This window comes from Ovis aries, chromosome 7 (assembly GCF_016772045.2).
Source record: "Ovis aries strain OAR_USU_Benz2616 breed Rambouillet chromosome 7, ARS-UI_Ramb_v3.0, whole genome shotgun sequence".
Classification (NCBI taxonomy): Eukaryota; Metazoa; Chordata; class Mammalia; order Artiodactyla; family Bovidae; genus Ovis; species Ovis aries.
This window is the reverse complement of record NC_056060.1, coordinates 67,023,702-67,167,880: the sequence shown is the minus strand read 5'-3', so window position 1 is coordinate 67,167,880 and position 144,179 is coordinate 67,023,702. Positions and strand designations below refer to the sequence as shown.

Here is a 144,179-nt window from a genome sequence, read left to right as displayed (position 1 = left end):
GAGCTGTCTGGGTTCTGCTTTATCATCAGGGTAGGACAGAGCCATTGCTCTGAAGAGAGAAAAGGTAAGAGAACAGAGCCCTGGAGGAGTTCCTTGGGCCTCTCAGTTGTTCAGCCCTTCCTTGATTCCACAGTACCACAGCAACCATCCACTGAATTATCTTTATCTTCCGAATGAGGATGACTTGGTTTCTCTCATTTGTAAGTCTAGACTCACAACTAGTATACAGGGCTGGTTTCATGAATGTGAGACCTGGGCATTTGTGCAGGTCCCCAGACTTCGGTAGGCACTGATCTTGGCTGTATGCTCTGCTGTCGCCGTCTTGAAATTCCTGAGTTTTTAATAAGGGGCCCTGCATTTTCACCTTGTATTGGGCCCCTAAATTGTGTAGCTGATCCTTCGAGTATACCTTAATTTCACAATTAAGGAATTAGTAAATGAAATTGAGATAAAGTCAGTAATTCATTTAAAGTTGCAGAGCTGGATACAGAATCCATTTTCAGTCCATTTGGAGTTCAGATTGGGACCAGAAAAGAATATAAATGGGTGAAAAGGGAGGGAAGGGTTTGTTTCTATTGCTTCCTTCACGACACAGACACACCCTAATCCCAAACCTTAATGGCCATTGTTTTCCTACAGATAAGGAGAAAGAGTAGGTGGAAAAAGGCTGGCTGGTGTCACAGAGCAATTGTTCTGAGAGAAGGAAACATTTGCCATGTTGCCAAAGCCAACCTCACTTCCCACTTTCCCAAAGACCCAATTTCCCCAGCTGCTTTGTTGACATAGCAACAGTGAATTCTGAAAGGGCTGTTATAATATTAATATGTATTTCATGGTGGGCTTGCCCTGTGTTCTTCCCTAACCTTGTGATCCAGGTCTGAAAAGAGGTACTTTTGGCATCTGGCCACTGAAAACAAGAAAACCAAAGCCCAATTCTCCGAGTGGGATGAGAAGGCAGGGGCAGGTGCCCCTGTCAGCACATTTAGACAATGGATAGAAAGGTGGGGTAGCCCAGTCCCGCCTGCCTCGGAGTGAAGGGGCTGACTGTGGAGATATTCTAAGTAAAAGCTGCACCTTGGGATGCATTTCCATCCTCCTACTACTCAGGGTGGTAAATGCAGCACCTGTGAGCCATTGTGCAGAGAATCAATTACACCTTGGGCCCAGTGATAAGAATTCATCCCCCCTGAGCTCAGTTTTCAAAAGGCTTCAAAAGGCCTCCCACCTCTTTCCCTTTTTCCAATGCAAATGAGCAACACTTCGGAAATTTGCATGCCAAATTCCGACAAGGGTTTCAAGCGAGTAAATGGTCATATTTATTAGTAATAGCAGTATGTAGATGAGTAAGAGGTATTTAATAAATGTATGCTGAAAGTGTAGCATTTCTATAGCACTTAACAGTTTTCAACGCTTTTTTTAACTCCTCTGTACCTCATATATTTGATTCTTAAATAAGCAAACAAATCTGAAAGTCCGGTGATGAGAATGGAGGGGAATTATTATCCTCATTTTACGGATGAAAATAAGGCTCAAGAAAGATTTTATCTTGCACAATGTCACATTCGTTGGATCATAGAAAAAACAAGGAAATTCCAGAAAAACATCTACTTCTGCTTTATTGACTATGCCAAAGCCTTTAATTGTGTAGATCACAACAAACTGTGGAAAATTCTTCAAGAGATGGGAATACCAGACCATCTTACCTGTTTCCTGTGAAACCTGTATGCAGGTCAAGAAGCAACATTTAGAACAAGACATGGAACAACAGATTGGTTGCAAATTGGGAAAGGAGTATGTCAAAGTGTATATTGTCACCCTGCTCATTTAACTTACATGCATAGTACATCAAGCAAAATGCCAGGCTGGATGAAGCACAAGTTGGAATCAAGATTGAAAGGAGAAATATCAATGACCTCAGATGTGCAGATGACACCACTCTTGTGGCAGAAAGCAGAGAGGAACTAAAGAGCCTCTTGATGAAAGTGAAAGAGGAGAATGAAAAAGCTGGCTTAAAATTCAACATTCAAAAAGTGAAGATCGTGACATCCAGTCCCATCACTTCATGGCAAATAAATGGGGAAACAATGGAAACAGTGACAGACTTCGTTTTCTTGGGCTCCAAAATCGCTGCAGATGTTGACTGCAGCCATGAAATTAAAAGATGCTTGCTCCATGATAGAAAAGCAATGACAAACCTAGACAGTGTATTAAAAAGCAGAGACATTACTTTGCTGAAGTGAAGGTGAAATTAAGAGAAAGTCACCCAGTTGTGTCCGATTCTTTGAGACTCCACGGACTATATAGTCCATGGAATTCTCCAGGCCAGAATACTGGAGTGGGTAGCCTTTCTCTTCTTCAGGGGATCTTCCCAGCCCAGGGATCGAACCCAGGTCTCCTGCATTGCAGGCAGATTCTTTACCAGCTTAGCCACAAGGGAAGCCCTTGCTAACAAAGGTCCCTCTAATTTAAGCTATGGTTTTTCCAGTAGTCATGTACGGATGTGAGAGCTGGACCATAAAAAAGGCTGAGTGCTAAAGAACTAATGCCTTTGAACTGTGGTCTTGGAGAAGACTCTTGAGAGTCTCTTGGACAGCAAGGAGATCAAACCAGTCAATCCTAAAGGAATGAACCCTGAATATTCATTGGTAGGACTGATGGTGAAACTCCAATACTTTGCCCACCTGATGTGAATAGCTGACTCATTGGAAAAGACCCTGATGCTGGGAAAGACTGAAAGTAGGAGAAGGGGATGACAGAGGATGAGATGGTTGGATGGCATCACCGACTCCATGGACAGGCGTTTGAGCAAACTCCTGGAGATGGTGAAGGACAGGGAAGCCTGGCATGCTGCTGTCCATGGGGTTGCAAAGAACCAGACATGACTGAGTGACTGAATAATGTCACACAGCTGAGTCATAAGTGTCAGAGTTCTGACTAGAACTTGAGTTTGACTCCCTGCCTTACTGCTGTGCCACATTGCCTCATAGTATTTCAGAAGGGACAGGGGTACAGAACAGCAGCTGTATTCAGTAATAGCAGGAAAGTGCTATCAATAATAGCTAAAATGTATCCCTAGGTTTCCCAGGTGTCTGTCATGGATATTCACTCGTTTAACTATTCATTTTTAAACATTTATTTATTTGGTTGTGCTGGGTCTTAGTTGCAGCACACAGGATCTAGTTAAAGCTTCCAAACGCTTAGTTGTGGCATGTGGGATCTAGTTCCCCAACCAGAGAGTGAACCCTGGCCCCCGGCATTGGGAGCGCAGAGTCTTTGCTGCGGGACCACCACGGAAGTCCTTCATTGAATTATTTTAAACTTTTTAGTTTGGGATAGTTGTAGATGCCAGAGAAGGCAATGGCACCCCACTCCAGTACTCTTGCCTGGAAAATCCCATGGATGGAGGAGCCTGGTAAGCTGTAGTCCATGGGGTCGCTAAGAGTCGGACACGACTGAGCAACTTCCCTTTCCCTTTTCACTTTCATGCCTTGGGGAAGGAAATGGCAACCCACTCCAGTGTTCTTGCCTGGAGAATCCCAGGGGCGGGGGAGCCTGGTGGGCTGCCGTCTATGGGGTCACACAGAGTCGGACACGACTGAAGCGGCTTAGCAGCAGCAGTGGTAGATGCATATGCAATTGTAGGAAATAAAAAGGCAGTTTCTTCCAATGGAAGAATGACAGAGATTCTCAGACAGGCGGTGTCGGAACCAGGATATTGATATGGATACGGTTGAGATACCCAGGGTTTCCATCACCCCAGGATCCCCAGGTTGTCCTTTTATTCACACCCACTTCACTCTCTTCGCCATACCTCCTTAACCCTTGACAACCGCTAATCTGTTCTCCATTTCTATAAATATGTTATTTCAAGATGATTACATAAGCGGAATTATACAGCATGTAATCTTTCATGTTTTTCTCCTCCACTCAGTATACTTGTCTAGAGATTCATCCGGTTGTCTCATGCATCAGAAGTTCATTCCTTTTTATTATTAAGTTGTATTCCTTGGTATGACGTACCAAGTTTGTTTAGCCATTCACTTCTTGAAGGACAGTCTGGGTTGTCTCCAGCTTGGGGCTATTATGAAGAAAGTTATTATGAATATCTGTGTATAGGTTTGTGTGTCTTCATTTTTCTGGGGAAAATACCCAGGGTTGCAATTATTGGGCTGAATGATAGTTACACACTTAGTTTCTTAAGCCATTGCCCAGTTGTTTTATATTCCCACCAGCAATGCATGGACAATCCAGTTTTTCCACATCCTTACCAGCATTTGGTATTGTCACTATTTTTTATTTTAGTCTTTCTGATAGGTGGGTACTAATATTTCATTGTAGTTTTATTTTGCATTTCCCCAATGATGTGGAATAGCTTTTCATGTGCTCATTTATTATTTGTATATCATCTATGTTGAAGTATCTTTTCATGTCTTTTGCCAATTTTCTATTGAATTGTTGTTTGTTTTCTATTCTTTTTTTTCCTGTTGAGGTTTGAGTTTTTGAATTTTGTATATTCCAGATACTAGTCCTTTACTGGATTTATGATCTGCAGTGTTTGCTTGTACTCTGTAGCTTGTTGTTTTTTTCATCTTAAGAGGGTCTTTTGCAGAGCAAATATATTTTGATGAAGTCCAACTTATTAATTTTTCCTTTCCTGGATCATTGTTTTGGTGTCAAGTAGAAGAACGCCTTGCCTAGCCCAAGTGGGGAGCTTTACCCACTGGCTCTCATCTCCCTTGGTCAGGGCTTGCTCCAAGGAGTGCCGACTCCCTCACGCCTCCAGGTCTGTGCCTAGAGATGCTGGCATGGCCATGCTGGCTCCCACAGGCAGGGAGGGAGAGGAGCCCTGGGCAGAAAGTAGGAGTAAGGAAGCGCAGCTGAGGGAAGGGACCGTCAGGCTACAGTGGGTGCAGGGGTGCCACAGTAACAGCTGGAGCTAAAAGGTGGCCTGAGTCCACATGAGAAAGGGCACAGAAATTAGCTGGTGAAAAGAAGATGTTATCTGAGGGGAAATAAGGCACTACTGGGACTTCCCTGGTGGTCCAGTGGTTAAGAATCCACCTTGCAGTGGAGGAGACATGGGTTCCATTTCATAGGACATGACATAGGATCCCACGTGCCATGGAGCAACTAAGCCTGCGCGCTCTGGAGCCTACACAACACAGCTAGAGAGTCTGTGTATTGCAACAAAAGATCCTCATGACGTGGCAAAGATCCTAGTGCTGCAACTAAGACCCGACACAGCCAAGTAAATAAATAAATATTAATATAAAAAAGTCCCTGTTACATTAGGTTAGTGTCAGTCACTGGTTACATATATTCACCTCTGATGAAGCACTGATCGTATGACCCTGGCTTGCTCATTCAGGGTCCTGAGAAAACAGTGTAGAGGGCATTAAGCTCTAAGTCAGTAGGAGGAGAACAGTTTGATGGTGGAGAGGGAAGACCCAGGAGTACAACTCAGATCACTGACTGTCTGAGAAGAGCGCAGGTGGGAGCCTGGGGTCTCCTAAGCCTGGAGTCTCCTCTGGAAAGGAAAAGTGCCCAAAGCAAATCTCTCTCAGGGACTTCAAGAAGAGGTAGGCTAACAAGTCTTGGAGGAGTCTGAGAAACTTGCATCCTTAGCATATTTTTTTGAACTAATACCACATTGCAAACCCAGGCCATTGCACATGCTTGAAACATAAGACGTGTTTCCCCAGAAGGCGAGGCCAGTTTCTACAAAGATTGGTCATAAAGAATAGCCTTCTCATTGCTTCACCAAACTTGGGTTTCATTGGAATTGAGTTACACCCTTGCTGCTTTGAACATACAATACGCTTCAGCTGGGAGCTAACACAGTAGCTCTGTGGCTGGAGCTCCGTGCTCTAATAGAATAACTGTCAGAACCACTAGGCATCAGTTATGACTTCTTTCCTTATTGGTGTTGGAAAATACCATAGTTGTGTTTAAAAATAAATGCCCAAGTGTTTTATCCCAGAAGACCAAATATAGCCTGGAATTCTTCAAGTAACCTGGGCCCCCATAATACCCCACAGTTTATCTTTTGCATGTGCAAACCTGCAGAGATCCATATGCATGGACCATAACTCCTAAACCAGGAAAGGATAAAAGAGAGGAAAAAATCCACAAGAAATCATTTCAAATCTCCAAAATCATAGCTTTATTAACTAAAGCTGTCATTTCTTGCATCCTTACCCTGTGTCAGGCCCTGTACAGCACATATCTTCTTGTTTAATCCTCAGGACAACAGCATGAAGTAGGTGTCCATTTCCCCATTTAAAAAAAATTAAAGTGTAGTTAATTTACAATGCTGTGTAAGTTTCCGGTGTACAACAGTGATTCAGATATATATATATTATTTTCATTATAGTTTATTATCAGATACTGAATATAGTTCCCTGTGCTATACAGTAGGTCCTTGTTTATCTGTTTTACATATATAGTGGTTTGTATCTGCTAATTTCAAACTCCTAATTTATCCTTCCCCATTTCTCCCATGTTATAATCAAGAAAGCTTGATAAAGTAGCTTGCCCCAAATCATACAACTTTAAGAGGAAGAGCCAGGATTCACAACTAGGTCTGATTCTGAAACCCAGGCTTTGGACATTGAATGGGAAAAAAATGATGTTAATAAACAAGAATAAAAATATACCCCATGAAAACACCTTCTCTCAGGCTGAGTTGAGATGTTTCTAATAATTTGTCATGATTGCTCCGGATTCTCAGCCTCATGAGCAGAGATAACTTTGTTATTGTTGTTTTCCAGTTGCTAAGTCATGTCTGACTCTGTGACCCCATGGACTGCAGCAACTCAGGCTCCTCTGTCCTGCAGTATCTTCCAGAGTTTGCTCAAATTCATGATTATTCTTCTACAAAACCAGGCCACCCAGCCATCCCCCACCCCTCCCCCAAACCACAACCAATTAGTCCTACACACTCCTGCTAATTATGCTGAGATATTTAGGTCCTTTTAAAGGCAGAGGGAATGGTCGGGTCAGTCGGCCATAAAATATCTTCCTTCTGTGAATATCCCTCTCTGGGGCTGAAGAATATTCTCGGCTGCCTAGGGCTGGGAACATAGTCCATCCGGAGCTGGGTAGACATTTTCTTCCTTCTCACTTTAAACGATATTTGATTGCATCCTGTGGTGCTGAAAGGAGAAGGGACTGGGTAGATTAGTTGTCAATTTCGACTGTCTTCTGTGGTTAGGCCATGGCATGATTGATTTACTTCTATTACAGAGAGTTCCTCTTTCACACACATGGATGCCTACCGAACTCTTCAGAGGCCACTTGTCAAGCAAAATGAGGCACTTGAAGACAACTGAATGAACAACCCCTCTTTTAAAAACTTTAATCGACCCTTTCGTTTTGCCCTTGCTCTTGGTGGGTGACTTAGCATTTTACAGGCACACCTTTTCTCCATTATGCCCTCCTACTTGCTTACGGTGCCTTCACCATCTTCTTGTGGAACAGAATCAATATTCTGTTATTCTCTGTCATTTGGATGTTACTTTGTGCAAACAGTAGTTTTTAAAAAAAAATAACATCAGGAGCTCTGCTGTCTACACAAATCAACAGCAACGAGAAACAAGAAGTGGATTACCACCGAAATCCTTTTTGTTCTAAATTGTAATCAACTATATTGGATGCGAGGTTTGTCCATTTTAAAAATTTAATAATGGGTTTTGGTCCTCTTGGTTCTATAAAAAGGGCATTTATAAATATTAATATGGAATACCAGGGAAAGAACAATACATAACAATAATGAGAATCACAAAATCCCATCACATTTGACACTGTCATATCACCAGCTTAAGGATTAGCAGGTTAACCTCAGAGTTAAAAATATTGCTTCATGATTAAAAAAAAATCTCAGAATAAAAAAAGCTTCTTGTTGCATTATATATTCCTTTTGGCTTCCTTATTTCTCTTCAGGTTATGGGATCACTGCTTCGATTAACATTTTGGGGGAGAGTAGGCTGAGGGGAAGGTGGTGGGTTGACTTATCTGCATTCTTTCCTGCCCAAGTCGTGCTGGGCTTGGCTTTTGTCTAATTCTAACCTCTGACACTGCTTGAGTCAAAGGCCTGGTGACTAATACCCCTATTTTAGCTGTTTTTTTTTTTTTTTTTTATCCACCCGAAGCTCCATTTTAAATGATAAAGTTACCCAAGGTGTCAGTTTTCACCAGTATTTCTAAATACATCTAGTAAAAAATGCAGCAATTTCATAGAAAATCCAAGCTATTGAGATCTAATCACTGCGTAAGCTGTGGCTTTATTCAAATCTGGATCACCAATATGGCTTAAGATGTAAATGAAGTGCAGAGAGAAATAAAGCAAGAAAATCTCCGATGGCCTTTCTCTCTGCTATTTGATGCCCGGGCCCTTATCAGTCAATTAATGCCGCTAAACTTCTGTGGCGGCATCAGTGTAACAGCCCCAGTAGCTGCTGAACTCCTCCAGCCTCAGCCAAACAAAACGCACTTTCAGTAGCCTTAATATGAAACGGAAAAAAAGGTCGAAATAGACGGGCTTTGCCAAATAAATCCTGAAGATCCATTCTAATTTCCACCCATGGGTCTTTTAAGTCATCCTGGATGCTCTTTATGATACGTTGATCCACATTTAGTTTCATTAAAACTTCGTGACTTGGTATTTTTCAACCTGATAGCTTCACTGAACGGGTTCTCAGAGTGTCCCCTAAGCCGCTATGCATAAAACTACTTTGCTGTCATGGAGGCTTCTAATACCACCTAAAACGCAGGCAGTGGCTGTCCTGGAAATGAACCTGATCTACATGCATTCCATCTGAGCTGGGGAATTACTTTGCTTTCGCTTTTACTGGATGCCTTATGAGGAAGAGGTGCTGTCCTCTGCAGCCCCCACTGTAAGCCCTGCGGAAACCGAATGCTGAATTATCTACCACTCTGTATTTGTTCTGGAAGCAATCTACACAGAACACGACTTTTATCTGCTGAGGTTTCCAACCGGGATTAACAGATGCTAAAACATTTGGAGAGGAGGGAGAGAAGAGGGGCCCACGGAAGAGAAGAAAATTAAAATCAAGGATTCTTCCAACAATGACATGGCCAATACAGGGCAGATTCTGACTAAGCTGGAAAAGCAAGAGGTTTCTCAGAGGGGCGCACCAAGAACCTGGCTCTGCTGCCGTGATTTTCAAATAGTAAAAGAAAAGGAAAAACTAAAAAAATAAAAACCCACCCCTCTGGGTTCTTGACTCGCCTGAAAATTACTCCCGAGCTGGCTGGGTCTCCCTCACAATCAGTGACCCCTCAGCTTCTCTCCACCCTGAGATCTAACAGAAGCCTTTATTTCTTTATCAATTGCTGTGGTCAGTATATATTACTGCAGTCAACAGAACTATTGGCAAAGGACTTCAAAAGAAGTGGAGATCATTTTTCTAGGGGAGAAGGGGGTTAAACATAAAATAAATAAACCAACAAGGTGGAATAACCAATTCCTGGCCTCACCTAAGTCTGCAGTTGTTATGTTTTCAAGTAACAAGTTTGTCTCCCAAATGTGTTGTCCTCCCAATAAGACAGGTGTTCATGGCTCACATCCACTTGGGATGCACAGCGGGAAGCCAGCCCTCAATTTAGCTGACCTTGCCTTTCTTTGTGAGCATTGTTTCAAGGTGGGGGAGGTAGAGGCTGCGATCTGACACCAGGCCTGCATTTACACTCATGAACTACCCGGCTTTGCAACCACATCAACCTGGACTGGAAACTTGACTCTTTTGTCAACCAGCTGTGTGACCTTGGGAACCTTCTCAGAGTCTCAAGTTCTTCATCCAGAAATGAAGATGAAAGTAACTCCCTCTACTTGAGTTGATGAAATGAGATAATTTATGTGAAGCAGCTAGCCTAGTGCCTGGCACATGCTTGATGTTTAATGTGCTGTGCTGAGCTGTTGAGTCGTTTCTGACTCTTTGCGACCCCGTGGACTATAGCCCGCCAGGCTCCTCCATCCATGGGAATTCCCCAGGCAAGAATACTGGAGTGAGTTGCCATGCCCTCCTCCGGGGTACCTTCCCAACTCAGGGATCTAACCCGAGTCTCCCACATTGCAGGCGGGTTCTTTACTGTCTGAGCCACCAGGGAATCCTGTGAATAACTGGAATGTGTAGCCTATCCCTTCTCCAGGGGATCTTCCCAACCCAGGAATCAAACAGGGGTCTCCTGCATTGCAGGTGGATTCACCAGCTGAACTACCAGGGAAGCCCCTTGATGCTTAATACAGGACAGTTAATGTAATGAAACTTATTATTGTTGTATTATGACTCTGCAGGTACTGAGAACTGAATGCAACTGTTCACTTGGTCTGTTAAACAAAACAAATACATGCTGAAGCATAAACCTCCACTTTTCTAGTGTTGTTGAAAACCTCTCACTATTACAAACTGCGCCTGGATACCCCCACGACCTGGGAATCAAGAATATGTAATTCTTCACTCATTCACCACCCCTTCACCAGATTGTATATTGTATATGACAACCTTGGGCAGGCCTGAGTCCCCAGGAATGTTGGGAAAGGTGAAGAACCCCTAAGGAGAACTCTTTAGAAAAGCAGAGTGGGTTTTACTGGAGACCTTAAGGTGGCTCAGACGGTAAAGCATCTGTCTACAATGCGGGAGACCTGGGTTCCATCCCTGGGTCAGGAAGATCCACTGGAGAAGGAAATGGCAATCCACTCCAGTACTATTGCCTGGAAAATTCCATGGACAGAGGAGCCTGGTAGGCCCCAGTGTATGGGGTCACAAAGAGTCAGACACGACTGAGCGACTTTCCTTTCTTAACTCCCCTGCCTTACTCTCTTTTCTTTCCCCATAGCATCTTTCAGCATGGCTGCAGGTGCTCTGCTTATGGGCCCCAGCTGGCTCAGTTCTGCTTTCCTAGCTGAGACGCCATAACCTTGGGACTCTGGTTCAGAAAACTGAAGCCTTGTGATGAGAAAGTGATAGATATAAAGGCCAGAAGGTAGAAATAAAATCAGCCGCATGATGTATTTCCTGTAACCCCAAAGAATCTATTTTAAGGTGTGGTTTTGGGCTTCCAGAGAAGTGTGTTGGTAACCTTTACTGATTCATGAAAAATAAGTCACCTCCTTGTTAATAGCACTGAAAAGTTGCTGACAGCTTGGGGTGCTGGAAGAGTCTCCTTCAAAGAGGAGTGAGTGCATGTTGTGAGGCAGCTAAGACTGTGGGCCACATCTACTGAAGCCCAGGCACCCTAGAGCCTGTGCTCTGCAACAAGAGAAGCCACTACAATGAGAGGTCCACACACCGCAACTGGAGCGTCCCCACTTGCAGTAATTGGAGAGAGCCTGTGCAGAATGGTGACCCAGTGCAGCCAAAAGTGAAACACACAAAAAGCCTACCCTTTCTTCACTGAGCTGCCTTTGCATCTTTGTTGAAAATTAATTGCCTATTAAATGTTTGGGTCTATCTCTGAGCCCTTTTTTTCTGTTAAACTAAAAAGGAGTGGGAAGAAAGAGCACTGGATGGCGCCCCATCTTTGCTCTGCCGTGTTATCATTGACTTCATCTCTCTGAACCCTCACGTCCACATCTGAAAACAAGGTGGTCAACACCTGTTACAGAGATTCTCTCTGAAGTATGAGATTGCCAGGAGGGCTCTCCCTCCCAACTATGAACACCACTACTTGTTTAAGAAAATTCTTCTTAACAACACACTTGTATCAGTTCTATAACATAAACTTTCACTGAACATGAAACTAAAGGGCTAGGACAAGATCCTCTCTAAGATCCAGGGGAGATGGTGTGTATTATTATAGACGTGACCAGGTAAAGACAGTTTGGGCAGTCGGGGAAGCCTGCAAGCTTTGTAATGACCGTGACAGAATAGGATCTGAAATGTGATCATAAGATAATCAGATGAAATGGGGCCCAAAACACCTAGATTCTATTAAGACCTGATTCTCGCTCATTGGATAACCATATGACCAACTCAGCTCCCTCCTCTAAGCTGCTGGTGGCACCATGAAATGGGATTCTTGGGGGAAGGGAAGCAACCAGCATTCTGTCTTGATTTGGAGAATGACTCCTGTTGTTCAGGCTAGATTTGTAGGTTCACTGTCCTACAAACCTAGCCTGAACAATAGGAGTCTTGCACTTTGGGTGTGCTTGCACTTGGAAAATGGTGACCTGCCTCCCACCAGCTTTAGTCTATACTCAGAGACTATGGTCAAGGTACCCTGTGCCCCACTGGTCCAAGGTAATCTCCCTGGTACCTCTGCTTTGCTTCCCAACTCATGCCCATGCCCTTTCACCAAAAGGTCACTAACTGGTTTCACTCAGTAGTTCTGCATTTCAGACCTGGCTGCATATCAGGAGCACCTGGGTAGTGAGTTAATAACACAGATTCCTCAATCCTATCCCAGGCAGTTCTTCAGTAGATCTGAGAGGGACCCAGACGTCAGCACCGATTATGAAGCACTCCAGGTATTTTGGATGCCACCAGGCCAGTGCTGTGATAACCACTGTGACACATTGCCAGATGATTTTTTTAGGGTTTCCCAGGTGCAGTGATCCAGGCCTGAAAACACAGCCATGCATGGGCAAACCATCCAGACAGGTGACCCTAAGCAATAATCTCAACCTGCCAACACACCATCCACAGGTGGGTATTAGTGATGGCAACTCCATATGGGTCACGGGTATTTTGGCAATACTGAGGGTGCCTCTCCTCTGCCCTGGACACAGTGTACACCTCCCCTCAGGCCTCCCCCTTCCACCCAGTGGCAAGTTAACACAGATGGAACAAACTTCCAAAAACAGAGCAGCTCTGTAGGAAGCATTCTTGGCTATGGGAGAATTCTGTCCAATTTGCCACCAATATCAAGGCTGGCTTTTGATTATGTTGATAATAAAGACTGTAAACAAAACAGCCTTTCTTTACTAATTAATTCCCTTCGAAGAACTCTAAAGATCTTTAATTACATAGTTTGAAAAGCAGCGGTTACCCGATTGGGCTGATCAGCCTGTGCACTCCTCTCTCTGCCCACCCGAACGAAATATTTTTTTGTTTTCCCTGCTTCACACACCTAGGATGGGCTTGCAGTAAATCCTGTCAACTAAACGCCTGACAAAAGTGCTCTGATGTCAGGTATAAAGAATGCCACCTACAGCTTAATGTCTGAAAAAAATTTTCTGAGGGCTGCAAACAATGAAGGTTTTTGTCTTCTTAATGCCCAGTATGCAATCGAGTGGAAATGCTACTTCCATCTGTAATCTACAAATGAAATTAAAGTTGTTGAAAGACACAGGGTAAACCAGAAGCCTTTGTTTCTTTGCGGAACAGGAAAAATTTAAACCACTAAATGTTTTAGCAGATTTACTAAATTTCCAATTAAATCATGAAATCTATGATTGCAAAGCTTGGTGAGAGCTGTCTGCTCTACCCCTTCCCCCCCCCCCCCCCAGCATACATATAATATCACAAATTAAACTATCCCCTCATATTTAGCTTCTTTCTGTCCTGCCTGTGGGGAAATTGGGGGGGGCAGAGTGGGGCACACAAGCTTGAAGGGGAATGTGGCCAGCTCAGCAGTGTTTAGGGGCATGGCCCAGGTTGGTCTTTGGGAAAAAAACAGCAATTTGCCCCACGTGAGGGTTCCAGGGCCTCCAGCTGGTGGAGGCAGCCTGGCTGGAGCAGACAGTTCATTGGTGGGGAGGGAGTCAGATCTGCTATACAAGAGCACCCTCTGCCAGTTGGCACAGAGGGCTGGCTGGAAAGACCTGTGGTCCAGAGTTGGGGGTGGGGCTGGGGGAGGGCACTGGACTCTGCTTACAAAGCTGGCTGGGCTGGGGGACCAGGCAGGAAAGAGATTCTATCTTCAAAACTAGACAGAGCACTCACCTCTGGAACAATAGCTGGTGCAGGCAAGGGTGATGCTGATTTTTCCAAGGGCTCTCCACATTAATCCGCCCCACCAAATCCAGCCACTAGGAGCCTGAATGGTCCTCCAGACACCCATTCAGAAGAAAATGACGGGTGATTTTTGCCCTTGTCTCGGGAGATCTCCCGTGAGCACTGCTGCTCTGGCTGACATGTGTTTGTAAAGATAAAACACCAGGCTACTTTGGGGGCCCTCCCAGGCTATTATAAAGAGCAAGTGGTGCCAACTTGGCCTCTGCATGGCTTTTTAGAATTGAGTTGTTAATTTTTTTTTTTTTAATATGCACCTCTTTCTGAAAAAGGATTTGAAGCAACATATAATAAAGGCAAACACAATAAGGTCATTCAACTAAAATTAGAAAAGCAAAGTGGTGGAAAGAAAGAAGAAGCAAGCATTGATTGTGAAATGTAATTGAGTTACTATGATTTAGCATCAGATTAGGCTTTGAGCTTCCTGGCAGCCATGGCAAAAAGGGACATTCAATTAGTCCATACAACCTACTAGAAGAACAATTCTGCAAGAGAGGTAGGCTTTTTTCTTGGCATTAAGTTTCTTGTAGAAGAATTGGTAAAGGAACTATGAATACATACAGTATGTTTGACAGTCTAGACGTGGAGGGGGTAGAGCAATAAACAAGCAGGCAAAGTCCTACTCTAGGGGTATGATCTAACAGGACACTAGAAAAGAGCTTGACATCTTCAGAGGAGTTGGGGGATAGCTTAGTTGCTGAATAAGGTCAGAGGTAACAGATAGGATGTTTTCAGATGTAAGTCTCAGAAATCCCACCTCACACTGGCCTAAGTAATAAAGAAATGTGATTTCGTTGGTTCAGCTGCTCAGTCATGCTTTCCCTGAGCTACACCGCCACCACTATTGGCTCCATCCTCAGGCTGATAGCAATATGGATGCTGCAGTTCCGGGAGTCACACATTCAGGACGACCTTCAGAGCAAGGCAGGAGCTCATTTCTTCCTGTGACTTTCACTTAGGAAGGAGGGAATTTTTTATTGCTGCTGTCCCCACCCCATTCAACAGACTTCCTTTTTCATCTTACTGGCCAGAATTGGCCCACATGCCCGTTCTTGATTCAGTCCTGGCAAGGGGGATAGGGCCACCCATAGACCAAGTAGGCCACTCCTAAAGTTCTTGGCCAGGAGGGGGAAGAGGATTCTTGATCAAAATTGGGGTTGTATTAGGTAAGAAAAAGGGCAGGGGATTAATGGATGCTGGAGTAGACAGCTAACACTGCCATTTTGGTCTTTAAATGCCCCTCCCTTGATGTCAAGATTGCTGTAGGTGAATAGTTATCAAGGCTGCTGGAAGGTCTGTCTGCTTGGCTTTCTCAGAAAAAGAGCATCCTTACTATGTTCCATATTTTTGAGTTCCATATTTCCCATACCTTCTGCCTTTACTTACTTCTCTTACTTCTCTCAGGTCTTTGCTCCCACTTGTATACATTAAAAAACAAAAACAAAACCAACTGGTCTTTTTCCATCCAGTTTTACTCGGATAATAATCCATCTTCCATACTGGTAGAACAATCTTCTTAAAAAATAAATGTGCTTTAAGGCTCCCTGGTGGCTCAGTGATAAAGAATCTGTCTGCAAATGCAGAAGACACGGGTTCTATTCCTGGTCCTGGAAGATCCCACATGCTGTGGAGCAACTAAGCCCGTGTGTCACAACTATTGAGCCTGTGCTCTAAGTCTGGGAGCTGCAACCCCTGAGCCCATGCAACTACGAAGCCCATGTGCCCTAGAGCCCGTGCTCCACCACAAGAGAATCACTGAAAAGAGAAACCTGTGCACCATAACTGGAGAGCACTCCCACTTGCTGCAACTAAAGAAAAGTCTGAGCAACCGCAAAGACCCGGCACAGCTAAAAATAAATAAATAAGTAAAAGTATTAACAATAAAATAGATGTACTATATTACTCCTTTGTTTAACAACTTCTTCAACTTCCTATTGTCTACCACAGAACATTAACAATCTTTGCATTAGCACATAAAAATGAAATATTTAGGTATACATTTGACAAATGTGTATAAGACCTGTATGGGAAAAGCAAAAAACTCTGATGAAAGAAATCGCAGAAGCTCTAGCTCAGTAAATTGAGAAATATTTAATGCTCATGGCTAGGAAGGCTCAATATTGTCAAGATGTCAACTCTTCCCAACTTGATCTATAGAGATTTAATGCAATTCCTATCAAAACCACAACAAGTGAATGTTAACAAATTGATTAGAAACGTTGTATAGAAAGGAAAAAGACTTGGAAGAGTCAATGTAATATTCCAGAAGAGTGAAGTTTGAAGACTGATACTCCCTATGTGTCAGACCCATCAAAGTCCCTATCTTAGAGAAGCCCATAGTCTATCGGAGAAACAGCAATTATAAATATAATTATGAATATAAACACCATTATAAATATTTCACTAAAGAATTCAGCTCCTTTGTCTTGCTGATTGTAGTCCACAGGGTCAGAACTCTCCTTGGGATGACCCTTGGGATGGCTTCTGAAAGCTTCCCCGTTTTCTTCAGACGGTAATGTTGCCACTACCTAATAGAGAGATGAAATGGCTATTGCAATATTAACTGCCATGTGTATTTCCAATGTATTTTTCCATGTAAGTAGTGTGCCCATTCTACAGGGTAGCAAAAGAGACTCAGGGAAGTTCAGGAATTTGGGTAAGGTTGTTCTACCAGAAGACAGCAGAGCTGGTATTTGGGGCTTCAGAAGGGAGAACAGAATTCCTACCACCTGCTGGTGGCTTCAACCCACACAGAGACCCCCTTAGCTGGTACGTGAGAAGGGAGGATGGCATCATGAATTGCCTGGGCTCAGAGCTCACGCTCTTGATCACATGCCACCTGCCAGCTCTTCACCCAGGGCTAGTGCTCCTGGAAGAGGTGCCTGGAGACGCAGACCAGAAGCTGGAGTGGGCAGTCCCGACTCCATCCTCATAATCAGGGAAATGCATGGTGATCCCAAGAAAGCAAACAGATTATGGTGGTAAGATGTAAAGGTGCTTTGGGTAACGGCCTTAGTGAGGAATGTTTGAAGGCTCAGTGTGGTTCACTGACCTCTGGAAATGCCTCAGGTTACAGTAAAATTACACCTGTCATTCTGAATGTGTAGGTAGAGAGCTATGTGGGAAGCTTTCTGCCAATCTCTGAAGCCAAAGAAAGGGGATGGAGCCAGAAAGCAGTTCTGGGTGGGGTGTCCGTTTGTAGAGACCGTGGAACTGTGGATGTTGGGGATGTCCTGCCTTTGTCTCCAGCAGTGAGAGGGAGGAAGGCAGTGTCTACCTTATCAAGTACAGGGCCTGAGCCTGAATGGCCTGGGGGCCGTGGGACAACACTGAATGACCTGTGCACCTCTACATGGAACTCTGAGAGGAAGGGTGACAGCATACGAATGATTTAACAAAGGAAGCAGTGTTGTGATGCTGAGGTCTTTTTATCTTTCCTGCTATTTATCAAATTCCAGAACATGCAGAGCAGTGTTAAGAGGTGACCCTGTGATGGGGACTTTCAATTACTACCAGCCTCTGAGGGCTCCAAACTTTCCAATGGGATCTGTATGCTAAGCAACTGAGGCTCCAATGTGTGCTCTCTGAAAACACTAGGAAAGATGGAGAGAGATGAAATACTTCTTCCTTTCTGTAAAGCAGGGATAAATTGAAGGTCAAGTTGAAGATCAAGCCTATGTTAACAGGTCCTAAAAGGATAGTCCATGATTGCTACAGGCAGGAGTGAAGAGGGCAGTGCAAGGGTTGATGCAGCCCCACGCAGCATGGGGACCCCTCCTATCATCCTGGGAGGTGCCGAGGACAGAGGCTCCGGGGATTGTCTGGCAGCGGGGAAACTGCTAAGTCATCTCAAAGATCCCCTTTCAGGTCCGGGCTGAGACATGCTAACAGGGGAAGCAGGCTGTGGGACGGCCTGGGGCTCTTGTTGTATCTTCAATACTTGACTGCCCTTTGGAGAGCAAATACCACCATGCGCGACCTGGAGAAGAAACATAAAGGAGAGGCCCTTCCACCCCAGACGTTTCTCTAACCTCATCTCATCCTCATTCCCAAATAAAGTTCAAATTCCTGCCAACTTCAGGAAATGGCTGCAATGAACCACTCCAGGCTATCTCCTTGCTACTTCAGTTCTCATTCCTGCATGGGTATCACACAGACCTTATCCCCTAAACACAGTGCATTCCTTCAAGCCTCTGTGCCTTTAACCCATGCTGTCCTCTCAGCCTGGACCACCTCACCGTTTTTTAGGGTTCAGTTCAGTCGCTCAGTCGTGTCCGACTCTTTGCGACCCGATGAATCACAGCACGCCAGGCCTTTCTGTCCATCACCAACTCCCAGTGTTCACTCAAACTCATGTCCATCGAGTCGGTGATGCCACCCAGCCATCTCATCCTCTGTCATCCCCTTCTCCTCCTGCCCCCAATCCCTCTCAGCATCAGGGTCTTTTCCAAGGAGTCAACTCTTTGCATGAGATGGCCAAAGTACTGGAGTTTCAGCTTTAGCATCATTCCTTCCAAAGAACACCCAGGGCTGATCTCCTTTACAATGGACTGGTTGGATTTCCTTGCAGTCCAAGGGACTCTCAAGAGTCTTCTCCAACACCACAGTTCAAAAGCATCAATTCTTCAGCACTCAGCTTTCTTCACAGTCCAACTCTCACATCCATACATGACCACAGGAAAAACCATAGCCTTGACTAGATGGCCCTTTGTTGGCAAAGTAATGTCTCTGCTTTTGAATATGCTATCTAGGTTGGTCATAACTTTCCTTCCAAGGAGTAAGCGTCGTTTAATTTCATGGCTGCAGTCACCATCTGCAGTGATTTTGGAGCCCCCCAAAATAAAATCTGCCACTGTTTCCACTGTTTCCCCATCTATTTCCCATGAAGTGATGGGACCAGATGCCATGATCTTCATTTTCTGAATGTTGAGCTTTAAGCCATCTTTTTCACTCCTCTTTCACTTTCATCAAGAGGCTTTTTAGTTCCTCTTCACTTTCTGCCATAAGGGTGGTGCCATCTGCATAGGTAGCCCCAGATCAGCCAGCTCTGCCTCTGGAAAGCCTTCCATTTCCTCTAACCTGGGGTGGTGCCCTCCTGTGAACTCTCCATGCCCACCCCCAGGGCAGCATTTATTGCATTGCGATTACCCATCGCCCCATCTGTTTGTGTACTCCACTGGAGACTCGGCAGGGGCAGCATCCTCCCAGGTTTCCAATAGGCACGCAACTCCTGGTAGGAGGCCAATCACATATTAGTTGGTTGACAAACGGAGGCTGAAAAGAGCAAACATTTGCTTAGTAAATGTGTAAACAAGACGTATTCATAATTCCAGTCACTATATTTAAGTCCCTGTGTAATTAAGTTTTTGTTGTTGTTGTTGTTTGATTGGGCTACACCAGGTCTTAGTTGCAGCATGCATGATCTTTTTTAAAATAAAATTTTAAATTTAATTAATTTATTTTTGACTCTGCTGTGTCTCTGTTGCTGCGTAGACTTTTCTCTTGTTGCGGCCCACGGGTTTCCTTATTGCAGTGGCTTTCTCTTGGTTACAGAGCATGGGCTTTCGGGCACATGGGCTATAGGCCCCATATTGACTCCAGCAATCATCCTGTCTCTTCTCAGTCTGATTTCTTGGAGACTTGTCCAAATCATCTGCTGAACTCCTGTCTGCATATCCTCCCTCTGACTCATTCTTCCACACTGAAATTGGACTGTCGCCTCTACCATCTCAAGGCTACCATTCTTTGTCCGCTTCCTCGCATTCATGTTTGACTGTGGATCACTCCTGTGGAATGCTCTGTACCCTTGGTGGTTTGACACCATACCAGCTGTTGCCTCCTAGTCTCCTTTGAGGATACCACTTTCTTTGTCCTTCTCTTGAAGGTTCATGGGACTTGGTCCTAACCCCCTTTCTCACTCACTTTATGCCCTGCTCATGGGAGATCACATCCATTCCAGGAGCTCTGTATATCTGTTATCTATCTATCTACCTACCTATCTGTCAGTGGCTTCCAATCCTCATCAGCCCAGAACTCACTCCTTAGTGCCAGACCCATAATCTGAAGTCTTAATGGAATCTCATTCCTTTGTCCAACAAACATTTTACTGAGCACCTCTTATCTGCCAGACGGTTGCAGGTGCTGGATATATACAGTGAACAGAACAGACAGAAAGTCCTGCCCTCGTGAAACAAATATCTTACTAGAGAAGTCAGAGAGTAAATTAACCAGGAAAATAAATAGTATGTGGAAACCACAGGCTTCCCTGGTGTCTCAGTAGTTAGGAATCTGCCTGCCAATGCAAGTGATATGGTTTTGATCCCTGATTCAGGAAGATCCCCTGAAGAAGGGAATGGCAATCCATTCCAGCATTCTTGCCTGGGAAATCCTATGGAACCTGGTGGGTTACAGTCCATGGGGTTGCAACGAGTTGGACACGACTGAGCAGCTAACACATACACACACGTGAGGGCCACCGGAAAGTGGCAAGCAGAGAAGGGATGTCAGCTGCTCAAGTATCAAAAGGCTCAACCTGGCTGCTGTGTTACAAACAGACTGGGGGAGGTGGAGAGGCAGAAACAGGGGTGCCAGTTAGCTGGCCTCTACTTTTGAATGACGCACAGGCTCCTCAGACTCAGAAATCCAAAAGCTAACATTCCCCAGACTTGCTCTTCCTCCCGTGCTCTGCAGTTCAGTGAATCCACCAAGGACCAGGGTGGGAACCAGGAATCCCTGACCACTCCAGCCCCTTCCCCTCATACCGAACTAGTTACAAATCCTCTTTTTTCTAGCTTATGAGCACTTCATTCATTCCTTCGTTCATTATTTCACTCGGTTACCATGTATTTACTGAAACTTATGCTTCAGGCCAGTAAGGGGAGGTAAAGTGAAAGTGAAAATGAAGTCGCTCAGTCGTGTCTGTAGCCCATCAGGTTCCTCCGTCCATGGGATTCTCCAGGCAAGAATACTGGAGTGGGTTGCCATTTCCTTCTCCAGGGGAATCTTCCCGACCCAGGGATTGAACCCAGGTCTCCTGTATTGCGGGAGACGCTTTAACCTCTGAGCCACCAGGGAAGGTAAGCAATCAGATATGTTCCCTGCCCTCTTGGAGCTTTGAGTTTACTATGGGAAATAAATAATACAAACAAAAGTAAGCCAATACTCACATGACTTCCTCTCATGATAAGGACTATAAAAAAATAAACTTGTTTCAACAAAGAAGAAGGTGGCCAGTGAAGAGCCCCACAGGGAAGGCTCTGGGCTGAGAAGGGATGGGTCATGTGAGAATGGGGCTGTAGCAAAAGGCACAGACTAGGAGGCTGAAAACAACAGAATTTTATTCTCTCCAAGTTCTGGAGGCTAGAGGTCAGAACCCAAGGCATCAGCAGGGCCGTGCTCCCTCCAAAGGCTCTAGGGAAGAGTTTTCCTTGCCTCTTCCTGTTGCTTTTGTCCACAGTTCTTGGCTTATTGACACACCACTCCAACTTCTGCCTCCATCTTCACAGGGTCCCATTCCCTCCATATCTGTATCTTTATATGCCTCTTCTTATAAGAAACCAGTCACTGGATTTAGGGCGCACTTTTACCCAGTATGACTTAATCTCAATTAATTACATCTACAAAGACCCTATTTCCAAACAAGGTTACATCTTGAAATTCTGGGTGGACATGAATTTTACAGCCCAAAATTTGGGGCCATGATTCAACCCAATACAAATGGTGAGATTTTTTCCAGGCAGGTGGAGTAGCTTTCACACAGGCCCTGCATGGAGAAAGATGCTTGGAGTGTTTGGGGCCAGTGTGGCTGAAGCAGGCATAAGGAGCAGAATAGACCCAGAGAAGCTTGGAGTGAAAGGCAAAGCCAGATCACAGATGAAAGGGGGGCGGGGAAAGGGAGAGAAAGAGGGAAAGCCTGAGGCACCAATAATATGGAAGAGAAGTCCAAAGGATCAGCATCCTGGACAAGGCGGCCAGCACAGGATGCCACAGTTGGGACAGGGTTGGTTTGTGATAGCAGGAAGGTTCAAAAGTGGAGAAGGGGAAGATGGGCAGAGGCAGGTGAGTGAGATGGTGAGGAAAAGAGAAATCCTTTCTAATGGCTCCTTTTTGCTCAGCTAAACAGGAGATAGCTAGAAGGTGGAGGAAAGGGAGCTGGAGTTTGGAGGAGAGAAGAAACTTGTGATGGTTATCTTGGGGAGAGGGAGATCAAGCTTACCAGGATGGGTAGGCAGAGTTAAGGGCCTTTTCCAGGTTCAAGGTTCTCTAGTATATGCCCATTTCCCTGCCTTTCCACAGTCACTCCCCCAGCTTATGCCACATTAGATGGGTGACTGTGACCACACCCAGCTGACAGGTTTCTATTTCCTGCCTTGCCCTTACTCCAGTGTGTTCCCAACATCGCTGTCACTCTGATCATGCCACACTCACATGGCATCAAGTCCCAGGGTGGACTTCTTTCAATAGTTTCCCATCGCCCTAACATACAACCTGAACTCCTCCATCTGAGTCTTCAGCTCCTTCATGGACTGGTCCACTCTTGCTTTACATTCGTCTTGCCACTTTCATTTCAAATTCTGCATTTCAAATACCCAGAATTACTATAAATTCCTTGAATGTGCTACACACTCCGAGACTTTGCGCTCACCATCCCTTCTCCCTGAAATTCTCTTTCCCCTCTGCTCTCCCCTCCTCTCCTGTTTGCCTGGCTAACTCTTCTCCCCTTTCAGTGGTGCCCTCCTCATGCAGCAATCTGTATTTCACCCACTCTGAGTTTGGGTAGGTTCCTGCATAACCCTCTATGCTTCCCTTTTCTTCTTTTTCAAAAGCAGGTACCATATAACAACGTAATTGCTTCCTTATTTCTATTTGGCTCTCATAAAACAATCTCCCTAAAGTACCATGCCTATTTTTCATGTTGCTTTCTACATAGTATTAAAAAAAAAAAACTATTAAAAAGGTAAATAAATGAAAAGATTAAGATGAATTAACGTTTGTGCTGAAGGTTGTGAGTAACTCAAAGCTTTCGAGCAGATGACTGCTTCCCCTCAAGGAACGGCAACGCAACTGAACTGTATTCTGGTGACATCAGGGAACCGCACTCTGCACGGCCATTGCAGCTCAGCTTCCTGTCTCACGCTCTGGTTCTCAGTTGGACTCCTGACTTTCCATCACAAATTGCACGCGGCTTTGTAAGGGTTCCCCACAGGATAATCTCTGCTGTGTCTTTTTGCTCTTTCCACCTCCTCCTGCAATCTGAGGTCTCTGTTATTTGGTTATAGGTTATGCTTTTCTTTATAAGTGGTCTTCCGGCTTCTTAAAGCCTTGGGACAGTGTGTGTATTGTAGTCTCTTGGGTCATTGGATTTTGAGTTCTCAGAAATTCTTTTTTTAAGCTGCTTTTTTCTTGTAGCAAGAACAGCTTTGTCCTCGTTCTAACTCTTGAGTAGTACTTCCTGCTCTGCCTCCCAGCAGTGGCCCAAGGATATACTCCCACTCATGCCCAAGTTGTCCTCAGATGGCTTCTCAAATGACAATGGAAAAGAAATACAACGTGTGTTTCTCTGTGATCGGCAGGCTTTCTGATCTTGTTGGAGGCATGTTGACTCCACTCCTGCGTGCAGACGGACCATGACCAGTTTATATCTTTAACCCACTCCACTGATGGTGCAATAGTTTCCTTTCTCAGCTGTAGACTTCACAACAGGGGAGTCTATACCAGTCCCTGTGCCATTACTCGGTGAAATAGGCTACTATTTGCCCTTATGCCCCATCTTCTAACAATGTACTGCTTACCATGTTCCAGATATCACATAAACAGATACAGTGTACTGACCTTTGTGGATTCCTCTATTGGTAGGATAGAGGAAATAAAAGAATTCTCATCCCCTCTTTCTTTGTGTGTTGACCTCAATACCTGTACATTCTTGTTGGGACAATCCTGCTTTATGAATTTGTCCATTTCAGAATGCACATTTAATTTGGCTCAGAAGAAACCATTTTCTCTTGTGTAGAGTTTGTAAATAAGCCTTTTCCAAAAAAGCACTGTAGTCTGTTTGAAATGTAGCAGACATAGTGTATTGATGTTTGACATTTACTCCATTGCCTTCTGGAATGCCCTCCATACTGCAGAGGCTGGGAAATGAGACCTATGTTTCCAGACACCAACCTTGCAGCTGGGGTTCTGGGACTGAGCTCTGTCCAGCCATTCAGATGCATGAGGTTTGGAAGGCAGGAGTGAGACACAGCCCTCACTTCTGCCCTTTTCACTCACATTCAGTTTCACTGTGTCTGACCGCTGCTCTGTGTGTTGAAAGCTATGGTGGGTCAGCTGTTTCTGGTATGGATTCTAGTGGACACTTGGGTGGTTCTGGTTGCAGCAGATGCACGGGCTTCCTAACCATGATGGCTCCCCGAAGGCAGCAGTGGTGTTATGATTCTGGGGCTGGGGCAAGATGTAGCTCGCTGCTTTGCCGGAGAGCTTCCTGGTGGTAGAGGCTGCAGCTCTGCTGGTGGCTGAGCTCTGCAGAGCAGTGTTGAAGTCATCCTAGAAACGATCAACCTAGAGACCCAGGTTCGATTCCTGCGTCGGGAAGATCCCCTGGAGAAGGAAATGGCAATCCACTGCAGCACTCTTGCCTGGAAAATCCCATGGATGGAAGAGCCTGATGGGCTACGGTCCATGGGGTCGCAAAGAGTCGAACACGACTGAGCAACTTCACTTTCACTTTCAGAGGTTGTCTCTACTAATTCGTGAGCCATTTAATGTCATGTACTAAGTCCCTTTCTGCTGAAGCTAGTTGGAATGGATTCTGGATTTTGCAAGGGGACTCTGACTGATATACAAATGGGAGTAGTTATTTGCAATATTAAACATAGCTTCTGCTTAGAAAGACTTTCGGGCAAGAGAAGCAGCTAAGGAGAGAGTCAAGAATCAGGCTTTTTGTTGGCAGCTACAGCTATGTAGGAACCAAATTGAGGCTCTTGCTGTTTGGGGTTTGTATATATCTCTCTGTGCCAATAGGATTTTGAATGATGGATGGGTGGGGTGCCGAGCTCTGGAGACCCTAACTTTCACATTAAGTTGAATTTATCCTGAAACTCACCCCCAAATGTATAAGCTTTCAGGTCGAATTCTCCTGCCACAACCTTTCTAATGTTGAGCAGCCCCTCCCCATTCTCTCCCAGTCATCTCTCTCTTTCCTCCTCTCCCATCTTGCAGGCGTTCTTCAGCGCCTCCACCTAGTCACACACACACAAGGGAGGAGTCCATTTGTAAAGAAACAGATGATATAAACGACAACGTTTCCGAAGACAAATGATACAAGATCTGCAGTAGAGTTTGCTCCTGGGAGAAAGGATCATTCTTCCTAAGTGAAAAGCACGAGGACAGGGAGGAAGTAAATGATGTGGCAAAGAGAGAGTTAACAAGAGCAGGTTTAGGAGCAGGCAAGCTCATCTATCTTAGGTTCAGGTTCCGTTTTTCTGCAATTTTAAGATTAGGCAATACCTGCTCAGGGTACAAAATTCAAAGCAAAAAATAAAAAAAGGGCACATAACAAGTCTCCTACCAGCCTGGAGCCCAGACTCCTGGTTCCCCACTCAGAGGCCAGCTCTGTGGTTTCTTCTCAATGGGCACCTCAGATCTGGGGGTGGCACGGAAACCTCCAAAATGGTGCGGGAAAGCTCTGGGGTCGGGGAGGTGAGGAGGAAGCTCTGGGTTGGAGGCAAGGAGGGGTGATGACCACCAGGATTCCACACCCAGCCGACTGGTGCCTGGCCTAGATCTGATCCCGCAGTGTGGACGGGACACCTGCGGTTGCCGCCTCCCAGCCGCCCGATCCTCAGGAAATAGCCAATTCGCTGGCAGGAGGCTGGCCTGGGACTTTTCCTTTTTAGCGTTCTTGTCTGTTAGGCTTATGTTGTGGTTTATTCCCACAGCTTTCCCTTCAGCTGAAAATTAGAGTGCTTCTGGATGAATGTTTGTTTACATATGTCATGTTGCTGTCCTTTCAGGGCCAGGTACGTGCATCTGAGGCAGGAGACCATGTTTGTTTTTTAAACTAAGTGGAACTGCCAAGCACCCTCCCCTAGATTATGGAAAGTTACCCTGCTAGGAGTTTGCAGAAGAATCTCTGCCAGTTACAGCAGGTATTGAGAAAGAAGGAGGGAGGGAATGAGACAGAGACAGAAAACCTGAATAATCCTTGGCAATTCTGAGTGTGACACAGGATTCTCTTCTTTCTTAGCAATTCTGCGCCTCGTTCCTGATAATTTTAGGGTCTGCTATGTCTCTTGCTATGAGAATTAGCATCAGCAGCTTTCAAAATGACTTACCAGTTAACCCCTCCAGAAATCTTAAGACATTATTCTTTTCTTCTCCAAATTTCCCATCCCTAAGCCTTCTAATTCTCCTTCAAATTTCCATCTGTAAAGTTAATACAATCCAATAAGAAAATAATGTGCTCTTGAGACGTTGACATGCTCAGAGCCATTTTATCCTGCCCTAAAGCCTGGAAAGTTTGAATTTTCCTTAGGATAAAAAAGTAAGAAATAATAGAATAATTCACTGTACTGTAACAATTAAATCCAGCAATTTAACATTATGCATTGGTAAATATAATGCTCGCAACGACCCGAAGTCTCCCATGTATTGACAGACAAAAACAAAGTTATAAATCTAAACCTCCTATTCCGAACCACATTCCTAAATGTAAATAAGCATCCAAGCATGCTGCTACATATCTTTACAGAAGCAATTACAAACAAGTCTTATCAGTCGCTAAGTCACCAACGCACACAACGCTTATCTGCTATGCCCTCTACTGGATAGAGTACACAAAGCAAGTCACATTATTTCCAATTAATTTTTGGCATCCTCTCTCCGCATCTGCTTTAGGAATGCAAGGCGTGAAATTTATAGTAGCAGGTTTAATATTCCAGCCAGCCAAAATTATTTTGCTACAAGGACTTACCTTCGGTAGAATATTTTGGGTTGGCACATTTTTTTAAAATGCATAGATTGCTTCTCCTCTTCTTGCAACCCACTGTCCCAACTCTCAAGCTGTCACCAAACTCAGTACGTGGCAGGAATAATTTCATGCTGAGTAAAATGTGTTTAATTTCACATCCTGTAAGAATAATTACTTAGCATAATGCCACTTAAAATGTATTTCTATCTGCAAATGCTAATGAAGCTACAAAAACCTGAATCATTTTTGGAAAGAATTAGGGAATTAAGGGTGCTTCGCCTTCAGTCCCTCTTCTCCCGGAGAAGGACTGCCTGAAGAGAGAAACCCGGACCACAGCAGTAATCCGAGGCGAGACCCTGCTGTCTTCAAACTGGGTTTGAGTCCAGTGGCTTTTCGGGGAAATTAATCTCACAGACCTCTCCTGAGCTCCCCCAAGGTGAGGAACCAGAGCTGCAGGCTCCCTGTTGATGCCCAGTCCTCACCCAGGTCCCAGTGGATGGCCTCTAGAAGGGGGCTCAGGCTCAGGGCCAGTGAGGACCACCTGCCCAAATGGCAGGTCTGTGGTCTTTGCCCTTAAAAATCTTGTCCCTTTGATCATCGGTGCACCCAAGTAGTAAAGAACATGGTGTTAGCTATTGCATGTCTTGAGGTTTAAAGCTTTCAATAAGGAACGAAATGACAAGGACTAAAATTAAAAAGGACCACGTTGCATTAAAAATGTTCTTTAAACTGTTTTATTGAGAAATCATCTTAGAATTATAGAAAAGTTGCAAAAATAGCTCAGAGAGTTCCTGTGTACCCTTCCCTCAACTTCACCTAATTTAATATCTAACATGATTTCAGGGGCTTCCCTGGTGGCTCAGTGGTAAAGAATCTGCTTGCAATGCCGGAGCCACAAAACATGCTGGTTTGATCGCTGGATCAGGAAGATCCCCTGGGGGAGGGTATGGCAACCCACTCCCGTATTCTTGCCTGGAGAATTCCATGGACAAAAGAGCCTGGTGGGCTACAGTCCATAGGGTCCCAAAGAATCGGACACAGCTGAAGCAACTTAGCGCACGTGACTGGCGTACAACAAAACCAAAAAACTGACATTAGTGCAATATTATTAACTACACGGCAGACTTGGATTCCGATTCACTAGTGTTTCCACTAACACTTCTGTTCTAGAATCCAACCCAGGATCCCATATTCCATTTAGTTGTCACAACTCCTTAGTCCTTTCAATCTGTATCATGCTCTTGCTGTGACACTTCTGAAGTGTCCTGGTCAGGTATTTTGCAGAGTGTCCTTCCATTTGGGCTTGGGTGCTGTTTTCTTGTGACTACGCTGAGGTTATACATTTTTGGCAAAACTGCCATGGAAGTGCTGGTTCCTTCCCATGGCTTTGTGGATGAGGGGCCTGTTCTCTTCCAGCAATGGAGTGAAGCAATAGCATGTGCTGAGGGCCTAAGGGAGCCACTGAACCTCTTAGAACCTGGGTGGTAGGTCCCAGGGAGTCAGGCATTGAGTCTAAAAGCACTCAGCATACTTCTGTTACCTGACTTCTCCCTTCTTGGTTACCAAGCTAGCAATGCAGAAGTGAGGTTTCTTCTGTGTAGGCAGACAGCACTAGTGTTTTTTTTTTTAAATCCAGTACTGTTGAGACCGGCAGAAAAACAAGGTGTGGCCAAGGAAGGCAGAGCATTCTGGACTCAAGGGGGAAAAGAGGTGTGGAGAAGGAGGACCAAGGGGAAGTGTGGGGAGAGGAACTGCTCTGCAGTCCAGTGCAGCCATGTCTGGGTTCATCAGGGCTCTCTATGTCCTAAGAATGAGACTTGGACATCAAATGGGTGGGAAGCTTGTTTAACTATGTTGAAGCAGTGGCAGTAAATATTTTTCAACCAGCATTTGTTAACAATGAGAGATTTTCTCCGTGGGGTTAAATGTAGTGGTGGTGCAAAAGGAGCCTCTGTAGATTTTCAGTGCTGGCATTTGGTTTTCTCCCTGTAGATTGGAAGCTCCCTAGGGGACAGGCTCCTGTCTCTCTGGTTCCTTCCTCTCCCTACCCCTCACCCCGCCCCTGGCCCCTCTGAAAACCTATTATCCAGGCCTGGAACACAGTAGGAACTCAAAAAGTGGCTATTGATGAAATGAATTTTTAAAAATGAGTTGTAAAGCAGTGAGTGGATGAGGTCCTCATTTAGGAATCACCCTGATGGGCACTCCACTTCTTCCTTATTGGAAGTCTGTGGCCCTGCCCCCAAGATTCATTTCTTCATCCATCCAGCACTTCTTGATTACACTCGTAAAATTGCCAGGTTTCCTTATAATTTAAATGACATATTTATAATTATTATAAAATGACACATTGTAATTTAAATGGAATTGCTTTTCAGATGCATGTTTAGTGAGAACTTCTTAATTATTCTGGAGAGAAGCAAAGCAACGGGAGGCTTTGAAGACTTGTCCTTGGTGTGTAGAGTGGATGAGCTCTGCTATTCCCGTGCATTAATGAGGACAGGCAGCACCGTGAGCAGTTGCTGTGCGCCGGGTCCTCTTCAGAGCATGCCGTCTACATCAGCTCATTTCGTCCTCACAGACGCACCATGCGGTAAGTGTGCTATAACCTTCTACAGATGAGGACGATAAGGCATGCAGACACTTGCACCAAGTTATCCAGCTACAGAGTGTAGAGCTGGGAGTCCAGCACTATCCACTGGGTGTTCTAGTGCTGTCTAAAACAGGCCTGTGCTTTCTGGAACAGCCTGTCTCCTGGACATGTGAATGCAAGAGTTGGGAAAGATTAGGTTTCTGCTCTTTCAGGCGCAAGTGTGCCCATGTGTGTGTATGCCCGTGTGTATGTGTGCGCGCGCTGCTTCATGCAGGCAAGGAGATCTTGAGTTGTCCCTTCCTCTATGGGAGGTCCTAGTGAGTTCCTGCAGAGATTGCACACCACCGGGAGAGCTTTCAGATGAGAGGAAGGTGTTAGTTAAGGTATTTCTTTAATCTAGCAGCACTATAATAAAAAAGAACACAAAGTATCTATCTTACAAAATTTCAAGCAGGTCACATTTTTCACAAGATAGTTATTATTAGTAAGCACAATTATTATGAAATCTTATGAAATTGCTTTAAAATAAAGTTCTAGTTTTGATTCTTATATCGGCTCCCATATTTACCTTTGGACTTCCCTGGTAGCACAGCTGGTAAAGAATCTGCCTGCAATGCAGGAGACCCCGGTTGGATTCCTGGGTCGGGAAGATCTTGTGGAGAAGGGACAGGCTACCCATTCCAGTATTCTGGCCTGGAGAATTCTATGGACTGTATAGTCCATGGGGTCTCAAAGAGTCAGACACGACTGAGCGACTTTCACTTTCACATTTATCTTGTACAAATTAGCTCATAGTTTTTGACAAGTTTAGGCTCTGTAGATGAACTATTTCATTGCTCACAAGGGGATATGTGAAAGGAGAAAAGTATTGTCACATAAATTCGTGCAGCGTGGCTTGTGTGGTCACATCAGGAGTCTTCGTCTTATGAGCACCACTAAATGTCTTTGCCTCCCAAAGGTGAAAAGCCAGACTACTTCCAATACTGACAGTAAATGCAGAAATGAAGCCATTCAGTGGATATTCAATGGACTTACTTGTTATGACAATAATTATTGTTATCATTTTTACAAATCACATACATGACTTCAGAGCCAAATTTGAAATAAATCATTATCATCTAGACACTGAATTGGTAAGGCTCATATTTAGGAAACCAGATATTTAGTTCTTCAAAGAGGCCTCTGACCTCATGGACACTGGTTTTTAATAGCGTGGCTGAACCAAATAGAATAATCATGAACACTGGCTCTAGCTGGTTTTCGTTTCTGGGAGGAAAAGTATAATTCCCAATGAACACTCCAGCGGAGCTAGGACATAGTTCCTCCTGCAAAACATAGAAATACTATTATGTTTTGAACCCTGCATATGAGTGGGAAGGAATATATAAACTACTGGGGCATTTTTCAAATGGAACTTTTGTAGCTGATTCAGCTGGAATGTAATTTATGCTAATAAGTTCCTGGGTTTCAAAGTGACTTTTTCTTATCACACTAAAACCTTTTAATTTGGATATATATTCCTAAGTCCAGAATGGTAGAAAAATTCTCTATCAAAAGCCAGGGATACAACTGGCCCTGTGTAAAAAGGAAGGAAAAAAAAATGAAATTATATTCCAGAATTTTGGAGGAGGGCAAGAAAGAAGTTCGGTGTATGGCTTTTAAACAATTTCTTATGACATAGTTCTTGATTTCACACACCATTTACTGCAGGAAAAGTTTGTCATAATTTTAATATGACTGCATAATTTGGGGATTTCAGTGTGACACAGAGTTGAGAGTAGCATGTAACTAGTTTCATTTAACTGTGATGAAAGAAGGGAAAGTATACCAGATTGAGCCAAGAAGCTTGTGCTCTGGTTCCTAGCTAGGTTAGTTGCACCAGTTACATTAGATGATCCCTTCACCAATCTTTTTGGCATTAACAGTCAATGAATTTGGATAAATTCTCTGAGTCCAGTGGTTTTCAGATTTATTCTTTACTGTGATCCACAATAAGAAGTGCATTTTATATTATGACCTAGTTTACCTACCTTTATAGATTTGTATGTAAATGTTATATCTACATCTCTGTATATTAATATCACTCATTTTAAGATATGCTGGACATAAACCACACATACATATATGGGAAATGAAACAAAGTTTTATAAAACAACAGTTACCCTCCTTACCTCTGGTGCATTATGATATCTTTCACTAAGAAAAAGCTTGTCAGTTTTCACTAAACTGACTCTATGACCTAGTTTGACAGTCACCTTAACACACACAATTGGTGACAGTCATAATCTCCTTAACTAGGCAGTCTTGTACTCTGAAGAACTGCCTCCAGTTGAATGCAGGTAACTCTGATTACTGCAAGAGAAATTTTAAAATTGTGTAAATACCAGTCTACATATTGAAGGAATATGCTCTAATTTTAGTGAAAAATTATGACACACTAAATAAAAACAATGCCTAACTACAAGTACTCTCTATTAAGCTCTGCATAACTGAACCTTGGTTTTTCATTTTTCTATAAGTGAAATTATTTTTGAAACTTCTTTTCACCTGTTAGATTGGCTTTTAACTCCTCAAGCAAAGGAATCTAGTGTTTTGATAAATGAATCATACTTTTTAAAATTAATTTTTATTGGAGTAGAGTTGCTTTACAATATGGTGTTTATCATCTTGTTTATAAACAACCCTTTTAAAAGTTCCTGTGGCTTTTGCCAGAGTATTTTAAAAGAGCCTTTGATTTTTTTCAAAAATATTAACTTTTAAAGGCACTGTTAATAATAAAACAATTGTAGGGAATTCCCTGGTGGTCCCATGGTTAAGACTCTGTGCTTCTACTGCAGGGGCCTGAGTTCGATTCTTGGTCTGAGAGCTAAAATTCTGCAAGCTATGTGGTGCAGCCAAAAATACAATGCTTTCCTTCTACTTTCAAAACCCATTTGGGGGAAGATACCATAACAAGATTTTAGTCCTTGCATCTTTTACCCTGTCCTCTAATCCTCCGTTGCAGTTTTTGAGTTCAAGTGTTAGAATGCCAGGGATTTCTTGTGTTTCAGACAGTACACAAGGATGTAGGGTAATAAGTGATTTATTTAGGTTCCCTCACACTACAGTCTAAGGGAGGGAAAATTGAGTCTAACTTCCCAAGCATTGTTCCCTTTGTGGCTTTGGTCACACATTAGTTATTTAGTTGCTAAGTTGTGTGTGACTCTTCGAAACCCCATGCACTGTAGCCCTTCAGGCTCCTCTGTCCATGGGATTTCCCAGGCAAGAATACTGGGGTAGCTTGCCATTTCCTTCTCCAGGGGATCTTCCTGACCCAGGGTTTGAAACTGTGTCTCCTGCATTGGCAGGCAGATTCCTTACCACGGAGCCACGAGGGAAGCCCCTTTAGTCACACATACTTATGCATGTAAGTGACAACCACAGGTATTAAGGGTATTTCCAATGGTTCAACCATTAGGGAATATTTTATTTATATGCGAAAAGCTCCAAAAAGATTTTCTTTAAAAGGTTACATTATTTTAAAACACTCCTTAAACATTTATTTATTTGGCCGTGTTGGGTCAGTTGCGACACTCAAGATCTTTTGTTGTGTCATGTCCGCTTCTCTAGGTGTGGCACCTGGGCTGAGCTGTCCTGCAGTATGTGGGAATCTTAGTTCCTCCACCAGGGATTGAACTTGCGTCCCCTGCATTGGAAAGTGGCTTCTTAACCACTAGACTACCAGGGAAGTCCCCAAATAACTCCATTTCAGATAACATTTCTAAAATAGAAGATGGTGATGGTTTGCATATTTCAAAAAAGGACAATCTCCATTTATTAGTTTATCATATATAATATATAAAGAACTTGCCAATATAAAAATTATACTTCTGTCTATTCTTACCATCTCATACTACTTATAAGAAATTCTAAACAACATTCTGAATGGGTTAAAACTTAGACATGGCTTATTTCTATTTATCTTTTATTAGACCTTTGTTTAACATAAACCTCATCTAATGGCACCAAAAAGACCTGTGACTACTTGGGTGCTCTGTGAAATTGGAGCACGTGGATGGCAGCATGGTCCATTTATTTGCCTTCATGTTCGATCTATACTTTGAAACTTTCTTAATCTTATCAACTTAAAAAAAAATCATCACATTATCTGTGCTATTAAAAATTGACCCTCACCAATAACACTTGGGATTGGCGGAAGAGATCCAGATAATTCCATTTACAGGGCAACAATTTCAGGCTCTCTGTTTACAGTTATGGAACCTCTACCTGTCTTTCCCCACCATCTTTTTTTTTTGTTGTTGCAATATGACATAAGCTAATCTTTCCAGTATATGCAAATATATATTACATTGTTGAACAGCAATCAGAATTTTTTCTTCAGAAAAATCCCTTTCTCAAGATATATTCCTATTAGTTTACTTTCCAATATCCAGGTAAGCACATCGTACTATTCCTGAGGCTTTTTTTATATCGTCCACGTTGATCCAAATCAAACAGACCTTTAGAGAGCACTGACAATGACGTCTTCATTGAATATGATCGCTGCTAGGCTTCAGCTCCCTGTTTGCTCTGTAAGGCTGTGCCAAGATCTTGGCCTTTAGATGTTCCCAGAATCCCTGGAAACATTAGTTATTTGTTTGTAAGTGTAAGTCTTAGGATGGGCTTGCATCCACAACAAGATATGAGGATGAACAAAGCAGTGTGAATCTCCTACTGGGTTAGAATTTCTTTACTGTTTTACCATAGGGCTCGGAGCCAGTTCGAAGAACAGAATTTTAAGTATTACTCCTCACTGGTGCTTTCACAAAATATACCAGAATTAAAACAGAATAAAAGGATTTGCTTTAATAGGATCCATTTTTTTCAATCTTTGATATTAACTTTTTTCTTAAATATTAAAAGTATTAATATTTCTAAATTCTGAAAGATATTGATGGGAACTCTGAAAAATGACTCACATTGTTTAACTTTCAAAATATGAATTTAAAAAACTACTCTTCATATCCTAGTCTGATGTCTTAAAGAAATCAGCAGGGTATCATACAATAATCCTAACACTCAAAAAGAGCTTTATTTAAGTATCATAATGGGTATAAACATCCTGGTTCTATCATTAGAAAGTACTAAGAATGCAGGCAGAAATAACATTTCGCTTCCCTTAGAAGACTTCAAAATAGGACACAAGTCATTGATTCCCTTCTATTTTGGCTACATTTTGAATCATAGAACAAAGGCATTAAAAAAAAAAAAAAAAGGATCCTTTGGAAAAACAAAGAGGAAAGTCAACAGCAAGAAGCAAGTATATCTCCGATCAGCGGGAAAAGGGCTGGGGAGGTTTGTTAGGGAGCATGGAAGCCACTACCCCCTTCTCCACTGGCCCTCTGGTGTGTGCCAGCCTTAGTGCTGGGCATGAGGGCACTGCATCCTGTGGAGAGGCAGACAGTGCTTCTGGCTCCAACTTGCTCCTTAGGCCAAAGTCCAGGCAGAAGTTGGCCTTGTGGGGTTCCTGTCATACTGCCAACCCATGGCACTCTAGGGACACTGCTAGGGGAATGCTGGCCAAATCCTGCATGAGAAGTCACCTCCTTCACATTCTCTTCCATGTCAGGGGTTAGACTGAAGGAAACCCCTTCTGTCAGATTTTATGGTGTTTGTGCACTAGCCCAGGAGAAGGAAGGGAAAGAAAAGAAAGCAAATGGTTTAACTTCACAAAATAGAAAGGAAAGAATTCTTCAAAGTAGTTGATCTTGGAATGAAGCCCAACATCCCCAAATCTCAGCTCAGTTTGCTCTTTTTCCATTCACTGCTGGTTTTTAGAAATTCAAATAATTATGACCCCATAATTATGGGCCATCGTATCACTGCTTTCTCAAAGAGAGTGGTCCAAAGTCACTGTTGCACAAATACAGAATAATCTATGCACCATCTGACAACAGTCAATATGCAAAGCATATTCAGATGTATATGAGGCATCATAGCATAGACAGACATTTAAAATGCAGATATTTTTTAAAAAGAGGCCTTCATTTGCCATACTTATGGCCATAAGTCGGAAATTACTCTAAAACAAGATGTGTAGGTAGATGCTGAAATGAATATTTACATATCACTCCCTATACAGAATATAGATTTCAAAACCCAACATGATCATCTCACACACACACATAGTGTCTCTTCTGAAAAAATAAAGACAGTGCATTTCCAGGGAATGAGTATATGAATTTTATTGCAGTGTTTAAAAAGAAAAGTAGAAATCATAATCTTACATAATTCTTTCAAATGGATCAATTGAGACAATTTCTCAATGCTTCCTTAAATTTTTACACCACACTGAACTCCAACAGGTTTTTTGTTTTAAGGTAAACCAGGTTTTTGGTTCTTCCCTGTGGAGAAGTTACTTTCAAGTCAGTGAAAGTTCTTGGCCCATGATTAAAAGTCTTTGCCAATTAGTACTCAACAACTTCAATTCATTTTTTTCTGGTTCAAGATGAGTAGGAGCCTAATAAGGCTGTGATAAAAGGGCAAAAGGCACTGAGAGCCAAAAGCGGATTAATGAGCTCCTCCATTTATTTGTCTTCCTAACAGCTGAACTGTTACAACTATTGACACTCTTCAAAAGGTTCCGCTCTGAACCCTGTCCAGGCACTGCAGGCTCCGATGGACATCTTCAAATCCAGAGAATGGAGGGGCAAGGGCTTCCCCTGTGTGGTGCCAAAACCAACAAAGCCCCATGGATCAGGTAATGAAACTTCAGCTTTTCCCCCTTTGAGATTTATTTACTGGCAGCTGACAAGGGGCAAATTCAGCTCGAATTGTGCAGTCAAGGCCCTGTCAAGCTTTTAGAGGCACCCTTGTCTTGAAGCACCTTCATGACTGGCATTTCACTCAAAAGCCCTCGGCACTGGTCCTTAACAGCTTATGACATCACAAAGGACACTCCAGACAGATGCCTACATGGCATCCTGCAGCATTTTAAAAGAGAATTAGTGGTTTTAATTATGGTCGTAGTATGAAAGGGAACCATGCAAGCTCCACAGGAGACCTTTGATCAGACCCTTTCGCTAGTACAATGCCACGGAACTGTGACTATTCCTGGTAAGGGGCCTTTTCTTGCTGAATGACTCACCAGTGATCTTTGAATGCAGACAAGCTTCTAGCCCTCCCTCTTCATTAGTGAGCATTTCTATACAGGGGCCTATATAGTGCTTGGAGTTTAGGAGCTATACAATTGGGGGGAAAAGAATCCCTACAGATTCAGGCCTCTACTTAGGAAGTGCTGAAGGACTCTGAGTGACTTTATTCATTAAAACAGGTTGCTATTAATTAACTGTCATAATAAAATAAAGAACTATTATTTGCATTTCTTACTATGTTCTCTTTAGTAATATGTATAAAAGATGCTTGTAACAGAAATGAATTTATTGAGCCACTTCCCCACACCCCTGAACCCCCCCTACCCCCCTTTTTGGCAGCAGGAAGCCTCCTAATTATTGGGTCCAGATTTATGAGCCCAAATAGAAGTAGAACATGAATATAAAATTAATTAAGGAAAGACAAAATCCTTTTTACTTGCCAGTTTAAGCAACTGGAAAAAAAAAGCAAACAACAATTAGCTTACTTTTTTAGTGATTTCAGAGAATGATCGAACACAATAAAACCTTAACTTTTTTCCAAAATATCATCTGGTTGGTATTTAGTTTGAAGTGTGAGATTATGTAACAACTACAGCTACTCAAAAACAAAAAAAAAAAGAAAGAAAACCAATGCCCCCCCCATCCCCCACACCCCAAACTCTAGCTTGAAGTGTAACAAGATTCATTAAAACAAATAATAATAATTTCATTTCTGGGAGCCAGAGAATGTCTTTGGTCTGGTATTAACATTTTAAGAATTTAATTTTAATACCAATCCCAATAAGCAGGTCCCTTAAGATTCATGGTCGATATTTTAAGTATATGAAAATAGTTCATTCTCTTCTAGAATTTAATCAAGCAAGTCATTTGATGAAAGTTTGTGGAATTAGGAAGATTTTTCAAAATATTCTCACTGAAATGCTAATTCAGTAACACAGGCTAAATAGAATTTGTGGAAATAGCACACCTCAGTTTCTAACTCTGCCGTAAAACAGTACCATGACACCATGTTACTTATATCTGGGAGATGACCTAGTCTTCCATTTTTTAATGGCATTTCTTTTCTTAGAGGAAAGCTTCTGGACTTGGGAATTTTGGAAGCTGAAAGCCGAGCCAGTTTTTCAGTTTGCTGTCTCAGCCATTTTTCATATTTCTCAGACTTTGTAGTTCCTTTCTTAGGTGCTTTAGAGCAACTGAAATATCGGCCAGCTGGGGATCATTCTGGGCCTTGCGAGTGTAGAGACGGAAGTGTCTGATGGTTTCAGATAGCAAGACTTCAGGGTCTGCACTTCTTTCCCGAAGGCGCAGCATCCGTTCACAGGAGATGGCGTAGTTCTTGTGCCAATTCACCGGGTGTTCCTTTCGTAAATAGACAATCTCTTTATAAAGCTGGAAGACAGCAAAAACATTGGCATTCCATTGTTATCCCTTGACTTTTTTAAAAAGACTAGAAAACACAGAGGAATTAATAACACAAGGGAAAAAATAATGCAAGCAGCCTGTAGTAAAAATCTAATCGTTGCTAGGCCATGCAGAAAATGCAAGGATGACACTGTAATTATTACAGTAGCAGGAGGCAAATGCACTTCATATGAAACTGTTTCTGGGGTTTTTTGGATGTTGCGGAGGAAATTTAAGACACACTATGTCAGGAAAGAATGCTCTTCCTCCAGAAAGATGTTCTGGGAAAGGGATTTGGTTCTAATTCATGGAAAGCTATTTATGCAATAGGCAGAGAGGTTGAAACTCTAAATTTAGCTATTAAAGAAAAAAAAAGTAACTTTCTTTAGAAAACTGCATGGAAAAAGAACTTGAAGAAATTTAAATTTTGTCCCTCATTTTTACATAAAATTCTCTCTACATTATAAACAACAGTATTAACAATAGCAGCAAGAGAAAACCTCTAACAAATCCAGCATCCAACAGGCTGGGCATAATATAATTTAAGAGACATCCTTAAAGTGAGATGTTGAAAATCTCCACGGTGTCCTAAAATAACAATTTTCATAGTTAAAACTCTGCCCCCAGGAATTCAGAATTTTGTTTTTCAATATCAGAGTTAGTGTTGATTGGATAGAATTAGAATCTTTAATATTGCGTTTTCTAGAGGAAAAAGATAAAAATTTAACAAATAAACCAAAAAAGTAGATGCAAATCTACAAAACAATATTCTGCTTGCTTATTGGGGACTTTCACAGCCTTCTTGGGGATTATCAAATTGAAGTCAAATCCACAGGCACTTGAGTTAACCGGTAGCTCCCGCCATGAGAGCACAGGACAAGTAATGATGCTTTCTCCAGGGACAAGGGCTTTTTGAATTAGAACTATGCTTATTACATCATTCAGTTGAAAGGGACCCAATTATATTATCTATTTCCCCAACTCCTACCCAATCTTTTTCAAAACAACATCCCCATGAAAAGTTCCCCAATCTGTATTTTTTTATGTCATTTTGATATTTAATAACCCTTAGTCCTGAAGCTGCCTTTTAAAGTTCTTTTCCCCTTGCCTTCACTCCATAAAATAGGAAAGAGTCACCTCGTACTTTTCATAGACTTCAAAGCTATCAAGTCAGCATTTTATTTTCTAGGTAAAATGTTCAAAGCTTCTCTACTTTTTCTCATAGTCTTTTTTATTTTCCCTATCTGCTGCTCCTCTTCTTGAGCCTCCTTCCAATGAGGGACATGTGGAAAATGCATGGCGGGCTGCCCTGCACAAAGTCAGTGCTCAAGAACTGCTCAGGTTCTTTTCTTAGCCGTTTTCAAAATCTTGATTAGATTTTGGAGTGCAAGATGGATGCCAGTAGCTCAGTAAGCACTTTCCAATGGCTCAAGAGAATAAAAGGCTCCTTCATGACCTCCCTGCTACGTCTTTGGACATCAGAACAGCCACACTACCCTTTTCTAAAACATTCTGATCCTGATGTCTTATCAGCTCATTCTGGATGGCCCATTAGTCACCTGTGCTGTATCTTAAGAAGCTGCATCTTATCATTTTTCATCATGTGAGAATTGTATTTCCTCCTCTAAGCGTGAATTTTTGTGACATTAAGTTTAGCGGAGCTTAGTCTAGTTTGGGGGGACATCTTCAGTGTATCAACTGTATTCCTAAAGATAACAGATCATTCTTGCTTTCCCAGTACACCTGAACTTAATGTTCTGGATAACTATTGAGCAGGACAATGTAAATAATAACAAAAATATCTTCTATACCTAATAAGAATGTTCTCGAAAAACCTGTACAAGGAGGTGATTTGTGTTGACCCATCAAGTATTTGAGCTGCTTTGTCTTGCAAATGATATCACACACCTGGAGACATACGTGAAGGAGATACCTATAGACTATGCTATAGACTTGTGTTCACTCAACAGAGTAATGCCTGCAGGCCCAAAGGGACAATAAATCCATGAATTGGCTTTAGTGGTGGCCTAAAGACTGACCATGGAACGGATCACTGATGAGAACATAAAATATTACTAAGTCTTGGACTCCTCCCAACTAAATACAACTTGTTTTTCACAGAATCACAGGGTATTAGAGAAGAAATGGATCTGACGTGGCCAGGATGTGAGAGATAATCTATAAAGTTTATAATCCACTTTTTTTTTTTTTGGAAAGAAAAAATAGAAAGGTTAATTGGCCCACAGTTAACAATGAATGGTGGAGCAGGCCTTGAACCGGGACTCCCTGACTGCCAGTCAGAACTCTAGAACACTGCTTCCTGTATCTAGTCCCTGGCTGTCCTTGATGGGCACCTCAGAGGTGTGTACCTTTATCCCTGTGGTCTCCTGCACCACATGTGTCTGGCTGGCTTCCTCTGATCTTTCAAGATGACACTGCAGTGACACCTCCTCTGGCAGCTTTCCCTCCTTCCATGCCACCTCTCCCCGGGAGGCTGTGCTCATATGCCTCTCTCTGTCCTGGCACCTCTGCACACCTCCTGTATCTCTCACTACTAGCTGAGGACTTTATCTTCTATCTCCCTCTCTGGCGTGTGCCCATTTGACAACAGGGCCAATGCCTGATCATCTCCATCACAGTATTTGGTACAGACTGGGTGCTCCATAAATGCTGTGTGAGTAAATGCATACATGAGTAAACCATGGGCCAATAAGCACACAATTGAGGAGTGAAATCTGTCACACTAATTGGACACCATGCTATTCTGACTCAGTCCCAAACAAACGCCCTGGCTGAGCAGATCCACAGCAGCCCAGAGGCAGCATAAACAACCACTTGCTTAGACATACAGCTCCTGGGCTCTGTTCTCATTGGCTTTTCCCAGGAATTCTGTTTCCTATACTGCAGGCTCCAAGACTATCTCAGAAGGTGGGGAAGAGTCCAGTGCTATAAATCACAGAAAAGCAGGGCCTTGTTAACACAGTGCTACAGCAAAGCAAGCCTCTGGTCTGTACCCTTGTTCCCATCACAGAGGACCAGCTAAGCAAGAGCCTTAGCATGGCTGGATGTGAAGGCTGTCTGGCTTCCTGGGGTTATTCTCCACGACCCTTTATCTCTCTCATGAAATCTCAACCAGCCATGGTCCAATCGTTTCAAGTGTTGCCAGGGTCATGACTTTTGTATAGAGGGCGACCCATCAGAACTGCTTTTTAAGAAAATAAAGCCATCGTTATTAGTTTCCTATTACTGTTGTAACAAATCACCACAAATGTAGCGGTTAAAACATAGCAGTTAAAACAATACAAATGTATTATCATATATTTCTAGAGGATCTAGAATCTGTTTTTTTGTGTTTTTTTTTTTTTTTTGCCTTTTCTAGCTTTCAGAGGCTGCCTGCACTTCCTAACTTGAGGCCCCTTCCTCCATCTTTCAGGCCAGCTACCTGGCAATCTTCAAATCTCTTTCTGACCTCTGCTTGCAATGCCACGTCTCCTTCTCTGACTCTGACCTTCCTACCTCCTTTTCTAGGGACCCTTGTGATTACATTAGGCCCACCTGGATAATCTAGAATAATCTCCCCACCTCAGGATCCTTAATCACATCTGCAACGTGCCCTTTGCCATGTAAGGCCACATATTCACAAGTTCTGGAGATGAGGACATGGACTTCTTACATTGTTTTGTCAACCATGGTCATTTACTTTAAATATTATTTGAGAGACACATGACTCTTTTTCCATTTGTATCGTTTTATAATGCCAAATAAATCTGGAAACAAAAAAGTAAAAACTCTGTGATACACTCTCTTTACATCTCAAACAGTCACAACTACCCTCCCACCAAATGTATTTATATATGTAAAAGTGCAACATACGTTATAGGCGTGAGTGTAGAGTTGAGCTTTCACATTTGAAGGCAAACTTGCACTTTCTGCCAGGTTGAAGATGAAGAACGGTGTTTTCATCCTGGGAGTGGGAGGGTGTTCGCGTCAATTTCACATTCAAAACTAAATCAGCCAGACTTTTCCATTGATGAGGATCATACAGAATCCTTTATTATACTCTTTTCACTTCTTTCATATTCACAGAAGTTTACTCTGAACCAACAGTAACCCTCCCCCCAATCCCAAGACACTGCATTCTGTTCATCATCACTATTGTGCATCACCTTCCCTCCAGATCTTCACTGTGCAAGAGCAGCTGGGAACGGGGCCGCGGAGGGGGTTGGGGGGGTGGGGGGGGATGGTGGTGGGGAGACTTGCTGAGTCTGTCAGCACATCCCTGAAGATACCCATCACAATGGCTCATGCTGTGTGTGACCAGTTCTTCAGAGGTGGCTGGACTCTTTGACCACATGAACTCATCCAAATTGTATTCAGCACTCCAATTAAATCAATACCTGCCCGAATAATGACCTGCTTTCTTCCTTTATGTGATTTCTCTCCCAGCTTTCCCACACTGTCACACTGAAGAATCGTGCAAACATTTGGTATATCTTTGATTAGTCCCTCAAAGCAAGTATTTGTTCTTATAACAAATTTTCTGACATTTCCAATGTCAGAAATGCAATTTTCTGACATTTCCAAAACACTACTACAAAGACTATCTTTTTTGTAATTGTTATTTTGTCAAGAACCATATTTCCTGACAATTAAAACAAAAACCCTCTTTAAATGTATTACACCCTAACTCAATTCCTGGTGCACTCAGCCCCTGGCCCAGAGTGGGCATCAATCCATTTTTCCTGGAGGAAGTACTTCATACTTGGTACCCCTGTCTGCATCACTTAGGCCTTTTACATTTTAGGCCAAAGTCTGTTAGTGTTAGATATTTTGAATATTTTAAAATAATGGCAGGAACACAGAGAGCCAAGAGCATCACTGTGAAGTGTTCATTTCACATAGGAACAGGGAAGTCCAGCATCTAGCACATGAACAGTCAAACCTCTTGGAATATGTCTGTCTACTGCACTGACAACAGGAACTGTGTCATAGTCCTACGTGTAGCCAACAAGCCTGGCACGGTGCCTGGTCTCTACGAAGTTTTCAATAAGTGCTTAAATAACTAGCTAGCACATTACACATGGGTCAGGGTGGTAACTATCAATTTCTCCTCAATCAATTACACTGACTTTGGTTCAGTGGAGGCAGGAGAGCACAGGAGTGAATGTTCCAGTCAGAGAGATGGGAATTTTGGACTCTATTGGTAGAGCTATGTGGCCTTGGACAAGTAACCTCTCTGCTTTCATTTTGTTCTTTGTGTAAAATGGGGTAAGATCGACTTCTTCACAGGTTGTTGTATGGATGAAATGAGATTATGCCTTAGTAACAATTAGTACAATGCCCCAAACAAAATAATTGCTCACAAATATTACTTTTATTGTCACCATGCCCTCCTGCTCCCCAAATGAAAAGTGCCACAAGCTACTTCTACTACATTAAAAATAAACTGCAAACCGAAAGTATAAATTAGTCACCTTGCTTGCCACATCTCTTCATTGGCCACAGATTCCCAGGAAGAAGGATCAAACCTGTAGTTAGAAGAAAACGGTAACATTTTCCTGCCAGTTACCTTTATTGTTATGGACATGTCATTTTTCTTTTATAATCTTACAAGGCAAATAAAATATGTTGCATTTTGAAGTACGGATAGAGACCAAAATAACAAACTTACTCCCCTAGAAATATTTGATGGTTAGGAATTTGAGGTTTTGGTAAATGTATTCTTAATCTGCATAATGAGCCCCACTGCCTCACAGGAGCACACAAAAGCTCAGTGGGAAGAGGCTGGAGGCTTCTCGAGATCTGTCAGGTGGGCAGTGGGGTGGGGGTGAGGCCTGGGTTCCTCTTTGGGCACAGCTGAAAGCCACAGAGCTGTGAGGAGAGGGGACTCCTGGCTTTGATAAATCGTTGTTGGAGCTAGGATGCTGCTCAAAGAGCACTGGCTAAACCATTCACTGATTTTTTTCCCACTTAATTAAAATTTCTCTTAGCATGTGTCTATTTTGATAAAATGGAGGCAGTGAGTGATGCTGTGTACTGTATCAGCTGTTGGGAGAACAGGGGATTTTCCAGCTTTTCCTCACAATGGTCAGAGTACTTTGATACACAACTACTTATCCAGCTCTGGCTGGAGCACAGCAGCGGGGTCTGTTTGCTCACATTGACTCAGAAAACTTTGGCAGTATTTGTTCATTTGATTTTGAGGGTTGCTCTTGAATTATAGGCTTCCCTGATAGCTCAGTTGGTAAAGAATCTGCCTGCAATGCAGGGGACCCCAGTTTGATTGCTGAGTCAGGAAGATCCTCTGGAGAAGGGAAAGGCTACCCACTCCAGTAGTCTTGGGCTTCCCTTGTGGCTCAGCTGGCAAAGAATCTGCCTGCAATGCAGGAGACCTGGGTTTGATCCTCGAGTTGGGAAGATTCTCTGGAGAAGGGAACGGTTACCCATTTGAATTATAAGCAGTAATGATCTAATCTTTGCATAATTCATAATTTAATTATAAAAAATAGGCAATAGAGAGCCTATCTTCAGATGGTGACTCATTTTCCATATGGGAGAGAGTCAACTATAGGTAGAGATGCTTCCAGGAAGACTAATCAAAACAACAGAACGAGGCTAACGCCAAACAGTTGTGAAGAAAAAGTTACTTAAATCCCAGTCTTCCTACAGAGAAGTGACCGCCATTCTTTTTTTTTTTTTTCTTGTTTTGGCCACACCATGTGGCATGTGGGATCTTAGTTCTCTGACCAGGGATGGAACCTGAGCCCTTTGCTATGGAAGTGGGGAGTTTTAACCACTGGACCACCAGGGAGGTCCCTGATCAGCCATTCTTAAAGAAGAAGAAAAAAAAAAAGTGACAAGTTTATGTGGGTGGGGACTATTAGGGACAACAGAGTGAGTTTTAAAGCTCTGCTTCAGTTCATGAATCTCTCCCACTTTTAGGGTCTAAGATACAGGATGACGGACCATGTAGCATTACAAGAGCTGGACGTGGATGGTGGCACATATCTAACTACATGGTGCCCGCTGAACCATCACTGCCTTTCCTCCACCTCTCCATTGTTCTTCAAGCCTGAGCACAAGAAATATATGTTCTCCTTCTCTATCACGATACTCTGTGGGCAGCAAATAGCAATATTAACTACTAATAAAAAACAAAAAAAATCAAAAAATTTAAAAGGCACTTCAAAATTTAGTAAGTGTTTTAGGCAAAAAAAAACAGCTACACACTGATGGGGAACAACTGCCCTCCATACCTTCCATAGTCTTCAGTCCAGTTATAAATATTTCTCGTAAGTTTAATCCACTCCTCAGGGTTGAATACAATCTCTGAAGAAACTAATTTGTCACAAGAACCCCATGGCCAAAGTGAATAATTCTTTTTCCAGGTTGGGTCGCCTTCATGAATTCCTATGCAAACAAATGTTTCTTTTCTATTGAAGACAGAAAAATATGTATTATCAGCTTAAAGTTCTAAAGGCCATATACATATAACTCAGGAAGGGTCATTTTTGACTCTAAACCTCAGTTACCAATAAACCATTTGTGAACACTTTGGTTTCTTTAAATCTCTGCCAACAGGTTGCTTTAAATTTATATTAGTGGGGAAAAAAGCTGTCTGGGGATTGAAGGGAAGCACACAGACATAAATAATAAAACCTACCTGTTTGTGACATGGTAAGAAATCAGTTGGGGACAAACACAAGGAAAGAGTCTGTTGTTCTGTCTCATGTGTAAATATACATATTTGCTACCTTCTAAATTTTATAGGTGGAAACATGTCTTCATATTAGTAGTACTACTAACACTAGTAGTCTTTTTGTCTTCCAATTTCCATTGCATTTTACTTTTAATCTCTTTTAGCATTATTTTATTGAACCTACTGTTTTCATTTACAAATCCTTCTGAGTAGCCCAGAAGTATCCTGAGGATAGGCACTTTATCTCTAAATTAATTCTGAAATCTAAACATGGAAAAACTATCTGAAGATTCTGAACAGAAAATGGTAGAAAGAAGACTGAGGGAAGAAAGCAGAACTCTGCTGCTGATGCTGCTGCTAAGTCGCTTCAGTCTTGTCCGACTCTGTGCGACCCCAGAGATGGCAGCCCACCAGGCTCCCTGTCCCTGGGATTCTCCAGGCAAGAACACTGGAGTGGGGTGCCACTGCCTTCTCCAATGTATGAAAGTGAAAAGTGAAAGTGAAGTCGCTCAGTCGTGTCCAACTCTTCCCGACCCCATGGACTGCAGCCTACCAGGCTCCTCCGCCCATGGGATTTTCCAGGCAAGAGGACTGGAGTGGGTTGCTATTGCCTTCTCCGAAAGCAGAATTCTGAGTTCCACCAACTCTGTGGTGAGTTTATTCCTTTTCATCTTCCAGGATTACCTGGCCTGAACTCAAAGGAAGCCTGAAAGCCAAAATACATACCAAGTGAGAACAAAAAGATCTCAAGAGAAGCCTTCCCCTCACTTTTTTCCCAAGTCCAAGGAGCAGGAACAGGAAATTGTAAGGATTGGAAGAGCAGAGGAAATCCCCAGAACTTTTTCCCTGGTCTCCTTCCCTGGGCACCAGGCAACACTGTGTCAGCAGCAGAAGCAGCAGCACAGGGGCAGCTGGGCAGGTTCCTGTAACTCTGTGGAAGTGGACACTTCTCGCTAACCAGAGGAGCTGTGGTTCCAAGAACTGGGAGCAAATTCCCATTACTCCTCCACTGGATGGGCTTCATATAATTTTAGAAAGACAAAATGTGTGTCAATGAGCTTGAAGCTAGATCAGGAGAAACTGTATAATTTAAACAAAGAGGAAAAAATATTGAAAGTATAGAGTCTTAGGTACCTGTGGAACAATATCAAAAGGTCTAACACTGGAGTCATCAGAATCCCAGGAGAAGAGAAAAAAGGTGGAGCAGGAAAAGTACTTAAAGAAATAACATCAGAAAACTTCCAACTTTTGTGAAAGACATAATCGTTCAGATTCACGAAACTTAGTAAATCCCAAGCAGGTTAAACGCAAAGAAATTCATGCCCAGATATATCATAATCAAATTGCTTAAAATTAAAGACAAAAAATCTTGAAAGCAGTCAGAAAAAAATAACACATTTCACACAAGAGAAACAATGATTTGAATAACTGCAGATTTCTCAACAGAAGCCATGCATGGCAAAAGGATATAAAATAACACTGTTAAAGTGGTGAGAGAAAAAAAAGAACTATCCAACCCAGAATTCCATATCCAGAAATATCCTTAAAAAATGAAGGTGAAATAAAGACATTTTTGGGTAAAGAAAGACTAAGAGAATTCACTGCTAACAGTTTTGCTCTCAAAGAAATGCTAAAGGACTAACTTCAGAAGGGAGAAAAATGATACAAGATGGAAAGCTGGAACACCAGGATTGAAGGAAGAGCAACAGATCTGGTAAATATCTCAACAAATATCTAAGACTACTTTTTCTCTTAAATTAAAAAACATATGTTGAAAACAAAAATTATCATATGTCTAATATAACATGTTTGACAACATAATCAAAAGTGGAGTAAAGGAACTAACATGCCACTAAGATTTCTACAGTTCACTTGAAGTAGTAAATTGGTTTAGTCACTAAGTGATATCCGACTCTTGTGACCCATGGACTATTGCCCGCCAGGCTTCTCTGTCTGTGGGATTTTCCAGGCAAGAGTACTGGAGTGGTTTGTCATTTCCTTTTCCAAAAGTAGTAAATAGATTGTGAAAGTTAAATATGTCTGTATACTGTAATTCTAAGAGCAACCACTGAAAAAATTTACCAAGAGACACCGTAACATGGAATGCTAAAAAAAATCAAATTTCCAAAAGAAAGTAGGAAGGGCAACAGTAGAATGAGAAACAGAAGAACAAACAGAAAACAAATAATAAAATGATAGCTGTACATCTAAAACATGTCAATATTTACATTAAATGCAAATAGTCTGGATATAAATGAAATGATAGACAAATTGTCAGAATGGATAATAAAACAAGAGTCAAATATGTGCTATCTACAAGAAACCCACTTTAAACATGACATAGATGGCTAAAAGCAAAAGGAAAAAAAAAAAGATATGCCATGAAAACACTAATCAAATTAAAACCAGTAAAAAACCCCAGAAGTATTTTTTTTTGGTAAATACAGAAAAAGGTACAAATGCAATTAAATGAAGAAAGAATAAATGTTTTCAACATGATATTAGGACAAAATAACATTCATAGGCAAAAATATCTTTATTCTAAGCAACCCCCTTGCAAAAATTAACTCAAAATTGATTTTTGATCTGAAATATAAAACATAAAACTGTAAAACTCTTAGAAAAAAACACGAGATAATCTTTGTGACCTGGCATTAGGCAAGAGTTGTTTGACCGGAGATCAAAAAGTATGATCCATAAAAGAGAATATGATAATTGGATTTCATCAAAATTAAAAAAAAATTACCTGCAAAAGACACTCTGAAAAGAACAAAAAGACTGGGAGAAAATATCACATATTTAATAAAAGATTTGAATCTAGAATATACACAGAACTCTCAAAACTCAATAGTAAGAAAACAAATAATCCAATAAATCCAATAATCCCATTCCTAGGTATGAAAACATATTCATACACAAACCTGTACATGAATGTTTATAGCAGCTCTATTCACAAATAACTGGAAACAGCCCAAATGTCCTTGAATAGATGAATGGATAAACTGCAGTACATCCATACAAAGGAATACTACTCAGTAACAAAAAGGAATAAACTATTGATACACAACAATAACTTGGAAGGATCTCAGAAGCATTTTGCTAAAGTAAGGTATGCTAGTATCAAAAAGTCACATACTTTATGAGTCCATTTATATGACATTCTGGAAAAGGTAAAACTATAGTAACAGAGGATAGATCCATGGTTGTGAGGGTTAGGGGTCTGGGGACAGTACAACAAAGGAGCAGAAAAAGGGAGTTTCTGGGGTCGTGGATTTGTTCTGTATCCTAACTGTTCTATCTACTTGGCAAATTCTTTCTTAGTCTTTAAGTCTCCAAATTTCATCCATACCAGTATTATCATGCTTACCAGCTGATACTATAACTTATCTGTTTCACATTTAAGGCATCACTTGACATCTGTCTCAAAGATGGTAACAGCAGGGATCACACCTGTCCATCTGCAGCTAGTACAGGTGTTGGGACATTTTGAATACTCAGTATTTATTAAATAAATGCTGAATGAATGCCCCTCAGCAGAATTAATTGCTTCCTCATCCACTGTCCCAGAACATTTGGCTTATACTGTCAATTAAGTCATCCATTTAGTAAACACACATTGAACATTTACTGTGTCTCACACTTTACAAGGCTTTGTTAGTACAGAGCTTACATCATTATGGCCAACTGTATTCATATCTATGTATATATACAACTAGATTGTAGTCTACTTAAATCTGGAACTGAGTCTCACTTTATTGCCTAATACAAATTGGTACATAGTAGGTTCAATTAATGTTTAAGAGGTTCAATTAAATAAACTGCACCAAAAATGCCTATTTGGAGATGTTGTTAATATTTTATTCCAAAATACAACAATTAATTATTACTCTCACAGCACATTTATATCTATTACCTTCATATTACTTCATGAGCCACAGTAAACTTCAGGCTCTGAATACCAAAGTACCACTTAATTATGTTCTTAGTAAGGGACAGTTTAACTTTGGAATTTACAAAAATTTCTGAAATCCCCTTTATAAGAGAATAGAAATTATGAAATAAGTTTTCTTCTTCAGGCTCTGGACAATCCCAAGTGTTTCACGGACAGGAAAAATATTCAACAGTATACCACTGAAGGAGTTATTTATTCTTGACCTTAACTATGAATAATTTTATGTTCTGAAGTATAGAATTCACAATTCTCATATGTTATCTCAGTCAGCATAACTGTAGGTGTTTTTCTTATTTATAAAAATGCCTTATCCTTTAGAAAAAAATCCTTAAGCTATTTTTGTATAGTGATTATTTCCAGAAAACATTTGCATTAAACTTAAAAGGGGGCCATGGTGTTGATCAGGGGGAAACTATAATTGCTTGCGATCTACCTGCAATGATTTCAAGTAGGCAGGCACATCTCCAATTTCTCTGAATTGTACTAAGATCTTATTTGCTATTCTTGCTAATCTGTCTTTATTTTTCTTTTACCCAGAACAATAACATTTATTTTTGCCTGGTATCATTTATGCACAGATATTCTATTTAATTACAAAGATAATCTCACCGGTGACAGGGAAATAGGTGTAGAAAATTGGTCTTTTGGATGAAGCACAGCTGCTACATAAACAATTTTAGAAAAGCTTAAGATTTTAGAAAAGCTGTTATATGAAAAGAATGCTTACTGTTTATTTACTTCAAGAAAACGATAAAGATTAAATGTGACCATTCCACTAGGTAATATTCCTTCCACAGGATTCCACCGGTTCCCAGGAAACTTGACGCCTGGTAAATGCTTTGCCATCTTGGGTAGATACCACTCATAAGTCATCATCTGCCAGAAAGATAACATGTGATATCATGCTTTTAATATGTTTCTTTAAAAAGAACTAAGTTTATCAAGGATGATGAAAAAGTTACCAAATGTGGAGTTACTCATTAAATATAAACATAATTGAAAAATACATACAAATGCAACCAAGGTATGTGCCACTATTCTTCTAAAGATCTTAGATTTTATGTCTTAAGTTATAATTATCAGCTATCAATAAAATCAGCACCTAGTTTATGACCAGAAGGACCTCCTGTTCTTATACCTAGGGAGTGTACTGAACACTTAGGCATCACTTCCTCTAGGTTGCCCTCCCCAGTTTTCACAGCAGAACAAGATGCTCCTGTAGCACTATGTACCTACCTTGATTATGGCTTCTAGCCTATTGCTCACTAGACTGAGAGCTCCTATAGGAAAGGGACTGTATCTTTTCACCTCATTGCCTCTGCACCTAGCACAATGCCTGGCACAGAATAGTTCCCAAACTATGTTTGCTGAAGCTGAAATGCCTTTTTGATGGCCAGACTAGGCAACCTAGGCAAAATAAAGAGATGTGTCATTACTCTGTTCTTTCATTCATTTATTCAGAAAACAAAAACAAGTAGTGCTTAACCTATAGTGAAGAAGATATAATCCCTGCCCTTGAGAAGTTCAATCATATAACCTAGGTGTCAAAGTTAAAAACCCCTTGGCTAAATAATCTGAATTTATTAATAGCTCCAAATTAATTACATGTCCTTACATATTCTTTTGGTTAAAATAAATCATTAGTATTAAATTTTTTCTTAATTCTATACTTAATATATACTTCATTCTACAATTTTATATGTACAGATTTCATTTTTAAAGAAGACTTCATTAAAGTTTGGATATTATCACTTGAGCAATTATGTCTTGTTTTACCTGTCTCTACAAGTCATTTAACTAGAAGTAACAAATTAATTTTAATCTACGTATGTAGAGGGTGCTTCCCTGGTGGCTCAGTGGTAAAAAATCCACCTGCAGTGCAGATGTGGGTTTGATCCCTGCATTGGGAAGATCCCCGGGAGAAGGGCATGGCAACCCACTTCAGTGTTCTTGCCTGGAGAATTCTATGGACCAAGGAGCCTGGCAGGAAGCAATCCACAGTGCTGAAAAGAATTGGACATGACTTAGCTACTGAACAGCAACAACATATTGGAAATACTCAAAAAATACTTATTGAATTAGAGTTTATTTCCCAATAGTTTCAGTATTTGAGAATCAAAAGTCAAAGTTGCTCAGTCATGTCCGACCCTTTGTGACCCCATGGACTATACAGTCCACGGAATTCTCCAGGTCAGAATACTGGAGTGGATTCCCTTCTCCGGGGGATCTTTTCAACCCAGGAATTGAACTGGGGTCTCCTGCATTGTAGGCAGATTTTTTACCAACTGAGCTATGAGGGAAGCCCCTATTTGGGAATAGTAACATTCATTAAATAACCACTTTGTACTAGGACCTTAATGTTTCTCACTCAATTCTCATAATAACCTCATGTGAGAATAATTATTTCTGATACTGTTGATTGCCCACTCAACAGCCAATCCTTCTTTCAACTAACACAATCCTGGTTTTAATCAGGGAGTTACAGTCATTCTCCTTTGCTAGTGAGTAGTTTTTGGAGGAGTCATGTGACCCAACACTGGTTAGTGGGGCCTGAATCGGGTCTGGTGGGGGCATCTGGGGCGCATGTTATTCCCAATACAGGAAGAGAGAGAGAGAGAACTCAGAAGAAGCACTTTGCATGCAATGTTTGGAACCAGGCATCCTTCAATTCAAGAGACCGGCAGAAAAGCTGCCCTAGAACACAGCCATCATGGAACTGCTTCTGTTATCAACCCTAAAAGCTCCTTTCTCCAGACTACTTGTTTTGTGAGATTAAAAATTCCATAGTTTAAGCTACTCTTAGTCAGGGATTTTGTTTCTTACATTCAAAAGCATCCTAACTTACTTATCTAATGATTATTTCCATTTTATAGACAGGGAAACAGAAGTTCTGAAAGGAAAACTCTTTAGCCCTAAGTCACACATCCAGGAAGTGAGAGGATAAGGATGTGAATTCAGGTTGAATTAACTTTGAAATCCAAGCTTCTCAAACATAGTACCTGTATTTAAAATCATGGTATACCATATTATTAACAAATGATCTAGCTTTTGTCAGATTCTAGATCATTACAATCAAGACCAAATGAATCATCAGTGTACATGACATAAATGCAAACTGCTTATAAAAATATGTATGATTTTCAAATTTCCCTATATTTGCAAATCTGTTTAAAGTGTTCTCAAAATTTTTCATTATTTATTAATTGAATGACATTTATTAAATAAGTATTGTTTTTGCAAAAAATTTTAAAAATCAGTATTGTGCCTATAATTTGCTCAATCAAACTAACAGTACTTTTTTGAGGTTAAGAATTTCTCTTTTCCTGATGATGGTTCTAAAAAGACCAGAGATAGATTTGTTCCCTTTAACTATTTATGGCTTAAACGATAAATCCTATAGTTTAAATATATTTTTTTTAGTTCCAGAAGATTGTTTTAAAAGACCTTGAAATTTTCACAAGTCCTTTCCCAACACACTTTTGTTATAAGATCTAAAATTTTACAAATTCTATAACAGAATTGTGGTTAATAATTTCTATTTTGAGTGAAATGTTTACTTACTTGCAGTATGACTTATTTTATAGTCAGTCTAATTTATTTTAATCCCTGGACCAGTGAGCAGGGTTAATTTGAATGGCTGAGCTGACTGGATGTAAAAGAACAATTTAAAAATAAATTCACAACACAGTATTGTCATGGTCTACCATGTGAACTAGAGACCTAGGATGTTGTTTGAATCTGAGACATATTAATTCTTAAAACACTCAGTTTAAAAAAGAAAGAAGAAACACATGACTTATCCTATTAGTTACAGTAAAGGAAAGAATGTGCTTTATATTTTACCTCAGAGTGATCATGAAAACTATACCCATGCACTGTTACAAAAAAGAAATAGTTCTTTAAAATACACATGTTTTAAAACAACTGCTACTACTATATTTTAAGTTTATTTCTCACATACTTACTTCCTGATCCACTAATGAAATATCTGGCCTCAGTCCCTCACAATAATGCATGTAACGGAGAGAATTCCCTGGTAGATCTCCTCTGAGTAAGATAATTGCATCACGAGGCATGGAGGATAGAAGGTTCTTTGCAAATTTATCAATCACATAGTTGGTCCTTTGGTCACAAATGCTAAATAAAAGGATTTAAAAATATTAGAATAGCAACACATTGTTTTGGTTTTAATAAGACTAGGCTTATTCCCCACTCCATTCCTTTCCCATTATACAATTTATACTTAGTGTTTTAAATATTCTAACATATCTTCTAAGAGGACGCATATATTTCAAAGGGAACACTACCAACTGGGGAAAAAAATGTAGAACTAATTGTGCGAGTGAAAAAAAGCAGCATACTGCTTTACTTCTGGAATTTATAATCATTTCCATAAAAAGGGAACCAGTTAGTACTCAATAATGAGTACATGTTACCCCTAAAAACATATCCAATTTCACTAAAAAGAAGTAAGGTTTCTGATTCCACTTGGAGTATAAGGTAATTTCATGTTAATTCCATTTGGTTCAAAGGGATTTTCAGAAACACAAAAGGAAATTTGCCAGTTTCTGGCACAAATTTGCACATTTGTCTGACTCTCTTGCATGTAGAAGTTGATCCTTTCTACCACTTCCCTGGATCACTGGCTCTGTGTTCCTCTCTCCCTTTTATACTGAAGCTGATTATCACTAGGGGATGAACCCAATGAGAAAGAAGGGAAGGAATAATTTGTTGAGATATTTACTTCTCTTCAGGCATTATTTACTGTTGCCAGCAACAGCAGTATAGCTCTTTTCGATGATGAAGTGGACTTTATAACTTCAAAGGAAAAACTGGCATGAATTCTCAGAGCCTTTCACAAAAAATGAAAACGAATACAAGAGAGAAAAAGCATCAAAAAACTGAACAAGCAATGTCCTTCCTCTTATTATCAGGTCCATTACATGTAATGGTGATAAGAAACACAGCCTAAAGCTGAATGACTGAGTTAGCATCACAAAGCGAATTAATACTTCCAGGAACAAAATACTATCCCTGCCTTTGTAATTGATGATGCAAATGTTTCCTACCGTGATTCCCTACTTTGCAGGGTGATGCCTCACCTTTTGCCACCCAGCAAAGTTCCATTCACCTGGGGGCAAAAATAATCCAAACCAAACCAAGCCACCCAGTCTGTGCAGGCATCCCTGGTGTGGAAACTGAGTTGCCCTAAAGACCTGAGCCAGGAGAAGAATGGGATAAAAGAGGGGTGGGAAACACACTGTGGGCCTGGCAAACCCTTCTTGAGCCAGCTATGGAGTTGTATCAGGAATCTGCCTCCCCTTCCCACAAGGCCCCTAACATGGCTGCTCCTCGGCATTATGAAGTACATTGGCTTTTAAAGTACCAATCAAATCTCACTATAACAAAACTCCAGCGGACTCTTCCACTTCTATAAAGTTTATTCAATATTACTGCAAATAAATGAACTATCATCCAAGCCTTTACATCTTTTACGTTTGACTGACATTTACATCATAATGGTCATTAAGCAGATTTTGAAAAATACAAACACCACTAATAATGCATAAGGGTTAAGAAACTTGCAGAACTTTGAGTATTCAAAATATTTAATATACACTACTACACAGTATACTAGATAAGGGCCAAGGATTACTCAAAAGATAAATTCTTTGAAGCACAAAGTGAATTATTTTAGGGCATACAAAAAAAGCCCAAATTGGGACTTCCCTGCCAGTCCATGAGATGGCTGGATGGCATCAATGACTCCATGGACATGAGTTTGAGCAAGCTCCGGGAGTTGGTGATGGACAGGGATGCCTTGCCTGCTGCAGTCCATGGGGTCACAAAGAGTCAGACATGACTAAGTGACTGAACTTAACTGCCAGTGCATTGGTTAAGACTCTGTGCTTCTACACAGGGAGTGCAGGTTCGATCCCTGGTTGGGGAACTAAGATCCCACGAGCCTAGTGGTATGGCAAAAACAAACAAAAGCAAAACTTCAAATGTCTTTACTCTCCATCTAAGTGGTATTTTAGATCATGGAATTTTACATATACTCCACAGAGCTTGCTCAAACTCATGTTCATGGAGTCATTGATGCCATCCAAGATTCTACAAAGTAGCTCTAGGATCCAGACAGTTTACAAGCACCACTTGAACCCCTGTTTGCAATGCCCTGAAACTACACATCACTCATGCTGAGATTCTTGTTCAAAGGTTTAACATCCACTGCATTCAGATCAAGCTATCCCACTTTGAAAGCTAGTGAAAGGTAAAGATAAAACAAAGCCCTAGAATCTAAATATCCCAAATGTCTCTGGCCAGAAAGCTACTTTTCATAAAAATAACCATGTATTACCTATAGTTAGAATATATTTGGCAAGTTACAAAAAGAATTGCTGAAAGCCATTCCAGATACTGAAGCCCATTGGTGTTGAGCACTCGGTCACTCTCAGATACAAGGGCAGCCAAACCGATGCCAGCAAGGACAGCCACCACTGCATTGCTCTGCATCCAGAATCGTTCCACCTGTGAACGAGGCATGGGAACAGTGCATCCAACTGACTGTTTTATGTAATCAATCAGTTATTTATATATTTTAAAAATATACTGCATGCATCTAGTTGCTTATGCCTGTGTCATTTATGTCTTAACTGACTTTCCCAACTCAACTCCATGTCACTTGATTTTTCCATTTTCAAGCATTCTTCCTTCCCTGTTTGACATGTGGATCTCCCTTTTTGGATCCACAAAGTCTTTTCTATACTGCATAATTAACCTTGAATTCTTTATCCTAATGTGCAAAGTTGAAGAGGTAGAGAAATGCTTTTGCTTAACTCCTGATGTTTCCTTCCATGAGAGTGAAGTCGCTCAGTCGTGTCTGACTCTTTGTGACCCGTGGACTGTAGACCACCAAGGTCCTCCGTCCATAGGATTCTCCAGGCAAGAATACTGGAGTGGGTTGCCATTTCCTTCTCCAGGGGATCTTCCCAACCCAGGGATCAAACCCAGGTCTCCCGCATTGCAGGCAGACGCTTCAACCTCTGCGCCACCAGGGAAGTCCACCAGTACAACACTCTTTCCCTTCACTTATTTCTCCTGGAAGGATTGTAGGGACTGAGCTTACTGGAGAGTCTGGGAGTTGGGCCTGAAGAGCTCTCCTCTTTCCTCTCTCTTTCTCTTGGAAGTGAGTTGCCCACAGGAAGTACTTGTCCAGGGGCAGACTCTGGGGTGAGGTGAACTGGGGAGGGAAGAGGCCTGTCCTGAGCAGCACTGCTTGTGACTAGATTGTTTAGGGATACAGGATGAGGAGGCTCCATTGCCCACAGATATTAACCACAGTCTCCAACCCCATCATTATTGGTAACAAAGGTGATTCTCCCACCCAATGTACTGGTTTATCTTGTTCTCAACTGATTCAGAACTCAGGTACTCAAATAAGGTATTATTCATCAGGTCTCTTGGAAATACACACACACAGTTGGTTTCAGCTGCTATCTACATTTACATAGTTTCTGTTATAAGGAGAAGAAATACTCTAATTTCAGATATCGTAGTCAGGGAAAATTGAAATATACTTCCTGTTTTGTACAAGTGTGGACTGGTGAGGTAAGAAAATAAGGGAATATGTTGGTAGAGACCCTAAGTACAACCCATATTTCTCTGCTATTTAAAAAAGTTCCAGAAGAAATGTGAAAAAGAAAGTGAAAGTGTTAGTCACTCAGTGGTGTCTGACTCTTTGTGATCCCATGGACTGTAGCCCACCAGACTCCACTGTCCACGGGATTCTCTAAGCAAGAATACTGGATTGTGTGCCATGCCCTCCTCCAGGGGATCTTCCCAACCCAGGGACTGAACCCATGTCTACTGCATTGCAGGCAGATTCTTTACCAGCTGAGCCACCAGGGAGGCGCAATCCCCTAAAACATTACATTTAAATACAATCCCAACTTCTCATCCTTCAATGTGAAAAAACCATTGAAAACATTATAATTAAACCAGAAAGGAATATTCCTAAGACAGTCTTACAGGATACTGCTCAGTAGCCATAGCCATTGTATAACCAAATACTACCAACATCCCCCACTAAAAAAATTAAAAACACCATTAATCCTAAAAAAGAACCACCAAAATTTAATACAATACCACAACCAACACCGCCACTTACAATTAACATGAGCCCCCCATAAATAGGTGAAGGTTTTGAAGAAAACCCCACAAAACCAATCACAAAAATAGTACTTAAATATGAGGGATGTTATCATTATTCTTACATGGAATTTACCACAAGTAACCAATCCATTCTGAAGGAGAACAGTCATGGGTGTTCTCTGGAAGGAATGATACTAAAGCTTAAACTCCAGTACTTTGGCCACCTCATGTGAAGAGTTGACTCATTGGAAAACTCTGATGCTGGGAGGGATTGGGGGCAGGAGGAGAAGGGGACGACAGAGGATGAGATTGCTGGATGGCATCACTGACTCGATGAACGTGAGTCTGAGTGAACTCTGGGAGTTGGTGATGGACAGGGAGGCCTGGTGTGCTGCGATTCATGGGATCGCGAAGAGTCGGACACGACTGAGCGATTGAACTGAACTGAACTGAATGATATGAAAAGCCATCATTGTTATTCAACTATAAGAACACTAATGACCAACATTTGGAATCACACCCACTAATAAAAATCATCAACAATGCATTCATTGATCTCCCCACACCATTAAACATTTTCATCAAGCTATTTAAAAAAATTCCAGAAGAAATGTAGTGGTTCCTATTAACATATCTGCAAGCACACATATAAAATGACTAACTTAAATCTACCTTACATTTATTTTTCTATTTAACTATTGTGCTAATGAAACAATGCTTTTTTCCACCCCCAAAAGAGGCCTTAGCCTTACCTATTCAATAATTTAATTTTGATTTGTGATCATGTATACACAATATCAGGGCTTCACTGATAGCTCAGTTGGTAAAGAATCCGCCTGCAATCCAGGAGACCCTGGTTCAATTCTTGGGTCATGAACATCCCCTGGAAAAGTGATAGGTTACCCACTCCAGTATTCTTGGGCTTTCCTTGTGGCTCACCTGGTAAAGAATCCACCTATAATGCTGGAGATCTGGGTTTGATCCCTGGGTTGGGAAGATCCCCTGGAGAAGAGAAAGACTACCCACTCCAACATTCCAAAGAGTTGGACATGACTGAGTGACTTTCACTTCACTTCACTTCATGTACAATTTTAACTATTTCTGAGACAGCTTGCCCTTCTACAAGATTCATGAAAGACAGATTTGTACATTCTTCACGAACTTTCTGGTCAAAGGATATATCTAGGCAAAACTTACCACACCCATGAAAAGCGGTTTTGAAATATCTAAATTTGCCCTCCAGGCAAAGAACAATGAATAAATGCAAAACATTCCAGTAAAAAGCCATATTAATGATGGGCTTTGTCTGTCCCTATAAAAAAATTAAAATATGTCCAAAATTACTTATGTGACATGAATATTAATAATATTAACAGTTACAAGCTGTAGGAAAAATATTTGAAACGAAAAACCTTTCCATTTTTAAATAGGAACAAAGAAAGACCTTAGGCTTAAAAATGTGAGTTGGAATAGATAACCAGAACATAGTAATAAGCCACACTGCACTACATATTATAAGCATAACTTGGAACTATGCAGCAAAAAATATGAGATTAAAACTGCAGAAGAAATATAAATTACTAATCCTATTAAATTTAAGCTTAATTAAACATATGTAAAACAAAAGAATAATTTCATGCATCAAAATAATAAAAAATTTAAAAATGACAAATCTCAATGCTGGTGAGAATGAAGTTATATGAGAATGTATGTTAGTACAATGTTCAAGAAAAATTAATTTGATAATATATCAATACATCAAGAGCCTTAAAAAATATTCACATTCATTGACCCATTAATTTGATATGTGGGCATAAATCTTTAAGTAAGAACCAGAAATACTGGATAAGAATTAATCTATAACAATGCCTTGGTATTTATTTACAGTAGTGGAAAAAGTAGAAGCAATCTAAGACTCTTAAACTGGAAAACATTTAAATTAATTGTCCCAGGTTTTAGAATGGAATATTATACAGAAATTTAAATGATCCTAAGTATTTGTTATGGTATGGAAATATGCTCACTATAATGTTAAGGGTTAAGGAAATAAAATAATAAGTATATATTCAAATATACATTTATATAAGAATATACTCAATAGACTAGAAAGTCAGTAAACAAGAAATTAACAGAGGTTCAATTCAGTTCAGTCGCTCAGTCGTGTCCGACTCTGCGACCCCATGAATAGTGGCAGGCCAGGCCTCCTTGTCCATCACCAACTCCCGGAGTTTACCCAAACCCATGTCCATTGAGTCAGTGATGCCATCCAAACATCTCATCCTCTGTCGTCCCCTTCTCCTCCTGCCCTCAATCTTTCCCAGCATCAGGATCTTTTCAAATGAGTCAGCTCTTCACATCAGGTGACCAAAGTATTGGAGTTTCAGCTTCAACATCAGTCCTTCCAGTGAACACCCAAGACTGATCTCTTTAGGATAGACTGGTTGGATCTCCTTGCAGTCCAAGGGACTCTCAAGAGTCTTCTCCAACACCACACTTCAAAAGCATCAATTCTTCAGCGCTCAGCTTTCTTTATGGTCCAACTCTCACATCCATACATGACCACTGGAAAAACCACAGCCTTGACTAGACGGACCTTTGTTGACAAAGTAATGTCTCTGCTTTTTAATATGCTGTCTAGGTTGGTCATAACTTTCCTTCCAAGGAGTAAGTGTCTTTTAATTTCATGGCTGCAATCACCATCTGCAGTGATTTTGGAGCCCAAAAAGATAAAGTCAGCCACTGTTTCCCCATCTATTTGCCAAAATGATATAGTGACTATATTAATTCAATTAATGAACATGCAAAAAATAACAGAAAAAGGAACTACTTTACTCACTTTCTTGTTAAACATATATTTGCCCAAACTGCAAGGGCTTGAATGTTGAATGAGAGTTGGGTCCTCATATTTGTCACTTGAGAACTGTAAGAGACAATTTAATTTATTATTGGCAGAAAACAAATTTGCTAGTTCCAAACAAAGCATTCTTTACATACTACACCTAATTATGCAGTAAATAATTTTAAGACTGGGAGTCAGATTTTAAATTATTTTGTGTTCTTTTAAATTTGGGAGAAAAAGTACCACAAGAAAGAGCTAAACAGTTGTAAGATGTTTTTCAGTTGTAACACTGAACTTATACTATTTGACCTAAGAACACATAATTATTTGGTGTTTTTGATATTGGTCTACTATAATGATTTATAAACCAATTTGTATCTCAGATTAGTTTGATAAGAAGCCATGTGAAACTGAAAACAAAACTAACTCAAATAATTTTCTGGAGATCCAATCATGGAGAAAAAAGGAAAGAGAATTGATCTCCAAGCATGCTTTTCGAGGTTATCTCCTTTCTTAGAAGTCTTCCTTGTTTTCTGTATTATTTGGTACAAAAAGTGTTTAAGCAATCTCCAAGAAATGTATTTCCCCTTTATAATTAAATTCTTTCATTAACTAATAAACATTTTCCAAGTATTATCTGAGTTTTCAAATAGCTCTGGCAATCTCCAACTTTTAATGAAAAAATGACTCTAAACACTATCTCAAAGAACTTTCTTCACCCTACTGGCAATTTTATTGGAGAAAATGTAATGCCATAATTATGGAAACCACACAATGTGTATTTTACTAATGGAGACTCATCTACTATGAGAAGATAGCCTTACTCATTTTCAACTACACTTGAAAAATTGATTCCAGCATGAGGCCCATTTCAAACTATCCTTCAAAAGGAACGAAGTCAGTCTCAAAATCAATTTGTAGAGATCTGTTGCTTAAATGTAAGCTTTTAAACATGGTCACTGCCTAGGGTTAGACTAAATAATTTCCATTCTGTAATCCAACAGGATGGCAATTTAAAGATACGCATGGAGAAAGAACACAATTTGCTTGACTGGAAGAGGGTAGATGATTAGGTTAAATCATGTTCAAGAATTTTTTAGTAGGTTAATTATGAGTTGCCTTTCTTAACACTCCTGTCCACTGAAACAATTAAAGACTAGGAATTCTCTTGCTCAGAGAGTGCTAGGATTATATCCCCATTCCACATATGACTTCATTGGAACAAACAGTGTGGGTGTGCGTGGGCAACACTTTGGTCAAGCCTTTTTTTCTGAGTATGTGACCTAACTGCTATTACTTCAATGTAAAGGAGACCTTTGAGTTCTCCCATAGGTGACTTTTACATGCAGCTAATGAAAGTTAGATGTATGGTCTAGGATTACTCTTGAGGCATCTCTGGAGTTCATGTGAGGTTTGTTAAGACAAAATATATCAATGATCCTGAATGTGAAGACAGTTTTGGAAGGTAGATAGAAAACAGCAGGCTGGGAGTCTTGGCATGGAGAAAATCCCCAAATGAGAAGCCGACAGACACTGATACAGTTGTCTTTATCTTTAAAAGGGGAACTGAGCTTCTTGCTACCTTCTCCCCAACAGAAAAGAAAAAGAAGCCACAAGTCTTCATCAGACATAAACAGAAATATTTAAAGTCAATGTAAGAATCTTAAAAGGTTATACAAGAATAAATGGTGGCAAGGAGGTATTTTCAAGATATAGTATTAAATGAAAAACAGCAGGCTAACAAAACAGAGTGTATATTATGATTCCATTTTTAAAAACAAGCAAAAATATTAAAAATATTGGAAGGATATAGACAAGAATGTTAATGGATTAAGAACAGTAGTTATCTCTGCATGCTGGAATTATAGGCAATTTTAATTTTCTTGGTTTTCTTACCTGTATTTTCTAAATTTTCTATAATAATTATGTATCATTTATTTAGAGTAGAAAGAAAGTAATTTAGAACTTCCCTGGTGGCACAGAGGATAAGAATCTGCCAGCCAACGCAGGCGATACGGGTTTGATCCCTGGTCTAGGAAGATTTCCTATGTCTTGGAGCAACTAAGCCCATGCACTGCAACTATTGAGCCCAAGCTCTAGAGCCCACAAGCCACAACTACTGAGCCCATGAGCCGCGACCACTGAAGCCTGTGCTAGAGCCTGTTTTCTGCAACAAGAGAAGCCAATGCAATGAAAAGCCCGTGCACCACAATGAAGAGTAGCCCTCACTCACTGAAACCAGAGAACGCTCACACAAAGCACCGAAAACCTAGCACAGTCAAAAAATTTAATGAAAGTAATTTAAAAAGAAAAGATCAGAGTATGGAAGGAAGCAAGAAAATCAGCAAATGAACAATATAGAAACTGCGAGAACACGTTAGCTACCTCACATATAGATTTAAAATATTTTCCCCATATTTTTAAAAGTTTGCAAGTTGTCCTGTGAATCCCATATTAATACTGAGATCACTTTAGTGTCAGGTAAACCTATTCATACTTAATTTTATATTGAAATACTGTAATATTACAAAATTGCTATAGATAATTTTGTTATCTTAAACTCCATAGGTTTTAAAGCAAATATTAACCCATTTTTCAAAGAACACTGAGAGATAATATAGATGAAAATATATTAAGCTGGTTCTAATAAGGCTGGATTTTTAAAAATGTGTAAGTCAAAAACAGAGCTTAAGGACAGCTTACAGGAAGTCTTAAAACATTAAATAAATTAATATTTGAAGAATTAAATGAATATTGTTGTTCAGTCGTTCAGTTGTGTCTGACTCTTTGTGGCCCCATGACTGTAGCACACCAGGCTTCCGTGTCCTTTACCAACTCCTGGAGTTTGCTCAAACTCATGTTCATTGAGTTGGTGATGCCATCCAACCATCTTATCCTCTGTCATCTCCCTCTCCTTCTGTCTTCAACTTTTCCCAGCATCAGGGTCTTTTTCAATGAGTAGGGTCTTTGCATCAGGTGGCCACAGTACTGGAATTTCAGCTTCAGCATCAATCCTTCCAATGAATATTCAGGACTGATTTCCTTTAGGATTGACCGGTTTGATCTCCTTGCAGTCTAAGGGACTGTCAAGAGTCTTTTCCAGCACAATTCAAAAGCATCAGTTCTTCAGTGCTCAGCCTTCTTTATGGTCCAACTCTCACATCCATACATGACCACTGGAAAACCCATCAGTTCAGTTCAGCTCAGTTGCTCATTCATACCTGACTCTATGATCCCATGGATTGCAGCATGCCAGGCTTCCCTGTCCATCAGCAACTCCTGCAGCTTGCTCAAACTCATGTCCATCGAGTCGGTGATGCCATACAACCATCTCATCCTCTGTCATCCCCTTCTCTCCCTGCCTTGAATCTTTCCCAGCATCAGGGTCTTTTCCAATGAGTCAGTTCTTCACATCAGGTGACCAAAGTATTGGGGTTTCAGCTTCAACATCAGTCCTTCCAGTGAACATCCAGTACTAGTCTCCTTTAGGATGGACTGGGTGGATCTCCTTCAGTCCAAGGGACTCTCAAGAGTCTTCTCCAACACCACAGTTTAAAAGCATCAATTCTTTGGCACTCAGCTTTCTTTATGGTCCAACTCTCACATCCATACATGACTACTGGAAAAACCATAGCTTTGACCGACAGACCTTTGTCAGCAAAGTAATGTTTCTGCTTTTTAGTATTCTGTCTAGGTTGGTCATAGCTTTTCTTCCAAGGAGTAAGCGTCAGCTAATTTCATGGCTGCAGTCACCAAATGCAGTGATTTTGGAGCCCCCCAAAATAAAGTCTCTCACTATTTCCATTGTTTCCCCATCTATTTGCCATGAAGTGATGTGACCAGATGCCACGATCTTAATTTTTTTAGTTAGTTTTTTGAATGTTGAGTTTTAAGTCAGCGTTTTCACTGCCTTCTTTCACTTTCATCAAGAGGTTCTTTAGTTCTTTGCTTTCTGCCATAAGGGTGGTGTCATCTGCATATCTGAGGTTATTGATATTTCTCCCAGCAATCTTGATTCTAGCTTGTGCTTCATCCAGTCCGGCATTTCACATGATGTACTCTGCATATAAGTTAAATAAGCAGGGTGACAATATACAGCCTTGATGTACTCCTTTCCCAATCTGGAATCAGGCTGTTTTTCCATGTCCAGTTCTAATTGTTGCTCCTTGACCTGCATACAGATTTCTCAGGAGGCAGGTCAGGTGCTTGGTAATTCCATCTCTTGAAGAATTTTCCACAGTTTGTTGTGATCCACACAGTCAAAGGCTTTGGCATAGTCAATAAAGCAGAAGTAGATGTTTTTCTGGAACTCTCTTTCTTTTTCTATGATCCAATGGTGTTGGCAACCTGATCTCTGGTTCCTCTGCCTTTTCTAAATCCAGCTTGAACATCTGGAAATTCATGGTTCATGTACTGTTGAAGCCTGGCTTGAAGAATTTTGAGCATTACTTTGCTAGAATGTGAGATGAGTGCAATTGTGTGGTAGTTTGAACATTCTTTGGCATTGCCTTTTTTGGGATTGGAAAGAAAACTGACCTTTTCCAGTCCTGTGGCCACTGCTGAGTTTTCTAAATTTGCTGGCATACTGAGTGCAGCATTTTAACAGCATCATCTTTTAGGATTTGAAATAGCTCCACTCTAATTTCATCACCTCCACTAACTTTGTTTGTAGTGATGCTTCCTAAGGCCCAGTTGACCTCACATTCCAGGATGTCTGGCTCTAGGTGAGTGATCACACCATCATGGTTATCTGGTCACGAAGAACTCTTTTGTATAGTTCTTCTGTGTATTCTTGCCACCTCTTCTTAATATCTTCTGCTTCTGTTAGGTCAGTACCTCTTCTGTCCTTTATTGTGTCCATTATTGCATGAAATAAAAACCACAGCTTTGGCTAGATGGACTTTTCTAGGCAAAGGCAAAGTAGTGTCTCTGCTTTTTAATATGCTGTCTAGGTTTGTCATTGCTTTTCTTCCAAGGAGCAAGCATCTTTTAATTTCATGGCTGCAGTCACTGTCCACAGTGATTTTGGATCCCAAGTAAATATAGTCTTTCACTGTTCCCACTGTTTCCCCATCTATTTGCCATGAAGTGATGAGACTGGATGCCATGATCTTTGTTTTCTGAATGTTGAGTTTTAAGCCAGCTCTTTCACCTTCATCAAGAGGCTCTTTAATTCCTCTTTGCTGTCTGTCATAAGGGTGCTGTCATCTGCATATCTGATGTTATTGATATTTCTCCCCACATTATAGTTCAAAGCAAAATAACAAGAAAATGATTGTTTAAATTGTGCTAAATGCAATGTTCTAAAATGTCTCCAAAAGCAAGAAGATATAAACAAAGAAAAAGTTATTTATAAAGCCACAATATATTGGGTAATTTTGTATTCAACTGAAAGTTGAAACATTTTCATTTTATAGATTCTATTTAATCTCCTAATAGTCTTATTCACTGTTGTATTTAGCGCTCATTTCAAGCTTTATGTTATTGATGGGATGCTAGAATATTTGACATTATACACAAAAACTGTTAACCACAGAGGTGAGAACTACTTCTCAGATGTACTGCTTCACAAAGTGATAAATTCAGAAATCCCTAAAATCATTTAAAGGAATTAATAAAGAATTCATTTAAAAATAGTTTAAAATATTTCATACTCACAGCAATATTTCGGACATACTGGATCCTATTTCAGATTTGGCCTGAACATAAAAGAGAAAAGTTTATTTGCACAAGTGTTAAACTGAAACTTTGGAAGGCTATTGTATTTTAACTACCCTGATTTAAAAGATACATGTTTTAAATATATGATGCAACTCCTCTTCATTCAAAGTGTTTATTTCAGAGTCTCTTTGGATTTTTTAAGAGAAGTCAATGAAAACTAAACACAGACATCCCTTAGGAATCATTTCAGAAATAATAATTGGCTAAAAATCAGTTAAACTCTTCCAGCAGGAATGATTAACACATTAATGAATTAACAGACTTTACACTTTCATTACAAAGTCTCTTTAAGCTCTTTTTTGGGCACTTTGATTAGAGCTCATTATCACCTGCCTATAATTTCACAATTATGTGTGAATTATACACGTTTTCAAATCTGCAATGGCCCTCAAGCAATATTTCAATGGAATAACCAATGTAAGTAAACCAGAGTATAAATTTAAAGCACCAAACCTTCTCAGTCAAAGAATAATAATTATCCTTTTATTAAATGATTTTTAGGAAATATCTCTTATATATAAAAACATATATAATCTATATTTAGGGGATAGTTTTTAAAAAAACCTATAGACTCACCATTCATTGAAGAAACAGAACTGCACAAATACCATATTTCACAGAGCCCTTGAAAGGGGCTTTCTTATCCCCTAGTGGTAACTATTACCTTGAATTCTGTGTTAGTTATTACCCTACATTCTAAAACTATATAGGTTTACTACCTTTTATGTATTATTGAGTAATAGATCATTAGTTTTGGCATGGCTTAAAATTTTGTTATGAATGGTATGCTTTAATATTGTAGTCATCTGAGATTTGCCTAATTCAAGTAAGACACAAAAAGTACAAATCATGAAAGAAAAATCGGATATAACTGTCTATTTAAAAATAAAAACCCATCTGTATATCCTTCCACTTTTCAGATAACCATTACTCACAAGCGCATTTAGTGTTTTACCCTAAACTATGTCTTAGGGAAAGCAAAGTCTTTTGAAATTCTCTGGAACATATTGTTCCCATTGAGTGAGATCATATTTTATGAAGATTAACATATTTAGGTCTCCTACTAAATACTAACATGAACACTGTTCATCAAATATTTGGAAAAAAAAAAAGAAATGTTTTGGTCAAGGTATATTAAAATTTTTGAAGCGTTTTTCCTCTAATTGTTTCCAGATATTTTTAATCATAGACCAAGGGCCCAAATGATACCCGATGATAAAAAGACTGAAAAGCTTTCAGCTCCTGGGAGCAGAGGCTTTTGACTGCTTGTTATCTTGAAAAATATATTCAGGATACACAAAAGGATGTCAGATTAAGTGAGTCAGTTTTTTCAAACTCATGTGAAAGGCTACATTCCAAGGGGCAAGTCTGCTAGATAAATAATGAAAGAAAATTCCACATGCTGTCATGTGTCATTTTTTTTTTTTCCACTCATGGTCCAGGCAGAACACTAAAGTTTTGCCACTTATTTCCTTAAAAGTGTTTGAAATATAAATTTACCAGACTGAATGTTCCATATTCTTCCCTGAGAAAATGTGTCAAAAATCCTAGCAATGTTGTCTGGTCTCCCCAGGTCCAACGAGCTTGATTGAGGTAGGATGAGACAGGCAGGTAGATATAGGGCAGCAGACCAGCAAAGAAGCACAGACTCAACTTCAACAGGGAGCCTGGGGAGAGTTCCTGCATTAGAGCACAGGGAGTCACATGTATCACAGTGTTTATTTTAGTCAGATTCATCCTGGAACTTCAAGAATACATTGAGGAAAACATCAAATATGTTTGCTCAGAGCTGATCTCTCAATTTATATCAAGTCACCACGGAAGATGATGTTAAACCTTCTGATTACTGTGGATTACTAGGAAATTGCATCAGCCTGAACTCCTTTGCATGGCAAGTGAAATCTGAGTGAAGCAAATAATATTAGCAAAGACATGATTCTCATGTTTATTGCATCCTCTACACTTAAAACCATGTCATGACATGCAGCACTGCACAGCTGAGACTACCCACTTGGAAGTGATTAGTGTTGATTATGGTGTTTGACTGTTTTCAAAACTGCCCAAGATATTGTTCTAATACTGATTCACTTCATTATCATCATCAGGAGTAGGCTTTAACTATATATTATGACTGCACATTAATAACATACTGTTTCTACAAGGGTTTTGGACATTTCATGGAAATCAGCACAAATGAAGCTAGTTTTTAAGTAACACTCAAGTTCATCCAAATGCTATTTTTTTTTCTCAATTTACAAAGGAAGAAGGAAATTTGTTGAATGCAACAATCTTGCCTCAAACAGAATATATTTCTCATCTGCAAGTTTCTTCTTTGCTTTTTTCTTTCTTGGCCATGTCATGTGGCATGCAATTTTAGTTCCCCTACCAAGGAGCAAGCCTTGAAGTAACTGAAGCACAGAGTCTTAACCACTGTACTGCCAGGGAAGTCCCGCTTTTGCACGTTTCTAAAACCAAGGGAAACTGCCAAATTTTCACAAAGATTGAGTCCAAAAGAATTCTATGGTTGCTTTAGTAATTGGAAATGTCATCTCCTACAAATATCATGATTGGAAATTGCCAATTTTTTCTTTACAAAAAAGGGAAATTGATAGGTGACAATGAATATGAGAACCAAGATTTCCATTCATCAGAAGTAGAAAAGTAGTTGACTTACACTAGCATTTTCAAGTAAGCATTCTTCATTGAAAATGGAGTGTTTTTACTACAGTAGATTTTGTTTGACATTTCTAAAGTGGTAATGAGATTCATACAAAATGATGGGATAAAAAAATGGAAGAAATAACTAATCGAAGAATATGCCTTTGCTATTCTTAAAAGTAGCTTTAAAGAAAGTAAATGTTTAGATTTTAGCAGTTTCCGCACACTATAAAGTTCAGTTTAGAATGGCAAGACATAGTTGCTGCAGAATTTTCCTTTTGTGTGGGAAATAGAGAAATCAACACATGAGAACTATTTCGGAGAGTGCAGGAGAGTGGCTCTGAGTCCTAGCTGCATGTACACTGGAATCACCTGGGGAACTTTTAAAACTATCAGTCCTAGGGCCTCACACCCAATCAAATAAATCAGAATTATTTTAGGGTAGTGAGAGCACACAAAGACATACACACACACAAATACCTATTTACTTTCTTAAATCTTTCTAGATAATTTAAGTAAGCAGTTGGGGTTGCAACCAACTAATTTCGCCTTAGGTCACCTGAGCAGTCAGATCCAATTCCCTATCACTTCACTGGTAGATCTTATTTTCTAGACTCTGCTCTTTAAATAATAAAAATAAAAGGTGCTCTGAAGAGCCACACTTTCCCAAATTTCATCATTTATCAGAGGCTGATCTAAGTACAGGGTAAACAGGCTCTCAGATCAGGTTCCTAACTTGTCAGCTCTGGGTCTTGTATGTTTTACATGAGAATATGGCTCTCCCTCCAAAGACTTAAAACAAAAGATTTGCTTTTTAAGTTCATGCCAGAGAATGTATATCTAGCTGCACCTTCTCTGATATCAGAAGCCTGGCTAAGAGTGACACCATCAAGATGGCAACATAAGTAATCCCAACTTCAGTCTTTCCCGCTAAACACCATCAGCAACTACCTGAAGACAAGATACTGTTGTGAAAATCCCAGACAATGGGGTTGAGGCTGAAGTCCTGGACCACAGGGACCGAGAAGGACTGCACTTGAAGTTTTGAGGGGCACTCTGACCATTTCACTCCTCCCCTAGGCCAGCACAGCGGTCCATTAGAGGACTCCCCTTGGGGTACACTTTTTCCAGTGGGAAAAGAGCCCCCAGGGTGGAAATCCAGCTCCCCAGGCATTGCAGGATGCTCCCCTGGAGACTCACTCAGTTCTCACTCACGGGGACCACAGCGGCGGGGGAGGGGGTGGGTGGGCATAGATATTTGGGGCTCAACCACTGGGCTCAACCACTCCATCAGAGATGGAGAAGGGAAGCAGGGCTTACAGCGACCGGTCTCCACTCTTGGGAGAACACACTCCTCTTTGCAGCAGTGCCAGAGCAGAGGCTGATCAGCCAGCAGTTCTGCGCATCTACAGAGCCGAGCCAGTGGCTGATCCTACTCGAAAATAATTTTGATTTAATTGATGTGGGGCACATATTAACATGATGAAAGTCACATATGACAAGGCCACAGCTAACACAGTACTCAATGGTGACAGACTGAAAGCTTCTCCTCTAAGATCAGGAATAAGACAAGCATGCCCACTCTCACCTCTCACATTCAACATAGTACTGGAAGTCCTACTCAGGGTAATTAGGCAAAAAAAGAAATAAAAGGAATCCAAACTAGAAAGGAAGTGAAATTGTCTCTGTTTGCAAATTACATGATCTTAAATAGGAAATCCTAAAGATTCTATCAAAAAGCTGTAAAACTTAACAAATTTAGGAAAGTTACAGGATACAAAATTAGTTGTGCTTCTATATACTAACAATGAACTATCTTAAAAAGAAAACTATTTCATTTACAATAGCATAGCATCAAATATAATAAATTGCTTAGGAATATATTTAACTGAGGAGGTATTAATGAAATATCTGTATACTGAAAACTATAAGACATTGATGAAAGAAACTGAAGAAGACACATATGAAAAGATGTCTCACATTCATGGATTAAAATAATTAATATTGTTAAAATGTTCATACTACCCAAAACCATCTATAGACTTTACAATATCCCTATTAAACCTGTACGAAACTAATAAATAAACCTCATGTTTTCTGGTGCCATAAATGTCATATTGGGCTTTTTTTCTCAAAAACCTACCTTCTCTTTTAAAAGTCGAAAGAGAATCCATGGTATTATGCACAAAACATAGAGTACTATTGTGTGCTGATTACATAAGCTAAGGCCACAGCATAAAGCACCAATTTTAGCTATCTGAAAAATAATAAAAGAAAATAATCCAAGTTAAAAATTCACTGAAAACTAAGAAAGCACAATAGTAAAAAGCTATTCTTTTTATTACAACTAAGCATTTATACAGTAAGCCAGGTTAACATCAAACTTTTAATGCAAACAATCAGCTTTAATACTCACTAATATCTATCACCATTATTTTATTAATATTAAAGTTCAGCAATTCTTTTAGATTTTCTTCTATTAAATTAATTAAATATAACACTTTTATTTAGAAACCTGGTTCCCTATGGTGGTCTTTTTGCTATTTTTGAACATGTTATTTTCATAATCATAAAAGGGTTTATGTTAAACAAAAAATAAACTCTAATATCATCACAGGTTTGTATATGGAAACCACAGATAAACCTTGATGTTCTTTTGTTTCTAAATTCTTTAATAACACAAGCTGCCCAAATATTACGATAATCTGGCATTCTTCAATGTGTAGATGGTAAGCCCTTAGAAGACAGGGTTCCCTGACACTGCAAATTATTTTGATGATTAGTCATTATAATCTCTTCAGAACTACTTCATTTTACATCTGATTACTTTCCTTTTGGTGAAAAAAAAGTACAAATTATTTGATCTTTTGTGAAATTAGAGAATAAGCTAATGCACCATAATGGTAAATAATTTAAAGTGGTCACCCTAGAGCTTGGCATCTTAAGATCACACACACACACACACACACACACACACACATATATGACAGTGGATTAGCTAACAAGCCTTTCTTTCCCAGTAAGACTCAAAGGGGATTTTGTAACACCCTCATTCTCCAAAAAACTTTTGAACTCTGAGATAGAAAAAAATTTTTCATGTTTTATAAAGGCTCTCAGAGTTTACAGTAAAAAAACTGAGTGTTTGGAGAGTGCTTTTTCTCTCAACATGCCTAGATTACTTTGACAGTAATCAGAATAGATGAACAGTATCTAAACCAAAGTTAAAAAGAAATAGAGCATCTGTCTAAAAATTAAAACAAAAAGTGATTTCACTTTGATCAAAATAGGTTACCTTTGATCTTTCTTGCGCAGTTGCTGCCTCCTCAAAATGTACAGTAAGAGCCATAAGCAGGCCCACAAACAGATTGTTTAAGCTAAAAACCTCTGCTGCAATGGACCACTGCCATGTTAGACGAGAAAATGAAAACACCCCCGCAGCAAGGATTCCTCCAGCATATGAGCCAGAAAGCCTGCAAATACAGATAACATGAAATCTTCTTTCTCAACAAAAAGAACTGACTTTATTTTCCTTTTTATAAACTGTAGCAGCAGAAATTATGACAGCTGCCCAGCACTATCCCAACACATTAGATGGTTAATACATTACTTCGTGTAATAATTCCTTTCAACAGATTTTAATTACAAAGTCCATATATTAACCTATTAAGAAACAAATGAACAAACCTGCTTGGTATCTTATGAACTGAATGAGGTTTAGTTCTTCAATGTACTCGTTAGGATTCAAGCCATTTCAGAAAGCCTGAAGAGACCGAGACTAGAGAGATAACAAACCTGGGCCACTTTTCTTGCTATATCTAAGAAGAAAAACGATCATGACTGATTAAGACTGAAAAATTAATAAAATGGCAGAGTATCTGCTTGGTAGAAACAGCCTTACAGACTTAGAGAATGAACTTATGGTTGCCAGTGAGGAAGGATGCAGTAAAGGGATAGTTACGGAGTTTGGGACGGACATGTACACACTGCTATAATTAAAATGGATAACCAATAAGGACCTACTGTATAGCACAGGGTACTCTGCTCAGTGTTATGTGTCAGCCTGGATGGGAGGGGAGTCACGGGGAGAAGATACATGAATGTGTATGGCTGAGTCCCTTTGCTGTTCACCTGAAACTATCAAAATATCACAACATTGTTAATCACCTATATCGTAATACAAAATAAAAAGCTTTTAAAAATGAATAAAAGAAAAAAAAGGAATATCTGTTCAGGAACACTCACTCTCACTCCTTGCGGAATGTCTGGGTCTAGGTACTTTTTACATTTATCTCTCAACATATGGCAAAGTATGTCTTGGTCACAATATTTGGTGATTTTAAGATCTTGTAAGCTAAATTCTTAGTTTCTAATGATTTCTTCTTCACACAAAGTCAAAGTTAAAAATGATTTTTTTTTTTTTAAAGAGAAGGGTGAGAGTGTGAACTTTAGTAACACAGAAGAATCAAATGCTATGCTTGGAAACAAATTCCTCACTCCCAATACCAACAGAAGCCCATATTTCAAATTAATTGAGGAATCTGGATCTCAATTTAGAGATATGATTTGAGAGGTCAAATCATAGGTCATTACTTTTTAGCTGTATTGTTTTGCATAAAAATTATGGAGTAACTGTATAGCTTTTAATCAACCTTAGTAGGAAAAAAGCTAACAAATTTCAATATCACCAAACCTGTTTTTCTCTGAATTTCTGTTTACAATTTTCCTGTTCTCTTTCCCTTATAAAAATCATCAGTTTCCTATTTCCTACAGAATACTCCATTCTCCCAGTTTTCCTGATTCAAGAACCTAGTTATTTCTTCCTTCCAAATTCCTTTTCAGATTCCTTTCCATTTGTATTCCTTTTGCCTTAGATTCAAAGTAATAGTTTCCTAACTTGCCTTACATTTTCTAATTCTTCTGCAATATAACATTAGATTAAACTTTCTAAAGCATACTCTTTGTGAATACTCTTTGTTCCTACAGGATGAATTAGAATCAGCCTGGAATCCAGGCTCCCAATAAACTGGGCCCCCTAAACACTAATTATCAACATGACCTCCTACCAAGTAGTCAAGCTCCTCAAAATTCCCTAATAAGACTCGCCTATTCCTAGCTCCATACATTTGCTCCCTGAATTGAAGGTCCTCCCTGCTCCTTTATTAAAACTCTACTCTTCTCTCAATTTTCTCTTCAATTCCCAGGTTTTTAGCCCATCTCTGCATATCAATGATTCTTACATTGTTTTTGGAAATGTGAACTGGAGCTAAACTTCACTTAATTGGAAGCATCTGGCCCCAAGCACAGAAAGGAAACTTAACAAATAAAAGAATGAATTAATCTTAAAGTATTAGTAACAATTTAAAGAAACTTCTAAGTTCCAGCTGTCAATATGACTTTGGAAAGTCAGCAAAAGATACAAGATTCCTTCTTCTACTTAAAACATAAATTAGCACCCTTGGAGAAATGGCTGATTCCAGGGCTGGGAAAGCTCAAGTAGCAAAATAATTAGAAACATTTTGGGACACAAAGTAAGGAAATGTTCAAATGGAGACATTAACAAAGAGCATATTAGCCAGCTTACAGGACTCTTATTGGCCAAATTGGGGAAAACTTGAGCATAAAAATAATTAGAGTAACAGACTGTAACCCAATGAATAAACAAGAATCTATGAATGTAAAAAAAGAAAAGCTATGGATCTGTAGTGATATAAAAAACTGGGTGAGAAGGAAAAGTCCATGGAAAGTCAACTAATAACTATAGAAGAAATTAGAAGAATTAGAAATCCCCACTTGACAACCATCATAATAATAATCAATGGATACCAAAGTAGAGGGTAAAGTTTGGAGTAACAGAAATATGTCCACTGTCTAAAGGTATTTCCCTGTAAATAATTACAAAAGAAGAAACTGTAATTACAGTGGCAAACTGGACCAACAGTCTTAATCACATCATCAAAGTTAACGCCCAGTAATGGGACAGAAAACCATCATATGCTTCTTTATCTATTGCAAAAAAAAAAAAAAAAAAAAAAAACAGCATCATTTCTGTGGTATTCCTACCAAAAATGCATTACCTGAATTTAAGCAAGAGGACAGACAAACTCAGACTGAAGGACATTCTACAGAATAACTGACCTGTATGTATCAAGAAACGTCAAAGTCTTGAGAATAAACAAAATCACCATGAGAACTGTCCCAGATTAGAGACCAAAAGGATGACAATAGAATAAAAGGCATGATCTAGGCCTTCTACTATAGTGCAGTTCAGTCGCTCAGTCGTGTCCGACTCTTTGCGACCCCATGAATCACAGCACACCAGGCCTCCCTGTCCATCATCAACTCCTGGAGTTTACTCAAACTCATGTCCATCGAGTCGGTGATACCACCCAGCCATCCCATTCTCTGTCGTCCCCTTTTCCTCCTGCCCCTAATCCCTCCCAGTGTCAGGGCCTTTTCCAATGAGTCAGCTCTTCAAATGAGGTGGCCAAAGTTTTGGAGTTTCAGCTTTAGCATCAGTCCTTTCAATGAACACCCAGGACTGATCTCCTTTAGGATGGACTGGGTGGATCTCCTTGCAGTCCAAGGGACTCTCAAGAGTCTTCTCCAACACCACACTTCAAAAGCATCAATTCTTCGGTGCTCAGCTTTCTTCACAGTCCAACTCTCACATCCATACATGACCACAGGAAAAGCCATAGCCTTGACTAGACGGACCTTTGTTGCCAAAGTAATGTCTCTGCTTTTTAATATGCTATCTAGGTTGGTCATAACTTTTCTTCTAAGGAGTGTCTTTTAATTTCATGGCTGCAATCACCATCTGCAGTGATTTTGGAGCCCCAATAAATAAAGTCTGACACTGTTTCCACTGTTTTCCCATCTATTTCTCATGAAGTGATAGGACCAGATGCCATGATCTTTGTTTTCTGAATGTTGAGCTTTAAGCCAACTTTTTAACTTTCACTTTCATCAAGAGGCTTTTTAGTTCCTCTTCACTTTCTGCCATAAGGGTGGTATCATCTACTATAAGCATGTGGAAAAAATTGGATCAAGTCTGAAGATTAGGTAACAGTGTTGTATCATTGATAATTTGTTTTGAGACCTACACTGTGTATATGTAAGACAATGTTGGTTTAAAGAAACATATCTTGAAGCATTTAAGGGTAAAAGGACATCATGACTGCAGCTTATTCTTAATTGGTTAAAAAGCAAAATAATACATACATATCCACTGAGTCAAGGATAAAGCAAATGAGGTAAAATATTAATATTTGGGAACCTGAGTAAAGGGCAAACAGTGAACCATTTGTGCCACTTTTTTATAAATCTGAAATTACATCAAGATAAAAAGTTTAAAGAAATCAGCAAATTTCCAAGATAAGTTGCTGACATTTGTTGAGTTTCTTGTTAGCCATGTTTCAGGTATTGTTCTATGGCCTTCTTTATATTCATTTAATTTTCACAATAACCCTAGGAGTAGATGGTGGTTTGTCTCCTTTTCTCAAATAAAGAAAATGAGGCTCAGGGAGGCCAAATAATTTTTCCAAAGTCCTATAGTAGGTAATTAAGCGGCAGAACCAGGATTAAAATTGTTAGTCTGGCTATTTAAAATAATTACATTATGGGTAAGAGATGGCTATTTTAATGTCGAATCGTTTATCCCAGACTAATGATAAACTTCCCTGGTGGCTCAGATGGTAAAACGTCTGCCTACAATGCAGGAGACCAGTATATGATCCATGGGTTGGTAAGATCCTCTGGAGAAGGAAATGGCAACCCACTCTAGTACTCTTGCCTGGAAAATCCCATGGACGGAGGAGTGTGGTAGGCTAGTCCATGGGGTCGCAAAAAGTCAGAAACAACTGAGCGATTTCACTTTCAATGATATATTGTACATTTATTTAGTTAAATATGCACCTCTTTGAGTGAAGAACAGAAGTTTTGTCAATTATTAGAATTGTATTTATGTCTATGTGTTATCTAAACAACACACTACCAACTTGAATTGTACATACCTCTCAAGACTGATATTAACTTTTTTTTTTTTTGAAAGGGCAGTTAAAGTTTAAAACCAGCAAACAGTTAATTAAAGAGAACTGATATGTACAAATCCTCAGGAAGAAAACTCAAGACTCACTAATCTACAATGATTTTTAGCACATTATTATGCTCAGGAAGACATCCTAAAGTGTTTGAATTATTGACATTATTGGAATTATGAACTATGTTAACTGCCTTTTCAAATATTTCATAAGGTTTTAGAAATTGAAGACAGTATAAGTAAAATTATCAGTGGTAAAATTTATCCAGTCACCTTAGACTATTATAGATACTTATGTATATTAGCATTTTATTGAAGACTAATCCTACATCAGCAAGGTCTAAAATCTGAATTTTTCCCGCCTCACTTCTGTCCCATATCACCCCCCCCTGCCAAGGACAAGATTGTTTTACAATGAATAATCCATATACTCTTTCACCTGATTTTTCTGGGTATAAGGTTATAGAAAAGAAGGTAACTGATTATAAAGCCAGTAAAGAAAATCAAACCTATAATCTTGATCTTTTCAGCATCTCAAAACAGCTTGCTTAAAAATCAACTCAGCCTATAGACTGAAGAGTATTGGACCTTCTCTTTTCCTTTGCTACTCAACGTCTAAAATCCTTTCATATGCCTGAGGGATACAAGCTTATGAGGCAAAGCCCTTCTTATTACACACACTGAAATACAGAATATTTTTCTAGTCTCCAAGCAGTTAGAGCATGGGTATATGACCTAGGCTCTGCCTGTCAGAATCACCTGCTCCATTCTTTGAACTGGAAATTCATGAGGTCAAAAAGCAGGTATGGAGACAGAATCAGACATGGTGGGTGGGATTTGTGCATCATTTTCACAGACAATAATGGCAGCACTTTCAGGGTTAGTGCTCAGAATCCAGGTCAGTGTTGATGATGTGAGCTGGGGTGCCTGGGGCCCACAGATGGCAGCCACAATGGTTTCACCAACACATACGTGCCTGGGACTCTGAATATTTTGGGATCAGAGCCTGCTAATCCAGCCTTCCCAGAAATTCTGCAAGCTTTCCAACTTCCTTCTCTCTCTTTTTTAAATTCTAGATTTGAATATTTCCTCTTTTAAAAAGCTTTCCATTCAGCTCAGTTCAGTCGCTCAGTTGTGTCCGACTCTTTGCGACCCCATGGCTTGCAGGCGTGGCAGGCCTCCCTGTCCCTCACCAACTCCTGGAGATTACTCAAACTCATGTCCATTGAGTTGGTGATGCCATCCAATCATCTCATCCTCTGTTGTCCCCTTCTCCCCCTGCTTTCAATCTTTCCTAGCATCAGGGTCTTTTCAAAAGAATTATTTCTTCAAATCAGGTGGCCAAAGTATTGGAGTTTCAGCTTCAGCATCAGTTCTTCTAATGAATATTCAGGATTGATTTCCTTTAGGATGGACTGGTTGGATCTCCTTGCAGTCCAAGGGACTCTCAAGAGTCTTCTGCAACACCACAGTTCAAAAGCATCAATTCTTCGGGCTCAGCTTTCCTTATAGTCCAAATCTCACATCCATACATGACTACTGGAAAAAACATAGCTTTGACTATATGGACCTTTGTTGGCCAAGTAATGTCTCTGCTTTTTAATATGCTGTCTAGGTTGGTCCAGAAATAAAGTCTGTCACTGTTTCCATTGCTTCCCCATCTATTTGCCATGAAGTGATGGGACCAGAGGCCATCATCTTAGTTTTCTGAATGTTGAGTTTTATGCCAACGTTTTTGCTCTCCTCTTTCACCTTCATCAAGAGGCTCTTTAGTTTTTCTTCACTTTCTGACATAAGGATGGTATCATCTGCAGACCTGAGGTTATTGATATTTCTTCTGGCATTCTTTTTTTAAAAAATATAGATTTGTTTATTTTAATTGGAGGTTAATTACTTTACAATATTGTATTGGTTTTGCTATACATCAACATGAATCCACCACAGGTATACACGTGTTCCCCATCCTGAACCCCCCTCCCTCCTCCCTCTCCATACCATCCCTCTGGGTCATCTCAGTGCACCAGCCCCAAGCATTCAGTATCATGCATCAAACCTGGACTGGTGATTCATTTCATATATGATATTACACGTTTCAATGCCATTCTCCCAAATCATCCCACCCTCTCCCTCTCCCACAGAGTCCAAAAGACTGTTCTATACATCTGTGTCTCTTTTGCTGTCTCACATACAGGGTTATCATTACCATCTTTCTAAATTCCATATATATGTGTTAGTATACTGTATTGGTGTTTTTCTTTCTGGCTTATTTCACTCTGTATAATAGGCTCCAGTTTCATCCACCTCATTAGAACTGATTCAAATGTATTCTTTTAATGGCTGAGTAATACTCCATTGTGTATATGTACCACAGCTTTCTTATCCATTTATCTGCTGATGGACATCTAGGTTGCTTCCATGTCCTGGCTATTATAAAGTGCTGCGATAACATTGGGGTACACGTGTCTCTTTCAATTCTGATTTCCTCGGTGTGTATGCCCAGCAGTGGGACTGCTGGGTCATAAGGCAGTTCTATTTGCAGTTTTTAAAGGAATCTCCACACTGTTCTCCATAGTGGCTGTACTAGTTTGCATTCCCACCAAGAGTGCAAGAGGGTTCCCTTTTCTCCACACCCTCTCCAGCATTTATTGCTTGTAGACTTTTTGTTTGTTTGTTTGTTTTTGCTTGTAGACTTTTGGATCACAGCCATTCTGACTGGCGTAAAATGGTACCTCATTGTGGCTTTGATTTGCATTTCTCTGATAATGAGTGATGTTGAGCATCTTTTCATGTGTTTGTTAGCCATCTGTATGTCTCCTTTGGAGAAATGTCTAGTTAGTTCTTTGGCCCATTTTTTGATTGGGTCATTTATTTTTCTGGAGTTGAGCTGCAGGAGTTGCTTGTATATTTTTGAGATTAATTCTTTGTCAGTTGCTTCATTTGCTATTATTTTCTCCCATTCTGAAGGCTGTCTCTTCACCTTGTTTATAGTTTCCTTTGTTGCGCAGAAGCTTTTAAGTTTAATTAGGTCCCATTGGTTTATTTTTGCTTTTATTTCCATTACTCTGGGAGGTGGGTCATAGAGGATCCTGCTCTGATTTATGTTGGAGAGTGTTTTGCCTATGTTCTCCTCGAGGAATTTTATAGTTTCTGGTCTTACGTTTAGATCTTTAATCCATTTTGAGTTTATTTTTGTGTATGGTGTTAGAAAGTGTTCTAGTTTCATTCTTTTACAAGTGGTTGACCAGTTTTGCCAGCACCACTTGTTAAAGAGATTGTCTTTAATCCATTGTATATTCTTGCCTCCTTTGTGAAAGATAAGGTGTCCATAGGTGTGTGGATTTATCTCTCAGCTTTCTATTTTGTTCCACTGATCTATATTTCTGTCTTTGTGCCAGTACCATACTGTCTTGATGACTGTGGCTTTGTAGTAGAGGCTGTCTCCTGGCATTCTTGATTCCAGTTTGTGCTTCATCCAGTCCAGCGTTTCTCATGATGTACTCTGCATATAAGTTAAATAAGCACGGTGACAATATACAGCCTTGACATACTCCTTTCCCTATTTGAAACCAGTCTGTTGTTCCATGTACAGTTCTAATTGTTGCTTCCTGACCTGCATACAGATTTCTCAAAAGGCAGGTCAGGTATCTGGTATTCCCATCTCTTTAAGAATTCTCCACAGTTTGTTGTGATCCACACAGTCAAAGGCTTTGGCATAGTCAATAAAGCAGATGTTTTTCTGGAACTCTCTTGTTTTTTGTATGATCCAATGGATGCTGGCAATTTGATCTCTGGTTTCTCTGCCTTTCCTAAATGCAGCTTGAACATCTGGAATTTCACAGTTCACATACTGTTGAAGCCTGGCTTGGATAATTTTGAGCATTACTTTGCTAGCGTTTGAGATGAGTGCAATTGTGTGGTTGTTTGAGTATTCTTTGGCATTGGCTTTCTTTGGGATTGGAATGAAAACTGACCTTTTCTAGTCCTGTGACCTAGTCCTGCTGTTTTCTAAATTTGCTGGCATGTTGAGTGCAGCACTTTCACAGCATCATCTTTTAGGATTTGAAATAGCTTAACTGGAATTCCATCATTTCCATTAGCTTTGTTCATAATGATGTTTCCTAAGGCCGTTGACTTTGGATTCCAGGATGTCTGGCTCTAGGTGAGTGACCATATCATCGTGATTATCTTGGTCATGAAGATCTTTTTGTACAGTTCTTCTGTGTATTCTTGCCACCTCTTCTTAATATCTTCTGCTTCTCTTAGGTCCATACCATTTCTGTCCTTTACTGAGCCCATCTTTGCATGAAATGTTCCCTCAGTATCTCTAATTTTCTTGACAAGCTCTCTAGTCCTTCCCATTCTATTGTTTTCCTCGATTTCTTTGCACTGATCACTGAGGAAGGCTTTCTTATCTCTCCTGGCTATTCTTTGGAACTCTGCATTCAAATGGGTATATCTTTCCTTTTCTCCTTGCCTTTCACTTCTCTTCTTTTCTCAGTTATTTGTAAGGCCTCCTCAGACAACCATTTTGTCTTTTTGCATTTCTTTTTCTTGGGCGATGGTCTTGATCCCTGCCTCCTGTACAATGTCATGAACCTCCGTCCACAGTTCTTTAGGCACTCTATCAGATCTAATCTCTTGAATCTATTTCTCACTTCTACTGTATAATCATAAGGGATTTGATTATAGGTCATACTTGAATGGTCTAGTGGTTTTCCCTACTTTCTTGAATTTAAAAGTAAAAAGCTTTATTGAGATATAATTCATATACTATATAATTCATTTATTTAAAATGTACAATTAAAGATTTTCAGTATATTTAGAAATATGCAACTATCATTATAGTCAATCTTATAACATTTTCATCACCTCAAAAAGAAACTCTATCTCCTTTAACTATCTCTCCAATCTCACTGCCAGACTTAAGTAACCACCAATCTACCTTCTGTCTGTGAATTTCCCTCTTCTGGGTTTTCATATAAGTAGAATCACATAATACACGGACTTTTGTGTCTGACTTATTTCACTTAACATGATGTGTTCAAGGTTCATCCAACTTGTAGTATGTATCAGTATTTCACTTCTTTGTACAGCTGAATTAATATTCCACTACATAGCTATTCCACATTTTGCTTATTCATTCTTCCATTGATGGACATCTAGACTGTTTCCATCTTTTGCCTACTACGAATAGTGCTTCTGTAAATATCTGTGTACAAGATTTTGTGTGGACATGTTTTCATTTCTCTAGGGTATATACCTAGCAGTGGAATTGCTGGATCCTAAAACAACCAATTTAATCATTTGAAACTGCTAAACTGTTTTCCAAAGTGGCTGCATAATTTTACGTTCCCACAAGCAATGGATGAGGGTTCTGATTTTTCCACAACCCAGTGAACACTTGTTATCTTTTTGATTCTAGTCATCCCATTGGGTGTGAAAGGGTATCTCACTGAGATTTTGATTTGCACTTCCTTAATGGCTAACAATGCTGAGCACCTTTGCAATTGCTCATGGGTCATTTCTACATCTTCCTTGGAGAAATGTCTTTTCAAATATTTTGCCCATTAAAAAAATTGCTGTATCTTTCTTATTACTGAGTTGTAGCATTCTTCCCAACTTCCTTTCAATATTCTTCTTTTCTGCTAAATATAGCCAATCGCTTGCCACTGAGAATCCTGACTAAAACTATCTGCCTTCCTTCTTTATTATTTATATTGTCTTCAAGAAACACTGTGTGAGGAAATTCTGAAAATAAATGCTGCAGTTGTCAAAGCTTTGTGGAACATAGAAAAGAAGGCAATATGCCTAAGGGCAAAAAGTTATGCATGCATCCATATAGAGAATATAAAACATTTTGGAGGCCTCATTTTATTAATACTATCTCTGATTTCCATAAAATGATGTATATAGGCTATACTTTTGAGAGTCTCTTTGTTTCCAACAGCCTTTTATATATCAAACTGTTCATGTTCCTTCAAATGCACAGGTTTGAACACGCTGCCTTTAAAAGCTTGTTTCGTGCTAAGACTCAGAATCAGTCAACATTTACTGACCATGTAACATGTACAGTCTAGTGGATTAAGAAAAGTGGAGATAATTTGAATCGTCTGCTCTGAGAAAACTCTGCAAGCTAAGGAGGGCTACAGAACAAGGACTTGTAGATAGCAAATAATGTGTAATAATAAGCACTCAGCTGAGGCTGGAGACTGTAGAAGCTGTGGATATAGGGTGGCAGCCTTGGTCCACATGGCTGTGGCAAGGTCTGTGGCAGCCTGACCTGGGCTGGGGAAGGAGCCAGGTTGAGTTTTACTAGGTAGGTAGGGCAGAAGGACAAGAGGAAAAGGTGTTAAAGCGATGAACTACAGGGTCTACACTGAATGGGGAAGGAAGCAGAGCCAGCAGGGGGCTGATGGAGGAGATCAAAAGGATGAGCAAAGGGATCTAGGTCTCAGTTCAATGGAAGACAAGTGTAGGGGCACCAAGAAACTGAGCAAACTGAAAGCTCAAATCAGGCAGGGAGTGGGAAGGGAGATGAAGGAGTTTAATAAAGCTGTTCTCAAAATCATAAGATATCCACTAAAATTAAGCATTTGTCTCAAAAGACAAGCAGTACATGGTATATTAGTAAGTCTGCAGGGTGAGTGCAATGTAGGAAGAGAAGTGTGTGGTCTAGTGCCACAATGTCACAAGCAGGCAAACAAGCAGATGTGACATCCCACATCAGCCTACAGCAAGCTGCGTCTGTGACTGGCTGACAGGTCAAAGGATAATGCCAGCAATGGTGAGGATGAAGAGCTTCTGAAGACTTCAGAGATGGTCTCCAGTTCATTCACTGGCTGTGCAGGTCGGCAGTCTTGTTACACTGTTCACGGTATATGATGATATCTGTGCATGCTTTGTTTCTCCTTACTGAGATGGAAATAAAAATGACTAGCGGGCAAGCTGATGTCGAGAACACTTTCCTGAGGGCAATTTTCAGGGTCACAGTGACGTTCAGGATTGGCCTCACATTGTCCACATTTGCAGCATCCATCCTCTGTTCTCACCCTAGTCCTCTACTGGAATTGTTCTCACTGGGGTCTCCAGTGACTGTCTAACCACCAAACAGAGCAGGCTCGAGGAACATCTCTGCTGTGTTGATCGCTGCCCCAGCCACACTCTACCAAGTTGACCATGTGGACTTCACATCCTCTGGTTTTCCTTTTATGGCTCTGTGTCTTCCTTCTGTGTTTTCTCCAAATGGCTCCTCTTCTTGCATTTAAACACCTTTCAAGCCAGTGTTTCTCAAAGATTTCATTCTCAGGAAATTGTTCTCACTCTACTTTGCCTGGGTGACTTTATTCACTATCTTGACTTCACGTGCCAGCAACAAACTAAAGAAAACAAATCTGTCTCCAGCACCGCCTCTCCCTTAGTTTTGAACTTAATCTTATCCCCAACTTACTGTTGTAGCCTCACCACAAAGCCACCCCAACTCTGGATGTCCCACAGAACCTCAGGGTCAGTACATGCAAAATTAATTTCTCATCCTCTTCCCTGAAATAATTTCTTGTGTTCCCTTAGTGAATTTCATTATCTTCCTTGTTTAGTTATCTAAATTAAGAGCCCTAGGAGTCATCACCAGAGCTCCTCTCCCTTTCCAACATCCTGCCAACTGGACTTCATCAACAATTTATAAAATCATACTCTTCTCTCTACCCACACGCACTTCCCAGGCCAGCCCATCTGACTCACCACCTCAGGCTCACACAATGTTGTAGGTTTATGTGCTGCCTGCTTCCAGCCCTGGGCCCACCACTGCCACCAGAGAGAGGGATCTAAGGCATACCTGACGTGCTTTTGTTTCCAACCCTTCAAGGGTTCCTCTTTGATTATAAAACATACTCTAAGTGTCCCAAGACAACAGACACGAATTTTCATGATCTGGTCTCAGCCCACCTGTAGCTTTATTTTCGATACAACCTATTTTGAACTGTGTTCCAGCAACACTGAATGACTTGTCCCTGTGCTTACAGGCTGTTTCTCTTTCACCTCAGAGTTTCTTAGCACAAGAGATTCTCTGTATCTGGAACACGGCTTTGCCTTCACTTGGCCACTCCCACTGATTGATTGTTTACAACTCAGCACAGGCTTCACCTTTTCAAGAAGTTTTCCCAGAAGTACTTTCACAAAGACTAGGGTAACCGCCCCTTCTCCAGACTCTCATTAAATTAAATGTATTAATAATCTTTTATTATTATTAATGATAACTATTAGTTAAATGTATTAATAAATCTGAATAGGGAGATTTTTCTATATTTCTTAGTAAAAACAATCTTGAGGAATAAAATATTTTAACTTAATCAAATAATGTAACTTAATCAAAACACAGTTAAGAAACCAAATGTGAGGAACTTAAAACTCTCTAAATAAAGTATTAACAAAGCCAATATAATTTTTTGGACTACTGATACCACTAGATAGCTTTGTCAGTATATTAGCACATTTAAAAAAGAATATCTCATTTTAGAAATATCTGCATGATCTCCTGGAGGTGAAAATGGCAACCCACTCCAGTATTCTTGCCTGGAGAATCCCATGGACAGAGGAGTCTGGAGGGCTACAGTCCATGGGATTGCAAAGAGTCAGACATGACTGAGTGACTGAACACACATACACAGAACAAAGCTATGCAACTTTTGGAAACTAAATGTTTATATAATATATATATATAATTTCAGACATACTTTACCTTCACTCTTTATTGTTGCTTTTCTTTATTCATATTGCCTTTCACACTGATGTGTAAAGGGGGTTCCTTGTATTTTCTCAAATTTTTGTAAATCTCAAACAAAATACCTCAAAGTTTCCACTTTTTATGTCTTTTTGAGCCAAATGAATCTTTCATATGGATAAGCCACTGTGAATTCTGGATAAAGACATTAAATGTGCAAAAGACTTATCTAAGTGATGCTGCAAAAATCACATTGACAAATATGTCTGAAGGTGAATCTGGTCTTAGACTTGTTAAATAAGATGACTTAGCAAGCACTTTTATTGTCTGTTTATCAGTTGTTTTTTTAAAGGCATGAATTCTATGAATCTGCTGACTTCTGAAAACCTCCAATTAATCCATTATCTGTTTTGATTGCTAGGGTCTTTGTTATTTTATGAGTTTGACCAATAATATTCCTAATGTGGGTGACTGAACAATTTGTTATAATTTGCTCTTTTGGGCAATAATTCTATCCAGAACACACACTCTACAATTTTTTTCCCCTGAAAAGGCTACAACATACCTTTGCAATTTTTTGGCAGAATTAGATTATATAAGCATAGTGAAACACTATGCATGAATGCTGGTAAATGAACTGTAGTCCAAATTTCTGGCTAAGCAATATTTCTTTAAAAAATATAGGGAATGAATATTTAATCTGACCTTGTTATTTAAACATGAGTTTTAAGTGAAAATGTTGTTCTGAACCCACAAAACAAGCTGTTTGGTATCATCCATAAAGTCAAATGAATAGATGGAGAGTAAATATAAATAACTCTCAAATAAGACAAAACAACTGTCTTCTGCTGCTGCTGCTACTGCTAAGTCGCCTCAGTCGTGTCCGACTCTGTGCGACCCCAGAGATGGCAGCCCACCAGGCTCCCCCGTCCCTGGGATTCTCCAGGCAAGAACACTGGAGTGGGTTACCATTTCCTTCTCCAGTGCATGAAAGTGAAAAGTAAAAGTGAAGTCGTTCAGTCGTGTCCGACTCCTAGCGACCCCATGGACTGAAGCCTACCAGGCTCCTCCATCCATGGGATTTTCCAGGCAAGAGTACTGGAGTCCTATAGACTAAGCCTGACTTTTTTTCAAAGAAAAATGACATAATCAAAAAACACCAAGGTGTTTTCACTTGGCAATCAAGGAGGCCTGCTTTTCATTTTCATTTCATTCTTTTAAATAAATATGCTTGTACACCCATGGCAGATTCATGTCAATGTATGGCAAAACCAATACAATATTGTAAAGTAATTACCCTCCAATTAAAATAAATAAATTTATATTAAAAAAATAAATATGCTTAAGCAGTTGTTATTTTCTATAAAGCAACTGAAGAACTGATATATTCATTTACATTTAATGTGCTAAAAGTGGTATCTTAAAATTAGCTCATTTAAATTTAAAAGACAAAGCTTTCTACTGAAATTGATGAACCTGCTACTAATAGGAACCTGGAGGAAAAAAAGAAATTCAAATGAAGTTGTGAATAAAATGAGAACTGTTTTCAGCACAACCCACTAATAAATTGCAAAATAATCTAAAATATTTTCTACTTTAATTAAAGTGACTTATGATAAATTATATATAATATGAGAAAAATGTTTTCTATTCTCAATCTAGAGGCTCACAAAGCCTCACAGAAGGATATCAAGGGAGCTATTTCTTCAAGTAAAATATGTATTTTACAATCTAACATGACTTATAGAAAGATAACATCTTATGAGGCCATATAAAGAACACACACTTTAAACTTACTATGAAATTTCAGTAAGACAGCCATTGTTATTTTAAAAGACAGTCACATGTCAACAATCAAAATCAAGTTTTTACACTATTAGAGAGGCATGCTTAATTTTCAAGGTCTCAAACTAACCGAATAATGTAATAATACAGATGATTCAAAATAACAAATAATCTAAAAGTTACTGAAGTTTGTTTTGTATAAATAAATATACATTACATATATGTGACACATAAAATGTATTTTGCAGTATATTTGCAATAAATAAATTTTCCTCATTGCCTTTTACTTGGGCTAAGGCTAAAACCATGGAGTTCACATTCCAGGGGATCACAGTGGTCAGTCACTGAGGAAAGATATACCAGGAGTATGACAGATAGGATAAGAAGGGTTGCCAAGTATTTAAAATTTCACCCAGAGAATGGAAAAATTCTCTTCTAGGGTGAGAAATATGTGATGCTTCTCAGAGAATCCTAACAAATGTGAGGCTCAGAATTCTATGAGACCTAGATGAGATTCCTAAGAAAGGTACTGATTGTGCCATAGTCTTCTCACTGATGGAATGCTATTCATCTGTTGACACAATGGATAAATTGGTGGTGGTGGGGGGGGTGGTTACAATTTACACCACGGACACAGGTTTGCTATTGATGATAAGGTGTATTTTTCTTTCTGCTACACAGTATTTGATTTTCTTGTGTAGTCACATGTTTGTCTAACCCTCAATCAAAAGACAAATAACAGAAAACTGAAATTCTTTTAGAACATATATTTGGCGTGCTTCATAAAATTAAATGAATGTATCTGTCTTCACTGTGCAAAGAACCCAACATGGAGGGTACACTATGCTCCTTGAACATATAAAACTCCTACTTGAAGTAAGTACAATAGGATCAAGTAGGACGGCCACAATGCATCTGAGCATTCTTGTTAAAAAAAATTATTTTTAGTGTCAACTCATATTGATGACTTAAAATGCAGCAGATTACAGGGAAGAGATACAGTAAAGCAGCGTACAATCAGTGGCAAATCTACTGCCCCCATCCTCCCAAGCTCTTATCTTTCTGAGTCCTGTTCATGGAGAATACACAAATGTTACCTCTGGCTCTCATTCGCAAAATCATCACCCATAGATTTCTCTCTTCAGTGTACCTGGAGATGTCAAACTGGGAAATAAAGCTATTGACAGGAAAGATGTTCCGTTTCAGCTGAACTTCTCTCATTCAGTGGCAGTTCACTCAACACTCTTTCAACAAATATGTACTGAGTATCTAATATGTGCCAGGTGCTCTATGGGCAAATTATGCACACATGTGCTAAGTCGCTTCAGTCATGTCTGACTCTTTTCCACCCTATGGACTGTAGCCTGCCAGGTTCCCCTGGCTTTGGGATTCTCCAGGTAAGAATACTTGAGTGGGTTGCCATGCCCTCCTCCAGGGGATCTTCCCAATCCAGGAATAGAACCCACATCTTTTATATCTGCTGGCAGGCGGGTTCTTTACCATTAGTGCCATCTGGGAAGCCAGGGCAAATTATAGTCAGTGGGTATTTGGAGAGCAGTAGAATCTAAATGTTTTTCTTGTCATTTTCAAGTTTAGATCTAAAGAATATCAATCAATAATTTAGGGTCTGGTATATTAAAGTTCTATCTCTAAAGCCACCACCACCATAAGTAAAAAAATGTAAAACATTTGCATCTTTAATAAATTTGTAAATAAGTCCATTTTCTCATATTTTATAAAAATCTACTTTCACTCCAGGTGAAATCCTACCAAGGTTTATTCTATTCCATGAGACTCTACCAATAGGAAAAAGACTGTTCTACCCAGAATTTTCAGCTACATAAATATCAACTACCAGTACGCTGAAAGGAAAATTACAAAGTATTAGTCTTGATTTTAAAACCACTAAATAAAGTTGGGAAAAAAATGGGAAAGCTTTCATAAAGGAAAAGGGCACAAGTGAAACAGAGGGAACAAGATTATGAATAGTTCTTGTAAATAAAATACAATCATGCAATTTCCATTAGAATTAAAATTTGTAAACTAACTAATAAATGATGAAGCAATTCGAGGCTTAGAACAACTCATCTCATCAATTTATACCCAAATACCTAAAAGAAAAACACTGAACTGAGCCTTATAGGAATCACCATCATTTACTTTACATTTGACCAAGTGTCCATAGTATGCCAAATAACTTGCACTATGCAAGGCAATATCCTCTTAAGGTACAACGTAGCTTAAAATAACTCCCAAACTACAGATTTTCATCAATTTTGCTCGAAATGTTTAAAACCATGCAAGGCCTCAAGATGAGCTTATTACTCAATCTTGATAGTATATTTGTATTCGGTAGCAAAACTGAAATTGGTTAAGGGTATAGTTCAGAATTATTATCCTCAAAGTCCTTTTAAACCGAAAGCTTAGAAGTTTTAAAATGTTAAGATTCTAAAGGTAAATGAAATAAACATAAAAGATCCAAATAACTAAGATCAACAGAGTGGGGATATTCAACTATTTTCACTAGAAACACTAACCAACTTACTAAACAATAGAGATTTAATACAAAGTTGTCTTATTATGCAAAGTTATAAAGTATATAGTAATATTACAATTTGTTGAGTGTTTTCTACTTTTTATGGCTTTGAAAAGCAGGAAATCTATGAGTTATGATTTATCATTTTACTTGCAGCTTTAAGAAATGTATACATTTATTATTATAGCCATAATGACAGATGACTGGTTCCAGTGGCAACAATCTCGGCAGGAAACAGATTTAGCAATCTAAATGTTTTATAAGTTTTTGTAATTGGGGAAACTTTTCATAATCTGACATTTGTTAAAACCACTTATTAGAAATTATGCAGCACAGTAGCTGTGGAAATATGAGCTAGCTTCACAATTATAAAGTCAGCCTATGTAGCCCTTTCCTATTGTATATAGTGGCATAAACCCCACGGCGGCCTATCAGCTAACTGGCAGGCAGGGGGCTGCTCTATTCAAAGTGAGAGATACAAGCTGCAGGGCAAAAACCTGGCAGCTCCCATCTGACCCCACAATCCCCTACTGGTGACAGCTCCAAGCTCCATGGCAAATTAGGCCTTCTCATATTACAATTGGAGAAGACAGATTCCATTAGCAGTATCTGAAATTGAGTGGAGAGCTGCACTGTTATCAGACTTGACTCATAAGCACTGCTATTAATCAGAGCTATGATAGCATTTATATATTTCAAGCTATCTGCTGCCGCTGTGATATTCTGCTACAAAGGGTTGATGGGACTTAGGAAAGTGAACAATAGAGCTTTCTGGGAAAAGCAGAGTAAATCAAGAAAGTCTATGACTTCCGCACATTCTGAAGGGATTGTGGTTTACATAAATTTTCTCCCAATTGGAGATTGAGCTCTTCCTCATCTTACACATGGGATTTAGTTGTCACTCAATGGTAACAGCTGTGAAAAGGTGAAGCGGCCCACCGCTCAGAATATTGCCTTTGCTTTTAAAGCAATTAACCCATGAACAGGAGGATACCTGGTGATATCAAAGGGATTAGGCCAGGCAGTGCATTATTAACATTTCCTTGAACTAATTCTAACTCTTGACTAGCTGTCAGAAAAGACTCTACAGTCTTAAAAAAGAGTTTTTGCCCTGCTTTTTTCCCTTCAAAATGAAGTGCTGCTATTTGAGCCTAATATGCCCTCTACTTATAAGAAAATGCAAATGAACCAAGCTCTTAATATGCTTAGCCAGTCTGAGTCAATGCAATTTTAATACAAGTATGAGAGAAATATATGATCAATTAACCAGGGATCAAGACAGATATTCTCCTGAATGGAAATTAATGCTCCAGTACTTTCCATTCTTCTTCAACTACAAAAACTTGGTGACTATTTGTTACTTATGCATAGTTACCTCTGAAATTAGGAAGAGCTTCACATTATTCTCTATGGCAATAATCTAAAATACTCTTTGAGCTGGAAAATCCAAATGTCTCTTAAGCAGGAGATTCTACATACTCTAAGGTATGGCATTTTAATTTTCAGTTCTTTATTGAATGGAATCTTAGCTGAAACCCTAAGAATAGCAGACACAGTGCTCAGAATCAAGTGTACCGATTCCAAAAGTTTAATCAAATTAATTTTTAGTAGCGGCAGAATGTTTAGAAATGTTTACATAACTTATAAAAAAATAAAATATTGCATAAACAAAATACTGGCACAAAACAATCTACCAGGAGATATTTAAATATCACTGAAATTGGCTGTAAGTACTTTGTAGCAAGCAGGCAGTTTCAAGATACCTTTAATTATAATTAATATTCACATATTCTAGGGAACCTGCTTGATATTAGGAGATCTGATTTCTTACTGTAAAACCTTAATGGAGTTATAAAGTTTTTTAATGCACGCTTCCTAAAGCAATGCCTTTTAGAAAAAAAATTATTAAAAAAATATTTTATCTAAGAGTAACTTTGCCTTTCTCTAAAATAAGCACTGAATTTGATGATAAAAACTAAAAAAATTTTACTTTCAATTCAAATGAGTGCACAACAAATGCTGCTGAATGAGTTCTGCTACAGTTCCATTTGGCCCATACTAGTTTGAAAAGGATATGCTGACTCTCAAGCCTGTTGAGAACATATTCCCTGCCCTGGAACTTATCAAAAAAATAGGACACTAGAGATGCTTTCATCTGAGATCATAAGCAATTTAAATCTTCCCTCAAGTAAAGGATTGTTATATGATACTATCAACAGAGTCCATTCTCTGCCAGTGATACCAGAACATATACAATGGAAGCATGTTATTAATGACAGTGAGTTCAGTACTCCTTCCTTACCAAGTACATGTTGATAGGATTTAGTTTGAGGTTTTTAGAAAATAAGTTTGAAATTCATGTACTAAACAAAGCTAAACAATGTTCATATTAGTGATTTATAGGACCTATAACTTTTACATTTTTTTATTAATAGATTTGCAAATTTCAAATATAACACTTTTAAATACCATTCTGTCAAACTGAAAAATCATTTACTTCATTGGCCTTCAAAGAAAAACAAAATCCCAGTTCCTCTAAATCACTTAACTGTAGTACAGAGTCTTAAATGCACAGATGTACACATTAATAAAATGAATACTATTTCCTATAAATGAAATGTATTAGATTAAACTCCTTTAACATAATCATGCTTTAAAATATCCCCAAAGGGGACAATACTTAAATAAATACATGCAGAAATAACTGCCCCAATCTTACTATTTTTAATTCAATAAAGTACAGTGACACATACAGCTTTCAATGTACTGTTTTACTCATATCCTTTCTACCTCAGCAAATATAAAAGAATTCTTGACAACCATTAGGAAAGATTGACAAAAAATGCAGTGTTAATGACATCTTATAGGCTTTTAAAAGCAAAAGAAAGATGAAAGAAAAGCAAAAATTACATAGTAATTGGAAACAACGAAGTAACCGGTCTTTCAATCCAAGTCATGTTTACTGGAAAAAATGGAGCTTTTTACATCAACATATTTAAACAGAAATTTGCTTTTGAAATACAATCTTTGTTTAAAAGGTATAGAAGGTCTTTATGTCCACCCCAAGAGCTAAATATAGTGAATGCTCTGTGAACAATTACCTGAAAAAAACCTAAACCTGTTAAAAGAATTAATTTCCTGCACACCAGTCAGCACTAATCCTACATGTACAGTAATGTTCTCTTAAGTGATGGGGTTAAGAAAGAATACAACTGTCTCCAGGATCAAACCCCCTCAATATTCAACAAGAAAATGGAAAGATGACTTGGTCGGTAGATAAATAAAGCAGTGAAATGTCTTCTGGATGAGTTCTGATGAAGGAGTCAACCTGTGAAGGAATACATTTACTGTACACTAGGACTGGAAAAAAGCCGCCACTGTGCTGCACAAAAACCGCGTCCTGCTGTTGGGTTTATATTCACAGAAGGAAGGTTTTAAAGGTTAAGTTCAGGTCATTTGACAAATGAAATTGTAACAAGCCAGCTGACATTGTATAACGTCTTCTTCCACTCGATCAATAGGCTACTGTTAGTCCTATTACCATAGAGATGGCTTGCTCTTTCCCGAAGGGTGGCCATTGTTTGACAAAACAGATTTGCCACTTGAACTAGGTTGTTCCCAAAGGACGTGTACCTTGTCAATTATTTGTATTCAAAATAATGAAGTATTTTCATATTAAAATTACATGAGAGAGAATATTGTTAGGACACATTTCAGAAGAAAGTAACTTTTCCAAAGTACTAGATTACTAAAACTAAGCAAATATCCAGTCTATAAAGAGTTTTTGTTTTAAAACATGTCAGTAAGTATACGAATTTATCATTAAGACCGTATATTAAAATAAAATGGTCACAGGTCTGTGTGCTGATCTAAAACTCATTATAATCAAGCATAATAATTAAAGCTATTTTAAAATGCAGACAACTCAAAGGAAAATTACTGTCCCAAATTATTCGGATTCTGGAAAGACAAAGAATTTATATATGACTTTTGCAGTGGTTTTTATGTGGCAGGGCATCAACAATTAATATAACAAAAAAACCATGGAAAAGTTTTAGAAAACAAATAGCTTTACTTGCTTTAAGAGATAGCTACAGCATTTAAATATGTGTATATGTTGTAGAAATAATCTAAAATACAAATGAACTAGCAAAACAAATATTAGTTTTTTTAAAAAAATGGCTGTCTTAAATGTCTTATGAATATTAGTAATTCATACATTTAATACAGAACTGGTAAGTTCTAAATTTCATCCTAGATATTTAAAATACTTTTTCTCTCAATGAAAATAATGATATAGCCTTAATTATAAAAGACCAGAAGGAACAATTCTAATAATAATTACTCTAATCATTTAGAAAAAGTATTCATAATACTAATTAATCTACGCAAAAATGTTAAACATTTAATACTTAAAGATATGGCTATCACTGAAAACCTGTAAGACTGAAATAAAAACAAATTAAATAATACAGATAAATGTTTAGTCAATGATCAACAATCACAATTTTGAATCTGGAACTTTCCACAAATAGATTTAATAGTAAGTTTTAGCCATAGTTAGCAACTTTTACCTTCTTACAAACAAGCAAAGGAGAATTTAGAAAGAATTTAGTCAAAGGGCAGTAATATGACAAATGTAAATAAAACAGTCTCCAAAAATGACATTTGAAATTTTCTATTCAAATTATACTATATTTACATACAAAATTATTTGTTTTTATAATAAAATCTGCAATACTTTTTGAAAGAAGTGTTTTAACTTGGTTTTCCCTTTGCAGAAAGTATAATTTGTAGTTTTGACTATAATCCTTTCAGGCATAGGTTAGACTGAGTTAGTAGTGAAAGCGAGAAACAGCAAAGACATAGATTACCAATATCCTAAACTAATGACCTGTTTTTTTAAAAGCAGGGTAGCCTTCCAAACTAGGAAAGCCTTTCATTATGAAGTGGTGTCTCATTTGCTTGTTTTCCCTATAGCTATACTGTAACAAAGTGAAACCTGAGTAAAACCACATTCCCAAATTGATTTCCTTAGTTAATAGCCTCATTTCAAAACATATGCATGTGCATATTTAAAATACAATATAATTAGGTATTAGCTCTGGACCTGACAGGCAGCTGCCTATCAGCAATACTGTGAATAATTAAATAATATTTACCATTTACCAAAAGAAGAACTTCATACTGTTAAATTAAACTGGCCCGTCTGCATCTTCCTAAAATGACAAACATTACTAATTCTGCCTAAACAGAGAATTGTGATAATGAACTGGTGACATCTTCTCTCCACTGATGAAGCAGAACCAATTGTGTAATCATTTGAGGGTCAAACGCATATGAAATTACTGTAAATTGAGAAAGTGAAATCACATGAGTGATTAGGAAAACCGTTCAAGCAACAAAAGGGGTTTTTTTTTTTTTTTTGTCATGGGCCATAAGAAAGCTCCATCTCCAATTAGTCAAAATTATTTTTAACTAATCAACTACTTTACCTGAAAACGGTGAAAAAAAGTAAAGCTGCAGCTGCTGCTCCAAATAAGCCACACAGCAGATTGACTCGGTAGGCAACCGAACCAAAAGGAAATAGTAGAATTGCCAGTTTAGCCACCAGAGTAAACAAAGGGTAGCCAGGAGGGTGGGCAACCTAAGGGAAAATTAGCAACAGTTAGAAGGTTTCCATCTAGTTTTAAAGGAAGAGTCACACTGGCTTTCATTGAAAAGTAGCCCTTTTCCCAGGCAAGTATAAAGATTAAGAGACAATGACTAAATGTTTGAATAGTGGTTTTCTATTGTAATCCTCTTGTGCCAATACAAATAAATATTTTCTTTAGTGGATTTGGCAGCATCTATCACATGGTGTGTCACCTAGAGAAAGGGTGACATATTTCATTGTCAGTTCTTAAGCAGTTTGTTCTCTGGGTTCACAGTACATTAGGGTCATTTAAAAGGCTATTGAAAAAAAGCGGGTTCTGAAATATCACATTGGTTAGAAAGTTGAAAGACCACACTGCTATCGGATTACCACCATGCTGACAGTCCTAAGGTCTTGCCTAAAGGGATCATACACCATAATAAAGTTTATTAAATAATAAACTTATTAAAACTGTTAACCCGATTTATTTTATTCTCCATAGCTTATACAAAATTTGGGGTGATAATAAGCCAGCTACTGTATATATAGTAAAGGCTTTGCTTTATAATTTAGTTTAATTGGATTTAAAACTTAAAGTAAATTGTCACGTACTGTACTTATAAGTTACTAAAAACTGGGGTTTGAAAATAAATTAATCTACTTTACTCCATGCTTAATTAAACTTTCTTAATTCCTAAAACTGTTAATGAGAGCATTGATTAAACAATAAAACTAATACTTACTCCAAGCTCATGTGCGGCTGTGATCAGTTCCCCTGTGAAAAAATAATGTAAAACCAATAATTACTATTAGAAAATGACACTCCTCCAAAGTTTTCAAAATCCAAATGCTTGCATTGGGGTTTTGCATTAATTTGACTGGATAAAACTGTAAATCTGTAGAGATTTAACAGCATGAAATAGTCTCAGAGTATTTTCTCCCTTAGGTCTCATTGAACAAACTATCTTTGATAGTTTTTAGTAACTGGTCAGTGGAAATATAGGTGAATTCTAGTTTCTAAAAGTGCTTATTTTAAACAAGCTCCTACTATAGGGGGGAATAATATTCAATATCTTGCAATAACCTATAATGAAGAATATGTAATATGTATAACCGAATTACTTTTCTGTACACCAGAAACACATTGTAAATCAAGTATATTTCAATTTTTAAGAAAAGCTTACTTTCCGTCCTGAAGGTTGTTTACACTTGCAAATATATAAAAACTCTTAACAGAGCATTAGTGTAAAATGCTATGTTATCCCTCAAGAATTTAGTGCAAAACTGCCTGTAAAAATGCAACCTTATATGTAATATGTGCAGAAGCTGGATTTGAACAGTCTATAAAATGTGCCTTTCCGTCCTAAGCTGGCATTTAGATACCTTCTCTACATTAATTACATTGGATATTTTTAAACAATTGCCAAATGCTTATTAACTGCAGGTTATTTTGGCAAGCTTTGATTACCATAGCACAGTTTTTTTCAAACCATTAAATCACCATGTCATTTACATAGTTCTTTGTAACTCCTCAGCATTAGCAATTACTTCTAAAATTATGATGTAGTAATTCAGTGCCTATTTGATAGTCCTTTTAGTATCCAGGGACTATTTCTGACTCATTCCTATATACATAATACTGTACAGTTTAAGAAATCAATCAATATCAATATTAACTGATTTATGAAAGTTAAAAATTATCTATTGGAAAAAGTATTAATGTCTATTTTCTATCCTTCAGTGGCTATCAATTTCCTTCATTTCTAGAACCCTGATCCTATTTTAGACCTTTTCTCTTGTCTTGGGCTATGGCAGTAGCTTTTGACCAATATTCTATTTCAATTCATCTTCCTACTGAAATCACTAATTATTGCCACCCCCCAACCCCCCAGAGGTCAGATTGTTTTCTTAGTCTAAAATTTCTCAATGGCTGGTCTCTGCCCACTGAATGAAGTTGATTTCTCATCGTGACACCTAAGCCCTCTACGGCTTCTGGTTCCTTTCCCAAGGCTTATGTCCATGAAACTTAGGCTCACCTCTGTCAGATCAGACTCCCCACTGTTACTCTGAAATGGTCCTCTTTTGCACCTCTTATCACTCACTTTCTCACCCAGCATTCACTCCTAAATCCTTCAAGACCTGGTTCAATTGTTACCTTCTCAGTGACACCTTTCCTTACACATACCCCTCCCCAGCTTCACCTATTGGAATTAATCACTTCTGCCTCCTTCATAGAACCTGCCTGAAGCCTACTAAGCACTTCTTTAGATTGCTTTCTATTCTGGCTAGTTGTTTTCATTTGTCTTTCCCACTAAGTTATCCATTTCAGGGTTCTGTCAAGAAGACATCGGCACCTCTCCCTTCTTGTGCCACCGAGAAGTCTCGCACATAGAAGACAACAAAAAGATCTATCATGTTGTCCTCCTTGTTACTTAGACATCCCCATCAGGTGGGATAATCGCTCACTGCAGAGAAGCCCCACAAGGGCATGACAGACAGATACTGCTTACTTAAATCACTTATTTAAGGACATCTTTGAAGCCTTCCAGAAAAATTCAAGAACATCTTAGAAGACAAAAGCCCTTTTTGTATCTTACACAAATTGTTAATGGTTTTAAAATGCTTAAAATAACTTTCCCTTTGTAGAAACTGTTACCAAAACTGTATTTATCATTTTATACTCCAGAATGGGTTTGCTCTTATGTTTTCAGTCCCAAAAGGTTTTAATTAATTTCTGATTCTTACATTTCTGTAGGTGCAATGAAGCACAGTTCAGATTTTCAAGGTCGCTATTCATTCTCCTCAAATAAAAATGTATTTAGAATTACATTTAACATTAAGAAAAATGCCCTACTTTCTCTTCTTTTTACCATTGAAAAGTCAATATACTGTTATTCTTTGTGGGAGTTGGTAGAAAGATGAATCTTGAATGTTACAAACCTCCATCACCAACTCTTTTCGTATGTAAATTAAAATCTAAATAGAAAAGATGCTAGTATTCAAAGTCTATTATGTACCTTTGATAAAAAGCTAAAGAGAAGCACTACTCTTAAAATTGAACATGATAAAAAGAGAAATAGTTTAAAAAAAAAAAAAGCCTTCTGGCACCTTGCTTTCTCTCAGTCAACCCTTTACACCAGGGTTGGATGGCTCAGTGGTAAAGTGTCCACCTACAATGCAGGAGATGTGGGTTTGATCCCCTGGAGAAGAAAATGGCAACTCACTTCAGTATTCTTGCCTGGGAAATCCCATGGACAGAGGAGCCTGGCAGGCTATAGTCCATGGGGTCCAAAAGAGTTTGACAGTACTTAGCAACTAAACAACAAACAATTTGTCAAATATAAGTCCTTCTATAACCTGAATCAGAATTACCTGGATGCCTTTTAAAAATGAAGATTCCTTGACCATAACCCAAATCTACTTACACGACACCCTCTGGAATCAGGGCCCATGTTTTCCAACCAGTCCTCAAGTATTCAATATAGTCAAGCTTGAGAACCACAGCTTTGTCTGGGACACAAATGGGTGGCAAACTCAGAGTAGTTAATAGATGCTTCACCTTTACATAACCCAGTTCCCTCTATATGTTAAAAATATATAAATACACATATAAGCTAATTTATTTTTCCCAAGAATAACAAACACAAGTGAAGGCTAGATTCCCAACCTTTCCTCTAAATGACCAGGAATGCATTTGCCCATAAATCAACAATGTGTATCAAGTGGTACAAAAAGTAGTTTTGGCTAGGCCGCACAATGTGATGGATTCATGAAGTATAATGTAAGACTTATCAGGAAGAAGAGTATATACTTTATGTTGGTCTTGAGATGCATTCTGTTTATTGGTTAAAAAAAAATTCATTAACATGAAATTCAAAGAGAACAGTACATTAAACATATAAGCAAAATTATCAAAGATGTGATTATACAAATTTTACTGGCAACACTGGAAAAGTTTATTTAGCATTCTCAAAAAATGAACATAAAAATATTAGAAGCAACTACTATCCAGCGTCAAATTAAACAAATCAGAATACCTAAAAAATCTGATAACTCTAAGTGAATAGATAACTTTATTCTTTTTTGGGGAAAAAAAAAAACCACATTATTAACGAAAACAAAGCAACAATTGTAATGGTGTGGAGCAGGCACCAGATATAGTAGCCCCACTCAGCTACTGGTCAGCACCACAGTGGACCCTCCCCCTCTTCTGTATAAAAGGAACCCAAATTCAGGTTGTTTTGTGTGTGTGTGTGTGTGTGTGTGTGTGTATAAACTTTTTATTTTGTATTGGGGTGGTGGTGGTATAGCCCTCATAATCAACTAAAGAGTACGAAATTGTACTTATACAGTACTTGGGTGTAATCTCAAAAATGACAGAATGATTTCAGTTCATTTCCAAGGCAAGCCATTCAACATCACAGTAATCCAAGTCTATGCCTCGACCACGGATGCCAAAGAAGCTTATCAGTTCTATGAAGACATAGAAGGTCTCCTAAAACTAACACCGAAAAAAGGTGTTCTGTTCATCACTGGAGATTGGAATGCAAAAGTAGAAAGTCAAGATATATCTGGAGTAACAGTCAAGTTTGGCCTTAGAAAACAAAATGAAGCAGGGCAAAGGCTAACTGAATTCTGCCAAGAGAACGTACTAGTCATAGCATACACCCTTTTTCAACAAATCAAGACTACTTTACACATGGATATCACCAAATGGTCAATACTGAAATCAAATTGATTACATTCTTTGTAGTCAAAGATGGAGAAGCTGTAGACAGTTAGCAAAAATAAGACCTGGAGCTGACTGTGGCTCAGATCATCAGCTTCTCATAGAAAATTCGCTGGTGGCTCAGATGGTAAAGAATGCCCCTGCAATGTGGGAGACCTGGGTTCAATTCCTGGATTGGGAAGATGCCCTGGAGGAGGGCATGGCAACCCACTCCAGTATTCTTGCCTGGAGAACCCCCATGGACAGAGTCCACAGGGTTGCCAAGAGTCAGACACAACTGAGCGACTAAGCACAGCACAAAGAAAACCGGGAAAAACATTAGGCCAGTCAGGTATGACTTAAATCAAATCCCGTATGAATTCGCAGTAGAGACGAATAGATTCAACTAGATCTAGCTAACAGAGTGCCTGAAGAACTAAGGACAGAAGTCCACATATCGTATAGGAGGTGGCAAACAAAACCATTCCAAAGAAAAAGAAAAGCAAGAAGGCAAAGTGGTATCTGAGGAGACTTTACAAATAGTGGAAGAAGGAAGAGAAGCAGAAAGCAAGGGAGAGAGGGAAAAGTATATCCAATTAAATGCAGCGTTCCACAGAATAGCTACAAGAGACAAGAAGACCTTCAATGAACAGTGCTTAATAATAGAAGAAAACAGCAAAAGGGGAAAGACTAGATATCTCTTTAGGAAAATTGGAAACATCAAGGGAGTATTATACCCAAAGAAGGGCACAATAAAGGATAAAAATGGTAGAGACCTAATAGACCCTGAAGAGGCCAAGAAGAGATGGGAAGAATACATGGAAGAACTGTATAAAAAAGATCTTAACAAACCGGATTACTATAATGGTGTGGTTAGTCACCCAGAGCCAAACATTCTGCAGTGCAAAGTCAAGAGGGCCTTAAGAAGCACTGCTGCTAATAAAGCTAGTGAATGTGATGAAACTCCAACAAACTATTCAAATCCATAAGGGATGATGCCATCAGGTTTTGCATTCATTATGTCAGCAATTTGTCACCGTGCTTACTTAAGTGAAGAACTTAAAAGCCTCTTGATGAAGGTGAAAGAGAGTGAAAAAGCTGGCTTAAAACTCAACATTCAAAAAAGTGAAGATCATGGCATCCGGTCCCATCATTTCACGGCAAACAGATGGGGAAGCAATGGAAACAGTGAGACTTTATTTTCTTGGGCTCCAAAACCACTGCAGTTGTTGACTGCAGCCATGAAACTAAAGGATACTTGCTCCTTGGAAGAAAAGCTATGACAAGCCTAGATAGCATATTAAAAAGCAGAGACATCACTTTGGCAACAAAGGTCCATCTAGTCAAAGCTATGGTTTTTCCAGTAGTCACGTACAGATGTGAGGGTTGGACCATAAAGAAAGCTGAGCACCGAAGAATTGATGCTTTTGATTTATGGTGTTGGAGAAGACTCTTGACAGTCCCTTAGACTGGGAGGAGATCAAACCAGTCAATCCTAAAGGAAATCAGTCCTGAATATTCATTGGAAGGACTGATGCTGAAGCTGCAACTCCAATACTTTGGCCACCTGCTGCGAAGGGCTGACTCATTAGAAAAGACCCCTTTGCTGGGAAAGACTGAAGGCAGGAGAAGGGGATGACAGAGGACGAGATGGTTGGATGGCATCACCGACTCAATGGACATGAGTTTGAGCAAGTCCCGGAAGATGGGGAAGGACAGGAAAACCTAGCATGCAGCAGTCCATGGGGTCCCAAAGAGTCAGACATGACTGAGCAACTAAACGTCAGCAAATCTGGAAGATCCAGCAGTAGCCACAGGACTAGAAAAGGTCAGTTCTCATCCCAATTCCCAAGAAGGGTGGTACAAAAAATGTGCTAACCATCGGACAACTGTGCTGATCTCTCATACTAATAAGGCTATGCTTAAAATCCTGCATGCTAGGCTTCAGCATTATGTGAACCAAGAACTTCCAGATGTCCAAACTGGGTTTAGAAAAGGAAGAGGAACTGAAGATCAAATTGCTAACCTTAACTGGATTATGGAGAAAGTAAGGGAATTTCAGAAAAACATCTGTTCCATCAACTACACCAAAGCCTTTGACTGTATGGATCACGACAAACTGTGGAAAGCTCTTAGATGGGAATACCAGACCATCTCACCTGTCTCCTGAGAAACCTGAATGTGGGTCAAAAAACAACAGCTGGAATCCTATATGGAACAACTGACTGGTTCAAGATCAAGAAAGGAGTACAACAGGGCTGTCTCCTGTCACCCTGTTTAACCTACATGCTGAGCACATCATGAGAAATGTCAGGCTGGATGAGTTATAAACTGCAATCAAGATAGGTGGGAGAAACATCAACAGTCTCAGGTATGCAGATGATACCACTCTAATGGCAGAAAGTGAAGAGGAACTAAAGATCCTCTTGATGAAGGTAAAGGAGGACAGTGAAAGAGCCAGCTTAAGACTAAATATTAAAAAACCTAAGATCATGGCATCTGCCCATCACTGCATGGCAAACAGAAGGGGTAATGGTGGAAATAGTGACAGATCTTCTCTTTTTGGGCTCCAAAATCACTGCAGATGGTGACTGCAGCCATGAAATCAGAGGACAATTGCTTCTTGACAGTTAAGAGATGACAAACTTAGTGTGTTGACAAAGGTCCGTATAGTCAAGGCTATGGTCTTCCCAGTGGTCAGGTACAGTTGTTGAGAGCTGGACTGTAAAGAGGGCAGAATGCCAAAGAATTGATGCCTTCAAACTGTGGTGCTAGAGAGGACTCCTGAAAGTCCCTTGGACGGGAGATCAAACCAATCTTAAGCAAGATCAACCCTGAATATTCTCTGGAAGGACTGATGCTGAAGCTCCAGTATTTTGGTCATCTGATGTGAACAGATGACTCACTGGAAAAGTCCCTGATGCTGGGAAAGATTGAGGGCAGAAGAGGAAGTCAGAGGATGAGATGGCTGGACAGCATCACTGATGCAATCAACAGGAACTTGGGCAAACTCAGGGAGATGGTGAGGGACAGGGAGGCCTGGCATGCTGCAGTCCATGGGCGTAAAGTCAGACATGACTAGGTGACTGAACAACAACAACCTTTTTATTTTGTATTGGGATGGTGGTGGTTTAGTTGCTAAGACGTGTCCTACTCTTTTGTGACACCATGGACTGTGTAGCCTGCCAGGTTCCTCTGTTCATAGATTTCCCAGGCAGTACTAGAGTGGGTTGCCATTTGCTTCTCCAGGGGATCTTCCCAATTCAGGGGTCAAACCCTTATCTCCTGCATCTGCAGGTGGATTCTTTACAGCTGAGCTGCCAGGGAAACCTGGTATAGTGGATTAACAAGGTTGTGATAGTTTCAGGTGAACAGCAAAGGGACTCCACCATATGTATACATGTATTCATTCTCCCCCAAACTCCCCTCCCATTCAGGCTGCCACATAACATTGAGCAGAGTTCCATGTACTATACAGTAGGGTTTTGTTGGTTATCCATTTTAAATACAGCAGTGTGTACTTGTCCATCCCAGACTCCTTATCTATCCATTCCCCCTGGCAAACCGATGAGTTCCTTCTCTAAGCTTGTGAGTCTGTTTCTGTTTTCTAAGTAAGTTCATTTGTATCATTTCTTTTTAGAGTCCACATATAAGGGATGTCATGTAATATTTCTCCTCTGTCTAACTTACTTCATTCAGTATGACAATCTCTAGGTCCACCCATGTTGTTGCAAATGGCATTACTTCATTTTTTAATGAGTAATATTCCATTGTATATGTACCAAGGTTTTTTTTCTTTTTTTTTTTTTTTTGAGATGCTAGTCTGTCATCTTTTCAGTCTGCTAGCTTTACAGTTAAAGTAGTTACTCCTTGCTCCAACAACTGTTTTCCTGATTTACTGGCCTGCTGTGCAGAGAGCAAAATGAACACAATCTTAAATTTTAAATAGACTTCATCACTAAATACATGATGATAGATTTAAAAGAATTTAGAGCATAGGCTAGTTAAGAGAGCATGCTCTAAATTCAATCTACTTGGGTTTTTTCCTCTTGACTGCCTCTATCTTCTACTTGTGTGATTCTGGACAGAGCTTAATCCTAGTTTTGTCATCTATAAAATAAATGAGTACCTACCTTACAGGGTAGCAGCTGGGAGAATTAAAATGGCAATCTATGTAAAGCACTTTGAACAGTGCCTGGCACATAGTAACTGCTCAACAAGTATTATTATTCATTCTAATCTCATCCTTCAGGCTCAAACAACCATAGTCAAGAAATATCAATGCTTTTTTTCAAAGGTACAGAACTATTCAACCTGTAAGTAATACTCTCCAGTATCAAAGCTCTCACAACTATAAAGTTATTTCTATTATTTCGTAGAAAACTTGAAAATAACTCCATTCCCCACTATACTAATGAAACACTGCTCCTATTCAATAGGATTTGAAAGAAAAAATAAAGGTAATGAGGTGTAAAAAGAACATCAGGGATCTTTAATGTGGTAGGCAGCCTTGAAGACGACCTCTAAAACTCCAAAATTCCAGTATTCTCACTGGATAACCCTCTGCCACTGAGTATGGGCTGGACATACTGACTCACTTCCAAGAATAAAACAGGGCAGTGGTCTGCCACTGCCAAGACTTGGTTACAAAATGACAGAGCTGTAGGCAGTGGTGCCATCTCTCTCTCTGTGAAACCCCCACATCAAAGAGCTGGATGAGGTTTAGAATTTAATCCTTGTTAGGTTGAACCTTTGAGTTGACTGCACCCCAGCCCACACCAGGACAACAAACTTGTTCTGGATAAGAGCATCCACTTAAACTCCACCCAAATTCCTGATCAATAGAACGCGTGAGAGAATAACTGTTGTTTTAAGCCACTCAATTTCGGGGTATTCTGTTTTGCAGCAACTAAGGTGTTCAGTTTTGTTCAGTCTATGGATTCACTACCCCAAATTTCAGCACCATTCTGACAAAATTACTGATCACTATTAGGCAGTATTAGATGATCAGTTTGGCAACAAAACGAAACCTGCATCTGCCTCTCATCCCAAATACGCAACGATTATTCATGTTAAATAGCCCCCGAGTCACGCTTTTCCATAGAAGCAGCTTCAAGCCGTAACTGGTTTCCACTATTTTAAGTGTTCTCCCGCAAATAGTCTGCAAGGCTGGTTGCTTTTCAACGTTCAGATTTCAACTAAAATATCACCTTCTTAGAGGCCTTTCCGGACTAGCCATCCGGATAGAGCCACTGCTTACCCCACTATCAATCACATTTTCCTCTTACTGTCTCCAATAACTTCTCCTCCCAATACGCTGTGTTTATTCAATAGTTTGTGTATTGTCTCTGCCCGCACTGCAACACTCTCCATGAAACTTGTTCGCGGCTCCTGTCCTCCCTTTTGTCTGGCACACGACAAAGACTCTGTAAGTAACACTGGTATCTGTGGACGAAAAAGGAATGTAAAGCTAGGAAGATGATCTGGAGAAGTGGAGCGGCCAGTTAAGTCCCATCAGGCGAAACCAACCAGCCCTGTCTCGAAAGGCTGAAAACTACAAGAGACCAGAACTACAGGAAAATTACAGAAATGAAAACAGACAAAGTGGTTTTGAAACGCAAAACCCTGCGGGGGGCCCGGGCGGGAGGATGGAGTGGGCGAACTGACCAGACCTCGTGGGAACGGTGAGGATCAGGGAGGGGGCAGGAGGGACGACCTTGAGAGTACATTACCCGAGTCGCCCCCCGGCAGTGAGGGGGGCAGCGTGAGGGTGAACACGGCGGCCACAGCGGCGAACACGGCGACGCCGCCGCAGAGGCCCCCAGCGCGCCGCGCCCCCGCTCGGGCTGCCTGCCCCCCCAGCCGGGCCCCCGCCGTCGCCATGGAGACCCATGGGCCAGAGGGGACCAAGGAAGGAGGACGCGGCGGGCCCCAGGAGTCGGGGCGCCAGGAGCCCACAGGGTGAGAGGCGAGCTCTGCACGACGCGGCCGCGGCAGCTTCCGGGTCGGGCCGGACCGCACCTTTCTGCGCCGGCGCGGGGGTAGAAAATGCGGGGTCTCCCGGGAGCCAGGCCCGGGCAGCCGTCAGAGTGCCCGGGGTTTACAGAATTACAGTGTGCTTTCCACTAGCGCATCACAGGGGACAGCCTTCTTTTAACAGAGGAAGCCTGGGCCGCCGTCGCTATGGCCTCCCCCACTTCCTGGCCACTTGGTCGGGTCTGACAGAGACGGGAGCCAGGTCGTCGAGCGGGCCGAAGGAAGGGTAGTGACTTCCCCCTGAGGTGTGGGGTGGAACTGCACGAGGGGCCCCAGCCCGCCAGCCCCCTGTGTGCGCCTAGTTAGGTCAACATACAGCTAAATCACATGTTTACAGCGAGTAATTATATGCCCGTGTGCTAATTGTTAAATCGCCGAGTTATTTTCAGAGATGAAAGAAAGCTAATTGGTCTTTTTTTTTTCTTTCTTATAGGATGAGGAAAACTTGGGAGATGAGTTGAAACACTTGAGTTTCTGAGGTAGTACAAATAATTTATATCATGATAAAATTGTCTCCTACATTGATGAGGAGGAGTGTTTCTGTGAAGCTTTGACCACGCAGTGGAAAATGAAATGAAGTCACTGCATTTTCCAGTTGGCTGCAATACCAAGAAAATGGGGACTCTTGCACCGGCACAGAGAATGGTTCTTGGTAAGGTCTTTAAGCTTACTTTATATAGTATTGTAGCAACTATTCTGGAGTGGGAGGGGAGGTGGGATATCTCCCTGGAACGCATCTCAAAAGACACTGAAGATCAGTGATGGTCTAAAACGTGTTATAAGCAAGCTGACAGGAACATAGAGTCTCCAACGTAGAGTGACTTAACACACCTGTGTAGACCAGCAGCCATGGCGCCAGCATTACCTTGGTCTTTCTCAGATATTCCATAAGGCTTTCTCTGCAGGGTTGCGAGTCCCTGGAGAACCAGTAGGAGGCCTCTAAAATGCTCCCCATGATCTGACTCCCTGTATTCACTCCCTAATGTAAATCCTCTCCCCTTGAGTGTGGGCAGAACCTAGTGACTCACTTCTAGCAATAGAATAAGACAAAAGTAATGGAGGTCCCTTTGGAGAGGAGGTTATAAAAGACTGAGTTTTCATCTTTCTTGCACTCCCCATCATGGGCACTACCTTGCTGCCCTCCCACTTGTTCACTCTGATGAAGCCACTTAACCAGGTTATGAGCTGTCTTATGGAGCCATCCACATGGCAGGGAACTGAGCGTCACCCCCAGCCAGACAGCCCACACAGAGCTGAGGCCCTCAGTCCAACAACCTGTGAGGAATTGAATCCTGCTAATCCCTCCTGAGGGAGCTAGGAAGCCCATCCTGCCCCATGGGATCCTTGAAGTAATGACTTGCCTCTGCCAAGGCCTTGATTGCAGCCTGCGAGAGACCCCGCTAAGTCTCACAGATTGCTGTCCTGCAAAAACTGTGAGATAATAAATGCTGTTGTCCACTAAATTTGGGGATACTTTGTTGTTCAGTAATAGGTTACTAAGACAGCCTTCCTTCCATTTCTTTTTTTTTTTTTTTCCCTTTCTTTATTTTTCTGCACTGCATCTTGGTTGCTGCACAGGCTTTTTTTAGTGGCCAGGAGCAGGGGCTACTGTTTTGTTTTGGAGCTCGGGCTTCTCCTTGCAGTGGCTTCTCTCGTGGAGCATAAGCTCTGGGGCTCCCTGGCTTCTGTAGTTGCAGCTCAAGTGCTCAGTAGTTGCAGTTCACGGGCCCTAGAACCCGGGCTCAGAAGTTGTGGTGCATGAGGTTTAGTTGCTCCAAGGTATGTGGAATCTTCACAGACCAGGGATGTCCCCTGCACTGCAAGGCAGATTCTTTATACCAGGGAAGTACTGTTCCATTTCTTTTCTGAAAGAACACGCTAGTGAGTAATACTGACTGAGCCAAGCATATGCTTCTTTCCCTTTTTATCCATTTCATCTTTTGCTCAGGAGCTTTGTAAAATGATAACTTTTTATCACGGCAAATTCCACAAGAGCATAAGTATTTGCCCATATTTGAGAGGTAGAGCTCAGTGTTGGAATTTGAATTTGGGAATTGTCACATAAGAATGAGATGAATGAATAAGTTCACAGAGTAATAATGTAGGGAGAACAGGTTGAGGTCAAATATTCACCATCTTCATTTAGGGCATGGCAGGAGAAGAAAAGAGAACAGTGGAAGAGAGGAATGCACCACAGGGAACTAAGGAAGAAATGACATCAGTGATGTTTACCTGGGCAGATTGTTAGAGAGAGGAGAAGGATGGTGAGGAGAACCACATCTAGGTTTATGGGGCTTAAGTTTATCAAGTTTGGAGAATCCTGTAAGCAAAAGGATACAAAACTGCAGATACAAAATTAACTATGGGCATTGGAAGGAGCTTATGCTAGTGACAGGCTGTGAAGTTTTTTTTTTAATTAAAGTATGGTTTATTTTCAATGTTGTGTTAGTTTTAGGCATACAGCAGTTTTTCAGATAATTATATTAGTGTGTATTCTTTTTCAGATTCTTTTCTGTTATATATTGTTACAAGATATTGAGTAGAGTTCCCTGTGCTATACAGTAGATCCTTGTTGTTTATTTATTTGATATATAGTAGTGTGTTATGTTAATCCCAAACTCCTAATTTATTCCTCCCTTCCCCTTCCCTTTCAGTAACCAGAAGATTCGGGCTGTGAAATATAAGCTTTGTTAGCTTCACGGCTAATCTCTTTTGAGGATGGAGAACAACCAGTTCTCTGTGTATCTGTGTCTGACTGCCTTTCAGTAAGCATGCTGACTCCTTTCCACCCTGAAACTGTTTCTCCTTCAGGTATCAGTGAGAGCACAATTCTTTGACTTTCCTGGATCACTTCTATCAAGGCTCCACCTAATGAGAGTGCACCAGGCCTTGGTTGTAGACTTTTCTTTCTCTTTCTGCCTTCTTTCCCAAGATAATCTTATTGAGACTTTAAATAGTAACTCTAGGCTGATAAAGGGCTTCCCAAATGGCTCAGCAGTTAAAGAATCCACCTGCAATGCAGGAGACGTGAGTTGATCCCTGGGTGGGGAAGATCCCCTGGAGAAAGAAATGTCAACTAACTCCAGTATTCTTGTCTGGGAAATCCCATGGACGGAGGATCCTGGCGGGCTCTAGTCCATGGGGTCACAAAAGAGTCAGACATGACTTAGCGATTGAATATCAGTAATCAGGTCCTAACTGTGGTCCTAACTGGTTGACCTGCTTCTTGAGAAACCTATATGCAGATCAGGAAGCAACAGTTAGAACTGGACATGGAACAACAGACTGGTTCCAAATAGGAAAAGGGATACGTCAAGGCTGTATATTGTAACCCTGATTATTTAACGTATATGCAGAGTACATCATGAGAAACGGTGAGCTGGAAGAAGCACAAGCTGGAATCATGATTGCCAGGAGAAATATCAATAACCTCAGATATGCAGATGACACCACCCTTATGGCAGAAAGTGAAGAGGAACTAAAAAGCCTCTTGATGAAAATGAAAGAGCAGAGTGAAAAAGTTGGCTTAAAGCTCAACATTCAGAAAACGAAGATCATGGCATCTGATCCCATCACTTCATGGGAAATAGGTGGGGAAACAGTGAAAACAGTGATAGACTTTATTTTTCTGGGCTCCACAATCACTGTAGATGGTGACTGCAGCCATGAAATTAAAAGACACTTACTCCTTGGAAGGAAAGTTATGACCAACCTAGATAGCATATTCAAAAGCAGAGACATTACTTTGCCAACAAAGGTCCATCTAGTCAAGGCTATGGTTTTTTCCAGTAGTCATGTACGGATGTGAGAGTTGGACTGTGAAGAAAGCTGAGCCCGGAAGAATTGATGCTTTTGAACTGTGGTGTTGGAGAAGACTCTTGAAAGTCCCTTGGACTGCAAGGAAATCCAACCAGTCCATTCTAAAGGAGATCGGTCCTGGAAGGATCATTGGAAGGATTGATGCTAAAGCTGAAACTCCAGTACTTTGGCCACCTCATGTGAAGAGTTGACTCATTGGAAAAGACCCTGATGCTGGGAGGGATTGGGGGCAGAAGAAGGGGATGACAGAGGATGAGATGGCTTGATGGTATCACCGACTCAATGGACATGAGTTTGAGTAAACTCTGGGAGTTGGTGATGGACAGGGAGGCCTGGCGTGCTGTGATTCATGGGGTCGCAAAGAGTCAGACACGACTGTGACTGAACTGAACTGATGTTTTGGGCAAATCATGGTCCCAGAGCTTGAATAGGTGGTTGTGTGGGTGGTGGGGGTATGTTGGAAGGACTGGATTCATGTCGGGGGCAGGGAGTGGTGGTGGTAGGAATCCAAGCAGTGGGAAGAATGATGGGCTCCCAGTGGAGGAGGGACTGGAGGACAGAGGAGGAGCAGAGATGTATATCTGTGAGCACAGATTCATAGGAGCACATCATGAAACCCCTCAGCAAGGAGTGGGAAAGTGATGGAAGAGACCAGGGTGAATTTGAAGGAGATTCCTTTAATCAGGGTGAGAAAACAGGCTTGTTAAAGAAAGACCAAGAGTGGTCAGTTTTCTGAGGTAGTCTTTCTTAAACCTGGCTGATCATCAGAAACATTTGGCAGTGCTTTAAAAAAAATGTAAATTTCTGGGCCCACTCCTGGAGATTTTAATTAGTAATTCCGGGTAGGTCTTGGGTATCTGTACATTTTCAAACCTTCCCAGGTGAACCTGTTGATTAGCTTGGTCTGGGGCCCACTGATCTAAAGTTACAAACCCTCCGTTTACAGATAAGGAAGCAGACTCTAGGGAGGTTAAGCGTCTCACCTGAGCCACATGGCTGGTTGATGGTAGAAGTAGTGGAACTGGGCTTTAATACAATGTTCTTTCCACAATACTCTACCCTCCTGTCACTATATTGAATGGGTAAAATCCTTCCAGGGGGAAAACTCTGAAATATAAGGTGTTTTGGTATGCAGTTATCAAATAGTATTCATCGTTTTTAACTGCAGGTAACCATAGTTATGCACGATAAAGTCAATGAACAATCTGTCTTCACAACTTCATAGTGTTAGTTCTAACTCCAAGTGGAATGTGAGCGGCTCAGAAGTTGGAACCATATATTTAAAAATTTTTATGTCATCAGTGTCTCCCATGTTAAGTAATTGCAACTAGTTTAAAAAAACCAACATATATTCAGTGGTGAAAGCTCTATAAATGTAGGAAAACATTTATTTTTGCGCAGATTTCAGAGGTTTTTTTTTTTTTTTTCGAATCTGTCAAAACTTTGTTGCTTTTGAAATTACAGCTTATTTGGTAAATAATACAAACGCAAGAAGGAGTAATACTCTTCTTCCTTTTTAAAGGCAGTTTTGACAAATGGGATTGAGTAAACCATTCTGTAGACTGAAGAATTCTGAGTTAACAGCGCCGATTTTTCCTTTTGGTAGTGTTATGCTACACTCAACCTGCTTCTCATATCACCTCTCTTTTACAAAGAAGGAAATTGAGGCCCAGAAAGTTTGAGTAAACCTTGATCACACAACTGATGAACTAAGGAGTTTGAGGCCCGTGCTTTCTCCATACACAACATCACACCGTGAAATTTGTGTTCATTTTTCCTGCCCAAGGAGTGCAAGTCACAGGAATACAAGGCTAAGGAACCCAGAGAGCAAGAGAACAAGCAAGACCTGCTGGGGGCCTTTGCTCTCACACAGATCATTCTCATGTGTGTTCTCAGAAGCCAGTGAGGTATTTGAGGGGCTCCTGGCCCTCCCTGATAGAATCTCGGGGTCAGGAGTAGGACAGGTAATGCCCCTTGAGGTTTAGAGACCATCGGGGCTGGCTGCCCCAGGTTTCTGGAAGAGGAGTCTGAAGGACCGACTATTCAGAGTTGCATTGGAAGATGGCTCATTGGTGTCCACATTGATGGGGCTTTGTTTAGAAGCTGGAGAGGCTGCTCATCATATAACTCGGCTTAAAGCTGTACTGATATAGCAAGTGCCCCACCTTTATTTAGATTCTAAATTTATTTAGGGTGGTTCTTTTTAAAAAGATATATTTTTATTTATTTGGCTGTGCTGGATCTTAGTTGTGGCATGTGGGATCTTCGAATTTCATTGTGGCATATGTGATCTAGTTCCCTGACCAGAGATCCAACCCAGGGCCCCTGCATTGGGAGCACAGAGTCTTGGCCACTGGATCACCCTGGAAGTCCCTATTTGGGGTGGCTCTGAAAGGGCCTTCTCAAAGAAGTGCCATCTTACTGGCTTCTGTGAGGTTCTTGTAGCGAGCCCTTGCTTGGTAACATTTATTGCAGGGGAAAGGGGGCCTGAAACCTTCCAAGCTACTTCTCTGTGACTTCATTGTGCTGCTGCTGCTGCTAAGTCACTTCAGTTGTGTCCGACTCTGTGCGACCCCATAGAGGGCAGCCCACCAGGCTCCCCCGTCCCTGGGATTCTCCAGGCAACAACACTGGAGTGGGTTGCCATTTCCTTCTCCAGTGCATGAAAGTGAAAAGTGAAAGTGAAGTCGTTCAGTCGTGTCCGACTCTTAGCGACCCCAGAGAACTAAAAGAGCATTCACCACCACCTCCCAGCTGAAAAGGGGGCTGGAATACTGTCTATTTCAAATCTGAAGTTCATAGGAAGAAGCATAGGGGTGGTTAAACACCTATGTGGATCTCTCCAGGGGCAAAGGAAGCCTGGTGCACTGGGAGATCTCAGATGGTTCTCTGGGCTGCGATCTCTTTATGGCCAGTCTGCTTTAGGCCTCCGGAGCAGGACCTGAGATGAGTCTCCAACTGTCCAGGCCGACCCAGCCACATAATGCTGTGAAAGTGGTCCTGGGCTGTCCTCTGGTCAGAAGGGGAGTGTGAGCCCCAGAGTTTGTGGTCACAGAACTCTGGGCTACAAGGACCTTGTTGCAGACTTTGCAGAAGCAACTATACTGATGCCCAAAGAAGGAAGTTGTGTTGGGTCTCAGGTTGTTCAAAGACCCTGAACAAGAGGGGTCAATGATGATACAAGGGGGACTAAGGGGCCACTTCCTCTGGGGGAGAAGTAAAGATGAAAGCACCCTGTTCCAATGGGGGAGTTGCAGGGGGAGGAGGTGCTGCTGAAACATGCTAGAATCACCCTCCAGCATGACTGGCCCCCAGTGGAGACTGAGACTGTGCTCCCGTCACCAACGGAGCATCCAGGACTAGGAGAGGGGTCTTCTGCCAGAGACTCAAAGTGTGAATTCTTCCTAAGTCCCTGCCACTATGCATCCATGCCCTGGGGCCGTAGTGATAGTTATTTTATAAATCAAAAGAGTTATTGCCTGAAAACATAGCTTATAGATGGACAGGGAAATATTTTTACCATTGAACCTAAACAAGGCTAATTCAGATACAAGAAATGAACTCACCCAAAACAGTATGCATTAATATTGAAGATAAAGTCTCCAGATCCACTCTAATCAACTCCACGAACATAATCCAGCCTTACCAAGACACTTAAAAGGACGCTTGTAAAATTAGATGCCAAAGGTTTTTTTTCCGTAGGTGGTTCATCCATCTACCTTTCCCACTTCCAAAAGAAGACGTTCTGAATCTTACAGCACTAGAGCACACTCCAGTGGTGGTGAGCACAGCAAACACTTCCACACTGTTGAATTTATCCACTGCGAGGGCACACTAGATAAACATTCCTTGTTTGGAAAAGGTTATGTAGGCTTGCCTCAAAACAGCCAAGGGAATTAATAGAACATTTACAATGACTCCAAGCCTTCTAATTCTCTAAGAATAGGGCAAGTTCTGTTTTATCCAGTGTTCAATGCCAAAGGCAAACAAATAAGAATTATTCAAAATTGTAAAACAATCTGAAATAACACCTTACCCAGTGAGGTTTTAGGAAAGCTTTTGTTTTTCCTTCTTAAATCCAAGCCACATGCAGACTTTCTCCTTGGAGATTCTGTTTAAAGAAAGGAAAGGAAGCAGATAATAGATATAATACCTAAAACAAACTCCCTTCAGCCATGACAGTGTTATTACAAACTCGAGTGAGTACCATTATTGCAGATAAATAAAAACAATGGACCAGAACCAATTTTACATAAGGAAATATTCAATTTGTTGCAAGCCTTGGTTTAGACTTTTCTCTGATCTGTCAAGTGATGGTTAATATAAATAAGAATGTCTGTCTTTGCTTATAGATAGCATTCTTAGAAAAGAGCTCAAATTCATTTAGCCAAGTAACAATGTTACCATTTTTTATGTGTGTCTCTCAACCAAAAGAAATAAGATTCACTAGTTTGAAAGGTAAATTATACTCTTAAAATCAAACAAACACAAAGTGGAGGAAAAAATACAACAACACATATAAAAAAAGAAAAACTTTTTTTAAAAGCCAGAAGCTTTGTGTTCTATTGTGTTTAGACTTAAAATATGGAACTATTTAGAAAGAATTAAAGAGATTATGTTTATTTGATTTCAAGTTATCTCAGCAAGAAACACATTTTTCTTACCTCTTTGGAAAAACAGCAGGTCAAATGACACATTTGTGAGTGCCTGCTTGAAATATTGCAGCCACGCTGCAGGGTCCACCTGACCTGAGCACCATAGATTGAGGGAACAAAGGCTCGTGTTTTAAATGTTCCTTTAAGAGCCTTTCTGGGGAGTGGAGGGAAAGTGGGAAGCTGTCACGGGCCTTGCTTTTTATTTTTATCCTATGACACTAATCAGTTTAATTGTATTTCTAACCCATGACTTTAGGATCATAATTAATTTTTCCAAATGCAAACATTATATAGCATAATTCTGCAACTTTGCAAGAATAATACAGTCAGTTTCAAAGTCACCCACATCCTTAAACTCCAAAGAGTTTCCCAATATGTGCACATTCATTCCCTGCTTTGAGTAGATTTTGCTTGTGAATCTGTTCAACAGCAAAGGTAGGTCTTTTATTCTCAATGCCAAAACAAGGAACAGAATGGGTTTATGAAAGAAGAGATCTGGGATCTGAGAATGTGATTCCCCTTATTACTTGACTAAATGAAAATTGTATCCATGTCAGGATCGGTGGGGCTGCGGTTCCCTTATTAAATGGAACGATTTAATAATTGTGTGTCCGAAGATCATGCTAGAGAGGACTTCTCTTGACATTTCTAGAGTTATCATTCCAAACACAGAGCAGAGCACAAGCCCTGTTTAGGGTGTAACTCAGTATAAGGACTTGTGAGTCAAATGTTGAACCCTTTAGAACTACAAACCTTTGTCTGTGGCCTTGGTAAACAAATTCTCACATCTCCATTTAAAGAGATAGCTTGCCAAGGCTTAACTAAAACGCTGGGACCTAAAATGAAAATGGTTTGACCTTGCTGCTACACTTGATACTTCCAAGGCTGATTTCCTCCAAGCTCCCCTTTCTTCACCTCCTTTGCCCTAGGCTTTCATAAGCCAGAGAGAGAAAAAGGAATTTCACTTCCCAAATGCAAGAATTGCTGGTGCAGAACGTAACTAAATATCAGCAGCTGTGCCAGGGCACCTGGGGCCATATAAGGAGACTGACAAAAGACTTAGTTATGAACAAGATCCCAGTTCTCTGCTCATCATGGCTTCATGTGCTTCAAGAAGGGCAGGAAGAATTGGAGATTTGCAGCTATGCTTTTTTTTTTTAATGTGTATGAGAGACATTCTTAGGAAAAAGGATAAAACATATATTTCTAAAGCAACAAAGTGGGACAGACGTAATGTCAATATTGCTCCTGACTACTGCTTCCAACTTTAATGTGTAAATAGTCTATCACCTGGGGATTGTGTAAGATACAGATTGTGAACCAGTAGGTCTGAAGTAGGGCCTCAGACTCTGCATTTCTGATAAGCTCCCACAGGATATTGGTGCAGCTAGTCTGAGGACCATATTTTATTTTTTAAGTTTTTTTTTTTTTTGATGTGGACCATTTATAAAGTCTTTATTGAACTTGTTACTCATGTGTGCTACCTGTGTGTTACAGCTTTTGTTTTATGTTTCGGTTTTCTGGCCGTGCGATATGTGAGATCTTAGCTTCCAGACCAGGGATTGAATGCATACCCATTGCACTGGAAGGCAAAATCTTAACCACTGGACCACCAGGGAAGTTCCTGAGGACCTCATTTTAAATAATTAGGGGCTAGAGCAATTTACTGGCCTTTCAAATACTTGCCCTTCAATACTGTTTCAAAGAAGTTGCATTTAAGAATTGTTACTCAAGTCAACAACAGCTCTCCTGAAGACAAGCACTGCATAGTCTAGTTCCCAGGTAGATCTCTTAGCACCTAGCATGGCGCCACCATCAGAACAAAAAAGATGAAGTAACAGTTTCAGAAGCAAACCTTTCCAGAGGCAATGCAGCACAGATGCAAGGAAGAAGACCTAGGTTCAAGGACAGTTTGTGATATCATCAGAAAAGGTATCAGAGAGCCCTCTTGTCTTCACAGTCTCTCATGAAGAATGTTTGAGAAGAGCATCTCTGGTCTCTCTCTACTTCTCTTTTCAGTGTTTTAAACATGGTACTGTCCTTCCAGGAGAGCAGCAGTTAGACCAGGAAAGGATGAGGTTTGGGAGCAGGCAGATGGGCTAGACTGTCTATGACTGATTTGAGTGTACTCACAGAAGGAAATGGCAACCCACTCCAGTACTCTTGCCTTGAAAATCTCATGGACAGAGGAGCTTGGTGCAGGCTACTGTCCATGGGGTCGCAAAGAGTCGGGCACGACTGAGCGACTTCACTTTCACTTTCACTTCTCAAAGGGGGATGAGCATACCTATCTGCAAGTCAGCTGTTAAGGCCTGGAAAGAATCCGTGTAAAGTGCCCAGTGCAGTGCCTGGGGATAGTAGTTGCTCAATAAACATCAGGTACAATTAACTCCCATCAGGGCTTGCTCTAGTCCACAGTTTTTAAACTTGGCACCTTGTTAGCTGCACGTAAGAATCACTTGAAAGAGTTTGTAAAAATCTCGATTCTGCCTCCCCACTTCAACCATACTCCAGTCCAAGTAAAAGATACTCCCTGAGGGGGTCAACGAGGCAGGGTATTTTAAAGCCTCAGGTGGTTCAGATGTTCAGCCTAGATTGAGAATCGCTCATCTACCTGTAAGCTACGGAGCCTAGTAATAGGCACTGGCTAATTAACCTTCCCTAGGGGTGGTGTAGAGAGAGGAAGAGGGAGAGAGGCTGCCCCTCTCCTCCCATACACACCCCTAAGGCTTCTCTTTCTTCTTCTTGATCTTACCAGAACAGCAATCTGCCAGCCATCAGTGCTAATGAGTATCTCCCTAGTTATATCTCTGCTCTGGGGACATCAGCACTGCACAGCTCCATCTCTTTGGATATTTGAGCTAGAACTACATTGTTTATTTGTGATTTGTGATTATCTTCTCCTTAACCCAGTGTGGTTATTATATTGTCACCTGTGTTTTCTGAGGTTTATCCAGCCAATGAAATTAAATGGGCTTTGATTAAAATAGAAAAACTTGCCCCAATATTTAGCACCTGGGAGATCACCCCACAAACAACTGTTTCCTGAGGATGGGGTTGGGGGTGGTGCTCATGTGTGTTCTTGAACAAATCCAGTCTGTTACCTTCCTTGTTCTGTTGCATTGTATCTAAGGCCTCAAGCTACCTCAAAGGATGTGAATAGTAAATAAATAACATACCTAAATTACATTAGCCTAGTGTTTGGAATAAGGTATGTTTTCAGTAAATGTTAGGGTTTTTCTTTACCATTAATAGGTGACGCAGGCTGGGCTCAGCCACCCGACAAGGCCTCACTTGGTTGGCAGGCCCCTAACACTGCTGTTTCTCCCCCATCAGACTGTTTCCTCATGATGCTCCTACCGTGATCTGGAGACCACACTGGGGCTCATGGCAAAGATGGGCAGAGTCCCAGCCTTTTGGGAGATGAATTTTGTTACACTGTTCTTATGGCAGCACTACTTGGGCTCCAAAGTCTCACTAAGCTTTTACTTTCTTCCTTTTCTCTTTCTGACCCAGGCGCAAGTCCTTACCTTGTACTCAGAACTGTATTCTGCTCTTTATTCCTTAAATGTTTTTACCAGATCATACTTAGTGGCCTGTCTTCCTCTTTGCCCCACCTGCACTCATTAGACATTGCTGGACACGCAGAGCTGAGTCTCTGTAGGGAACACAGCTTGGGTCAGGCTGGGATGCTGATGCTCTTTCCCTCTGCAAGAGGATTAGGGCCTCTGGGGGCATTGGTCTGCACATCACCATCCCCACCCTCTTCCACCACCAGCTAAGCAGTAACTGTGCACCAGTTAAATCATTCAACAAGTGATGGATGCTGGACCCAGACCTGTCCTTGTATGTTCTCTTTGAGGAGGAACAGGATGTATAGAAAGGGGTAATTAGCATTTAAGTTTGTGTTTAGATAAGGGCTAGTGAAGATGGATAGAGTATGATGGCTACAGAAGATCTTCGCAGACTAGGAGTTGGCTTGACAGGGGCTGGTCAGAAAGGTGTGAAGATGAGATGAACCTAAGAAATTAGCTGAAGGAAGAGCCACGGTGTACCAAGGGGCAGGGAGAGTGGTTAGCCCGCTGCACATAAAAGGAAGATGTGTTCTCTGGAGAAAATCTAAAAACAATAAAACCAACTAAAAGTCCACTCTTTATTATCACAGTGTATCAGCGATTCTAGACAATAAAAGACTGTCTGGTAGTAGTCCTTTATTGCCCTAGTAATTCTCATGAAACAGTACGAGCTGTGTGCTTTATATTACTCTCAAAGAAATCAGTAGTCTTTCTTAAGTATTTGATTTTCCAGTTCCTTCTGTCAGAAAGTTAAGCGTTTTATTTTCAATCTCTCACCTCACCTTTTCTTGAAAAGTCTAGTGTAAAAAGTCAGATCATTCGAAGTTAGATTGAAAATGTGACATCAGTGAGAGGACTGTGTATGTAAGCAATATTCAGGGAATGGGCGATGGGTCTAGAATCCTATAATTTTTCTTTCAGTTTTACTTTCGGCTCCCCTATATAAACCTGCTGTACTATCCAAAAATCAGTAAGCCCGTGGTGTTGTGGATAGCGGGGATGTAGCCCCATGTGGGTAGGTGTCCTTTCTTTGTATTGTTCACTTGTGTCCCCAAAGCATCAAGGTTGGTGCTTGGCCAGAGGAGATACTCAATAAATATTTGTTGTGTTGGAGGGAAAAAGAAATCGTTCAAGTGACCCAAACAGAGGTTAAAGGCTTTGTTCAGCTGATGCAAATCTAGCCCTGAAGACCCAGAAACTCTTGAAAATGAAGCAGTATTGGCATCTTATAAATTGAGAAGCAAGGAGTTTGTGGTCCAGCCCAGGTTGCCATTTTCTTGATCTCTAACTGTTGCAAAATTTTCCTTGCAGCAAATGGTCAGAGATTGCTCTGGGTGTTCCTGATTCTTGCTGGAGATCATTGAGCAGTCTCATCCCAGCAACTATCAGAATAGTTCTTTCAAGAGCTGTTTTTGTAAGCTTAGAGGTTGTCTGTTAATCAGAGTCATGAATGGGGGAGGTAGCCACAACGGGATGGGCTGGAGAAAACAAAAGGGATAAAAGGGAAAGAAAGGAGGCAAAGTTTGAAGCAAGGAAAATGAAGTCTGTTCTAATCCTTTTAGAACCAAATGAATGACTTGCCTCTTTAACCCCTCGGCCATGCATCTGCACTTGGAAAGTTGCTAGAAGTATCTGTTAGGTTATTTTTTGGATCCACATATATATCCAAAGCAGCTGGTGCAGAATATCCTCCTATAAGCTCTGATTTCACATAGGAAATTGCTACTCCTTTAGTTTTCAAAGCCTCTGTTTTAGCAGTCATGGTGAATTAAAGTCAGATTCACTAGAGGCATTTTAACATTTCCTGAGTGATGAGATCAGAACTTGGGGTCCCCACCGAACACTTCAAATGTACAGCTGAGAGAGCAAATTAGCCAAGTTCTACCAAGTTTTAAATCCAGTCTAATTTTGTGGTTGTGTGTAACTTTGATCTGTTTTAGGAACACAGCCTGCACTTCTAATCTGGGCCCCATGGCCCTGCTAATAAGAGATGCAAAATGTGTGTCCTGTTCATAAGAGATACTGAGAAAGAAGGGGTAAATCGATCAGGGCAAGACTACCACCATCACCCCTGGGAAAAGCACCTCAAAGGCATTGCTGGTGATAGGTCAACATTGCACCATTAATAGGAAAGAGCCTTCTGTAACTTTCAAAAGTATTCAATTTATAATTAGGTCTGTGCTTTAATTGGAGGTTGATAAGGGAAAAGAGGGAAAAGGGAAAAGGCTTCTCCGTCCATGGGATTCTCCAGGCAAGAATACCGTAGTGGGTTACCATTTCCTTCTCCAGGGGATCTTTCTGACCCAGGGATCGAACCCACGTCTCCAGCGTTGAAGGCAGACGCTTTAACCTCTGAGCCACCAGGGAAGCCCAAGAGAAAAGAGATAGGCAAAAATGCTATTTTACTTTTTAGGAAGACCTCAAAAAGCACACCAGCCTTTTCTTCTTGTCAGATACTTGTTGAATGAATCTTCATCACTTGTAGATGTATTCGGTGATATCAATATCAGCTTGCACTGGCTCACAAGGGCCAGTTGTGAACATTTTTTTCCCGCCTCACTCCAGTATTCTTGGGCTTCCCTGGTGGCTCAGATGGTAAAGAATCTGCCTGCAATGTGGGAGACCTGGGCTCGATCCCTGGGTTGGGAAGATCCCCTGGACGAGGACATGGCAAGCCACTCCAGTGTGCGTGCCTGGAGAATCCCCATAGACAGAGGAGCCTGGCAGGCTACAGTCCATGGGGTCGCAAAGAGTTGGACACAACTGAGAAACTAAACACAACACAGCACTCTCCCACTTCACATCCAGTAAAATCAAGTTGGTAGCTTTCCCAACCATGGTGAGAGTACTTGTGGAAATCACAGATGCTACAAGTCAGGCTGCCCCAGCCCACCAGCACACCCCTGCTCCTATCCATACATCTTCCATGAACCAGCTTAATACTCATTTCCTCGTAAAGCTCGAACTCCCTGCCTGCCATGGCTTGAGAGCATGTGTACAATCTATTCCATTTAACACTTAAGCAATATATTGTGGCTTAGGATATTTCAGAGTTATCTTCTTAATATTTTTCCATTTAACCTTAAAAGATTCTTCATGTGGATTGTAAGCTCCATGAGAACAGGAAGAGTGTGCTATCTATTTACCACATGGGGTTTGTCAGCATGAAAGTGAACAGGTGGTGCTCAAAATTGTTGTTCAGTCACTAAGTTGAGTCTGACTCTTTGTGACCCCATGGACTGCAGAATGTCAGGCTTCCCTGTCCTTCAGTGTCTCTTGGAGTTTGCTCAAACTCATGTCCATTGAGTCAATGATGTCATCCAACCATCTAATTCTTTGTCACCCCCTTCTTATCCTGTCTTCAATCTTTCCCAGCATCAGGGTCTTTTCCAGTGAGTTGGCTTTTTGCACCAGGTGGCCAAAGTATTGGACTTCAGCATCAGTCCTTCCAATGAATATTCAGGGTAGATTTCCTTTAGGACTGACTGGTTTGATTGCCTTGCTGTCCAAGGGACTCCCAAGAGTCTTCTCCAGCACCAGTTAGAAAGCATCAGTTCTTTGAAAGTCAGCCTTCTTTATGATCCAACTCTCACATCTGTTCATGACTATTGGAAATACCCATATCTTTGACTATATGGAATTTTGTTGGCAAAATGATGTCTTTGCTTTTCAATATGCTGTCTAGGTTGTTCACAGCTTTTCTTCCAAGGAGCAAGCATCTTTTAATATCATGGTTGCAGTCACTGTCCCAGGAAAATAAAGTCTGTCACCATTTCCATTTTTTCCCCATCTACTTGCCATGAAATGATGAGATCAGATGCCATGATCTTAGTGTTTTCAGCTCAAAACAAAATATGTTAAAGAAATGAGTTACTTACTGATAATTACATGCTAGAAAAACCGAGGCAGTTGAATGGAAAATGAATACATTTTAAACACATAAAATCATATTTTCAGATGATAATTTAACCATATAAATAACTGTTGTAATGCTACTTCCAATTTGTTAATAGAACTGATTTATGCATTTTTAAGATTCAGTATTTCTTTATAACTATTTCTGTCATTACAGTAAAAATTGGTTTATGCTTTTTGGAGACTTTGACACATCTTTTGTGCTTATTACCACATTGTTTGGTCGTGAAATCTGAACACTGGTTTGTTGTTTGATCATAGCAGATGTCCTTCACTGCTGTTGAACACATTCCAAGGCAGGGAAGCAAAATATGTCACAAGGTACCCTCTTTTTAATCTATTGACTCGCTAAACAGCTGTTAAATGCCCATCAAATCTTTGCTACTAACTGAAAAAGTGATGTAAGTCATAATCTATATCCCCTACCCAACTTCACATATAGTCATGATTTCTACTCAGTGTTTTGGGGGTCAGGATATGTCTTAATACCAAGAAATAAAGCTCCATACATAATGTACCAGTAATGGATACACATGTTTTAAAATATATTTTAATACTGATGTCAGATTATTTAGGTCTAATCTGTCCTATTGATTGGACCTAGTATCAGTGGAAGGATAAAGATTTCTATCCCTACATTAACACATTTTATGGGTTGCAAAGCCACTTTTTCTCCACTAAAACATAAGGTTGTGAACTAATAGTATCCTCACTTTCTGAGGGTTTCATTTGGCTTTAAAAAACATTTTTAGAAAAGATTAATCTGCAGAATAGGCTTGTAGAAGAACTGGATAAATAAGACATCTGAGTTTTAGGAAATGTTGCTCTTAAAGTAATGTCTGCTCTTCAAAATATTTATGTTAAGTGGAGTGGTGTTAAATGGAGTAAGTGTTAAGAAGCACTCTGCTCAGAGCTATTTATGTAACCGTGCTGTCACAGATTAGAATTGTGACTCGAGGCAGTCTCCCCAAAACAAAACAAGACTAAAAGGGAAGACTGTATTTTTCCATATCCTTTTTCCTTCTAAATGGCTAAAATGTCTATCTTATGGTCATTAATAGTTATACTACTATATGAGTGATTTTACTGATTTCATTTTTCTTTTCAGTTCCCCCTCTATTACATCAGTCTTCTCTATGTGTCCATTTTTACATCAGTAAATGACAATTTTATGGATTAAAAGAAAAGTAGGACAACAGTATAATTAGCACTGTTTCCAAAAAGAAGACGGTCTCCTCTCCTTTGTGCGCAGTTACTCCCAATCTCCCAGCTGACATTACAGAAAATTTTCTTTCTTTTCTCTGTTTTTTCCCTTCCCAATTTCCAGAGTTCTACTATATTCTACTAGTTTCTTGTCTCTCCAGAAAGACCCATTTGTTCTTTTCCTTGGGGACTAGGAACTGGATGACCTGACTCTGTTTGCCACTGGTCCTTCCTATCTGCTGCTCAGGCTTCTGACAGCTGGTTCGGGACTCACATTCTTAGACCATCCAAGTCCATCTCCCAAGAAAACCTGGGGCCAGGCATGTCTGTGCTTTATCAATTTGCTCTGATTGTACCAGGATGAATAAATTGCAAACTTTTTGCATCTAAGGTAAGAAAAGGCTCTGGGCCATTACCAGAGCTGAAACAAGTTTCAGGTGCCTAAGAAATTTTATTTGCCCTGTAAGAATTTAGTAAACACTGGGTTTTAGTTTTCAAGGAAAAGGAAACCCTTTGCAGTTTTCTCCCAGAAGTAGTTTTCCCAGTGAAACAATGGAGATAGAGAGACATCCTGTGATTTGTCCCAGTAGCTTTGTGTTGCTATTTTTCTGTGAACTGCTATGCAGCAGATTTTCCTTCCTCCTAAAGCATCTGTTAGCAGCGCTTTCCTCTCTATCCCCATTCCCGGGGCATTTTCTTTACTCCTGTTGGACCACCTATATCTGGTCTTGCCACATTCAGAACCTTCCTCTGCATAGCCACCTGAGGGATCTTCCCCACACAGAAACTTTATATGTTATTTCACTTTTAAAAACTCCTTAACATGTAAGTTCTAGCTCCTTAAAATGGCAATCAATGGCATGGTTGCTTGAGAAAGTAAAAACATGTGAAGCAGCTCACCTGTGATGTTCTCAACTGTACATAAACTGCTCACAGAACAGTAATAAGCTTCCCTCTATGACCTTGTCTAAAACAGGCAAGGATGCTTTGCAACCACAGAGACAACTAAATATCCCCTTTTCCCAGCTAACATGGAAAACTTTACCACAACAGTGTTAACTCTGATTTAGTCCATCCAGCTCCTTGATCACATTATCAAATACCAACCACCGAATAGCCCCTGTTCTGGATGGCATTCCATCCAGAACAAGTCTGCACTTTCTTACTCCCTCCTTAGACCTGCTCAGCAGAAGCCAGAGTGAATCCCTCACAACTTCCTTTTACCTTCGCTGATCATTCTCTCTTGCTGCAACAAGCCTGATAAATTTGCCCTTTTTGCCCAGGTTTAGGTTCTCGATAATTTTGGTCCATGGCTTTAACACATCTCTCCCTGCCACAGCAGATGCTCTCGTCACAGCAAGCCCACGTGCAGTTTCTCAAACTTGTGTCATTTAGCGCAGGCAGCTCCTTTGGCTTCTAGGAACTTTTTTCTCCCTGTCTCCACATAGAAAACTCTATCTTTTCAAAATCCAGCTCCCATGTCTACTCATGTGTGAACACTGCCAAGAACCAACATTCTTCCTTGGGTCAAGTTCCCATTGTTTGGTGTTGAGTCTCAGCCAGAGCCTATGATGGAGAGGCTCAAAGTCTGTGGACCTTGAAATCGAGGAAGACCAGATTCAGGTTCTGGCTTTGGCAGTGCATGACGTTGAGAAGCTTACTTCTTACTCAAATCAGGGCTGAACTAGCAAATGCTATTCCCCCAACAAATTCTGTTTGATATTACCACCATCATTGACACTTACGAAATGACCCTGAAACCAAATGCACACATATTAACAGTCTTGACGCTGAGAACACTACATCTTTTTCTTATTTGGAGTTTAATAAGACAATGCCCAAGATGGCTAAATAAATCGTGTTCCTTTTCTTTGCTTCTCTAGTTTGTGAACTGGGAATTATCAATTTGATTTATTCTAGCACACAGGTGTTGGAGAAGGCAATGGCACCCCACTCCAGTACTCTTGCCTGGAAAATCCCATGAATGGAGGAGCCTGGTAGGCTGCAGTCCATGGGGTTGCTAAGAGTCAGACACAACTGAGTGACTTCACTTTCACTTTTCACTTTCATGCATTGGAGAAGGAAATGGCAACCCACTCCAGTGTTCTTTCCTGGAGAATCCCCGGAATGGTGGCGCCTGATGGGCTGCCATCTATGGGGTCGCACAGAGTCAGACACGACTGAAGCAACTTAGCAGCAGCAGCAGCACACAGGTGTAAAACAACTATGAAGAATTGGCTCCTAAGAGGCATCAGTAGAGGGTCCGAGGATTACACCCAGGTCTTAATCCTCAAATTCTGTCCTGACCACATGACCAAGCCAGAGGGTCGCCACCTGAAAATTTGTGATAATACCATCTTCCCCTGAGAGTTAATCGATGAGCTGTGTGAATTTTCTAAATCAACTTGACCTGTGGTGCACATTGGGATCACCTAAGGAGTTTTTGAAACATGCCTGGGTCTACCCTCTAAATTCTGGAGGGTTACTTGGGCATGAATAATGTTTTAAAGCTTTGTAAGTTTAATTTATGGTCAAGGCTGAACATCACTTATCTAGATCTTGGCAGGAAAGTTCCTCTGAAAACATAAAGCATTTACTAGGACTGGGGAATGGATAATAAAACAGGCATGAAAATCTATATCCAATAAGTGATTGATAAATGATCAAATTTTATGAAGACCCCAGGCATGCCTTCATAAGGGCAGTACTCCTTCAAATTAAAAGGAAGTAAATGATGTATAGATTCACAATGAAATACAGGTGGTAGAAATTTAAGGCTTTAACAAATTTGGAAATGTATACTGTTGCATAGATCAGGGAATGTTGAAATGAAATGGGGCCAGAAGCTAATTACATGGAAATATTCTTATTTGCACATTTCTCCAGAAGGCAAAGTAGAGATTGCAACCAGTATATCTATACAAGTGACAAGAATATTAAGTTTTCTGTCATACCCTTAGTACACTACCTTTCTCAGCATGTATTCTGTCCTAGTTCTTGTGAAGGTGAGAATAATATCAAACTCATTAATTGTCTACATTTTAGATATGATAAGACTTTAGTGGATGGTGTTAATTAAACTACAAAACAACTCCTCTTGCTGTGGTGTGCATTCCAAGTTAGAGCAATTAATTCACTCACTTAAACTGATCAAGATTTAATTACCATCACTCTGTGCAATTACTCCATAATTAAAGTAATTTGGTTCATTCCACTTGCTGACAGTGTCATTGAACAGCCATTCACGGAACCAAAAGAAGTGATAATTAACTTAAAGAATAGCTCAAGGCAGTTTTACTCAGACATGTTCACTGTTAGTTTTTCCTATAATACCTAGAATGAGATAAAGTGTGGAAGGAAAATCCTGTAAGAATTTTAAAATAAAAATAATGATAAACAATACTTGAGGGATTTTTCTCTCCCACAAATGAAGTCCCCAGCAATTTAAATAGCCAGTGTTATATAACCTAACCATAAATTAGTGTCATGGGCAAAACAAACAGAGCTTGAAAAAAATTAAGCACTTAAATATTGGTTAGGGCTAGTCACTGTGGGGGATTAGTACCTACTTGGGGTTGGTAGGTGTGGTACAAAAAGAACACCTAGAATCTTTACAGAAGTACTGAGAAGGAGTTTGAGACTGGCAAGACTCAAGTTTGAAAGCAGCAGCTTTGGCACACACACACACACACACACACACACACACACACACGAAGATCAGGAAGATGAACAATTGTCTCTACTCAACCAAAAGAGTCATTGTTTTCTGGGGACTTCCCTTAACACATGTCTCAGCCTTCTCTTAGAAAAGTTCCTCCTGAAATCCTTTCTCTTTTCTGATCTCATTTGAAAATATTAGAAGGGCATGATGTTAAAATATCATTCAGAGGATAAAATATATACCCTTGGAGTTTTACTCACAAATTAGTTAAATCATCTATTTATTATTAAATTTTTTCCTGAATATAAGGAAAAAGGTTTTAGGAATCTATGTAATGATAAGAAAGAAGAGTGGAAAAGTTGGCTCAAAACTCAACATTCAAAAAACTATGGAGTATTACTCAGCCGTTAAAAAGAATTCATTTGAATCAGTTCTGATGAGATGGATGAAACTGGAGCCGATTATACAGAGTGAAGTAAGCCAGAAAGAAAAACACCAATACAGTATACTAACACATATATATGGAATTTAGAAAGATGGCAATGACGACCCTGTATGCAAGACAGGAAAAAAGACACAGATGTGTATAACGGACTTTTGGACTCAGAGGGAGAGGGAGAGGGTGGGATGATTTGGGAGAATGGCATTCTAACATGTATACTATCATGTAAGAATCGAATCGCCAGTCTATGTCTGACGCAGGATACAGCATGCTTGGGGCTGGTGCATGGGGATGACCCACGGAGATATTATGGGGAGGGAGGTGGGAGGGGGGGTTCATGTTTGGGAACGCATGTAAGAATTAAAGATTTTAAAATCAAAAAAATAAATAAATAAATAAAATAAAATGAAAGTTAAAAAAAAAAACCAAAAAACAAAACTAAGATCATGGCATCCAGTCTCATCACTTCATGGCAAATAGAAGGGGGAAGAGTGGAAGCAGTGACAGATTTTATTTTCTTGGGCTCCAGAATCATTGCAGATGGTGACTGCAGCCATGAAATTTAAAAAATGCTTGCTTCTTAGAAGAAAAGATATGACAAACCTAGACAGCATATTAAAAAGCAGAGACATCACTTTGCCAACAAAGGTCCATATAGTCAAAGCTATGGTTTTTCCATTAGTCATGTATGGATGTGAGAGTTGGACCATAAAGAAGGCTGAGCACTGAAGAAATTATACTTTTGAATTGTGGTGCTGAAGAAGACTCTTAAGAGTCTCTTGGACAGCAAGGAGATCAAACCAGTCAATCCTAAAGGAAATCAGTCCTGAATGTTCATTGGAAGGACTGATGCTGAAGCTGAAGCTCCGATATTTTGGCCACCTGATGCAAAGAGCTGACTCATTGAAAAAGACCCTGTTGCTGGAAAAGATTGAAGGCAAAAGGAGAAGGGGGCAGCCGAGAATGAGATGGTTAGATAGCATCACTGACTCAGTAGATATAAATCTGAGCAAACCTCCAGGAGATAGTGAAGGACAGAGGAGCCTGGCGTGCTACAGTCCATGGGGTTGCAAAGAGTTGGACACAATTTAGGGACTAAACAACAACCACAATGATAAAACTAAGGTTTAAATAGGATAATCTCCAAGTGAGGGATTAGGATCAAAGGACTTCATAGCTAGATGTGATTGTGGGAATTAAACTGACAACATAATTTGTATATGAGGAAATGGTTGCCTAGAGTGGTGGTGTGGCTTGCCGAAGGGCAAGTGGCTAACTAGTGGCAGAGCTAGGACTAACTCAGGTCTCCTCACTCTAACCCAGGATACAATGGTGAAAGTCAGATATTTGAATTAAATATAAAACTTCAAGTTTTCTGAGGAAATATGCCCAGGCTTCCGTGTGTTAAAGGCACAGGCTTTTCAGCCAGACCACTGGAGTTGGACCCCAGACCCACCATTTCCTGAGCTTTGTGTACCTCAGTTTCACCACAGGTAAAAAAGGGTAAAGACAGCACCTCCTCACAGAATTACCATCGTATTAAATGATTTAATTCCAGCGGAAGGCTTAGCAGACTGTCTGGCTCATGGCACCCAGTACACAGTGGCTACTCTTCTCACTCTACCTTGGTGAAGAGAGGCTGTCTCAGCAGCCAAGTGCTGCCTCTGTGCTGGTGTCTCTGGCTCACTCCAGCTTTGCCATTTTCTAACATAGACTCCTGAGCTTCTCAATGTTCTGACACTTCTGGGTTGGAACACTGTGTACTAGGAGAATGTGCCAAACAGAAACCTCAGATGTCAGGTCAGCTTACTCATGAAATCATTAACCCAGATCCACTGATATGGCCACGGTTCCAGCCAGGTTTATCCACTGATTGAAAAACCACAGCTGTTTTACCACCAACCTTAATGGGCCTCCTAGCTAATGAATTCTCTTCATGTAACGGTGCATGCATGATCGGTTGCTCAAGTCATGTCTGACTCTTTGCGACCCTGTAGCTTGCCAGGCTCCTCAGTCCATGGGATTCTCCAGGCAAGAATACTGGAGTGGGATGCCATGCCCTCCTCCAGATGGACTATCTAATCACGACTCGAGTTCTAAAAGTATTTCCTGCTACTTATAAAAGCAAAATTCTCATTGAAGTACGTTGCTTCCCTTTTTAAAATGTGTGTGAATGTGCCAGTGTGGAACTGTACACATGTGTACAGTGTGCAAGAGCACTGAAGGTAGGAATTTAGGGACTTGGTTTCTGGTACTGATCCATCCTTGACTGGCTGTGTGACCTTAAGCAAGTCACTAATCTCTCTTCGCCTTAGTTGATTCAACTCCAGAAAGAGGAGGTTGGATGAAAAGCCTTCTGTATTAGTCAGGGTTCTTTAGAGAAATAGAACTAATAGGATGTTTATTTATTTATTATAAGGAATTGGTTCATGTAATTATGGAGGCTGGAGAGTCAGCAGGGAAGTTGATGGCATAGTTCCCATCTGGAGGTGAGCAGACTTGAAACCTGGGAAGAGCTGATGCTTAAGTTTGAGTTTGAAGGCAAAAAAAAAAAAAAAAAGCTGCTCAGTTCTAAAGCCTTCAGACAAAAAGAATTCTGTTCTGTTTAGACCTTGAACTGATTGGATGAGGCCCACCCATATTATGCAGGGCAATTCAGTTTACTCAGTCAACTGGTTTAAATGTTAATTGTATCTGAAATTTCCCTCACAGAAACATCATCATGTTTTACCAAATACCTGGATACCCCATGGCCCAGTCAAGTTGATAGATAAAATTAACCATCCCACCTTCTGAAGCCTCTTCCAATGTAAGCCTCAGTGATACAAAATTATACTTATCACTAGTGAATAAGAAAAAATCTCTCATAAGCAGAATCGGTGCTGTGTCTCTCTAGTCATTCCCTGTGTGCAGAAGGGCCAACAATTATAGTAAGGCAGGTGCATATAAAACATGATGGGGAGGGAGAAGGAGCCCTTAGTTCTGAGTAGGGCACTCTTCATAAAACAGGTAAATGGCTCAAAAGTAGGAAATATTTCCTTCATTTTTTATAGTCAGTATTAAATAATACATATTTATTACATTGAAAGATATAAAATGAGTAGAAATTAGCTTGGGGAAGGAAACACTTTGAAACATTGAAGATGGTATGAAATTATCTGGTCAATAGGATAAGTTGGACTGGGAGAAAGAAAGTCTGGCCACTAATGGCTATTGCATATTGAGATGTACTGTTGTATACAAGACATACTGGAACAAAGACTTAATCTGAAAAAGAGAAAGTAAAATACCTAAATTTTTCATATTAATTATGTGTTGAAATAAAATAGAGTTAAACATAATACTAAAATTAACTTTCTCTTTTAAAAATTTTTTAAATTTATTTTACTTTTGGTTGTTCTGGGTCTTCATTGCTAAGCACAATGAAGGGGGCTACTCTCTAGATGTGGTATGTGAGCTTTTCGTGGTGGCTTCTCTTGTTGTGGAGCATGAGTTATAGAGCGCAGGTTCAGTAGTTGTGGCTCGAGGGCTTAGTAGCCTCTCAGCATGTGGAATCTTCCCAGACCAGGGATCAAACCCGTGTCTCCTGCATTGACAGGTGGATTCTTAACCACTGGACCACCAAGAAAGTCCAAAAATTTTATTTAAAAAATCGTTTGTGTGCATTCATATGTGATCAACCATGGCATGAAATTTAGTTTCGCTGACATAATACTCTAACAATATGTGTTTCATTTGATTTCAAATTGAAAATGATACAGAGAAGCATATGGGCCTGTTTTTCTTCCTTTCTTCCTTTTATCCTCCCTTCCTACCTTCCTTCTTTCTGTCTTTCGCTACAAAGGAAATGGGTATATCTTAGCACTGATTTTTTTTTAATTGGAAGGGAAAAGAGCAGGAGGGGAGACTTGAAACTTTTCTAGAAGATAGCATTTCCCCAGTGATTACACTTTATTATCTGTAATAAATGATAAACTACCAGAAACTTATATCTTCATCCGGTTGACTCAATTGTATAGCCCCTCATACCATGGACTTAAGTACTGACTTGTATCAGGAAACTTGTGTCCACAGGTATACTAGTCCATATTTTAAAGGCTTCAAAGAGTATTTTAGAAAATAGAAAAGATGATTCCACTGAATCGATTCCATAAGCTTTCACACAAGAGTAAGGCACCTCTAGTAATAGGTGGATGTGGACATAATTCACACTAACCTTGCACATTTAATACCATTAATTTGTCAAAACTAATAATATTAATTAATTCAAAAATGAGATTAAACCCAGGCACCCCTTGCAGCCCATAATCCGTGACTGATGGCTCTGTGACATGGACAGCACAGTGCCTCCAGCAGAGCGAGCCACACACGTGTGGCCAGTTGCGATGGGAAGCCATCTAGTAGCTCCTGTCTTCAGCTAAAGCATATTGTTAAATTGCCCCTCTCTCTGCACTCCTTGAATGTTGTATTTTAGCAGCCAAACCAACGATTTATATTTAATGCCAACAGGGCAGAGTCACACAATTATTTTTCTAAACAGCATTTAATGAAAATCAGCAGGTATGAAGAACCCGACCAGGCTCACAAAATGATAGTCGCTGCAGTTGACTTTATTTCTAACCATGTAAATCAGGTGTGGACATCATTAAATGTAGCCATCCAAGGACGGTGTGGTGTGTTCTGTGGTGTCACTCTGAATTATGAAGGACAGTCACTTGTCCCTTCTCTCAATCCCTCGATTGCTTCTTTGCAACACACCCTGTACTATTCTCCAGTCTTTCCTCTGCTATTATTCATTCTATAAACATTTACCGAGCACCTACTATGAGTGAGGGACTCCAATTAGGACGGGGTATATGAAAATTAATAAGAAAGGGCAATCCTTCCCATGGAGATCTTTGCCTTTTGAGAGGTACTGTGGTACCTGGAAAGGAGCACAGGTACTGAAGTCAGGTGGCTCCAGCTTCTATGTTCCAGATGCTGGAATTAGGATAACTAGCTATTTGACCTAGGGTAAGTGACTTAGCCTTTCTGAGCTTCTACTTCCTCCTCTATCTCCTATTTCCATCCCCTATAATGCTTCATAACATTGTCATGAGGATGAACTGAAAAAAATAGATGTAAGACAATTAGTACAATGCCTCAGTTCAGTTCAGTCACTCAGTCATGTCCGACTCTTTGCGACCCCATGGACTGCAGCACGCCAGGGCTTCCCTGTCCATCACCAACTCCCGGAGTTTGCTCAAACTCATGTCCATCGAGTCGGTGATGCCATCCAACCATCTCGTCCTCTATCATCCCCATCTCCTCCTGCCTTCAATTTTTCCCAGCATCAAGGTCTTTTCCAATGAGTCAGTTCTTTGCATCAGGTGGCCAAAGTATAGCAAATGCTTTGTTTTTAAATGATAGCTAATATTGTTTTTAATTATAATAAAGTACTAGCAAAGTACATGTGTGAGGTAGATACTCAATAAATATTCACTCCCTTTTTTCTTGTTATTTAAGATGATAGTTTTCTCAGTGCCAGCCTTAGAGAAGGATGAAGGGGGAGAAATTTGTTTGAGCACATTCCCTCTTCTCGTGCTCCTCTCCCTCCCTGGTGAGCCTCTACACCCCTGTGTCTTCTGTTTAAAGCATCTATTTTCAGGAAGAAAAATCTAAACTTTCTCTAGGCTGAAATATGTAGGTAAATGACTGTCAAGGAGAAAGAAACTCTTAACAGTACCCTAGTTACCAGGCTATATCTAAGGGAGCTTCCTGCTTTTACTAGATACCAGGCACTGGAGATAGCAAAATATCTCTACCCTCTGATTCTAATCACTGGTGGGGTCATCACAAATGGTGTATTCTTGTGATATAAAAAAACAAGTTAAAAAAAAAAAGAGGCTTTTGTGGTCCCATATTCTATAGTGAAAAGTGAAAGTGAAAGTTACCCAGAATACTGGAGTGGGTAGCCTTTCCCTTCTCCAGGGAATCTTCCCGTCCCAGGGATCGAACCCAGGTCTCCTGCATTGCAGGCAGATTCTTTTACCAGCTGAGCCACAAGGAAAGCCCAAGAATACTGCAGTGGGTAGCCTATCCCTTCTCTAGGGGATCTTCCTGGCCCAGGAATCAAACTGGGTCTCCTGCATTGCAGGTGGATTCTTTACCAACTGAGCTATGAGGGAAGGCATAATCTATAGTAGGTATTTATTAAAGTATTTTTTCCAGTCAAAGAGTTTTCTAAGACAAATTCCTGTGATAGTTGTTAAAATTAAAAATAAGCTTATGAAATTACATAATAATAGTACCATTTATATGTTCTGTGTATGTATATAGTGTGGAATTTTTCATTAAATCCTTCAGAACTTCTAGGAGGTAAGTAACTTATCATCTGCTTTTTACAGATGAGAAAACTGAGGCCAGAAGCAAAATATCTCTTCTAATTAAAAAAGCTAGGATTTCGAGGCCCTTTTGAATGAATGCAGAGGTGGTGTTCTTTATACTGTCCTATGAGTCATTCTCACAAAGCTGAGCCTCAAAAGACTATATGAAGTGAAATTTAACTTTTATTTCATGTTGTGTTATGGATGAACTTTTCTTTATAGTTACTTTTACTGATTAAGCAGATCACACAAATAAATTGGTTGGGAGCAGCTGAGACTCAAAAGCTACCTGTTATGTCTGGCATGGCTGATGGAGGGGATTGTGCACGCCCCTGGAGGGAGAACTTGTGGACAGTGTCCTGCATAGTAGTGTCATTTAATAAGTTCAATTCAGTCTATCGTTTCTTCTAGGTAGGAATTAGGGGCAAGCCATGTAGAGAGTAGTGTCCATAAAGGTACCATAGAAACTTCCCTGGTGGTCCAGTGGTTAAGAATCCTCCTGCTAACACAGGGAACATGGATTCAATCCCTGGTCTGGAGAGACTCCGCGTGCCACAGGGCAACTAAGCCCTCTCGCCACAACTACTGAAGCCCAAGCACCCTAGAGTCCAGGCTCCTCAACGAGAGAAACCACCGCAATAAGAAACCCACTCATCACAACTAGAGAGTAGCCTCCACTCACTGCAACTAGAGAAAGCCCGCACAGCAACGGAGACCCAGCACAGCTAATAAATAAATAAATAGATATTTTAAAAAGAGGTACCATGGCATGAAGGTGCTAGGTTAATGTGGGGTGTATGGTTGGAAGGAAAGTTATGACCAACCTAGACAGCATATTAAAAAGCAGAGACATTACTTTGTCAACAAAGGTCCGTCTAGTCAAGGCTATGGTTTTTCCACTGGTCATGTATGGATGTGAGAGTTGGATTATAAAGAAAGCTGAGCGCAGAAGAATTGATGCTTCTGAACTGTGGTGTTGGAGAAGACTCTTGAGAGTCCCTTGGACTGCAAGGAGATCCAACCAGTCCATCCTAAAGGAGATCAGTCCTGGGTGTTCATTGGAAGGACTGATGTTGAAGCTGAAACTCCAATACTATGGCCACCTGATGTGAAGAGCTGACTCAATGGAAAAGACCTGGATGCTGGGAAAGATTGAGGGCAGGAGGAGAAGGGGACGACAGAGGATGAGATGGTTGGATGGCATCACTGACTCAATGGACATGGGTTTGGGTGGACTCTGGGAGTTGGTGATGGACAGGGGGGCCTGGCATGCTGCAATTCATGGGGTCGCAAAGAGTCGAACACGACTGAGTGACTGAACTGAACTGAACTGATGGGAAATAGTTTGGAATGGGGATACATGAGATTAGGTGAGTGAAGACTAAAATGAAAGGACAGATTGGGGCTTGATTTTTAAGGATCTTGATTACCAGTCTAAGGGATTCAGGTGTTACCCCATAAGAGTAGGGCACAGTTGGAAATGTTTAAGACAAAAAGTCATAAATAAGCTCTGAGTTCTATACTGCCTGGGCAGCAGAGTGGAGGATGGAGGGAAGCTAGAGGTATTGGAGTCTGAAAGACCCACTGCACCTTGAATCTGATGGGCTACCTTAGATCTGCCAAAGACCTGGATGAGAGTTTGCACAAGGTACATGAAGAAGACAAAAATATATATTCAAAAGATGTTTTGGGAGTAGAATGGTGGGAGAGAGGGAGGCAGCCTCCTGATTCCTGTTTAGAGTTTGGGGATCATGTAGAAGGCTCAGGATAGCTCGGAGTTCCTAGACCAGAAGTAACAAATCAGATTTCCTCTGGAATGCTAAGAGATTCTGAGGTGGAGAACTGGCTTAATGATCTTGCCACAGGCACAGGAAGAGCAGTGGCAGCACACTTGCCAGGCATATGTCATCCTTTCCAGACTAAATGAGCGGTTTGCTGTGGAGAAGGCCTTTGTCTTTGAAGGAAACTCATAATATTGCCTAATGATGTTTTATTGGTCATCTTCAGCATGAATGCTAAAAACCAGAAGTTCCAACAAGATAATGCAGAACCAACACATATAACTATCTGCAAAGCTGAGTTAAAGATCAGTACCAGGAAATATAAAAAATATTAACCAAGTAAGAAAATGTGTTACAAAGTTACCACCAAACCTTTTCAGGCAAGGTAAATGTAAATTACAATGTGCTATAAATAGAAATGTTGGAAAGCTAAGAGCTGACCCCAAATCCTTCCAGATATTTTGAAAAATTGACTATAAAAGACTCATGCATTCCTATTATACAGAGCGAAGTAAGTCAGAAAGAAAAACACCGATAAAGTGTATTAACGTATATATACGGAATTTAGAAAGGTGGTAATAATGACCCTATATGCAAGACAGCAAAAGAGACACAGATGTAAAGAACAGACTTTTGGACTCTGTGGGAGAAGGCGAGGGTGGGATGATTTGAGAGAATAGCATTGAAACATGTATATGTTTCATAAGTATGTATATGTTTCATATGTAAAGTAGATCGCCAGTCCAGGTTTGATGCATGAGACAGGGTGCTCAGGGCTGGTGCACTGGGATGACCCTGAGGGATGGGATGGGGAAGGAGGTGGGAGAGGGGTTCAGGATGGGGAACACATGTACACCCATGGCTGATTCATGTGAATTTATGGCAAAAACCACCACAATATTGTAAAGTAATTAGCCTCCAATTGAAAAAAAAAAAAAAGACTCATGCTATTGTTTTGCTCGTCTTCTCTTAATCTCGTGGGTAGGAGAGAGAGTCTTACCCCAAGGTTCCAGGGAGGGCTGAATATGTGATACTGGACAGCACAGATGATGCTGACTGCAGTTTACTGGTCCCATATACTCACAGCCTGGGGGAGGACACCACAGACCATGCAGAGCCACACACAGGTTGCAGAGCGAAGCAGCAGGAGCCATAGGAGGCTGGCTTTGTAGTAACAAGAGGGTGGGATAAGTCTGGTTCCCACAGGAGGATTGTTTGAAAAATGCCACAGGCTTGCAGAAAGGTGAAACTCATTAGGTGGAGGACCATGTGGGGAGCAGCTGGTCTGGCTGCCAGGGGAACTAGCTGGATAGGAAGCCTCTCCCCCGAGGGGGAGAGAGGCATATCTGGCAAGAGCAGGAGAACTGAGTTAGGACTTGGCCTGTGAGGCTCAAAGAGATCAAGGCAGCACATGAAATTTTAGTGCTTACAATCTAAGATGTTAGCCACTGGCCACCTGTGGCTATTGAACACCTGAAATGTGACTAGACTACACTGAGATGTGCTGTAAGTATAAAATACACACTAGATTTTAAGTATTTATTACCAAAAAAGGTAAAAAAAAATCTCATTACCTTTTTTATAGATTACATGTTGGAATCGTAATATGTTGGATATATTTTTAGGCAAAACATATTATTAAAATTAATTTTACCTGTGTCTTTCTATTTTTTTTTAAATATGACTACTAAAAAACTTAAAATTACATATGTGGCTGGCATTTGTAGTTCATACTGTTTCTGTTGGACAGTGCTAGCAGTACAACTTCCTCTAGGAAACTGAGCAGCTTAAAATACCTCAGAATAGTGGACTGGAATTTTTATAGTATGGAAAACTCTTGCTTTACTGATGGAGAGACTCATTATAGCTTTTTTTTCTAGTTCAGTTCAGTTCAGTCGCTCAGTCGTGTCTGACTCTTTGCGACCCCGCCGACTCTTTGTGACCCCATACACTCCAGGCCACCCTGTCCATCACCAACTCCTGGAGTCCACCCAAACCTATGTCCATTGAGTCGGTGATGCCATCCAACCATCTTATCCTCTGTCGTCCCCTTCTCCTCCTGCCCCCAATCTTTCCCAGCATCCAGGTCTTTTCCAATGAGTCAGCTCTTCACATCAGGTGGCCAAAGTATTGGAGTTTTAGCTTCAACATCAGTCCTTCCAATAAATACCCAGGACTGATCTCCTTTAGGATGGACTGGGTGGATCTCCTTGTAGTCCCAGGGACTCTCAAGAGTCTTCTCCAACACCACAGTTCAGAAGCATCAATTCTTCTGCGCTCAGCTTTCTTTCTAGTCCAACTCTCACATCCATACATGACCACTGGAAAAACCATAGCCTTGACAAGATGGACCTTTATTGACAAAGTAATGTCTCTGCTTTTTAATATGCTGTCTAGGTTACCACTCCTCAAACAGGCTCCCTAGCAAATAGGTGCTCTTTTATCTGTCTTAGACCAAATCTCACCCTTCTTAATTCACTTAGCTGAAGTTCAGAAAAAGAGGTGTTACTATTATTGGGCTAAGTTGTAGGGATGTTCTATATCACCACACATGATCTGTTTTTGAGTCCCTTGTAATGTTTGTGCTAGTCCAAAAATCAACATCCGTCTCCTAAAACTAATTTATACAAGTTGAAAACACCACAATTGATCATTTTGTCCTCAAAATTGAAACCAGGAGGCCAAAAGCATATTACATTAAATAAAGCAGAGTTATGGCAATTGTACGTACTTAAGAAAAAAAAAAAAACAAAGAAAAAAAGAAAATGTTGTCTTTAGAGGCAAGAATCTGTGGTCCAGAGAATATTTCTCTGGCTTTTAATTGAAATGCCCTATTAAATGTTAATTTTGTAGTTTGCTGCTGTGATTATTGTGTCAGGAATGAAATATAGTCAAGGAATTTGGTTTCACTATAAACAAAGCAACAGCTTGCTCTCTGAGTGTTAGAAACAGCTAGTATGCATTAGCAGTAAGCCAGAAAAATCTCCTAAAGTAAGAACAGAAGGATGAAGTTTTTGGATATTGACTATTTATAGAACATCCTACTAAACTAAGTCTTCCAACTCAATATGACCTCAACTTTTTGCCCAGAACAGTCCCCAGCTCAGGGAAAGCTTAGCTCTGCTCCTTTAAGTTTCTGGAAAGAAAAAGAAATACTCATTTCAGTCTTACCAATAAATAATAATAATAACAGCCTCTAACTATTATGAGTTAGGCATTGGGCTAGGAATTATAGATATATCAACTAGGGCTTCCCCGATGGCTCAGCGGTAAAGAATCCGCCTGCAATGCTGGAGACGCATGAGACTTAGATTTGATCCCTGAGTCAGGAAGGTCCTGGAGGAGGGCATGGCAACCTACTCTGGTATTCTTGCCAGGAAAATCCCATAGACAGAGGAGCCTGGCAGGCTACAGTCCAAGGGGTCACAAAGAGTCAGACACAACTAAAGCAACAGAGCATGCATGTACAATGAGGCTTTACAGCGAATCTTCAAAGTTGATAAAGATTAGATCCCCATTTTATAGATGAAGAAATGAAGCTCCGAGACACTGGTTTATCACTGAGAAATGCCTTGGCTGCAAATACTAGAACACCTGACATCTGGTGGCTTATGCAAGTTGGAATTTACTTGGCCTATGCAACAAGGTATTGTGGGGAGGCCATCTAGCGTTGCTGCATTGGCTCAAAGACCCAGGCTCTTTGTGTCTTTTCTCTCTGCCATTCAGAGTAAGTTGGCTTCTGTCTTTGGATTCATCATTGCTGTGTGATTGCTAGATCTCTAGCAGGAAGAGGGGAGAAGGATAGAGAGGTGAAGGACCCTGCCAGCTGAGACTGCCCTTCTTATAATAATTTAAAAGTTTCCAAAGAATCATATCCAGCATCTCATTGGACAGAACATGTCTCATGGCTACTTCTGTCTGCAAGAAAAGTCAAGGGCAGTATTTCTTGTCTGAACAATGGATTTAAAGCTGGATTCTTTAGCAAGAAGTAAGAAGAGACTGATTAGACAAGTAATTTAACACCTGTCACTTTGGGGTTGGATTCCAGGGTTATCTGTGTCCAAAACCCATACTCAGGTCTTAAGTGTTTCGCAGGCTCCTAAGGATGCTACCACATTCCCACGCTTGACTGGCATAAGTAGCCACACAGGTTTTGTGACTTCAGGCACCATGTTGAAATCCTACCAGAGAAAGTTTAGTGTCTCACCTTCCTTGTAATCTCCCTTGGATGATGGTGAATGCAGCAACATTGGCTATATAGTTCAGTTGTACAATATTAAGATAGTCTCTGTTTAGAGATTTTTTTTTTTTTTAAGGCAAGAATGCTAGGACTTCCTTGGCAGCCCACTGGTCAAGATTCTGCTTCCAGTGCAAGGGACACTGTTTCAATCCCTGGTTGGAGAACTAAGATCCCACATGCCATGTGGTGTGGCCAAAAAATTAAATAAATAAATAAAATAGTCTTTTTTTTTTTTTTAAAGCAGGAATGCTAAGTGATTTTTTTTTAAGGTTTGGAAACTTTCTACATAAAAAGATTTTTCTCTAGCTAGATAGGGAAAACAATTCCAAAGCTAACTTTTGTTCCTTATTTTGTCTAAGCTTTTACTAATATGTTTTTAGCCCCAAAGAGCTGCCTTAAATCCTTTGTCTTTGGGTGGCAAGTTACTGGAACTAAGCTTCACATTTTTGGTAAAATAGCATTTTCTTCTTAGGAGACATGGGATGCTATAGATAAAAACAAGAAGTATTTTAATAATTAGGAAACAAGTGGGTGATTATCGTGAGCCTGTGTAAGCAAACATGTAGACATGGAAGCTGTGGAAGAGAGATTTTTTTCAGAGGTAGCAGTTGATGAGTTAGACCCTGGATTGCAGAACTCAGGCAGGAACAATAGAAATCACCGTAAATATGACTTTCTTCTAAGACAGCAGCAGAATCCATTATAGGGAAACTCACGGATTAGTCAGACCTTCTGTGGCTGTCCCAGTTTTAAGTATCCTGTCCTGTTGCAGATCAAATGCTTGATAGTGTGTCCTGATCAGTCGGTCATGTGTGAAATACGGCCCTTTAGCTGATGATAATTGGGACATTTTCAATTAAAGTGATCTGAACCTCGTCAGGCTCAGTTTCTGTGAGGGATTCAAAGTTTGACTATTCCCTCTTCTTTGTTCTTTACTCTTTTCCTTTTGTTGTAATAAGTTCCCAGGTGTAAAAGCTGCATTTTCAGGTCAAGGCAGTTCTGCAGTTCAGACCACAGAGTTTACTGTGGCCACACTGCCAGGCAATCTTTTTGAATGGAGGATCTTCTTGAAGTCGCTAGTCATCAGCAAACTCACAGAATGTTTTCTCTGAAGTCACTGTACCTGGTTGCAGATATGCTGATCAAATGGATGTAGTTATAGCTTCCCCCCGAAATAGAATAAGCAAAACATAAATAAAAGCAAAAAATAAGCAAAAATAAATAATTATTTTAATTTAGAAGTTAGCCTGATGAAATGTTTGAATTTTTTCATATAAGAGCATGAGGATGCACATTTATGGGCTGTGTGGCTATTAACTAGAATATTACAACCACTATAGGAATTTGAGTATTAATTCATGCTTACAGATCAACTATATTCATTTGAGATTTGCTTCTGATTTCATTCAGACTATGGTATTTTATATTAAAAAATGCCCGCATTATCTTCATATAGGGCATGGAAAGTGCCATTTTATGATAAGCTGATAAAACTTTATTCCACAGTGGGTTTTTTTGTTTTACTTCAGTTTTTTTTTCTCCCCCCTTTTCCCTCCCACCCTGTTATTCAGGAACTTGGATATTTTAAAATGCATATTTTAAAAGGTACTACAGTAATTAAGGCTTTCTTTCCCATTGTCTGCTGAAAATTATAATGAACAAGACTAAAAAGAGCAGTTAATCAGTGCTATGTCTCATCTTCTGGCTCATCACTACCAAATTTTCACTCCAGCTAATATCCGTTTGGGATGTTTCTTTAAGTTGTAATATAGCTGAGGGATTCTGGAGACTCTTTCTCTAGTCAGAACCACACCATCTCAACACACTCTCATCCATAATCCAAGGGTGGGCTCAAATGGGACTAGACTGTGTGAAATGTTTTCATTTCCTATTGACTGGTTGTGTACTTCCCTTGTGTTAATCCCTTGTTAATGGACACTTTCTTTGAGCCAGCTGAGATCGGAGTTGTGTTGTCTTTGTGATTCTAGCAGATTTTATTACTTGGATATCTTTGTTTTCATTATTTTGAGATTTTGGGATTTTGTCTGTTTCATTGATATTGATTCTCTCAGTTAGAGATGGCCTGGTCTCCCACTGTTTCTGTTTGTGTTTGATCTACAAACAGTGGGAGGGAATCCTTAGGCTGCAAATGTTTTGGTTCTGTGCTTCAACTGGGAAAGGTAGGGTAAGAGCCATTAGCAGCTTTCTCAACAGAAAACAGATGAACGTGGCTTTATGCCTAGACGGGGGACTTATATTTTGTCATTTAAATGATCTCAGGTCATTGTTCTAGGGCATTCATTTTAGAGGGCAGTGTGGAATTTTGGAGAGCTCTGACTTTCTGAGAAATCCAAACACAAATACATACAGTTCCTTTATTTATTTGCTCTGCCTCTTCCTAGCTATGACTTTGGGCAAGTCATTTTACTTCTCTGGATCTCAGTTTCCTTATCTTTAAAATGAAAGATAGATAGACTGGATAATCTTTAAATTCTTTCTCCCCTTGATTAATAGATGGAAAAGAAGTAACATTTCTTGATCTGTTACTTAATGCTCAGGTTATTTAAATATTTTGTTTCAATGATGTATAGTTATTTTGCTTAGTAGCAGCCCAGTGTGTAAGAGTCATTATTTTGCAGATAAAATAACTGAGTTAAAATGTAGGTACATGGTGTATCCTCTAATCTATGCTGAGATAGACTTGGCTCTATAACTACTTAGGGCTTCCCTGGTAAAGAATCCACCTGCCAGTGCAGGTGACATAGGAGATTTGGGGTTGATCCCTGAGTTGGGAAGATCCCCTGGAGAAAGAAATGGCAACTCACTCCAGTATTCCTGCCAGGAGAACCCCATGGACAGAGGAGCCTGACATGCTACAGTCCTGGAGTTGCAAAGAGTCAGACATGACTGAACACACACACATACACTATAACTGATTAATGTGGATAAATGTTCTTTCTCTCCCCATCAAGATTTTAAGCTCCTAGAGAGAAGAGAAAACACCCGCTGAATACTTTCTTCAGGGCTTGGTTTCAAATAAAATTAGTTGAATTAGTTTGCTTAGTAGTTTATAGGTAAGGATAAGGGACCTCTTTGGCAGCATCCCAAGCAAATGGGATCATGACATTGAAAATGCACTAGCTGTGTGGGTGCAACCAGGTTGACTTCAGCTGGTTGTTGCAAGACTCCTGATGCCCCCTCGCTGGGAACTCTAGCTGTTTATCACCTTGTCATCCAACCAGTTGCCAGAAAGATGGCATTTTCTGCTCAGGATCCCTTTCCAGGCAACCTATCCTTTTACTTTTGTGCTTGTTAAGTAAGATTAATAGTTGACTAAGAAAAGAAATAAAGTTTTAAAAAATGCTTATTAAGTACCAGCATTAGTACGGATTTTTTTTGAAACACTGAAACATGCTCACAAATGTACTTTATAATTGCACAATTAAAAAAGTAATCTCAATTGGCTAGAGGTTTTACAATAGCTGTAATACAAATGCTATCTCAGAAGGGAGAATATTTTGATATTTCCTTTGTTATCAGTGGCAGTCTCAACAGGTTGTCAATGTTTGTGCCGAGGCAGGTCCTGGACCGGAGCCTTTTTTTCAGGGAGGTAGAGGAGATGATGGGCAGATCCTACCCCTACTTCCAGGAATGACAAGGAGCCATGGAGTGCGAGCATTCCCTTGTAAGGACCACTGCATACAGCATGCTGATGGGTGTAGTTCCTCCAACACGCACTGTTCCAAGAATGTGTGTGTGATAGGAATAGCACAACAGGGCTGTATATTGTCACCCTGGTTATTTAACTTATATGCAGAGTACATTATGAGAAATGCCAGGCTGGATGAAGCACAAGCTGGAATCAAGGTTGCTGGGGGAAATACCAGTAACCTCAGATATGCAGATGACACCACCCTTATGACAGAAAGCGAAGAGGAACTGAAGAGCCTCTTGATGAAAGTGAAAGAGGACAGTGAAA

At 40.2% G+C, this 144,179-nt stretch overlaps 1 protein-coding gene and 1 long non-coding RNA gene across 2 annotated transcripts; one reads left to right on the top strand and one right to left on the bottom strand.

The window, feature by feature from the left end:
* Nucleotides 1-35,731: 35,731 nt before the first annotated feature.
* Nucleotides 35,732-106,507, bottom strand: TMEM260 (transmembrane protein 260). Its single transcript, XM_004010675.5, is given in 17 exon segments — nucleotides 35,732-38,055; nucleotides 41,941-42,031; nucleotides 43,542-43,595; nucleotides 45,324-45,500; nucleotides 50,446-50,594; nucleotides 53,684-53,855; nucleotides 56,080-56,249; nucleotides 59,070-59,184; nucleotides 60,709-60,792; nucleotides 66,370-66,410; nucleotides 67,933-68,112; nucleotides 71,234-71,347; nucleotides 72,383-72,560; nucleotides 95,661-95,812; nucleotides 96,544-96,575; nucleotides 106,241-106,367; nucleotides 106,369-106,507. Coding segments are annotated over 17 exon segments (2,124 nt in total). The 5' UTR covers nucleotides 106,402-106,507; the 3' UTR covers nucleotides 35,732-37,800.
* Nucleotides 106,508-106,731: 224 nt separating this feature from the next.
* Nucleotides 106,732-116,486, top strand: LOC132660059 (uncharacterized). The gene is made up of 2 exons (XR_009601245.1): nucleotides 106,732-107,196; nucleotides 109,901-116,486. It is a non-coding gene; the product is annotated as an uncharacterized LOC132660059 (long non-coding RNA).
* The last annotated feature ends 27,693 nt before the right edge of the window (nucleotides 116,487-144,179 follow it).